The 117,657-nt window shown below is 52.6% G+C and overlaps 7 protein-coding genes across 16 annotated transcripts; 3 read left to right on the top strand and 4 right to left on the bottom strand.

Annotated features, from left to right (window-relative positions):
• Positions 1-1,042: 1,042 nt before the first annotated feature.
• Positions 1,043-52,661, bottom strand: URGCP (upregulator of cell proliferation). The gene is given in 11 exon segments (XM_066354468.1): positions 1,043-3,109; positions 3,111-5,086; positions 7,097-7,135; positions 7,507-7,557; positions 9,897-9,967; positions 10,283-10,309; positions 38,983-39,075; positions 42,184-42,297; positions 45,107-45,306; positions 48,133-48,341; positions 52,242-52,661. Coding segments are annotated over 9 exon segments (3,099 nt in total). The 5' UTR covers positions 45,217-45,306; positions 48,133-48,341; positions 52,242-52,661; the 3' UTR covers positions 1,043-2,491.
• On the top strand, positions 26,303-42,254 carry UBE2D4 (ubiquitin conjugating enzyme E2 D4 (putative)). 3 transcript variants are annotated; one of them, XM_066354480.1, is made up of 5 exons: positions 26,309-27,182; positions 28,309-28,372; positions 32,984-33,015; positions 33,119-33,196; positions 39,765-39,879. In XM_066354480.1, exons 1-5 carry the CDS (start codon positions 27,159-27,161, stop codon positions 39,819-39,821), a joined length of 255 nt encoding a protein of 84 aa, XP_066210577.1. In that variant the 5' UTR covers positions 26,309-27,158; the 3' UTR covers positions 39,822-39,879. The 3 variants fall into 3 exon arrangements, 1 of the variants encoding a protein (XP_066210577.1); XR_010747553.1 differs by lacking the exons at positions 32,984-33,015; positions 33,119-33,196; positions 39,765-39,879 and adding exons at positions 40,762-40,867; positions 42,225-42,254 and having other exon boundaries at positions 26,303-27,182; XR_010747554.1 differs by lacking the exons at positions 32,984-33,015; positions 33,119-33,196; positions 39,765-39,879 and adding an exon at positions 28,524-28,809 and having other exon boundaries at positions 26,303-27,182.
• Positions 52,662-52,758: 97 nt separating the features above from the next.
• Positions 52,759-65,074, top strand: DBNL (drebrin like). 2 transcript variants are annotated; one of them, XM_066354475.1, is made up of 13 exons: positions 52,759-52,917; positions 58,027-58,082; positions 59,351-59,463; positions 59,939-60,013; positions 60,881-61,027; positions 61,802-61,879; positions 62,130-62,278; positions 62,354-62,402; positions 62,692-62,782; positions 63,244-63,339; positions 63,436-63,548; positions 63,814-63,913; positions 64,260-65,074. In XM_066354475.1, exons 1-13 carry the CDS (start codon positions 52,835-52,837, stop codon positions 64,397-64,399), a joined length of 1,290 nt encoding a protein of 429 aa, XP_066210572.1. In that variant the 5' UTR covers positions 52,759-52,834; the 3' UTR covers positions 64,400-65,074. The 2 variants fall into 2 exon arrangements, with proteins under 2 accessions (XP_066210572.1, XP_066210573.1); XM_066354476.1 differs by having other exon boundaries at positions 62,357-62,402.
• A 754-nt stretch (positions 65,075-65,828) lies between these two features.
• Positions 65,829-68,246, bottom strand: PGAM2 (phosphoglycerate mutase 2). Its single transcript, XM_066354477.1, has 3 exons — positions 67,744-68,246; positions 67,452-67,632; positions 65,829-66,030 (listed from the first exon to the last, which is right to left on the bottom strand). The coding sequence occupies exons 1-3, from the start codon at positions 68,155-68,157 to the stop codon at positions 65,864-65,866; spliced, it is 762 nt and encodes a 253-aa protein (XP_066210574.1). The 5' UTR covers positions 68,158-68,246; the 3' UTR covers positions 65,829-65,863.
• Positions 68,247-75,506: 7,260 nt separating this feature from the next.
• Positions 75,507-85,060, bottom strand: POLM (DNA polymerase mu). Of its 5 annotated transcripts, XM_066354469.1 has the most exons (11): positions 84,740-85,056; positions 83,641-83,821; positions 82,901-82,999; positions 82,569-82,739; positions 81,467-81,538; positions 79,356-79,476; positions 77,382-77,514; positions 77,152-77,254; positions 76,821-77,060; positions 76,663-76,746; positions 75,507-76,515 (listed from the first exon to the last, which is right to left on the bottom strand). In XM_066354469.1, the coding sequence occupies exons 1-11, from the start codon at positions 84,919-84,921 to the stop codon at positions 76,429-76,431; spliced, it is 1,473 nt and encodes a 490-aa protein (XP_066210566.1). In that variant the 5' UTR covers positions 84,922-85,056; the 3' UTR covers positions 75,507-76,428. The 5 variants fall into 5 exon arrangements, with proteins under 5 accessions (XP_066210566.1, XP_066210571.1, XP_066210567.1 ...); XM_066354474.1 differs by lacking the exon at positions 77,152-77,254 and having other exon boundaries at positions 77,382-77,506; positions 84,740-85,060; XM_066354470.1 differs by lacking the exon at positions 77,382-77,514 and having other exon boundaries at positions 77,152-77,381; positions 84,740-85,058.
• Positions 85,061-93,890: 8,830 nt separating this feature from the next.
• On the top strand, positions 93,891-103,669 carry AEBP1 (AE binding protein 1). The gene is made up of 21 exons (XM_066354089.1): positions 93,891-94,175; positions 96,361-96,702; positions 97,205-97,267; positions 97,391-97,462; positions 97,612-97,749; positions 97,827-97,904; positions 98,634-98,711; positions 98,823-98,903; positions 98,988-99,041; positions 99,209-99,318; positions 99,392-99,531; positions 99,828-99,912; positions 100,020-100,164; positions 100,274-100,359; positions 100,693-100,816; positions 101,065-101,261; positions 101,476-101,655; positions 101,799-102,150; positions 102,231-102,370; positions 102,512-102,611; positions 102,826-103,669. Exons 1-21 carry the CDS (start codon positions 93,935-93,937, stop codon positions 103,419-103,421), a joined length of 3,402 nt encoding a protein of 1,133 aa, XP_066210186.1. The 5' UTR covers positions 93,891-93,934; the 3' UTR covers positions 103,422-103,669.
• Positions 103,670-103,791: 122 nt separating this feature from the next.
• On the bottom strand, positions 103,792-111,700 carry POLD2 (DNA polymerase delta 2, accessory subunit). Of its 3 annotated transcripts, none has more exons than XM_066354141.1 (11): positions 111,661-111,700; positions 110,263-110,512; positions 106,761-106,882; positions 106,441-106,564; positions 106,089-106,203; positions 105,714-105,912; positions 105,382-105,462; positions 105,071-105,228; positions 104,710-104,837; positions 104,420-104,521; positions 103,792-104,052 (listed from the first exon to the last, which is right to left on the bottom strand). In XM_066354141.1, the coding sequence occupies exons 2-11, from the start codon at positions 110,480-110,482 to the stop codon at positions 103,889-103,891; spliced, it is 1,413 nt and encodes a 470-aa protein (XP_066210238.1). In that variant the 5' UTR covers positions 110,483-110,512; positions 111,661-111,700; the 3' UTR covers positions 103,792-103,888. The 3 variants fall into 3 exon arrangements, with proteins under 3 accessions (XP_066210238.1, XP_066210239.1, XP_066210237.1); XM_066354142.1 differs by lacking the exon at positions 111,661-111,700 and adding an exon at positions 111,139-111,617 and having other exon boundaries at positions 106,089-106,197; XM_066354140.1 differs by lacking the exon at positions 111,661-111,700 and adding an exon at positions 111,139-111,616.
• Positions 111,701-117,657: the final 5,957 nt, after the last annotated feature.

The following is a 117,657-nucleotide window of genomic DNA, read 5'->3' on the forward strand; positions in this document are numbered from 1 at the left end:
GATCAAGCTGGTGAGCCTTGCTCAAACCAGATGAGCCCGTGCTCAAGCTGGCGACCTCGGGGTCTCAAACCTGGGTCCTCTGCGTCCCAGTCCGACGCTCTATCCATTGCACCACTGCCCAGTCAGGCTCACACAGATTTCTAACACCAACCCTGCTAGGTCCTGTGTCTCAGTAAAACTAAGATATTACAGACATTGCTTAATACACCATTAAGAGAAGTGTATCCTTTTGAAAATCTGTTGAAAGCTATAAACCTTTTCCACAGAAGGAACAGCACACACTTAATTTTCAGGAATTCAATGATTGAACCTTAACTTTACACAATGGGTAGACCCCAAATAAAGAACCCTCGGTTAGTAGGGTTGAGCTTCCTGTTTCAGATTTCAGGAATAGCTAAAATAAGTTTTCAAAGGAACTGATTGCCCTGGCCAGTTGGCTCAGCTCAGCGGTAGAGCATCGGCCCAGCGTGTGGAAGTCCCGGGTTTGATTCCCAGTCAGGGCACACAGGAGAAGCGCCCATCTGCTTTTCCACCCATCTCCTTTCTCTCTTTCTCTTCCCCTAATGCAGCCAAGGCTCCATTAGAGCAAAGCTGTCCAGAGCGCCATGGCATCCACCTCAGGTGCTAGAATGGCTCCAGCCTCAAAGGAGCAACGCCCCAGATGGGCAAGGCATTGCTCCCTGGTGGATCTAATGCCGGTGGATCCCAGTCGGGCGCATGCGGGAGTCTGACTGCCTCCCTGCTTCTAACTTCAGAAAAAATTTTTAAAAAATAAATAAAATAAATAAAGATAAAATAAAATTAACTGATTGATATTCAACAATCCTAAGACAGGTCTCCAGTGCCTGAACTTGGGGCCCAGAAATATTCTGCTGGATTTCCTACTGTGTTGGAGAAGCACCAGGGTAGCTTCCATGGCCCTGGACGGAGAAAACAACAGGTTTGTGGTTTTCAAGGTGAACCAACATCTTAAAATTTGTTTTACTTAATGATACAGGAAGAGATAAGCTTGCAGTGCTTGAGGATTACAAATTCTTTTTTAAGTTTCAGAAGGGAAAACATTTCCCCAAATTTATTAGCAGAAGACCAGGTTTCCAGAGTGCCAGTATGGTGCACGGCCTGTTCTGCACGTCCAGAGGCTTGCAGAACCCAAGGGGCAATGCCCCAGACACCAAGGAAGTTGCAGGTGTCCTTGCACTTCAGAAAAGGGGCCAAGGAACCTGCATTCAAGGACGGGTTCCAGGACACAGGGCTCACTTTCCAAGTCTGGCAAAAGCAATGAAAGGGACACAGAGAGCTCCTGATCACCACCTTGAGGCCAAGTTTTCCTGTAACCACAAAGCAGAGGGGCCCCAAGGCCTCAGCTGAGATTCACCAGAGCTAATGACACAGCTGGAACAGGGTTCTGAGGCTCAGTGAGGTCACCTTGGTGAGGGCTAGTGCAGGTCAGGACTTCAGCTGGAGAAAAGACAGGGAAGGGCCTCAAATTCTGGCTCAAATGGCAGCAGGGGGGCCCATGTCAGGAGCAGTGCAGTGAAGTGAAGGGCTGGCACCGAGGGCCTAGGGGGTGAGCCTGCTGCCCTGGGAGTGTGAGAAGTAGAGAAGCAGCACTGAGGGCAGCGGCTCCCTCTCGGCTCACTGCCCACACAGGTCTGCTGCTCTGGGCCCGTCCTCACCTACAGAATGGGACAGTGATGGAGGCACTTTGCAGCTACTACAAGGACAGTTAGCTCAGTTTCCCAGAAACAGCCTGAAGAATGGGTCTTCTTTCAGGGCCCAGCATGTACCCCTCCCTCAGAAGACACTGGTCCTCTTGGAGGAAACATGAACATTAAGGCCAGAGAGGAACCGCCTGTTACTCTCATTTGTGCATTCATTTGTTTCACAAACATTTATTAAAGCGCCCACAGTGTACCAGGCCCTGGGGTGACAGGGAACACACAGCCCCTGCTCTCAAGGAGCTCACCGTCTGGGGAGGGGCACATGTGTGACCAGGTAAGTCACGATGCACATGGTCGTGCCGTGGGAGGTGTACACAACGTGCTGTGGGGTGTAGGACACAGAAGAGCGAGCAGGGTGGGGTTGGGGCGGGCTTCACGGTCAGTCAATAAATAGACTCGCCCACATGGGCATTCACTGAACGAGCTGCATCAACCCACTGATGCTGGGCTTGCCAGGAAGGCCTGTCTGCTTCCTAGGGCCCCTTCCCTACCCCTCTCCTGGAGACCCGTGTGCCCAACTGCAGTGATAGAGGGCACCCCTCTGCTCCAGAAACAGATGAAACAGACCCCACTGCAGGGGTCACCCACGGAGCTGAGACAGAGCTCTTGTCTGCACCTGACCCCAGGGCTGCTACACCCCCAACAGCCTCTCTCCCCATTGCTCAGGAAACGCCAGGCCCTGTCTTTTCCTTTCTACCTTCTCACATAGGCAGGGCACCAGCCCTCTCAGATGCCAACCCCAGGTGGACACCCCTCAGACCAGCTGCAACTCACAGCTGGCTCACCAGCTCGATGAGCTGCTGAACGTTCTTGTTGGGGTTGGACAGGCCGTTCCTGATGTTCTCCAGCAGGCACCTCTTCAACTCAAAAATGGCTTCACTGTACCCCAAGCTCACGGCAGCCATGGGAGGCACTCCACTCCAAAGGCCAGGGATGTGCCATACGTGCTGCTTCTCTGGGTCACAAAAGGCCAGGTATGCTAGCGTCCGGAGGCCCTCTCCCTGTCTGTCCACCTGGGCGGCAGCTCTGCTCACATCAGCAGGGTGCTCCAGCAGCGGCCTCCTCTCCCGAGGCTTCGGGCCGGGGACAGACATGTCGTGAAGGTTCTGGTACACAAACTGGTAGTTAGGCACGTGCCCCATTTTCTCCAGCCTCAGAAAAGCATGCACAACAGCAGGTGGAATGTCCCTTGTTTCAGCTAAACTGACCACAACGACGTTGCTCAGCCCCATCATCAGAGTGGCCAGGGAGACCTCCAGCTCAAAGCGCTCCCCAGCCGTAGCCGGGGCGCCTCCTATTAAACCCCCTGAGTCTATCACCAGGATGTGGTCACAGCCCAGGTCCTGGCTGAAGGACTCAGCCACCGTAACAAGTTGCATAAAGGCCCCCCCGAGGACCACGACCCCTCCCTGTGGCAAACCGAAGCCCAAACATGGTATTGAGGAGAGTGGACTTCCCTGTAGCAGGCACGCCCAACGCCGACACCACCACCAGCCGTGACCTTCTCTCCAGGTGCGCATGTAGCTCCTTCAAGAGCCCCGTGACCCAGCGCAGAGGGGCGCTCAGCGTGTTCCCATCGATCAGCTCCAGGGGCAGCCCCTGGACCAGCAGTTCCAAGGCCAAGCCTGGGAAGTGGGCAAAGCGCCTCTGGCCTGCTGGCAGCTTCCCTGCCTCCACAAGGCAGCTCTCTGCCTCATAAAACTGCCCCATCTCCCGCAGGAAGTGCTCCACCCCCAGGGGTTCCGGCCAGAGCGGCTCACTGAGGTCCCCAGCCCCAACCTGCTTCAGTCTCAGGGTCAGAACTGCCTCTGGAGACTGTCTCGGCCTTGGTTGGGCCACCCAGGCCAGCCCCCACTCCATCCACCTCAGGAAATACTGCCTCTCGCCTAAGGAGGGGCAGCTGATGCCCGCGATGAACTCCTGCATGCCCCCTGCAGGGTCGTGGAGGCTCTGCTGTGTGCGAAGTTCCAGCAGCCGGTGGCTCAGCTCTGCCCGGTGCTTGTCCGGAGGGTCCACCGCCCACTGCACCTGGCACAGCTCCTTCTCCACCCGGGCTGCCTTTCTCCATGGCTCCCCCTGCAGTCTCAGCTCGTCCCGCCGGTAGGCGTCTGAGTCTTTGATGTTCCTGGTGATCCGCTCCATCCGGTCTTTCGCCCGCTGACACTCCTCACAGTCCTCGTCGACCTTCAGCCCCAGCTTGCGGGCTGCGTGGGCCATGTCCTCCACCGACACCCTCCTGCAGGGGGACCGGGCCACGTGCGCCACAATGGAGCGGACCCTGCGTGTGAAACGCACCCCGTCTGTGCTGCTGACCTTCACAAGCACATGTGAGTGGTCCATTTTCAGCACGGGGATCAGCCTGTTCAGGAACCGCAGGTTGGAGTTGCGTTTCCCACGGTAGGGACTCAGGATGAAGTAGTACTTGGTGGCTGACCCCTTCATAGAGGACAGCAGTTTGTACTCCTTCTTACTGATGTTGTCGGTCAGGATGAACACGGCCGAGGAGACTTCTGTCAAGAGCTTAAACTGCAGCCAGTGAGACCCAATGTCGCCTCTGAGGTTCAGAAAGGCCACGGGCTCAGGGAAGAGGTCCAGGTCCTCCCTGCCACTGGGTAGGAACCAGGAAATCTCCACCAGCCCATCTGCAATCTCCCGAGGGCTGGTGCCCAGGCTCATATCCCGATGCCAGAAGCAGTCTCGCTGCCTGTGGCCCGGGCTGAGCACGGCATTGAGCAGCTGGGACTTGGAGTTGCTGCTGACCTCCATGCGCACAAAGGCGAAGGCGGGCGCCCGGGGCAAGACCATGCTGTCCTCCCTGAGGCTGCTCACGCCCCTTGGGGGCTGTGACCACCATGTCCGCACGATACCCCGCATGGCCCACAGCAGGAAGGTGTGGGCGTGGTTCTCCGAGTCGGGCAGAATGAGCGGGAGCGCGAACTGGCAGAGAGACATCCTCAGCATGATTTCTTGCTGCAGGAAACTGTCAGAGGAAAGCAGCAGGGCACAGAGGAGGTCCAAGGGATTCACGGGCGTGTCAGGGGTGGGCAGCTCCGAGAAGGAGTAGATGTCCGCGGAGATGTCATCAGCGGTATCCCAGTAGATGACCTCCTCCTCCATCTGGCTCTCCTTCTCCACAGGCCGGGTGTCTGGGAGCACATCCAGCACCATGGTGGTGTTCCTGGCCTCGGCATTGAGGGCCTGCAGCTTCCGGAGGAAGTTCCAGGGCAAGTCTTTGGGAGCCTGCGGAGCCCAGTTCCTCATACTGTCACTGCTGATCTGCAGGGCGTCCTGGAGGCCGAGTTTCTGGACCTGGTGTGTCTCTAGCCCCAGAAGCAACAGCATTTCCTGCAGTCGGCTCCTCTCCACTGTAGAGGGAAATGAAGACATAAGTGCTCACCATGCAGGGCAGGGGCCAGGGCAGAAGCAGAGAGGGAACACCAGCATGAGGGTGGGGTGGCCTCCTTCAGAGAGCAGAATGCAGGATCCCTGGGCCACCTGAGACCAAGACACACATAAATCACACCACCCAGGTTGTTCTGAACACAGGCAGGCACATGGACATCAGAGAAGGACAGGACACCAGGGGCCTCAGACAGAAGTCTGCGTATCTGTTTCCCCTGCAGCCTACGGGCTCCAGCACTGAGCCCAAATCAACTAGCTGGAGTGAGTGCACCCCGACGTGCGGGCAGCCCATTCTCCCCCCCCACCCCCACCCCCGCGTGCATCTGTGCTTTTCCTGCACTCGGTCTGGCAGTGGGTCCCCTCACACTGTAACCGGTCTGCCACAGGTGACACTATCACTGATTCACTATGATTTTCTTGTTCCTGTTCTTTCCTCTTTACAAAATAATTAGAGAATATTTAAACAAAACAGGGAATTATTATTAGAGTGCTGCAAACCATAGCTAAACTATTTTGCAAGTCTGAGGCCAATAATATGGATCTAAATTTTTATTGTATTCAAGTCTAAGTTAGAGGTGATCATAATTCTGCTCTTATTTGTTCTCACCTTACATCACCCATTCTGATCCGGCCTCTTACAAACACTGCATGCTCACAACAGCCATGCCAAGGGTTTTGGCCACTTCCCTGTCTTGGACATGGCCTCTTACCAATTTTCATATTACATGTAACTAGTACACTTTTAATGATAAGTCAACAAAATGAGCACAGTTCCTGCTGCTCTCCTGGATTCTCTCCGCTCCTTTCTCCAAAGAGGAAGCGACCCCTGTGACGCTACCCTAGGTGCTCCTGAAAACTATGGGGGCAGTTTCCTCAGAAGCACAGGACGGTTTAGTCCCAGGCCCAGGTAACCAGTAGCAGTCAGAGCACTGGGGCACATCTGTCTCACTTCCCCGCAGGGTCCACCAGCTGCCTACAGTCTGCATGGACTCAGCAGGTTCTCGGGCGTATGGCTGCAGCATGACCAGGAGCTGGTGAACTTGCTGCAGGAACAGCACTTGTAGGGAGAAACACTGAAGAAGAAACTCTCCATACGTGTTACTCAGGTTTCTCAGCCTTGATGAAATGAAACCAGGGATATTTTCTTCCGAGATCAGAGGAGATCGGGCGCGTTCAGGGTGGTATGGCTGTAGACCAGGAATATTTTCTTATCAGACAGGGAATGACTGTCTCTACAGTATTTCTGAAGCAGCACGGTAGTTAAGTGCCACAGGGAAAAGCCAGAGCAGAAAAGCCTGTTACATACACACTCATGCCCAGTGCATGACTCTCCACAGGCCTGTATATGAAACCAGCACACCGTAAGTGGTTCCCAAACCAGGCTGTGCTTTAGAATCACTTTGAAAAGGACATGTTAAAAATAACACCCAGAGATGCCCACTCCGTTACTCTATACTGTAATAGCTTCCAGGGGTTTGCTTTTTCTGGCAATATTATTAATATGTAAGTTGATATAAAGAGTTAGTGGCTCTGGTCAGTTGGCTCAGTGGTCAAGTATCAGCCCGGCATGTGGAAATCCCAGGTTCGATTCCCAATCAGAGCACACAAGAGAGGCATCCATCTGCTTCTCCACCCCCTCCCTCTCACCTCTCTCTTCTCCACCCCTCTTACAGACATGGCTAGATTAGAGCAAGTTGGCCCCTCCACCTCAGGCACAAAAAAATGGCTCCAGTTACCCCAGATGGGCAGAGCACTGCCCCCTGGGGGGTCTGCTGGGTGGATCTCTGTCAGGGCGCATGCGGGAGTCTGTCTCTACCTCCTCTCCTCTCACTAAAATTAAAAAAAAAAAAAAGTTAGTGGACTAGACATGATTTGATGCAGCCAGGTGTGGGGACCACCAGCATGGATGCTGTCTTTCTTCAACAGGACAGGAAGTTGTAGCAGCGAGAAGAAACAAGACAGAAAACACATACCTGTTGGAAAGTCACTGTCCTGAGCCTCATTCGGACCATCTACAAAAGCAAAGGAAAACAAGTGTCAATCAAGCCAGATGCCTGGGACTCACACCAGTTTAAGCTGAACTCAGAATCCTCTCTGCTACTTATTGAGATAGAGTACTCCCAATTTTTCAAAATATACAACTACAGTTATTTTTTAAATTGTATTTAATAATTTACTGAGGGAGAGGAAGAGAAAGAGAGACAGAAACATTGATCAGTTCCTGTATGTGCCCCGACCAAGGATGGAACCTGCAACCCTTGTGCATCAGGACAATGTTCCAACCAACAGACCTATCAGCCATGACACACCAATTCGTTTTCACTGTGCCTGTTCCCTCTCTCTTTCCCCACCCCAATCCAACACCAAGCCCTGTGGTCTCCACCTCCATACTGAAGCTCGCAGTCATCTCCTTCCATTTCTCTCCATTCCAGATCTGGAAGAAAAACATACACACGGCCTCAGCAGCAAGTTAGAACTATCATCTGTCCCAGCAATTCCACCTTTGGTAGATTCCTCCAAAAGATTGACTACAAGGTCTCAAAGAGATATCTGCACACCCACGTTCACATCGTTATTCACCACAACTAAAACACAGAAACAACCTGAATGTCCACCAGCGAACAAATGGACAGATAAAATGTGGTCTGTACGTTTAATGGCATGTTATTCAGCCTCTAAATGGAACAAGGTTCTACAAAATGCTGCAGCACAGACAAACCCTGTGCTGAGAGAAATAAGCCAGTCACTGGAAGACAAACATGGTACGAATCCATGTACAGGATGTACCCAGAGAAGTCAAATCATAAACACAGAAAGTATAATGGTGAGTGCCACGGGCTGGGGGAGAGGAGAATGGACGTTATAATTGAATAAGATAAAATTTCTATTGACAAGATGAGTCAAGTTGTGGGACGGACGGTGTTGATGGCTGCACAACAAAGTGAATGTATTTCATCACTAAACTGAATACTTAGAAATGGTTAAGATAGTAAACATTATTTTATGGTATTTTAACAAAAAAGGAAAAAACTCTGGGGAAGAAGAACATTTTATAGTGAGTAATTCTGTGCCATTTAGTAAAGTCACAAAGTTATGCGGTCCCTGCTTCTTATCCATCTAGTCACAAAGTTGTGCGGTCCCTACTTCTTACCCATCTAGCTCCACAACGTTTCCATCACTGGAAAGTAAACTGTGTTCCCATTAAGCAGCTTGCTTCACCTCTCCTCGCCGCCCCTGCAGCAACCTCCATCCCCAGTTCCCAGCAGCTGCAACATTTTACACACCTACCAACCATGCACAAATTTCTCCACATCCTGGCCAACACTTCTCATTTTTTGGTAGTAAGCATTATATAGGGTGTGAAATAGTATCTCATTGAATAAATATTTAATAAAACGTAGCAAAAAGGGCCTGACCAGGCAGTGGTGCAGTGGATAGAGCAACAGACTGGGATGCAGAAGGACCCAGGTTCGAGACCCCAAGGTCGCCAGCTTGAGCGTGGGCTCATCTGACTTGAGCAAAAAGCTCACCAGCTTGGACCCAAGGTCGCTGGCTCGAGCGAGGGGTTACTCAGTCTGCTGAAGGCCCACGGTCAAGGCACATATGAGAAAGCAATCAATGAACAACTAAGGTGTCACAACAAAAAACTGATGATTGATGCTTTTCATCTCTCTCCGTTCCTGTCTGTCTGTCCCTATCTATCCCTCTCTCTGACTCTCTCTGTCCCTGTAAAAAAAAACAAAACAACCCATAGCAAAAAGTGATTAACACAAACTTATTTGTATATTTTGTGGGGTTATTTTTGTATAACACTATTAATATCCAATAGAACACATTCATTTGCTGAAGCACCAGGTTAATAAAATTCACCTTGAAAATGAATCAATAAGAGAAAGATATCTGGAGTGTGGCCAAACCTTAAAGCTGAAGTCTAGAGGAGCTGCTACAGCCCCACCCCACAATCTCCATAGGAGCAAAAACCGCTTCTGGGGACCATGACCAGAAAGACCAGAAGCCCCAGTCTAATCAGGACAGTTCCACTTTATACCTGTTGTCCCAACAAGACACGCCTTTCCCTCTCAGAAGTGCTTAGAGCTTAGGAACTACTCAGTCGCCCTGGACACATCTTGGGTAAGCAGACATAACACGTTCAAATGGAGTGTGTCCAGGTGAGCAGTGCGATCATCGCCTGTTTTAAAACTGAATCCCACTTTGAATATTAAGGGAAGTTTAAAAGACACCTAGCCCCTTGGTTCGCAAACTGCGGCTCACGAGCCACATGCGGCTCCTTGGCCACTTGAGTGTGGCTCTTCCACAAAATACCACATGTGGACGGTACCTCGATAAGGAATGTACCTACCTATATAGTTTAAGTTTATAAAATTTGGCTCTCAAAAGAAATTTCAATCGTTGTACTGTTGATATTTGGCTCTGTTGACTAATGAGTTTGCCGACCACTGATCTAACCTGACCTGTGGTGGCGCAGTGGATAAAGCGTCAACCTGGAATGCTGAGATCACTGGTTTGAAACCCCTGGCTTGCCTGGTCAAGGCACATATGGGAATTAATGCTTACTTCCTGACCCCCCCCCCCCAAATGAATAATAAAAAAAAGACACCTAGACGGGATATTCTTGTAAAAGGAAAATCAAAGCCTTATGTGGATTTACTCTCAAGGTCCATGTTCCCCAGGCCAGGCTGAGGCTGGAATCCAGAACCCCAAGGGGACAGAAGAAAGGTATCTGCTTTGCTGCGAGCCCAAGTCCAACTTTACCTGCAATGGCCACAGCTGCTTGTCTCTCAGATGCTTTTATTTCAGGGGCCACTTCTCCCAAATCTGATTGTCTGTAATAATTTCAGAAGAACATTACAATTAAAACAATGAAATAACACTTTTTTTCCTTTCCAGTTGGCTGCAATCAAAATCTCTTGGATGAGCCTATGAAAACTACCAATCCTGACCACACCCCAAATCCTCAAAACAAGAATCTCAGAGGTCCTGAGTCTGGACCGGGACACCACTGCTTCTGAAAGTGCCCTTGGTGGTTCTGATGTGCAGCCACATTGAGAAAGCATCGGTCTAGAAGAACCAGCAATCCCAGACACTATGAGCCAGAGCATAAACACAGCCCACTCAGAAAAACATAAAAGTATACATACCCTCTGACCAGTAATTCCACTTCTACCCTAAGGAAATAATTAAAATTAAGATTTAGTTACAAAGATGTTGGTGCGAGTTTTATATAGTATAGCAAAAAACTGGACACTTTTTAAAATCAAATCCAATAACAGGGAATTCAGGTACAGTCTTATTCTACAACCATTACAGAACAGTCTACGTGGATCTTGCTTTGTAGCCAAAAGCATGCCGATAGGACGTTGTGGAATGGTGTTAGTGGGGAAGTCAGGTTAGAGTGTGCACAGTGTGAGGACGATTTGATAAAACTGACTCTATTTATCTACAGGTCGACTCAGAGGGTGTTCATCAGAAGTAGACAATGTGGGCAGGGAGGGATGGTCCTGAATTCTTCTAAGTACGTTTGATAAGTACGGTCCACTTTAGAATCAACTATTTTTAGGTATGTCATAGGAACGAGTAAATGTGCAAGCTGGTCAGGAGCCAAGGTGCCACCCTGCAGCAAGGACACACAGATAAGGAGTGGAGGAAGCCGGACAAAGCACTCACAGTGCTGCACTGGGACTGGAGGTCCAAGTGTGAACTCGTGATCTCTGCACGCATGCTCATGTCCACGTGTGCATGCGTGTTTGTGTATGCACGCATGGATTTCCAGGCTGCTCCACTGAAAGGGCCGAAGTAGCAACGAGCACACCAAACACTCTTTAATATCACCCCACACTAAAACACACTGGTCTCTGTGGAGAAATGCCTGATGCCAGGCCTGGTCAGGAAAAGAACTGGATGAGGCTAAGCATCTGACTTCAGAAAATACAAACTCCTTAAAAAAGTGCTGGGGCATGTCAGAGCACACAGCAACCAGCCCGAAGGGATTCCCGCTGTCATGTTTGGGACACTTTGAGCATGAACATAATTAAATACAACATTTAATTAAAAGCTATTGAAAAACAGGAATGAATGAGTGTATACACCAGGCAGATGAACAAACGGGATGGGGGGACTGGGGCAGAGGGCTCTCGCCCTAAGGAGCGCTGCCGTGGGGCTGTGGCCACCGGCAGAGCACTGCATGCCACCACCACCATCAGGAAACGCCCAGCAGTCCTGGATAGAAATGCTGATGGGAAACAAGGTCTTCACCAAGTCTTAAAATGTTTCCTCATGGATCGCTTACCATGAGGTTTCAGTAAGGTAGAACAGAACCCAGCAATTACACTTCACTGGGTGCTCAAACCAGTGACAATGGGTGCCCCTACTGTGGTCCCCTATGGAAGGACCCAGCATTACCTGAGCTGAATTCTGGCTAAGAATGTAGAACCTGGATCTAATCGTGTGGACAAATCCAAAATGAAATTTCATGCTAGACGGGGAGAAAACTGTATTTTCCAATAGTATGAAGGTCATAATAGACAACCAAGAAAAAACTGAAGAACTGTTCCAGATTAAGGGTGCTGAAGGGACAAGAAAACAAAACGCAATGCCTAACCCTAGACTGGATCTTGAAGTTAAGGGACAAATTATATGGTCTACTGACCAAATTGAAACCTGTGTGTTGTCAGTGTTAAATTTACTGATTTTGACAATTATACTGTGCTTACGCAAAAATATCTCTATTCTTAGGAAAGAGACACTGAAGGATTCTTAGGAAAGAGACGCTTAAGAAAAATTCACATCCATTTGTATTTATATGTGCGCGTGTGTGTGTACACAGACAGACAGTAAGAGAGAGAGATAAATGAGAACAGTAAAAAATGTCAAGAATAAGACACTCTGGATAAGGGGAATTTTTATACTTGTCATTTATCTCTAAGCAGAAAATATCTCTAAATAAAAAGTTTAAAACATTAATAGTGGTTAGTTTATTTCTGTGTAGTGTATCAGTTTATGTGGTCTTATTTTAATTCGTTTAAATAAAAGCATGTTCTTATTTAATAAAACCACAAGGCCTGTGAAATGATGCTATGAGTGGGGGGTCGGGGCCAAGATACAACATGCATGCCCACCGGAGACCTGATGACCTGGTGCCCCTGGGAACCAGTGCCCCCTCGGAGAATAGCAATGCAGCTCCACCTAATTCACCAGCAATACAGACGCTTAGTGTTCATCCAGTCCAGGCTCCCAGAGGAAGTTTCAGGACCTATGCTTGTTATTCCAGCATGTTCCTGGGGTCTCACCCTCTGCCCTCTCTGAGAAGAGTGACAGTAACCACAGTGGGCACTGTGCTCATGGCTGCTTCAGCCCTTCACAGCCAGAGCACCGAGTAACTGAATTCACCTGAACCCACTGCAGATAAAAATGGGAGTTGACATAGTCTTCTCTTCACTCTCCGCAGAGAACATATACAGGTACTACTTTTGTAACAAGGATAAAAAGCAACCTCACCAAAAGAAAACAACTGAACCAGTTAAAAATAGTTCCCCAAAGAGAAAGAAGTTGGCCGGGCAGCCCCAGGCCCACAGGGGACAGAGGACATTTACACCCCAAGGCAGGATACTCTCCAGCTACCTCCCAGAGCTCCCAGGACTGAGCTGAACTTCAACCCTCTCTTTCCCACACAAGAAAGCAGGGGAACAAGTGACATTATCATAGGGATAACTCCGAGTTTGTGCCAATCTATAAGAATAAACATAGGCCCTGGCTGGTTGGCTCAATGGTAGAGCGTCGGCCTGGCGTGCAGGAGTCCAGGGTTCAATTCCCGGCCAGGGCACACAGGAGAAGCACCCATCTGCTTCTCCACCCCTCCCCCTCTCCTTCCTCTCTGTCTCTCTCTTCCCCTCCCGCAGCCAAGGCTCCATTGGAGCAAAGTTGGCCCGGGCGCTGAGGACGGCTCTGTGGCTTCTGCCTCAGGCGCTAGAATGGCTCTGATTGTGGCAGAGCAACACCCCAGATGGGCAGAGCATCGCCCCCTGGTGGGCATGCCAGGTGGATCCCGGTCGGGCGCATGCAGGAGTCTGTCTGACTGCCTCCCCGTATCCAACTTCAGAAAAAATACAAAAAAAAAAAAAAAAAAAAAAGAATAAACATAAAATTCTGCACTTAACTCTTGTGGACACTCACACCTGACGGAGTCCCTGTGCTGGATCTGGGAGGACCATCCCTACAGGAGAGCACAGCAACAAAACCTCAGCTCTGTCCACTGCTTTTAACAAATAACTCTGCTTTAAATCACAAGGTTGAAACCACAACCTCCACTGGGATATTTGGAGACTGGGGTCTTCAGGGGGATTGTTAGTGTCAAATGAGGTCATAAGGGGCCATGATCTGATGGGCTTGGTATTCTATCAGAGGAGGAGCAATCCTGGGGGCTCTTCTCTGCCTGCAGACTCAGAAGAAGGTATGCACCTACAAACCAGGAACGGGGCCTCAGGAGAAGCTGAATTGACCTGCACTGTAATCTGGGACTTCTAGGCTCCAGAACCGAGAAATAAACGTCTGTTGTTAAGTTCCCCAGTCGGGGTACACTGTTGGTCGCAGCAACCTGAGCTGACCGATGAACACTCCAAACTACCCCGCAGGTGGAAACGAGGCTCAAGCAGGTCAGGCCAGCAAGCACAGAGCCAGGTCCAAAACATAGTGCTCTGTTCCCTTCTGGCTCATTATATTTAGGCTCAGGCAGATTTTAGGAAACTTACAGTTACAACTAGCAATGATGAAAAGCACACAAACAGGCCATCTGCCAGCTCTAATTCCAGCCATCTTCCAAGCACACAGCCTTGAGCTGTGCAGAGCCTCCTCGGGCCTGTCCACGGGGCAACCAGACCAACACACAAAATCCACAACACTTCCAATGGCCCCGGATATGAGCAAGGGGGTTTTCAGCACACCAGTGTTTGAAAATTACTAATACCATTAATATCTTTTCTGATTCCTACCATACAACAAACACAAAATACAAAAAAAGCACAAAGAAAGGTCTTTGCTCTTTTGAAAACTACTCAATATATTACCAAGCCTCCTTTTAATCTAGTCACGCTGCTGTAGGTCATTCCAGTAAATGATACACAGGACTACATTCTACATGCCCGTTTTACCCCCTTATCGGGGGCTACTTAGCTTTCAATCTCCTCCTAGTGTTCTCAAGATCCAGGGCATAGAAGTCACAGGACAGCTCAGCTCAGATGCTAGCTGGGGGCCACGGCACAAAGGACCAACCCAGGTTCCTGGTCTCCGTGCTGCCTAGGCCTGCTGCCTCAGAGCTTGGTAATCCCTTTCAGAGCTGGCATATCTCCCCACAGACTTCTCTCCAGGACCAGGAATGATCTGACCACTGCCCGAGGGTCCAGTGTGTCTAGCAATTCTTTCTAAGTCAGTAGGTAAACACCCTGGTTTGCACAGGGCTTCCTCCGAGTCTGGCAGGTAGAACAGAGACCCTGACACCTCTCAGCCATCTACCTCACTGGCTGTCTCCCCCAGGAGTTACACCTGGAGATCCTGACTCAGGAGAACCCCCAACTCTGAAAACGGAGATGCCTGCTACCACTTGGAGCTGGGCACAGTTTGGATAGTGTCCCTTCGTGCCCAGAATAGTGCCCAACCCTTGTGGACTGGGCTAATTCCTATGAAACCTGGCTCCTTGACTGATGGTGACAATAAAAAAAGGTGCCACAGAAAACAACCCAAATAGGAGAAATACCAGGTAAGTAAACATGCCACTGTTCACTGCAGTGTGGTCAGCAATATACTGTCAATTGCTTTCAATAAGATTTTGACTCGCCCAACCTGTGGTGGCGCAGTGGATGAAGCAGACCTGGAATGCTGAGGTGGTGGGTTCATAATCCCAGGCTTCCTCAGTGAAGGCACAACCGAGAAGCAATTACTATGAGTTGATGCTTCCTGCTCCTACTTCCCTTTTCTCTCTCTCTCTCCTCTCTCTAAAATCAATACATTTTAAAAGAAATCTTTAAAAAATAAGATTTGGCCCTGGCCAGTTGGCTCAGCAGTACAGTATTGGCCTGGTGTGTGGAAGTCCTGGGTTTGATTCCCGGTCAGGGCACACAGAAGAAGTGACCATCTGCTTCTCCACCCCTCCCCCTCTTGCTTCTCGCTTCCCTCTCTCTCTCTCTCTCCCCCCTCTCTCTCTTCCCCTCCTGTGGCCATGGCTCGATTGGAGTGAGTTGGCCCCAGGCGCTGAGGATGGCTCCATCACATCACCTCTGGCGCTGAAATAGCTCAGTTGCTGAACAACTGAGCAGCAGCCCCAGAAGCGGCTTGATGGTGGATCCCGGTCGGGTGCATGCAGGAATCTGTCTCTCTTCCTCCTCATTTCTCACTTAAAAAAAAAAAAAAAAAAAAAGATTCTGACTCAATTTTTTTTCTATTTGATGCCAACAGCTTTCAAGAACTGCCACTTCCCCCTCCAGCTCCACATCTGGGCACGAAAACAAAACAAAACCTAAACATAGTTACTATGCCCACAAAGCCTCACTAAATCAGTAAAGTCTTTTCAAATCCTCCTGGTGTATGCTATGGGTTTAACTGTAACTCCCCAAAAGATATGTTTAAGTCCTAACCCCAGTACTGTGTTGGAAATAGGTCTTCGCAAATGTAATTAGTTCAATTAAGATGAGGTCCCACTGGGAGAGGGTGGGCCCCTAATGCAATGGCTGGTGTCCTCGTAAGAGGAAAATCCAGGTACACGGGAAGAAAGATGTCTGACAGTGGAAGCCAAGACTGCAGGCATGCAGCTGCAATCCAAGGAACGAGGCCTGACGGTGGCCAACAGATGCTCAGTGAGAGGCATGGAACAGACTTCCTCAGACCTTCCAAAAGAAACTAACCTGCCAACACCTTAGTTTTGGATGCCTGGCATCCAGATTGTTACAAAATAGATTTGTTTGCTTTAAGCTCCCCAGCGTGTGGTGCTGTCAGAGCACCCAGCAAACCGGCCCAGTGCGCGTGGCTCCTGACAGTGGCATTAGCTGCTGCCTCTGTCCTGCATGGGTCCTCTCCTAGTATGTCTGTTTTTTGTAAGGCCACCAGACATTGGATTAAGGCCCAGTCTTACCCAAGGCAACCTCATTTTAACTAACCACATCTGCCAAGAGCATACTTCCAAAATAGGGTCACATTCACGGGTACCAGGGGTTAGGACTTCAACATGTTTTGGGGTGGGGCACAACTCAACCCACAACATCCAGAACTAGGGGTTATCCCACCTCTGCAAGGTGACCAAACCACACATTTTGAAAGCTGTCATGCAGAAGTAGAGACTGAGGAAAGGTCCCATCAAGCAGAATGTGGGGACAAACCGATGTCAGATACCACGGAACAGGAGCAGATAAGCACTGTGCGGCCTAGCATTGAGTCCCCAAGCACAGAGGTTGCCGGTTCGATCCTCAGTCAGGGCAAATTGATGTTCCTGTCTTTCTCTAACTCTCTCCCTTTCTCTCTCTCTTTCAAATCAATACAATAAACATTTAAAAATAATAATAAAGTTTTAAATAGAGGGTGCACTGGAAGATGTGAAGTGTGATGAATGGTGTGGACAAATAGCTACAGGGTGCTCACGGTGGCCCTCCCAAAACAGGGTACATGCCCATACAAGCTTGGTAGGACGTGAGGACATCATCCATGCAGCTCTCCAGGGAGAGAGGTCCTGGCAGAGGTGCAGGCCAAGCTGCAGCCAAGGCCCCCGTGAGGGTGGCACAGAGTGAGCAGGAGGGAGGCAGTAGGAGACGTCAGACAAGATGGAGCTTCCAGGTCATAAGAAAATACTGGCTCTGACTCTGGAGGATACTCTGAGTCCGAGGCAACACGCCTGTCTTATGTTGACAACAGACAAGAGATGATGAAGATCAGACCTGAGATGCCAGCACCTGAGGTGACAACACAGGGTGGGGCTCCAAAGTCTCTGTGAAGGATTTCAACAGACTGGCCAGAGTGTGCGAGAAAGACAAGAGTCCAGGAAACTCCATGTGCTCAGGCTCACAAGGGCTGCCACTGTCTCAGGTGGGACGGGTCTGGGTGAGCAGGGCAGGGGATCATGAGCAGGATGGTGCTGGGTGCCAGCCTGGAGCACCTGGTGGACCCTGTGCAGATGCTATGCAGGTACAAGGCTAGAAGGCGCTCGCTGGGCCTGGGAAGTCAGCCCTCCACTGTGTACAGTACAAGCCACCATCAACTTCTTCCCTAAGGACATACACACTACCCACAACAAAGGCAGAATCGACTTGCTACCTATCCATCATGACAGAAAGAAACTCGCGCGCTGCGGAGAGACGTGGGAAACCCAAGATCAGCTGGAAAACAACTGCAAACAGTGAGATCAGTGAGCTGGGGACACCCAGCTGCTTCCCTGTGTACAAACAGCACTTTAGAAATTTGGAAGGGAAACTACCACTTGTAGTACCAACAAGAGGAAATACATGTTATAAACGTGCAATCTCTGTGAAAAGACTCCCTAAATACTAAAGAAGATAAGACTTGAACAAATAAAAAGGCAGGCTGTTTGGGGGAAAAAGAGGCTTAATATAGTTTTTATAGTCAACTCTCTCTCACTTACCCCAAACCCAATTTTAGGTTAAAAAACAGACAAGCCGATTTTAGGGGGAAAGATTTGCATAATACTCAGGAAAAGTACTACTAAAAAGAATAGTAATGAAAGAGGACAGGCCCTGCCAGAGAGTGGAACTCTGTCCAGGCAGCACTACATTAGGCTGCAGTACTGCTTTGTGAACACAGTCCAGTAAAAGGAGAGCCCAGAACCGGCCCAAATACAGCTGAGTATCTGGTGATTATTCAGTTACAACAACCTGGAAAAATAAAGGTAATCCGTAATATTTCTTTTCATCAAAGTGAACACCACCAAATGGGGCTAAAATCAAATTAGAAAATGAAACAAAAACTGCACTAAAAGAAAATATTAAAGACTTAAAAAACAATCTTAGAGTAGAACAAGTCAAAAGGCAAATGACAGACGAAAAGTATTTGTGACACAAATGACAAAAGGCTCACTTTCTCAATGTACAAAAACCTACAAACAAATCCATGAGAAAGTAGCCTGACCTGTGGTGGTGTAGTGGATAAAGCGTTGACCTGGAAATCTGAGGTCGCAGGTCCAAAACCCTGGGCTTGCCCAGTCAAGGCACATATGGGAGTTGCTTCCTGCTCCTCCCCTCCTTCTCTCTCTCTCTCTCTCTCTCTCTCTTCCCTCTCTCTCTCTCTCTCTTCCCTCTCTAAAATAAATAGATATAATCTTGGCCCTGGCCGGTTGGCTCAGCGGTAGAGCGTTGGCCTGGCGTGCGGGGGACCCGGGTTCGATTCCCGGCCAAGGCACATAGGAGAGGCGCCCATTTGCTTCTCCACCCCCCCCCCTCCTTCCTCTCTGTCTCTCTCTTCTCCTCCCACAGCCAAGGCTCCATTGGAGCAGAGATGGCCCGGGTGCTGGGGATGGCTCCTTGGCCTCTGCCCCAGGCGTTAGAGTGGCTCTGGTCGCGGCAGAGCGACGCCCCGGAGGGGCAGAGCATCGCCCCCTGGTGGGCAGAGCATCGCCCCTGGTGGGCGTGCCGGGTGGATCCCGGGTCGGCGCATGCAGGAGTCTGTCTGACTGCCTCTCCCCGTTTCCAGCTTCAGAAAAATACAAAAAAAATAAAAAATAAAATAGATATAATCTTAAAAAAAAAAAAAAAGAATCCATGAGAAAGAGCCAAGGACATCTTCATAATGCATTTTGGGGTTAAAATAAGAACACAAAACCCCACTGTGCCTGCCACCCTAGGGAACACAGTCTCAGTAAGGATCGGGGTGCAAAGGATCTCATTTAAATCCCTTCTGTACCTTTGGTAATGTGTACCAGGTGCATGTATTACTTCTTTTTAAAAATAAGGCAACTGATAATTTAATAACAAGCTGCAATGTAGAGAATCTACACCAGAACTACTCATCTGAACTGAAAGAGGAAAGGCCTTCTTGGGAAGCACAACCTCGGGTAGGAATCCTTCTTTAAAGTTATTTTTATTTGTATTTATTTATTCATTTTAGAGAAGAGAGAGAGAGAGAGAGAGAAAGAGAGAGAGAGAAAGAGAAGGGGGGAGGAGCAGGAAGCATCAACTCCCATATGTGCCTTGACCGGGCAAGCCGAGTTTTGAACCAGCAACCGCAGCATTCCAAGTCCAGGAATCCTTCTTTAAAAGAAAGAGCCACTTGCCTGACCAGGCAGTGGCGCAGTGGACAGAGCGTCGAACTGGGACGCGGAAGACCCAGGTTCGAGACCCTGAGGTCGCCAGGCTTGAGTGCAGGGGCCCCAAGGTCACTGGCTCAAGCAAAAGGTTACTCAGTCTGCTGAAGGCCCGCAGTCAAGGCATATGAGAAAGCAATCAATGAACAACTAAGGTGTTGCAACGTGCAACAAAAAACTAATGATTGATGCTTCTCATCTCTCCGTTCCTGTCTATCCCTCTCTCTGACTCTGTCTCTGTAAAGAAAAAAAAAAAAAAAAAAAGAGCCACTCTAACTTATTTAATTTTTAGACACCTTTTGTAAAACCCGAAGGGGTGACCGCTCAGCTAATACAGCTTCTTACGCAGATGAACGGCAAGAACACATCCTTACTTTGGCTTCACGCAGAGCGCGCAGGGGCGCTGTGTGTGCTCTGTGGTCAGAACAAAATACAGATCCCAGGTTTTGTTTGTGCTTCAGTAGCCAAATTTAAACTAACCAGCCTTCCTGGGGTTATTTTATATCAAGTTTTAACTTAAACGACTTAGCTGAGCCTCAGTTTCCTTACTTGTATAATGGGGATAAAACAGGACTTACTGATAGGATTATTGTGAAGATTCAGTAACTTAATATGTGCAAAAGCACTTATAACCTGGCTTGACAACACACTTCTTGGAAAGATGATTTGGAGGATCCTCCATGAACAGCCCAGCAGAAATTACAGCACCTTTCCTATCCCTGTCCTGAATTTCTGCACTGATCTCTCATGGCACCAAGTCCACTAGGCAGTGTCTGCTGGTCAGCTAACTGAAACGGGCAAGAAGATCTCAAGAAGCCAGGTCTCCCTGGCTGCACTCTGATGTACCAGCAAGACCTACAGAGCAGACACATCTGGAGGTGTGGACTGACCCCAAATCTGTACATAGTTGTAAGGCCAGGGGCCGCCACCATCTTGGCCATTCACATGCAGCTTCTTGTTGAATTCGGGCAGACGGTAAAGAAACGGCGGAGTCGGAGGATGGAGGACCTTTCTGTTTATTGGTGTCTCACCAAGAGAGGCAAGCCACATGAAAAGCCAAAGGAAAAGCTGGGAACCTGCTTTTCCCATGGAGGGCAAGGGATCAGGGAGGGGAGAAAGAAGAAATCCTGCACCTCTCGGTGGTGGGGGCAGAATCTCTCTTCCAGTAAAGATTAGCAAGACAATGGCCCCTCCCAACCAAGAAGGGAACCTGCAACCTCAAAGACCACTATATCTGGCGTTGCCCAGCCCCCAATGAAAACTATAAGTGAGCAAACATATACATCATATATACAAACTTATTTGACCAACATTAGTGTAAGTACACAGTTCTCTCTATAACATGACAAAGTATAGTCAAGATTTGTGACCTGAGTTTTGCATTGGGAACCCCTCAGAAAATTAGATTTGTACCAACTTCAGACTCATGGGGGTCACTCACAAATAGTTGGAACTGCAAACAGCATGTCTGCACTAACACTACCTTCTGCAGGGGCAGTTTCAGACCTACTGACTCAGAGAAGGGCATACCAGCCCAGCAATAAGTACACTTCTGATCCCATGTCTAGAAGTTAGTGGACTTGGACACCAAATGCACCATCACTTTTTAAAAGGCCTCTTGGCTTCCCCACACAAGCTCAGCCATCTGTGTGCTGCCCCACCCTTACCACTAGATGCAGTGGGACCTTGACCCCCTGGGTGAATCAGCCAGGCCTTCTGAGGGATGGGCCCTTGTTTACTCTAGTTATGAGCTCAAAGTACTGGGTACTTCTGACCACTGCTCCACAAAACCTAGAAAGATACCGGGAGATGCCATGACAGATGCAGTCGCACCCGCCTTGACCCTCCACTGTACCCAGCCAGCACACCCCACAGAAAGTTCTGGCCTCCCGATCTCCACCCCACAGGCCCCACACCTGTAAAGGCCCGTTGTGAAGTGGAATGATGTACAACTTGAACTATACCACAACTAATATGTCTAAGACCCTCTGAAAGGTGACAACAGTCAGATGATGAATTTTACTAACTATGGCAATGACCTTGAGTCTTATTTTCCTCCTCTGTGAAGGAGTTGGGCTGTCATTCTCAGCTTTCATGACTAGTTAAATTACCAAAATAAAAAGTAATCATAATGAATTAATGAGGTTTTCTTTTGCAAGTATGATTTTTTTTTTTTAATTGCAAACTCTGTCACCATCGTTTCCTAGAAGAGAGAACATTTTAACACGGAGACAGCAGAAGGGACATGAGGTCAGAACAGGGGCGGCCGCCCCACAGGCCCGCGGCGGCACCCGGAGCCCAGCAGGCAACGGGCGCGCGTGCGGGGTCTCCCCGTCCCCGCTCCTGCCACTTGGGGCTTCCCGGCAGCTGCCCTGCAGCAGGAAAAACGGACCAACGAACCAACGAAGACGACGGGCCCCTGGGGGCGCGCTCCCCTCCCCCTCCGGGCCCCGGCGGCCCGGCCGGGCGCGTCCGCCCAAGGTCGGCCAGAGGGGGCCGCGGGCCTGGCGGGCGCAGGGCCGGGGAGGGAACGCCGCACCCCTTCCCCGCCGCACCCGCACCCCCGCCCCACCGAGCCCTGCGGAGCCCCGCCGGTCCGGCCTGAGCGCCGCACTCACCCCGGCGACGCCATGAACGCAGCGAGGTCTTGGCGCTGCGGCCGCCTCCGCTTCCTCCGCGCAGCGCGACTCGGGGAGGGGCCTCGCGCCGGCCACCCGCTGCCCGCGGGGCGCTCCGGGCGGCCGGGCTCTGGGAGGGGCGGGGAGAGGTGGGAGGTGGGGGCGGGGAGGTACAAATCCAAGAGGACCAGGTTTAGGAAGAGTTTTGGGGAGAGGGCAACCACTGGAGCGAGGGAGGTCGGATAATTTTTTAAAATAAAATTTGTTGGATTTTAAGATATATTTTTAAGTAGTAAGTAATGTAAGTTCACTGTCATTAAATATTCTTCGTCAACACGAGTTTTAGTGGGTATGTGGCATCTCACTGCATGGTGGGCCATCAGATACTTTAACCAACCCCTAGTGTTGGACATAAATATTGCTGCTAGCATTTCGTTATTATAAATGGTGTGGAAATAAATATCCTTGTATATTTGGCTGGGTGGCTCCGTTGGTTAGAGCATCGTCCCGTCCCCATGTGCCAGGGTTGCGAGTTCCATCCCTGGTCAGGGCACATAGAATCAACCAATGAAAGCATAAGGATGTGAAAGAGCAAACCAATGTTTCTTTCTCCCTTTCTCCCCCTCCCCCCAAATCAATAAATAAAAATTTAAAAGACATCCTTGGAGCTAAAACCTCCCATACATATCAGGATTATTTCCTTAGGCCAAGTTTCTAGGAGTTGAATTTCTAAGTCAGATGATATGAATATTTTAAGATTTTTTCAGATACACATATCTTTGTACACACACACACACACACATATGCAAACACACAAATGCCAGTACACATACATACCTATGTATGTACCATATTGTTATAAAGTACTGTACCTCATTTCTGCGGGTTCATGTAGAGACACCAAGTCCAATATGAATTTTGAGGAGTTTTATTATGAAAAGCCGGCGGCATACAAGGAGCAATCCTCCTACCCAAATCATGCAGCCCTGATTACCTCTCAGAGGCTGCTTATATACTCTCTGACCACATACAGATGGGGGGAGGCATAACATCATGACATACAGGTGGGGATTCACAAGACATACATTTCACAGATTCTTCCAGTGTCTCTCCCCTCCCTCCATTGCTTAGGGGCATGCTATTCGTAGGATTCAAAGATGGGGAGAAAGAGAGCAATATACAAATTCGATCTCCTAATGAAAGAGCAAGGAAGTTCTTCAAATACCTTACTACAATATAAGCATACACTTACATGTATGTACACACATACATATTGTTCTCCCAGAAGTCACCAACACTGATGACAGTGACACTTTCCCAAAACTCTCTATAAATTTCACATCTTTATTCATCATGCCAATTTGATAGTTTAAAAACCAGTATACCACAAAATGGTAGACTAGGAAGATCCAAACATTCATTTCTTCACAAAAACATGAATAGCCAGAAGCTTTCTGAACTAATTTTGTAGAGGCATTCAAAATCAGTCAAAGTTTTATAGCAACGAAGTGAACACTCAAGCAAAAAAAAGACACCTTTAAAACAGCAGGAAAGCTTTGTGGCACTTTTTACTTGCCATTGCCCCAACCGTTTCCCAGTGTGATAGGCAGTGGTCCTGGTCTAGAGCAGGGTGCATCCTGTCTGCTCTGCTCCCTCTAGTTCAAGGCAAGGGGATATGAGGACTAGGAAATGGAATGGGAAACAGGTATGCAGAAGCTCTGGTGGGGCAAGCCCTAATTAGAAGAGGTTGACCATTATGCTAAGCGGTGTCAACATAGGATCTTCCTGGATGGACAGACCCTCCACTTCTGAGAGTTCTGGTATTCTAGTTCCCACTGCCTCAGTTCTTTGGTTCCATGGGAGACAGCAACTTCGGTTGTGGTTGGAACTAGAAGGACATTTTTAAAAACAGCAAAATGGCAGTAAGTTCCTTCTTATCCGTAATTATTTTAAATGTAAATGGATTCAACTGTCCAATCAAAAGGCAGAGATTGGCCTGACCAGGCAGTGGAACAGTGGATAGTGTAGACCTGAAAACCTGAGGACCCAGGTTTGAAACCCTGAGGTCACTGGTTTGAGTGCAGAATCACAGGTGTGACCTCAGGTCCCTGGCTTGAGAAAGGGGTCACTGGCTCAGCTTGAGTCCCCTAGTCAAGGAATGTATGAAAAGCAATCAGTGAACAACTAAAAATGACACAATTACAAGTTGATGCTTCTTTCTCTCTCTCAAAAAAAATTCCTTTCCTCAGTTTTAAAGTTTGTCTTTTTTGGGGGGGTGTGTGTAAGAATTCCTTATGTAGTCTGGACACTGAACCCTTATCAAACGTGTAATTTGCAAATACTTGCTCCAATTCTGTAGGGTGTCTTTTTGCTTCCTTGATGGTTTTGTTTAAAGCACAAAAGTTTTTAATTTTTGCCTTGACCGGTTGGCTCAGTGGTAGAGCGTCCGCCTGGCGTGCGAGAGTCCCGGGTTCGATTCCCGGCCAGGGCACACAGGAGAAGCGCCCATCTGCTTCTCCATCCCTCGCCCTCTCCTTCCTCTCTGTCTCTCTCTTCCCCTCCCACAGCCAAGGCTCCATTGGAGCAAAGTTGGCCCGGGCGCTGAGGATGGCTCTGTGGCCTCTGCCTCAGGCGCTAGAATGGCTCTGATTGTGGCAGAGCATCACCCCCTGGTGGGCATGCTGGGTGGATCCCAGTCGGGCACATGCGGGAGTCTGACTGCCTCCCTGTTTCCAACTTCAGAAGAAAAAAAAAAAGTTTTTAATTTTTATTAAGTCTAATTTATCAACTTAAAAATTTTTTAAATATTTGCAACACTTTTATACATTTAAAATTACTTCAAAAAATAAAACCAACAAAAATAAAACCCTGTCTAACTAGGCAGTGGCGCAGTGGATAGAGCATCGGACTAGGACACAGACGACTCAGGTTCAAAATCATGAGGTCACTGGCTTGAGCACGGGCTCACCAGCTTGACTGAATGCAGGGTTGCTGGCCTGAGCCCAAAGGTCTCTGGCTTGAGCCCAAGGTCACTGGCTTGAGCAAAGGGCCACTTGCTCTGCTGTAGCCCCCCCCCACAAGCACATATGAGAAAGCAATCAATGAACAACTACAATGCCTCAACAAAGAATTGATGCTTCTCATCTCTCTCCCTTCCTGTCTGTCCCTCTGTCTGACTTTCTCTGTCTCTGTCAAAAAAACAAAACAAAACAACCCTATGTATAAACCTTCATGTAAAAAGTTTAAAAACCTAGCCCTGGCTGGATAGCTCGGTTGGTTCATTAGAGCATCATCTGGAAGTGCAGAGGTTGCTGGTTCGATCCTGGTCAGGGTACATACAGGAATGGATTGAAGTTCCTTTCTCTCTCTCTCTCACCTTCCTGTCTCTAAAATCAATAAAATATAACAATAAAAAATAAGTTGGCCCTGGCTGGTTGGCACAGTGGTAGAGCATCAGCCTGGCGTGTGGATGTCCCAGGTTCGATCCCCGGTCAGGGCACACAGAAGCACCCCTCTACTTCTCTAACCCTACCCCTCTCACTTCTGTCTTTCTCGTTCTCTCTTCTCCTCCCTCCTGCAGCCACGGCTCAACTGGAGCGAGCTGTCACTGGGCTCTGAGGATGGTTCCATACCCTCCACCTCAGGGGCTAAAAAATAATGGCTCTGGACCCAACAGAGCAAGAGCCCCAGATGGGCAGAGCACCGCCTCCTAGTGGGCTTGCCGGTGGATCCTAGTCGGGGTGCATGTGGGAGTCTGTCTCTGCCTCCCCCTCTCTCACTGAATAATAAGTTTAGAAAACTATGCATTAAAATACCAACAGGAAACATGAAATTTTAATTTGCTATTCAACACAAACTTGTTTCTTTTCCTTTTTCTGGATTATAAAAGTGATGCAAATTCTGAGGAAATTTTGGAAATTACCATCCATCCATAGATACCCATCATTGTAACTGAGGTTTATAGTCTAACAAAAATACATAAACCCTTATAGAAAAGCTCTATCAGAGCCATTGGGTGGGGGTGGGGGGTGTGAACTGGCTTTGCAAGGTGAGTGATGGCTCTGCATCAAGGGAAAGAGGGGGCTTCCCAAACAAGGTGGCCAGGAATAAAGGAATGCAATGCGGGCAGCGATGGAAACCGATGCCAATAAACCCGACAGGACAATACTGGATTTTGAAGGGCCTTAGATGACGGGGGAATGTGATCCCTGCGGCCACAGGGCATCCCTGTAGTTTCAGCCTAGGACGCATCATGTAGGATTCGCATTTTAGAGACAGTTCATGAACCTGCGTTTAAGAGATGGTAGATGACTGAGAGAACAGAAGCCAGGGACCGGTTGAAGGCCCATGGCACTGTCAGTCCTGCATTTTATATTGCGTACACACATGCAGGCGACCGTGTGTCCTGTCTGTCCGGAGACAGCCTCAGATTACACCTGTGGTCCCTAGGATAATCATACTGCACCCGTTTCAGTCTCAAAAAAAGTGTCTAAGTTTGGAGGATAAATATCTATATACGCACAAGAGAACTTTCCCAATCTCTACACTGTGAAACGCACTGATTTTTTGTACTTTTATTTATTTAATATTGGTTGCAACCCTTTAAACTTATTTCTGGCATACTAATTGTTCCCAATTCAGTTTCAAAAGTTCAGTCCTAGATGCCTGCAGGTCGTGGGAAAAGGGAAGGAGGCCGAGAAGGAAATTCGGACAGGCTCGGGTTCAGGCCGCACCAGAGTCGCCCGCAGCGGACTGAAGGCAGCGCCTGCAGCCCCCGCCTCGCCGGGTGCCGGCGCGTCTCCGGGGAGAGCTGCGACCACCTGACGTCACACAAGGCGGGGCGGGACACACACAGAAGGGGGTCCACGCGGGGCCGGGCACCACTACCGACGGGCCGGCACGCGCCTCCCAGCACCGCGCGACCGCTGCTCAGCCCTCCCCGCCCTCCTCCCGAGCCCCTCGCCGTCCCGGGGCCGGGCCGCGGCGGGCGACAGACGGCTCCCACGCCGCTCCCCCAACGGCCACGCGCCTCGCGGCAAATCCGGCCCACAGTGCCCTGCGGCGCGCACGCGCAGGCGGCCGTTCCCGATCTCCAGCAGCGGGGAAAGGATGGCGCTGAGGCGGATCCAAAAGGTAAGGAGCCCTCCGGTCCTCAGACTCCTTGAGAGTCCGAAGCGTCGACTCGTGGGTGGGGTCGTCAAACCGCCGAACGGATGGTGACCGAGGTACTCACTAGGGCGGCGACAGCTGCAAGGAGGGACACAGAACCGGCGCAGGGACAGCCTCAAAGGGGCACGGCCAGGCGCGGAGGCGGGGCCAGCGTTACGTGGCGCTAGTGCCCTGCAGGGCGGGGCCGGCGGCGCGTAGCACTAACTAGCGCCTTTGACGGGCGGGCCCAAAGGCGCGCAGGACTAGCTAACGCCCTGCGGGGCGGAGCCAACGGCACGTAGGACTAACTAGCGCCTTTGAGGGGCGGGCCCAACGGCGCGTAGGACTAGCTAACGCCCTGCGGGGCGGAGCCAGCGGCGCGTAGGACTAACTAGCGCCTTTGAGAGGCGGGGCCAACGGCGTGTGTGGCTTGAGTCACTCGGGGCGGGGTTTGGGAGGGCGAGACTCATCGTCACATCAAGTTTAATAACTACTGCCCTAAAGTCTAGGCTTTGAGGCTCACGCTGGGCCAGGATAACTTGGGCATCGTAGCCAGAAGGTGGTATCTCCTGAAGGAATCCAGTTAGGGTGTAATTCCTGTTCCTGTGCACGTACGTGGAGTGGTTTGCCAGACTAACTCACGTGTCCTTCGTCTCCCACTTCAAGAGCCCTGAGACTCGCCACACACCCACTAGTGTGAGAAAGAGATTGAAATACAGGAGTCCTGTCCTTAATTGAGCACTTTCTCTGAGCTAAATTCTTCCATGTATTGATTCTGGAGCTCAGAGCTAAAACCCTGTTCTTTTCCGTCTGTGAGGGTGAAGTACACACAGAACTCCTTGCCCTGCCCCATCATCTCTGTGACCTTGGGTAAGCAGCTTTACATTTCAGTTTCCTGACTTACAAAATGGAAATGATAATACAGAGTTATCAGGTGTCTTCACAGCTACGTGCCGACCTTCAGGTCTCCTGTTTTCATTAGCCAGGCCAACCCTTCTGAGGCCTAGGAACCTCTTCCCACCAGGAGATTGCATTTCTGGCCAAGAGGTGTTGGATGCAGAGCAGCATCCCCAGCTCACACCAACTCTGAGCCCCGCTTCTTGTGTTCTAGGAACTAACTGACCTGCAGAGGGACCCTCCTGCTCTGTGCTCTGCAGAAGCTGTGGGAGATGATTGTAAGTATCGTTCAGGCTTCAGATCATGGGAGCCTTCAGTCAACACCCCCAAATTATTAGCCCAGCAGTTTTTTAAGAAAACCTATTGTTTTCTCTAATTTGCTTATGAATTGCATTTTCTTTTCTTTTCTTTTTTTTTAGAGAGAGAGAGAGAGAGACAGGAAGGGAGAGTGATGAAGAGCATCAACTCCTAGTTGCAGCACTTTAGTTGTTCATTGATTGCTTCTCATATGTGCCTTGACCAGGGGGCTCCAGCCAAGCCAATGACCTTGTGCTCAAGCCAGTGACCTTAGGCTTCAAGCCGGTGAACATGGGATCATGTCAATGATTGCATGTTCAAGCCAGCAACCCCACATTCAAGCTGGAAAGCCTGTGCTTAAGCCGGCAACCTTGGGGTTTCAAACCTGGGTCCTCAGCATCCCAGGTCGATGCTCTATCCGCCGCACCACCACCAGTCAGGCTCGTGAACTGCTTTTTCATTAAACACATTGAGTTCATAGTCTGGCTAGTCAAGATGGTGTCTGAAATCACCAGTTCCCTCCACTGTGACACAAGAAAGCCATCTTGTCCTGGAGCACATTGGCTCCTGAAAAGTGCCTCTAACCAATGAAAACTTGACTTTTTGGTGTAAAAATGGTCATGAAACTAGTTGTGGAGACTTCCTGCTTCTGCCAAGGGGAAGGCAGTACCTGTGCTCTTCTCCCACTTCTGCTCCTCCTTAGTGGAGCACCAGCCAGCCCTCTGCTCCTCTTTACAGCTGACCAGCCAAGATCATGCTGCCCAGCACGTGGGCTCCCCAAGTACATTTTCTGCTCCCGTCTCACCTCCACTCACTCATCTTTACTGTGAGATGGTATGAAAGAGGGGTGGTACCCATCACAGACACCAAATAATTGAAAATAGGGACTTAAACAGAACTCACATGCCAGTATGCATTGCACCATTATTCTCAGTCACCCAAAGTCCCAAGTGCCCATCAACACATGACAGAGAAAGCAAGGTATGTCATATACATACAACAGCATATTATTTAGGCATAAAGAGGAAAGAATTCTATAACATGGGTGAGCCTTGGAAACACACAATGTCCAACAAGCCATACACAAAAGGACTAACATGTGGCTCCATCTGTATGAAATACCTAGACTAGGCAAATGTGGAGATAGAAAGTGGAGTAGAGGTTCCTAGGAACTGAGGGAGGTAGAGATGGTATGAAATTCCTGTTTGGAGTCATGAAAGACTTGTCAGAATGGATAATGGCGGTGGCTGGACAACACGGATACACTTAATGCCACTGAATTGTTCACTTGAAATGGCTAGATGACATTTTATGTCACTTTTTTTTTTTTACTTTTTATTGTGTTAAAAGGCACGTAACAGTTTACCTTCTTAACTATCTTTTTTTTTTTTTTTTTTTTTTTGCATTTTTCTGAAGCTGGAAACAGGGAGAGACAGTCAGACAGACTCCCGCATGCGCCCAACCTGGATCCACCCGGCACGCCCACCATGGGGCGATGCTCTGCCCATCCTGGGTGTCGCCATGTTGCGACCAGAGCCACTCTAGCGCCTGAGGCAGAGGCCACAGAGCCATCCCCAGCGCCTGGGCCATCTTTGCTCCAATGGAGCCTTGGCTGCGGGAGGGGAAGAGAGAGACAGAGAGGAAGGCGCGGTGGAGGGGTGGAGAAGCAAATGGGCGCTTCTCCTGTGTGCCCTGGCCGGGAATCGAACCTGGGTCCTCCACACGCTAGGCCAACGCTCTACCGCTGAGCAAACCTGCCAGGGCCTTAACTATCTTTAAGCACACAGTTTGGTGGTGTCAAATCCATTCACAGTTTTGCAGCCACCACCATCCATCTCTGTAACTCTTTATCTTGTCACCATAGCTACATATATGTTACTGCAATAAAAAAAAAGAATACCAGTAATTTCACAAAACTGGAAGAAGAGGTGCTGTCCCATGCACATGCTATGGGTTGAGGCTCAGAGCACCTGGGATGGGCGGACAGAGCGCTGAGTGTAGAGGTGTGTGCCAGTCTTATGAACAAGGTGGCTATGGTACCACTATTTGCTGGTTCTGCTTGTCACTTGACCCGTGTTTCCACAAGTCCCAAGTCTCCATAGCGTATTTTCCCCTCTTACCTGTCACATTGCCAAACTCGGGTGCTGGTAAAATCAAGCTGTTCCTGAATTAGCCCAGCTTCCTAGCAGCACCCTTGGGCCTTGCCCTGCAGCGCGCATACTCACCTTCCTGGCAGCCTCATGCTGGAGGCAGTGTCTAGGCACCCCCTCCTTGCTCAGCATCTCCACAAATGAGGTGTGTGCAGCCTTGGACACCACCTAACCTCTGGGGCTATTTCATACCTCCCTATGGGCAAACAGCCTCTTTTCAGCTGTCCTTGCAGTTTCCTTTCTCTTCCTCTCTTATGTGGCCTTTTCTTCTGACCATGCCCTCAAGTCCTGCTCAGCCACCCACACAGCCCTCAGGGATTCAAGCAAACAGGACCAGAGGCCCTATTCACCACAAGGAACCACTTTTATTACCTACTTCTCCCCATGGGTTCCCAGTCTCTAATATGTTAATTATCAAAAACATTTAATAAGGAATTCCATCCTGCAGTATTATTAGGGAAAGGTATAGTCACCTTTCAACCACAGCTAATAATTAGCCTGAGTTGGAATAAAAAGAGTCAAAAGACAGAGAAATGACACTTCTGTTGGCTCAGGCAGTCTTGTTGCAGCTAAAAGTATGGTTTTCTGTACCATTTCCTTGAAGTATTGGAACAGGTCCTGGGCTGCCCTGACTGCCTAAAGGAGGTCTGGGAAACTTGCTCTGTAGTCCCTGCACTCACCTCTCCTCATGCCTTGGTGATTTACTATCCTGCTGTCAAGGGAGAGCCTGTGGGGCATTTGAACAGGTGGCAGGAACCTAGGACAGGTCTAAAACCTTGGACTAATTCCACACCATCATGGAGCCATAACACAGAACTCCCTAGAGTAACAGTTTCCTCAGGCACTTTCAGCAGTCCACTTGGTGGATGGGTAGGCACTTTCCATAAAGATGAGTAATTGCCCTAGGAACTTAGAAGTGAGGCATTGGCCGCCAAGTCAGCCTTGCCAAGTACACTGGAGCTTCTCTAGGGCTGGGCAGGGCAGTGAAAGTAGCCTGAGGTGCCACAGAGGCAGCAGGCATGATAAGCAGCAAGAGAAGGGAAAGGAGAACAAGAGAGGCTTATCCTGGCCCTGTCACCACGCCCCCAGTGCATGGGCCCTGCCAGAGGCAGCATGGGAGAGGACACCATGGAAGGTGACCTCACTGAGGCCCCAGGGCTATGACCATTGGCTCCGGAAAGAGACCCTTTGCAGAGAGCTTCAGAAGGAACCCAGGGAAGAAGGAGGGAGTGTAAGAGGGTTATAAAAAGCCATATGGAAAGTGCGTGAAAACTGCCTGACCAGGTGTTGGTACAGCAGTAGCTAAGAGGGTCAGACTGGGACGCAGAGGACCCAGGTTTGAAACCCTGAGGTCACAGGCTTGAGCGCGGGATCAAAGACTTGACCCCATGGTCGCTCGCTTGAGCCCAAAGGTCGCTGGCCTGAAGCCCAAGGTTGCTGGCTTGAGCAAGGGGTCACTCGCTCTGCTGTAGCCCCCCAGTCAAGGCACATATGAAAAAGCAATCAATGAACAACTAAGGAGCTGCAGTGAAAAATTGATGCTTCTCATCTCTCTCCCTTCCTGTCTGTCTGTCCCTATCTGTCCCTCTCTCTGTCGTCCCCCCCCCCCCCCAAAAAAAAAGAAGAGTGCTGAAGACTACCTGAGGCTTAAATCTGTGTTAAAAGAGTGAATTGCAGTTTACTGGCACCTCAGTAGTGAAGAATTTAATTGTCAAAAAAAGATCTGGCCTGACCTGTGGTGGCGCAGTGGATAAAGCGTCGACCTGAAAATGCTGAGGTCGCCGGTTCAAAACCCTGGGCTTGCCTGGTCAAGGCACATATGGGAGTTGATGCTTCCAGCTCCTCCCCCCCTTCTCTCTCTCTGTCTCTCCCTCTCCTCTCTAAAAATGAATAAATAAAAAAAATAATTAAAAAAAAAGATCTGGCCTTTATCCTCAGCCTCTAGGAGGTGATCTCTGAGATGTCCAGCTTGATAGGGCTGTCCTTGCCTGCCCTAGGGTTTTGACCCACACCAACTACGTGATTTAAAGTGGGGATTGGTCACACCAGAGAGATAGCCATGTTATTTATCATGGTTGCTTTGGGTCATACTTAGAAGGACTGGCAGATCAGTCATGTGGGTGGTCCATTTATCATTTGTGCTCACTGATGAACCTCCCTGGTGGCCAGTACTCTGCATGTTGTTACATGTCAATGCCAGGATGGTGACACATTCTGACTCCTGCATTTGGCCCTGCTGGACTTGCCCTGAGCTCTTCCCTTGGCTGATGTTCTCAGCAGCCTTCTGGGTGATAAACTGCTAACTTTAAGCACAGACCTCCTGGGAGTCTGGGAGTCTTGGCACATTCTGGGGACCCCGGGGGCTGTACTTGTGATAGGAGAGGCTCCTGGGGCAGAGCAGACTTGTGGGGTGTCTCTGACATTCCCCCTTTTATCTTGCAGGGTTCTGCTGGCAGGCCACCATCCTGGGCCCGGTAGGTAGTAGCTCCAGGTAGCAGCTGCTGAGCACCACCCCGTTTGCTGCCGCCCTTGATGCTTTTGTGCGACTAATGTGCCTTCTGTGTTCCATCCTTCTAGAATGACAGTCCTTACCAAGGAGGCATTTTCTTCCTGAACATCCACTTTCCTACAGATTATCCATTCAAACCCCCAAAGGTAAGGATGAGTCTTTTTTTTTTTTACAGAGACAGAGAGAGGGATAGACAGGGACAGACAGACAGGAACGGAGAGAGATGAGAAGCATCAATCATCAGCTTTTCGTTGCAACATCTTAGTTGTTCACTGACTGCTTTCTCATATGTGCCTTGACCGTGGGCCTTCAGCAGACCAAGTAACCCCTTGCTCAAGCTGGAGACCTTGGGTCCAAGCTGGTGAGCTTTGCTCAAGTCAGATGAGCCCGCGCTCAAGCTGGTGCCCTCGGGGTCTCGAACCTGGGTCCTCCACATCCCAGTCTGATGCTCTATCCACTGCGCCACCGCCTGGTCAGGCAGGATGAGTCTTTTGATTGAAGCAAAAGAGTGTGATGAAGGGGCCTTTCAAGTCATAAAGTTTCACATGGGGCTCCTCTCGCAGGCCCTCACCCATCTGCATGATCACAGCCCCCCCAGACTTTATGCCCTGGACTCCAGTCAGTTCCTGAGGTGAGGGGTTCCCTGAAGCCATGGTTTGAGTGGTGTTCTTTGTGGCGGAGCTCACTCTGCCCCCTGTGGAGCCCCTCTTCCTCTAAGCAGAGATCTCATTCCCTGCCCCAGGGACAACGGACAACGCCCTGGAGTCTCTGTGGTTGTATAAAAGGGGTGGGTCGGGGAGGGGAGTTGCTACTGGGTTTCTAGTGGGTGGAACCCAGGAAGGCCGCTCATACCATACAGAGCACAGGACCCATGAATGTCAGGGTCACAATGTACTAGGACCCTGCCAAGTCACCTCCATTCATACATACACCATCCTTGCAGTGGAGCCTTCAAGGGAGGACATTGAAACTAACAGGAGGGAGAAGGCTGGATGGACCCACTCCACCCTGAGCCCAGAGGGGCTGCTCACTACTCACCAGGCGTCAAATGTCTGAGGCAGAGCCAAACCCAGAGTCCTGCCCTCGTAAGGGAACGGTTCTGTCTGAGAAGCACAGAGCGTCAGGGTGGGTGGCCACATGAGAGGACAGGAGTCCAAGGAGTCATGCTCTGAGATGGAGACTGAGTGGGGCGAAGGTGATGCTGGTGGCTGTATAGAGCTGGGGATAGAGGTGTATTCTGAGTGCTCCACAGTGGAGCCAATCGGATGGGCTGCAGGTCAGAGGTGGTCGCAGTGGTGTGTGTGGGTTCACATCAATCGTTTATGTTCCCGATTGCAAAACTAGTAAACTGATTATTTTGAAATTAGAACATTGGGGAACCAGTGTCAGCCTCCTATAACCCTACGTGTAGAAAAGACCACCACTCACAGCCCAGTATACATTCCTCCAGGTTTTCTCTGTATACACCAACATAGGATGGGGCAAAAGTAGGTTACAGTTGTTCATATGGGAAATAACACATAATAAATAAAAATACAGGAATAAACTATTTCACATACTCAAAATGGTAAAGTTACTTTTGCCCTACCTGGTATATATTTTTATTCTTTTTTTTTTTTTTTTTGGTGGCAGAGACAGAGAGAGAGAGGGACAGATAGGGACAGACACAGGAAGGGAGAGAGATGAGAAACATCAATTCTTCATTGCGGCTCCTTAGTTGTTCATTGATTGATTTCTCATATGTGCCTTGACCAGGGGGCTACAGCAGACCAAGTGACCCCCTGCTCAAGCTAGCGACCTTGGGCTCAAGCTGGTGAGCCTTGCTCAAACCAGATAAGCCTGCGCTCAAGCTGGCGACCTCGGGGTCTCGAACCTTGGTCCTCTGCATCCTAGTCCGACGCTCTATCCACTGTGCCATCGCCTGGTCAGGCTTTATTCTTATTTTTAAATGATATCAATTTTGGCTGTGAATGAGGAAACTGGAGCTTTTAGAGAACATATCATTTCCTGAAAACAGCATGGCTCATACTGGAGGGTGGGTCCTGAGCCCAGATGTGTCAGCCAATGTAAAATAATTTTTTTCAACTACAGTTGACATTCAGTACTGTATTAGTTTCAGATGTACAGCATGGTGGCTAGACATTTATATAATTTACAATGTATTCCCCCTGATACCTCTAGTCCCCACCTGGCACCATACATAGTTATTACACTATTATTGACTACATTTCCTCTGCTGTACTTTATGTCCCTGTGACTATTTTGTGACTGCCAATACTTCTTAATCTGTTCACCTTTTCACCCACCCCCCTAACACTCTCCCATCTGTCAATCTTCAGCCCTATCTCCATGTCTATGAGTCTGTTTTTGCTTTGTTTGTTCATTTAATTTGGTTTTTAGATTCTCTTTAAGTGAAATCATATGGCATTTAACTTTCTCTGTCTGATTTATTTCACTTAGCAAAAAATCTCCCCTCTGTCCACAGTAAGAGTTCATTCTTTTTCATGGCCAAGTAATATTCCATTTAATATATGTCCATTTGTCTTTTGATTGGAACATTTAATCCATTTACTTTTACTTTATTTTAAAGATTTTATTTATTCATTATAGAGGGGAGAGAGAGAGAGAGAGAGAGAGAGAGAGAAGGGGGGAGGAGCAGAAAGCATCAACTCCCATATGTGCCTTGACCAGGCAAGCCCAGAGTTTTGAACCGGCAACCTAAGCGTTTCCAAGTTGACACTTTATCCACTGTGCCACCACAGGTCAGGCTAATCCATTTACTTTTATTTTTTTTATTTTTTTTTTTTTTATTTTTATTTATTTATTTTTTTTTCATTTTTCTGAAGCTGGAAACAGGGAGAGACAGTCAGACAGACTCCCGCATGCGCCCGACCGGGATCCACCCGGCACGCCCACCAGGGGCGAAGCTCTGCCCACCAGGGGGCGATGCTCTGCCCATCCTGGGCGTCGCCATGTTGCGACCAGAGCCACTCTAGCGCTTGGGGCAGAGGCCACAGAGCCATGCCCAGCGCCCGGGCCATCTTTGCTCCAATGGAGCTTTGGCTGCGGGAGGGGAAGAGAGAGACAGAGAGGAAAGCGCGGCGGAGGGGTGGAGAAGCAAATGGGCGCTTCTCCTGTGTGCCCTGGCCGGGAATCGAACCCGGGTCCTCCGCACGCTAGGCCGACGCTCCATTTACTTTTAAAGTAATTATTCTTTTTTAAAAGATCCTTTATTTATTGATTGTAGAGAGAGGAGAGGGGTGGGGAGGAGCAGCAAGCATCAACTCAATAGTATTAATTGCTTCTTGTATGTGCCTTGACCCAGCAAGTCCAGGGTTTCAAACTGGCAACCTCAGCATTACACGCTGCTTTATCTACTGTGCCACCACTGGTCAGGTTACAGTAATTATCAACAGGCATGTAGTTATGGCCATTTTCATTGCTTTCTGATTTCCTGTAGTTCTTATTCCTTTCTTATTCTCTTGCACTTTTCTCTTGTATGTTGATGACTTTCTATAGCGTTGTGTTTCAATTCCTTCCTATTTCTTGTATATCTCTTGTATATTTTTGGTTTGTGGTTACCATGTCTTTCATGTATACCAAGCTATGTTTATAGCTTGTTTGTGTTTGTGTACCCTTTGAGAGATTTTAGGAAAGTCTGTAGGCTGGCTGCTTGTGTGGGTTAGCCTCTAACAGATGTTTGGATTGAGCTCATGTACTGGTTGGAGTGGGGTCTCAGGGAATCATCAGGGTTGGGTGAGAGCAGTGTTAGGTTAATGGAGTCTTGGATTTGGTACTCAGGTGTACCTGCTGGCCATGTGAGGGAGGGCTCTACAAAAGAGCAATGCTGCACGCACTTGAGTCCTAGAGAGAGCTACCACTCTGGCTCTCACCTTGAAGCCAGACAGTTCACTTTCTCCTGTATGTCCCCCGGCACTTTTCGAGTTGCTCTCCCTTCTCTGGAACTCAGAGTCAGTGTTAGTGACATGGGCCCTTTCAGAGGACTCCTGGGTCTACAGCAGTCCTCTGTCTCACCCAGATGGAGTCCTTGCCAAATTTCACAGCCAGCTGTGGGGACTCCTCTCCCTGACACTGGTACGTCAGCCTGAGGAGCTCTGTGGAGGAACTAGGACCCTCACTCCTGGAAGTACCTCTGCAGTCGAGATATCTCTCTTGAAGCTTATCTGTCACACGTGGGTGGTGGGGCAGTCCATTTCGTGTCTTTGTCCTACAGTCTCTGTAGTTTCTTCTTTATAGCCTTAGTTACAGGAGTTCTGTTCAGCTGTCTTCCGATGACTCTCAAGAGTGGTGGTGCTATAATTTAGGTGTGATTGTGATGTGGTCATGGGAGGAGGTGAGCAGTTTACTTACTCCACCATCTTGATCAGAAGTCTTCTCAGAGTCAGCCTAATTTTTTATCTAAAACATTTTATTTCTTAAAAATGAACTGTTTCAGAGCAACCAATGAGTACACAACTAAATAGAACTAAGTGGAACAATGAATTGATGATTCTCTCTCTCAAATCAATGGAAAAATTTTTTAAAAAATGAACTTCACGGCCCTGGCCGGTTGGCTCAGCGGTAGAGCGTCGGCCTAGCGTGCGGAGGACCTGGGTTCGATTCCCGGCCAGGGCACACAGGAGAAGCGCCCATTTGCTTCTCTACCCCTCCGCCGCGCTTTCCTCTCTGTCTCTCTCTTCCCCTCCTGCAGCCAAGGCTCCATTGGAGCAAAGATGGCCCGGGCGCTGGGGATGGCTCCTTGGCCTCTGCCTCAGGCGCTAGAGTGGCTCTGGTCGCAATATGGCGACGCCCAGGATGGGCAGAGCATCGCCCCCTGGTGGGCAGAGCATCGCCCCTGGTGGGCGTGCCGGGTGGATCCCGGTCGGGCGCATGCGGGAGTCTGTCTGACTGTCTCTCCCCGTTTCCAGCTTCAGAAATGAAAAAAAAAAAAAAATGAACTTCACAATAGATCTAAATATCACTTTCCCAAAAAACACCAGAAAGTACAGTGTAAAGCCATATGTCCCTCTTTCTGGATTTGTGGTCTTTTCTCAGGACTATGCATTTTGGCAAGATGTACATGGAAGTCCTGGGTCTGTATCAGGGCCCAACAGTTGAAGGTTCGTGGTGTCTCTCTGCCCCGAGGTTGGCCTTGAGGGCTGAATTTGAGTCACACCCTTGGCTCTGTTTGCACCTTCTGTCTGAGCTGTATGCCAAGGAAATTTTAAGTTGCATTGTTTAAATAAAACTTTGGATGCCTACAACCATATTGTTATCCTCCAACAAAGCATATTCTTTTGTTTATATACAACAGGTCAGCACTGAAGAATTTTATTTACTTGTAACAAAAGCAAAATTTTGTATTAAAAAAAACCCAATGAAGTTATAGATGCAAGAAGAGCAAAACTCTACTATACCAAAGACACTGTATTGCTTGATGTACTTAATGTTAGTATTTGAGGCAACTTTAAGTTTTTGCAAAAAATGCATTAATACTAGTTCTGTACAAATTTAAAATAAGAAAATGAAAACATCTTTAAACCATACTTTAACAAACTGTTCTAAAGGCAGCAAATTTGTGCTCAGTTGTTTTTCCTTTGCTTTAATAAGCTACCAGTAATTCTCATTGTTCATGTACTGTTCATGGATCAAATCTAAGCATTCATACTTTCAAAAATGTGTGCAGTGAGTCCTTGGCCTACGGAGAGACTAGAGTTTATTTTCATATTGTATGACTGCCTGCAAGTAATCCCTTATTAATAGACTTACTGACAAATGCCAGATATTAAGGATCAGATTTAATTTTTTAGAATAAGCATGAACCTGTTTTTGAAAGCTTTCCATGGCTAGCATAAATCAGGTAACCAAGGAGCATGGGATGTGTCTGTTTGTATATTTAAAATCTTTTATTTAGAATTAATCTTAGACTTACCCCTCACCCAGCTTTCCCAAAGTCAGCATCTTCATTACTATAGTAGTTATCCAACCCAGGACATCAGTGTTGGCCACAGTGCTCTGAAACAAACTGACAGCATTATACACATTACCAGTTTGCAGTAATGTCCTGCCTGTATTCTAGGAGCCTGCACTACATTCCTTGTCTCCTTCACCTTTGCCCTCTGCCTCAGTTTCCCCCAGTCTTTTATGATATTGATGCTTATGAGGAGTATTCATCAGTTATGTTGCCATATGTCCCTCTTTTTGGGTTTGTGATCTTTTCTCAGGACCAGACTAAGGTTATGCATTTTGGCAAGATGTACATTTCCTGGGTCTGTATCAGGGCCCAACAGTTGAGGGTTCGTGGTGTCTCTCTGCCCCGAGGTTGGCCTTGAGGGCTGAATTTGAGTCACACCCTTGGCTCCCAAACCACAGCTCTGCATGGGCACTACCACCAGAGGTCACATGGTGCCTCAGTATTTTAAATCATGGTTAAATGAAGGAAGGAATTTAGAGGCCTTGCCAGCTTTGGGCAGGGGAGAAGGGTGTGCTAGGTGGGGGGACAGATGCTAAAATAACTGCATGATTTGGGCACACCTCTTCTTCCAGGGCCTTGGATGAAAAAGCGTATTTCATGGTCTCTAATCCACCCCCTGCCCTTTCCTGCAGTCTTATCAAGTCTTAATTTTCCAGCTCATCTCTTTCAATCAGCATGTCAACACCGGAGGGTCTTCCTTAAACAGTCTGGAACCCTATATGTCTGTTGTGTATTTTCAGGATCCCACTTGCCCAAGGACAGTGAAAATAGTGGCTGTTATGAAGACAAGGACGTAATGTTGTAATAATGTTGTAAATTGGGATTACTTTAACAAAGACATGTAACATGAAATGGGACACTCAACAGTGGAAGTGTTTTTGTCCTTTAAAAATCTTCTACAGAGAGCCTAACCTGTGGTGGCGCAGTGGATAAAGCGTCGACCTGGAAATGCTGAAGTTGCTGGTTCAAAACCCTGGGCTTGCCTGGTCAAGGCACATATGGGAGTTGATGCTTCCAGCTCCTCCCCTCTCTCTCTCTCTCTCTCTCTCCTCTCTAAAATGAATAAAATAAAAAATAAAAAAAATTGTTAAAAAAAAAGTTACTTAAAAAAAAAAATCTTCTACAGAGAATAAGATAAAAAAGATGATGTTTTTGCAGAAATTCTTTGACTCTGTTCCTTACCAGGGAATCTGGCAAGAACGCATGATCCTCTTTACCAGAGATATTGAAGAGTAAGGCCGATACTGTCTGAGACACTTTAGAAGTTTGACCCTTCCTAGGAAAATCATTTGGTAACAGATGATAAACCTCACATACATACAGCCTTCCTCCCCCCATATTCCAGACTAAGTCTTTAAAAACTATTTAATTATAACTTATGTCAGGTATGCCAAAAACTGTCAGTAATAATATAACGGGTGCCCGTCATGCATGGTCCGGCCTGAGCCCCATCACTCAGGAAGCGTATACTACTGCTACTGCCCTTCTTGTTGCTCCTCAGAGCCTCCTGCTGTAGGGGAGGTGGTGTCAGTCCTCCATGTTCAGAATGGGTCAGGGGACTTCTCTTGGCTGCCCCACCTGTGTCCTGTTAGGGTTGGGGGTGGGGGGCCCAGCTCACCCTGGACTGTGTGAAGCCAGGTATAGGGCAGCAGTGGCCACTTCTGCCTCACTGAGTTCATTTTCCAGAAAGACACTGTCTAGCATCCCTAAGTCTGACTGGAGGTCTCTTGTCTGCAGGTTGCTTTCATGACCAAAATTTACCACCCCAACATCAACAGCAACGGCTGCATCTGCCTCGACATCCTGCAGTCTCACTGGTCTCCATCTCTGACAGTGTCCAAAGGTAGCTGCATGTGTCAGACTCTGACGTGCCTCACAAGCCCTGTCCTGAGCCTGTGACTCTCACAGCAGCATTTCTGCCCCCACATCCCTGGGAGGAAACAGGCCCAGAGAGAACAGGCAGCTTCCCACAGCTCCTAGAGGAGGAATCGGGTGATGCTGTTCCTGCCCCGACTGTGTCCACACAGACTGGTTGCTATGAGGAGCTCCAGCCAGACTGTCACATGTGTGCAAGAAGAAAATATTGAGTCTGTATGCATGTTTCTCCAGAAATAAGGCAGATGTTACATTACTTTCTCTGTTCCCTCATTTATTCACTTATCCAACATGGGTCGTGAGCTAGCCCTGAAGGAAAGAGATGAAGGCCTGTCCCTGGGGCCTTGCAGTTAGTATGCTGAGCACAGGTCTCTGTATGCAGCTAGAGAAACCAGCCTAGCCCTGGCTGGTTTGCTCAGTGGGTAGAGTGTTGTGTTGGCCCGGCATATGGACATCCCAGTTTCAATCCCCAGTCAGGACACAAATGAGAAACGACCATCTGCTTCTCTTCCCCTCCTTCCCTCCCTTTTCTCTCTTCTCCTCCTGCAGCCAGTGGCTCAACTGCTTCGAGTGTCAGCTCCACTCGCTGAGGATAGCTCAGTTGATCCAAGCAATGGACCCAGACAGTTGTTGGGTGGATCCTGGTCAGGGCACATGCAGCAGTCTATCTCACTATCTCCCCTCTGACTGAAAAACAAATACATAAAATAAAGAAACCAGTCTAAACAGGGCTTCAGAAATGCAGATATTCCTTTGGAACTAAGAAGGGTTGAACCTGAATGTAATGATTTGAGTGTCTTGTCAGTGGAGTAGGTGGGATGGTGAAAAAAATCACCCCAAGAGACCAGGGCCCCAGAGCCTAGAAACAAGCAGAGGGGAGTGTGAGGCAAAGCAGCAGCCAAAGGGAGGGGCAGGGCAGGAGGCACCAGCTGCTGGTGGGACAGGCGTTTGAAGACTGCATAGCGAGTCCAGAGGGAATGCTGCTCACCCCCACATAACTGAATGTTCAGAGTTCCCATTTCCTCGTTCGTAAGCAGGCCCCTGGGACCAAACACCAAAGGTATGTGGCAACCAAGGTTTCCCTAGACAGGAGACACACACCCTCGAGCAGCTGGGTCTGGGATTGCTTGGGGAAAAATTGCCTTTCAGCCAACAGATGAACAAAGTTATTCATTTCATGTCTACTGGGGCATCAAGTAGAATAATTCATATCTGATGGTGAAGGGAAGACACTTGCTGTCAGTAGAGAGCATGGGTTGGGGGGATCATCAGACCCAGGCAGACCTGGTAGCCTCGTGCTGATCCAGCTTTTCTTCTCTTCCCAGTGCTCTTATCCATCTGTTCCCTGCTCTGCGACCCCAACTTTGACGATCCTCTGGTGCCAGAGATAGCCCACACCTACAAGACCAACAGAGAGAAGTATGCATCCTTTGGGTTCCTTAATCCCACCCTGACCTGGTGTCTACCGGCTAACCAGGTTCCCAGACATCTTCCTGTTCATGCCAGTGGGTGTGAAATGTGCGTCCCTTGGTTCAGACTCCTGGCTCTCTCATTAACATATCCTCTGGCTCTGTTTGACCAGGTGGTGTCACAGTGGATAGAGCATCAGCCTGGGATGCTGAGGACCCAGGTTTGAGACCCTGAGGTTGCCGGCTTGAGTGTGGGATCACAGACATGACCCCATGGTTGCTGGCATGAGTCCAAGGTTACTGGCTTGAGCAAGGGGTCACTTGCTCTGCTGTAGCCCCCAGGTCAAGGCACATATGAGAAAGAAATCAATGAACAACTAAGGAGCTGCAAGGAAGAGTTGATGCTTCTCATCTCTCTCCCTTCCTGTCTGTCTGTCCCTCTCCCTCCATCTCACTAAAAACAACAACAAAAAACATATCCTCTGGCTCTGAGAAGGGAGAAGGAGATAAAAGCAGTAAAGCAGTTCACCCTCCTTGGTAGGTCATCAGCTATTGCTAGCAGGACCTAAAATATTATCGCCAGCCTTGCCCTGAGGTCAACAAAATAAGTGGTCAGCCAAGAATGGACTCAGAAGAATCTGACAATATTCTGGATTAAATTTTAAAGTCTTTAGCATATCACAGGTATCTTCTCAGGTATACCAGGGTAAGGCCAAGGTCAGTCAAGGCCAACCACAAAGGAACACTGCTGTGGTCAATTCCCTAATTGAGGCTCTGCAGTCAGCAGTGTTGCTAGTTCACTGACAGACTCTCATGGCCAACTCAGTTTTTTGTTTATTCATTTGTGTGAGTGTATGTGTTTTGACTTCACATATAAGTGAGATAATGCGGTATTTGTCTTTCTTTCTTGACTTATTTCACTTAGCATAATACCCTCCAGGTCCATCTATGTTGTCACAATGGTAAGCTGTCATCATTGTTTATAGCTGAGTAATATTCTATTAGTTATACTATCCCCTCTTTACCCATTCATCTGATGGATACTTAGGCTGCTTCTATATCTTTGCTATTGTAAATAATGCTGCAGTGAACATGAGGCTACATATTATCTTTTTAAGTTAGTATTTTTATTTTCTTTGGATAAATACCCAGAAGTAGGACTGCTGGGTCATATGGCAGCACTGTTTTTTTGAGGACCCTTCATACTGTTTTCTACAGAAGCTGCCCCAATCTGCACTGCCACCAACAGTGTGAGGGTCCCCTTTTCTCCACATCCTCGCCAACACTTGTCATTTGTTGATTTATTGATGGTAGCCATTCTGACAGCTGTGAGGTGATATCTCATTGTGGTTGTAATTTGCATCTCCCTGATGACACTGAGCATCTTTTCATATGTCTATTGGCCATCTGTGTGTCCTCTTTGGAGAAGTGTCTATTCAGGTCCTCTGCCCATTTTTAATTGGATTTTGTTTGGTGTCGAGTTGTATGAGTTCCTTACTGAATGTAGCATTACTGAGTATCTTCTCCCATTCAGTAGTCTGTCTTTTAATTTTCCTTTACTTTTTATTTTTTAAAAGATTTTACTTATGGATTTTAGAGAGAGAGATGGGGGGGGCACCAACTTGTAGTAGTTGCCTCTCACATGTGCCTTGAGCAGGCAAGCCCAGGGCTTCAAACTGATGACCTCAGTGTTCCAGGTCAACCAACACTCCATCCACCACGCCACCACAGGTCAGGCACTGACTATGTTTCTTCTAGGAGTTTTATAGTTTCAAGTCTAAAATTTAAGTCTTTAATCCATTTTGAGTTTGCTTTTGTATATGATGTAAAAAGGTAGTCAGTCTAGTTTCCTTTTATTTTTTTGTTTCCTTTTTTTTTTAATGTATCTGTCCATTTTTGCCAGTACCACTTATTGAAGAGACCTAAAGGAAGAGAAATGTCTTTACCCGATTGTATATCCTTGCCTACTCAACTCTGTTTAGACTTTGGTTACCAGACCCAGAATTGTAGAATTCCAACCCATAAGGCCCGGCAGTCACATTCACTGTCGCCTGATGAATGTCTTGGATGATGAGCAGGTAGGGAAGGATTCAGTCCTGTGAAACCTCTGAGCACGGACAGTATGATGAGAAAGATCCAGGCATGGTGGCGGCCCTGGCATCAGAAGCCATGTCCTGTGAGCAGTGCTAGGTCACAGTGTATGGGGTGGGGGTGGGTGGGGGTGGGGGTGGTAATTGCTGGCTTTTAAAAGAACCTCTCCAGTGAGTCTTTTAGTTCATCAGTTTTCTCTTCTATCTGAAGAGATTAGAATGGAATATGGTTTTTCCAACTTATATTAATCCAGAAAGCTTTATAGATGCCATTATTTCACTTGTTGAGTTTTCCAGAATGACAAAGTAATTTTTAATTTACTAACTGTATTTTAACACTTATTATAAGATACTTGAGATATGCCAGAAGTGGTTTTTCATTGTCCTCTGTGACTACCAATCTGTCTAACAATGTCATGGCACCAGATCTTCTCATTACAATAATGAGAATAAACACATGCTTACATAGCCCTTATGGGCAACAGGCCTGTCCCACGGCAGGCACTGACTCACACTCTGGTGGACAGGCTCCAAAGCCTGTATCCTGGAGTCTGTATGCCAGGCAGCCTGGGGCTATTTCAAGCTAACCACTGTGTATCTCTTCCTGATCCTCATCATCCATGCTGTAGGGCGAGAGAGAGGAAGGGAGGAGGTTTACTGCATTACTGTCTTCTAAAGCACACAGTATGGAGAAGCATCAGGACTCACCGAGTTCGAGGTTTAGGGTCACAGATGACATGTCCTTGGTCCAGGCAGTCTTTATGTTGCTCACTCATTAGTTCTCGATGTTTGACAAGAAGCAGCAGCATCCCCTGCATTAGCTCTGTTCTCTACTCTGCACTGGAAGGAAGTGACCATTCTGAATGAGGGTGTCATCCCCTCTGCTTTTTTCTTCCAGGTACAACAGACTAGCGAGAGAGTGGACACAGAAATATGCTGTGTAAGTGCCTTGGAGGTTTCATGGGGGACACTGTCCAAGAGAAGCTAGCCAGGCAGAGAGGTCCTTCCATGAAACTGAGCTCCTAGCTGAGCCATTCAAGAGCGTCATCTCTTCTATGAACAAAGGCTGGCGACACTTTCTCTCAAACTACAGCATGTTGGTGTCACTCTCAGCCATTGTGGCTCTGACATCATATCTTTGATGCCAAATTAATAGTCACTGTTATGATCTGCAGTCTTTCTGGCTACACTGGTCTCTTTGCTGGTCTCTTGGGGTGAGGGGCGCAGTGTGCTGTACACCTCCACTCAGGGTGGCATCACTCACAATGTCACCACACAAGGGGCCTCAGCCTGACCCCTCACCTCCTGGAACTCCGTGCCAGCCCGGATGTCCAGGACAGAGGGGCTGGACAGGCTTTCCTCACATCTTGTCTGCCATAAACCATGTCGCAAGGAGTCTCAGTGCATCCCAGGATGCTCCTGGGAGTTGGGAACAGTGCTCCTTTACAGTGCTATCTTCTCACACTGAGAAGCAGCAAACAGGATGATAGAAAGCACAAAACACCCCAGGAGAGATGACTGTCTTTTCAGAGGCAAGACCTGGAGAGATCTCGGTTTTGATTTTCCATGTAAAGAGGTTTTCTTACCACCTACCTCCCCCACTCCAAGCATACACTTAAATCCAGTGTGAGCCACCCACAGACCAGAGCACAGGAATAGGGAGAGACTTTTGAATGTAAATAAAAATGTAATTCACTCATAACCCTAAACAATAACTGGCATGTAAATCGACTTTATTTTCCAGGCAGAACAGAAGGTATGGAAACTTTTTACTTTTTATTTTTAATTAAAAATTTTTCTTATTTATTGATTTTAGTGAGAGAGGAGGGAGGGATGGAGAAAGGGGGGGGGAGGGGAACATCGATCTGTTCCTGTATGTGCCCTGACCGCAGAATCGAACCAACAACCTCTGCACTTTGGGACGATGTTGCAACCAACTGAGCTATCCAGCTGGGGCTGGAAACTTTTTAAATAGGTTCTTCAGAACCTTGAATTAGACCAGCCTGTTGAATGACTGGCCTCCTTTTAGATTTCTGAGGCAACACATTTTCAGAATTGCTCTTGGCCCTGGACAGTGGCTCAGTGTATAGAGTGTCGTCCTGGCATATGTACATCCCAGGTTCAATTCCTGGTCAGGGCACACAGAAGGAGCAACCATCTGCTTCTCTTTCCCTCTCTCTCTCCCCCTTCACTCCTTCTTCCTCTCCTGCAGCCAGTGGCTTGACTGGTTTGAGAGTCGGCCCCAGGTGCTCAGGATAGCTTGGCTGGTCTGAGCACGTCAGCCTCAGGCACTAAAAACAGCATGGTTGATTCAAGCATCAGCTCCAGATGGAGTTACTGAGTGGATTCTGGTCAGGGTGCAAACAGGAATCTGTCTATCTCCCCTCCTCTCACTTAAGAAAAAGGGGGGAAAAAAAGAGTTGCTCTTAGTTTAAGTTACCTAGGACAGGAGTATTCTAATTAAACCTCCCAAATGGAGAAAACTTGAGGGGCTTCAAACCTCTGAAGTCAAATCTGACCTGGTCTTTTCTAAGTGGTCTCCTTTCAGTATAGCCATTAAGTAACACTTGGATGAGCTGGGGATAAAGCAGGCATCCCCAAACTACGGCCCACGGGCCGCATGTGGCCCCCTGAGGCCGTTTATCCGGCCCCTGCCACACTTCCGGAAGGGGCACCTCTTTCACTGGTGGTCAGTAAGAGGAGCACTGTATGTGGCGGCCCTCCAACGGTCTGAGGGACAGTGAACTGGCCCCCTGTGTAAAAAGTTTGGGGACTCCTGGGATAAAGCATGAAGTTCTGCCCCCTTCACAGGGGCCTTCACAGGCTGGGATCAAGGAAAGGTAACCACAGGTTGAACTGCTCCAGGAGCTGCCAAGTTGTCACACAACTTCATTACTGAGGCTTCCCAGGCAGTAGGAACCCCAAGACCATATGCTGCTTTTGGAGTTCCATGGGCTCTCTTCTCCGCCTGTCACCATGGTGAGGATTGCCTTTTTATTTTTGTGACAGAGACAGAGTCAGAGAGGACAGATAGGGACCGACAGACAGAAAGGGAGAGAGATGAGAAGCATCAATTCTTTGTGTGGCACCTTACTTGTCCATTGATTGCTTTCTCATATGTGCCTTGACCGGGGCCTACAGCAGACTGAGTGACCCCTTGTTCAAGCCAGTGACCTTGGGCGCAAGCTGGCAACCTCAGGGTCTTGAACCTGGGTCCTCCGCATCCCAGTCCGACGCTCTATTCACTGTGCCACAGCCTGGTCAGGCGAGGATTGCCTTTTTAATTTTTGTCTCTTTGCTACTCCTTTGGTCTTAAAATGTTACCCCTTCATAGTTGGGAAGAATGCCAATATCATGTCCCCAGGGAAGGCTGTCAGACAGTGACCAAAATAGACCTTGCAGCCAAGCATCACAAAGCGAGGGAAGATGGGGAGGTTCAGATTTCAGAGACAAGTCAGAGGCTTAGAGGGAAAGCACCAGCCCAAGCAGGTGTTGAGACCACGGGTGCCTTTCAAGCATAATAGCTTATGACTCCCAGAAGCTGATGATCCTGAGTCCTAAGTTTCCTCACACCTGCTCTCTTTGCTGGAGACACGTAGTAGAGAAAAATCAGTCCTTTGGGGATCCCCAGTGTGGGTTGTCATTCACCTTTTGCCAGCCTGAGTTGTGCCAGACTCTTCAGACAAGCCTGATCCCAACAAACCCCCTGGACCGTCTCTCTTGGGGAAACTCACCTGCTTGTCATGCCTTCCCGGGATCAGGTCAACCTGAAGAATGGGCTTCTTAGGTTGAAAATCTTACTTCAAGATGCACTGTGGTGTGGGAGTTTCCACATAACCCACATATGCACACCTCCTGACACCCTGTTTCCAAGGCAAGTACCAGGTAGGCAACTGGACAGCAGACCCAGAAAGCCAACTGTGCGCTGACGTGGCTTCTTTCTCTGTGGACCAGAGACATCAGGCATACATGATGTTAAGCAATTGATCCATTGTGAACAAATGACTACTAACTATGGCCAGAAGCAGCTGGACTTGCTGGATAGTGATGAGATCTTGATCCTTTGTCAAAGTCTAGGAAAACCCAAGAGTTCCAAGAATATGGCAAAGGGTCAAAGATCTCCTAACCAGTGATAAAATGCTAAAATGCAGATGTCCACAGCACTGCACTGAAGATGCTGAAGGAGTAGCAGGTTTCTGTCTCTGAAATTCAGGAGACAGTCTCCTTAAATGCTAGAGGTGCTTGTAGGACAGGCCCACAGAACTCCTAGCCTGAAGTCTGTCTCTGATACCCAAAGTGGGGCAAAGAACCTCCAGAACAGCATGGACCCTTTGTCTCTCCCGCGCTGCCAGCCCCTCCTTCCTGAGCCTCTTGTCACTGTGAAACATACTTCCTCCCCAGCAGTGCTGGGCAAGGACTAGACCTAGACTAGATCTATTCAAGAACGCTGGTCCTCTGAGGAATCAAGGGCATGGCAGCCAGCACCCCGAGCGCAGGAGCACTGCCTTGCCTACTGACCTCGTTCTCCCCGGCCCGTTTGCTGGCCTTGTTATCCCCACCACCAGGTTTCTCCGTGTTGACAGATTTTATTAAGAAAGTCACAAAGCTATAAGGAATCTGAAAACCCTCCTATCAGACCAGATAGCAGCTTCCTAATTTTCCTTACAATGTCTCCTTCCTCCCGCCCCTTCTCCCAGACTGCACACCCCACCCTTTTCAGGCATATGCAGAGGTGTAAGGCTGCCACCCTTGTGTGGGAGGTGGCCGTTTATGCATTTGGTAACAAAAGCCCAGCAGTCCAGGCCTTCACCCTGAAACAGAAGGGACTGATGGATCTGTTCACATCTTTGAGATAAAATGTCAGCAGAGTTGTGAAACTTCAAAATCCCCACCGCCTGAATGTGCTATTCCCTTGTACAGTTTCTGCTGGCTTCTTGCTCAGCAGCGGGAAGCTACGCTGAGGCTTCATCAGACATGAGAAGCCAGAGACCCTCACGGTGAGAGCTATGTGAACAGCAAGCAGGCCCTCTTTGAGGCCTTTGTAAACGTTTAGGTGGCAGAAAAGAGCCCTCCTTTTCCTGAATGAAAGAGGACCTTTATCCTCCAGTGAGCCACCTCATACTGCTTTGTGGCTGTCTTCCAGAACCAGCCCTAAAGGATGAGACACTGCAGCCACTCTCCACCTGGGTCTGCATCCACCTCCTGCCACTGATGTACTCTCTGTACAAATTGTAACAGAGACTCAATTAGGAAGGTTTTTGGTTTTTATCTCTGAAGTTGTGAAGTATTTGTTTACTGAATTCCACCTACCAAGCAGCATAAATACGTTTTCTTTTTAGGGCAGGAAAAGCAATGATTTAATTTCTCCAACTCTGTAGTAATGAGGACATGTGTAACTGGAACATAGAGGTGTAATCCTGGTGGTTCTAAAAAAGTGATTTTCCTGATAACTGACACTTCTTTGAATAAATAACTATCCTTTCTTGATTGCTTTGATTTGAATGACTGTGTCCCCCAAATTCCTATGTTGAAATCTTAACCCCTAAGCTGATAATATTAGGAGGTGATTAGGTCTAGAGGACGGAGCCTCATGAATGGCATTTGTGTGCCTAAAAAGAAAACCCAGAGAGCCTGACCAGGCTGCACAGTGGATAGAGCGTGGGACTGGGATGCTAAAGGACCCAGATTCAAGACTCCGAGGTCGCCAGCCTGAGCACAGGCTCATCTGGTTTGAGCAAAAGCTCACCAGCTTGGACCCAAGGTTGCTGACTAGAGCAAGGGGTTACTCGGTCTGCTGAAGGCCCGCGGTGAAGGCACATATGAGAAAGCAATCAATGAACAACTAAGGTGTGGCAACGAAACACTAATGATTGATGCTTCTCATCTCTCTCCATTCCTGTCTGTCTCCCTATCTGACTCTCTGTCTCTGTAAAAAAAAAAAAAAAAAAAAAGCTGTGCTATGTTTACACAACGGAACACTACTTGACTGAAAAAAAAAAAAGAAAAAAGAAAGCCCAGAGAGCTCTTGGCCCCTTATGCCTTGTGAGGACACAACAAAAAGATGCCATTGGGGAACCAGGAAGCGGGTTTTCAGCAGACACTCAACCTATGGCGCTCTGATGTCAGACTTCCAGCCTCCAGAACTGTGAGAAATAGATCTGTTGTTTCTAAGTCATCCCATCTGTGGTATTTTGTTATAGCAGCTTTAGCAAACTGGAGCCCTGGTCTTGCTATTCTTGTCAGTCAGTTTTCTTCCTTAATGCTATGGTTTCTTCCAGACCAGGCTCCAGAGGGAGTCTGCCAGCCTGATCCTCAACACCTGGACCCAGATGCTCTCAGAGTGTGGAGGACACTGACAATTCAGGGCTCTGGTTTTGTGCCCTAGATATGTCATCTAAACACATCAGGAGAGCATCAGGAAGTAAAGCAGATCTGATCTATCTACATGCAAAAGCAGAGAGGCTTGCACGGATGGCAGAGAAGTTAGCTAAAATGAGAGAGGAGTCCTTGGCAGGATCTCTGGAGACTTCTCTCTCAAACGGAGAGAGGAATGGGTAAGAGGAAACATGAACTCAAAAGCAGGAGTGGAAAAGGGCCCTGGAGACAGTCCACATGTGGATGCCAGAGGAAGATTTTTAAAATATCACCAGATCATAGCCTTGGCCAGTTTGCTCAGTGGATAGAGCGCCAGCCCAGAGTGCAGACGTCCCGAGTTCAATCCCTGGTCAGACCTGGTCAGAGCACACATGCTTCTCTCCCCCTCTCTCTCCCTCTTCTCTCTTTCTTCCCCTCCCATAGCCTGTGGCTCCACTGGTTCGAGTGTTGGCTCTGGACACTGAGGACAGCTTGGTTGATTCAAGCATAGGCCCCAGACGGATCCAAAATAGGGCCCATGTGGGAGTCTATCTCCCCTCCTCTCACTTAAAAATAGAAAAAATAAAATATCACCAGATCAAGTCCTCTCTCTTTAAGGCTTCACATTTTAAGTAAAACCCAAATTCCCCTGACCCTGGTCCTACAGGATCCAGCCTCCACCCACATCTCCTCCCCTCTCCTCCCTATGCAGCCACCTCAGAGGACCGACACATCTTGCCCCTCTGTCTGGAATACTTGTGCCTAAATCTACCATATCCACCCCCATATTCACTCTTCCAGTGTCCTCTTCAGAGAGGCCTCCCCTAGCCTGTCAGCAGAATAGGCTCCCTCCCACACCCATGACAGGACATGGCATCCTGGCACCCACCTTCCACACCAGGGAGGTCCCTCACAGCCTTCTCTCAATGGAGCTGGTCTTCTCTGCCCTTCCCTCATGAGTGTGGATGAAGCTGGTTAGCTCCGAGCTGATCGATTTCCAGACCAGACACTCGACTCTTTGGCCTGCACAGTCTGATCTAGACCTCATAGGGGTCGAGAGACCCCAGCCAAGGGGGTGAAGGGAACTGGTAACTAGGAGGTGTTTAAATGGGAACATTTCCAGAGAAAAAAGAACAGTAAGCGGGTCCACCGGAACGTGGAGGGCAGAGGAGCTGGGATTTTCTGGAGCAGAAAATCACCTGCGGGTCAGGTGCGAGTTAATCCAAGAACAGCAGAGCTGTTACTGAAGGAAACGGACTAGAAATTGGGCGAGGTGGGAGGCCCCTATTTAGTAGAGTTCATTTTTCTGAAACAAACACGTGGTAAAATCAAAGTGGAGAAGACCAGGGACGGACCCGGGCTTCCCTGTCGGGGCGAGGGCACTGCTCCTCCCTCAGAGAGGAATGCAACAGCCGTAGGAACAGACATAAAAATGACAAACGAACAATGCCCAAATAAGGTCTACAGGCCCTTTTTGCTCGGTACTGACCCTCTGCACCGGAGGCTGCTCTGCGCGCGACGAGACGTCCGTCCGCGCGGGTCACGGGCTGAATCCCAAGGCGCGAGGCGGGTGCTCCGGAACGGAGGGGCTGCGGGCGGCCTGGAAGGGCATGGGCCCCGTTCGCTCGTAGCCCGAGGTCACTGGTGGTGGCGTGACCATCTCCCGTCTTTCACGGTCACCGGCGTCCCCATCCTTTTACGTCTCGTTCGTGGGTCACACGTGCTGAGGGTCCACATGGAGGCCCGGGGCCCGTGGGCGGGAGGCTGTCACGGACCCATGGTTCTCCAACGGGAGCAGTAAGGTGACGAGAGTTAGAAGAGGAGGCGCACGGGGCTCCACGCAGCAGCTGAGCGGAAACTGGCTCGGGTCCCTCTGCCAGGCGCTCAAAGACAGCAGCCGGCTCCATTCCCGCCACGTCCCGCCCACCCCGGGGCCCGGAACGTCGCGCCCCGCCCGCTTCCGCTTCCTCTCGGGCGGGGCTTCCCGTAGGGGCGCGCCCTTTTCGGTAGGGCGGGGCTTCCGGCCCGCGGGGGCTATCGGCCCGGAAGCGGCGGCGGCGGCGCGGGCAGCGAGGGCCGGCCATGGCTGCGAACCTGAGCCGGAACGGGCCGGCACTGCAGGAGGCCTACTTGCGCGTGGTCGCCGAGAAGTCCCCGACCGACTGGTGGGCGCCGCGGCGGGCTGGGCCGGGGGGTCCAGGGGGCGGCGAACCGTGCGGCCGCAGGCGATCGGGACTCACCTGTGTGCCCCACACCTGCGCCGCACTCCGGGAGGTGCTGTCACCGCCTGCGTCGCTGCGCGTGAGCCCCCAGGCCTCTCCATCCCTCGGTCCGCGGGCCTCCACGTTGGACTTCGTGCCTGGCTGTTTCTCTTGGTGGCTTCGCAGGTTCTGCTTTCCTGCCCTGAGAAAGCGGAAGCCACGCCCGGCTTCTCGCAAACGCGGTGTCCCGGGACGGGCCTCTGAGAGCGGCAGGCAGCCCGGCTGGCTACGGGAGCCCTCCCCAGAGGTGTCAGACAGGGAGGTCGATGGTTTGAGTCCCTTCTTCTCTGTGGATTTGAAATGTGGATTTCAAAACCTCTCTTTCTACAAGAATACCCCTTCCTGTGCCGGAGCCTTGGGGCGATGAATGCCTAACGATGCTAGCTACCGTCTTCCCTCTACCTCCCGGTGATTTCCTCTGCTAGGCGGCAGTCTTTAGGTCTCCTTCTGGGGTTGATGGGGCTCTATGGTAACTAGAATCCTTATCCAAGGTCTCTCCTTGGGATGGCGCTGGGCAGCCACACAGGGTCTGCCCTCTATTCTGCAGGCACTGGTAGCTGTGTATAGTAACTCTCTGTCGCTGTCCCCTTTGCTTAAATTGTTTTAGCTGACTGGTTTTGAGCACTTTCAGTTGTAAGAAATGCTGAGTATGGCAGACTAAGAGGACCAGCTTTGGGGAGCAGGGCCGACTGGGTGTGGCTGTGCTGTTGGGACTGGTCTCCACTTGTCAGGTGCTGCTGCTTTCTCTTCACTGCTTTCCCTGGTGCCCAGCAAAGTGGTTTTCATACAGTGTACTATTTTGACACTGAGGGTGTCAGAGCCTTTTCTTCTCTTTAGCCCCAGGCCTTGTGGGGAAGAGCTTCAGAACAGCACCTTCCTGGTCTGCAGACTCCTTTCCTGCCTGGGGCCAGGTTGATGCGGGCACCCTGTGTGGCACTTGTGCCAACTCTGCAGGGGAACCATTGAGTGCATCCTCTGTTCAGAAAGCATCTCTTCTAATTAGGGAAATGTGTCTGGTAACTAGTAGAGTTTTTTGTTTTTTTGCCTTCTTTTCTATATAATCCTTCAGGAAATTCACCCATGTGTTGAGACACTGTTATTTCTCTAAGGAGAGTTTCTTCATGTCCACCCCCATCCCTCCTCTCTCCTATTCTCAGAGGACCCTTAGACCTCTGCTGATATTCCAAACCCTGTTGACAGCATCTCCATACAGAGTGCCTGCTTTCACAGCCACATGAGGCCATCTGATTTTGGAAGCTGGAAGCATCTTTGTCCCTCTTCAGTCCATCCCAGTTCGGATTTTGCTCCTTTATATGTTCTGCTGTAACTCTTTTCTGACTTACCTAGAAGATTCCTGGGTGTCCTAATGGGCCTTCCTTCCAGGTCTCTATTTATCCTCAGTCTTCTCAGTGACTCACTGGTTTGGGGATGGTGTAGTTCAGGCTTCCCATGTTTCAGCCTTCCCTGAGCTTCTTCTCAGAGCTGCCTGTTACCACCCATCTCCTCTCCGTTCCTCATGAAGGTACCAAGCCTCCTCTTCCCTCCTCTTCCACTCAGGCAGAGCCCATCCACCTCACCAGCCTCCTAACCCTCCCCCAGGCTCCAGCAGCAGTGCAGGTTGTGCCACCTGGTAGCATAACTTTCAGCCTCTGCCCTCTTTGTCAATAGATACTTTGTGGCAGGTCACCACTCACTAATGTCACTTTCCTGCTTGTAACTCTAGAGTGACTTCCAGTTGCACATTAAATAAACAGCAGATTCCTTGCCTGGCTGACAGGCCCTGACAGCCCAGCTGCTGACCTCCACTCGCTGCAGCCCTCCCGTTTACCACACTGTAGCCCTTTTTCTCTTCCTCAAACTAGATGCTGGTTTCTCCTCGAGCCCTCACTCTGGCTGCTTCCTCTACCTGGAGTGCCCTTCCACATCATCCCAGGGGCCTCCCCGAAGTTCAGTTCTCAGCTCCTCCCAGGTGGCCTTATTGCAGGGGCCTTCCTCACTGCCTTGCTTCCTGGCTGCAGTCCCATTTTCCTGACTCTTCCAGAAATCCTCATTGGCATGGTGTGGGCCAGAGGTGCAGGCTGTGGTGTGTAGTAGGCACTCAGATGAAGGATGGACTGAGGAGAGGAAAGGTGGTATCAGAGCAAGAAGAGGTGGCCGCCGGCGTGGTGGGTGCAGCACAGGTGATCTTGGGCCAGGCCCTGAAACTCGGTGGATGTGAGCAGGCACATCAGCTCTGCACCTCAGGTCGTTCTCTTGGTCCTCTCTGGTCCTTCTTCCCTGGATCACAGCCTGGGTCCAGCTCCTGCATCCCCTCCACCAGGCAGTACACCTGTGTTGAAGTGTGTGTCCCAAGGACACACACTTCCATTTCCATTACCAGCAAGCAGCAGGTTCTCAGTATGTTTTTGGAAGGAATGACTGAACCAGAAGGTGCTCAGTACCCTACACTCCGTTTTCCATGTACAGGCCAGAACACCATTCTCTTCATGTTGATTTGAAAGAAGGTTGGGACTTGATTGAACCTGGGAATGAGACTCTGAACTGGGACATCCAAGAATGGCTAAGGCTGGAACCCAGGGTGAAGGGAAATGAGGTCAGCATGGAGCTTGGCTTTAGCTGCCAGATCCCTTCTTGGAAGAGCTGGGCTGAGTGGCCATCTCTGTCCCTGCTCCTGGTCCAGTGTTCTGTCTTCTGTGGCCTTCTAGAGGAATGTGCTGGTCAGGACTCCATCAGTGGAGAAGATGACATGCTAGACCAGCTTTTCCCTTTGACTTGCTGTCTGATGGTCAGGCAGCACTGCCTGGAGCTGAACTTCAACTCCTGTAGTGTCATTGCTGATAGCTGGACTGCTAGGAAGCTACCTCTTCTAGAATGTTCTTCTGGGGGTCTACCACCTCCCAACTGTTTTTCCCTGTTTCTCTCCTTCCATATTCTCTTTACTCTCCTGGGAAGCTTGGTTCTTTCCTGGCAGCATGTCCTCTCTGTCAACCAGATCCACTGGGTCTGGGTCGAATTTCATGTCTTGCAGCTTTCTTGGGCATTTACCCCTGAAGCCTGGTCTTGCTGGCTCAGCAGGCTTGTGCTTCCAAGTAACCTTTGTTTTGGTCATGGGACCTTTCATACATTTTTTTAAAGATTTTTAAATATTTTATTTATTTATTCATTGTAGAGAGGAGAGAGAGTTAGAATGAGAGAGAGAGAGAGAGAGAGAGAGAGAGAGAGAGAAAGAGAGAAAGAGAGGAGGAGCAGGACGCATCAACTCCCATATATGCCTTGACCAGGCAAGCCCAGGGTTTTGAACCGGTGACCTCAGTGTTCCAGGTCAACGCTTTATCCACTGTGCCACCACAGGTCAGGCTTCATGCATTTTTTAAAAATTTTTATTTATTGATTTTTAGAGAAGTAGGCAAGAGAGAGAGGAAGTGAGAAGCATTTGTACGTGTCTTGACTGGGCAAGCCTAGGGTTTCGAACCGGCCACCTCAGTGTTCCAGGTTGATGCTCTATATACTGCATTACTACAGGTCAGGCAATATGCCCACATTTAATAAAATTTGCTATATTTGCTTGACCTGTGGTGGCGCAGAGGATAAAGCGTCAACCTGGAAATGCTGAGGTCGCTGGTTCAAAACCCTGGGCTTGCCTGGTCAAGGCACATATGGGAGTTGATGCTTCCAGCTCCTCCCCCCCTTCTCTCTCTCTGTCTCTCCTCTCTGTCTCTCACTCTCCTCTCTAAAATGAATAAAAAATTTAAAAAAAAATTGCCATATTTCAGCCTGACGTGTGGTGGTGCAGTGGATAAAGCATTGACCTGGAACACTGAGGTCGCCAGTTCGAAACTGTGGGCTTGCCCAGTCAAGGCACATATGGGAGCTTCCTGCTCCTCCCCCTCTCTCCTCTCTCCTCTCTAAAATGAATAAATAAAATCTAAAAAATATATATTACATTTTCTAAATGACTCTGAAGCACGAGTTTTTAAGTCCAGATCTTTTCCAGAGTTCTACAGAGAGGTGTGGCCCATGGTCACCTGTGGAGAGGTAAGGCTATATAGTTGGTCTAGATCTTGTGCCACACAGAGCCTGTCCCCTGAGGACCTGATGTCATGTTGAGTCATGGCCCATGTGGCTGCTGGTGCTGCACACAACCTAGGAAAGTTTGTTCGCTGGGAGTATCCCAACCCAGACAGACCTGCTCTACCAACCGTGCAGGCCACTGAAGACAGCAGTCATGCCCATGGGTGTCGGCAGCCTTCCCAGGTGCCTGGTGCTAGTTCCACCTGACTGCTTCTTGGGGGTCTTCGGGGTCACGGATGTGCAGGTGTCTTTGTGTTTTCAAATTCACATGCCTCATAGGCAGGTATTTCACACATGAATGTGTAAAAAGTTGCCAAAAGCAGCTGTTTTTCCTCAAAGCAAATACATGTTCCCCCATGTTTTTTGTTTTGTTTTGTTTTGTTTGTATTTTTCTGAAGTTGGAAACGGGGAGGCAGTCAGACAGACTCCCACATGCACCCAACCGGGATCCACCCAGCAAGTCCACCAGGGGGTGATGCTCTGTTGCAACCAGAGCCGTTCTAGTGCCTGAGGCTGAGGCCATAGAGCCATCCTCAGCGCCCGGGCCAACTTTGCTCCAATGGAGCCTTGGCTGCTGGAGGGGAAGATAGAGACAGAGAGGAAGGAGAGGGGGAGGGGTGGAGAAGCAGATGGGCACTTCTCCTGTGTGTCCTGGCCGGGAATCGAACCCGAGACTCCCGCATGCCAGGCCAACGCTCTACCACTGAGCCAACCGGCCAGGGCCTGTTCCTCCGTGTTTTTAGGTGTGTCCCTCACAAGCCCCTGTGGTCAGTCATGCCAGCATCATTTCAGCTTCAGAGCTGAAAAGGCTGTGCTTTGGCAGGCCCAGCGGGTCACAGTGAGGCCCCTGCCGACCTACAATGTGACTGCCATCCTGAACTCTCGGGTGAGGGCAGACAGCGCCCACTGCACTGGCTACAGAGCCTGCCTGTTTTGTTTCAGGGCTCTCTTTACCTATGAAGGGAACAGCAATGACATCCGTGTGGCTGGCACTGGGGGTGAGTATAGCCAAGCAAGGAATCAAACGGGCTCTCGGAGGGTGAGGTACATGGAGAGAGTGACTCTCTGTGCTCCAGCTCAGGTGGCATTTCAGCTGTCAGCAGGAGGGAGGGGACTCAGGTCACCAACAGAGTTGAAGAATTCCCTGGCCCCTGATAGGGACATGGACCAAGCAGGATAGGCGGTTTCAGGTGTTTCTAATTGAAAGTCCTCCATGGCATTCTTGGCCTGAGGGACAGGGCAGTGCGGCTCTGTTGTAGCTGGGAGAGCTGAGATGGGAAACAAGCTGTACCCCAGCTCAGGGTGGCCTGGGCTGGAGGAGGAGCTGTAGATGCACCCTTCTGCTGCCCCATCCTGGTGGGCCAGGTATGTGCAGCAGTGCACAGGGTCAGCTGGGACAGGGTGACCTGGAAAAGTGCTGCTCGAATACAGGGTGACAGAGGTCTCTGCTAGGAGTATAGATCAGCCAGAGTGGGCCAGAGACGGGAGTGAGCTATAGCATTCAGCTGATTTTCCAGCTCCTTGTGCTCAACGCCAGCGCACTTGACCTGAGCCAGACACAACTTCATCACCCAAGGTCTGCTCACCACACGAGTGGTTCTGGTAACATGTTGGTAGAGAGAGAGCCCCGCCCTCTCTCTAGCACCTTCCCTGATGGTCTTCTCCAAGGACGACCACTGTGATGGTCTCATGTGTGCTGTGATGCCATATAGGTGGCAGCTGCGGAGTTCAGCAATCAAGTTCCTTGCAATCTGGGGAGGTTTAGAAGGCTGATTAGAGCAGCAAACCCTACATGCTGGGCCTTTGGCCTCAGCGTCAGGAGAGAATAGGTTGGGCAGCCCCTCCTGTGCCCCCATCATTCCCTCTGAGAGTCTAAGAGCTGAGCCCTTGTGAGATGTCCCCATCTGGATGGCACCACAGTCTGAGGACGACATATAGGCAGGGTCCCTTTGTGTGGTCCAGGCAATGGTAAAATTGTAGAGGACTTACTTTCAATATCTGGTGCCTGGTTTGTAGCAGAAATGACATTTTTATTGTACAAAAGTAGGTTTGCAAAAGTGTTGTTCAGAGTGGTGTAAAAATCACCGAAGTTGGCTTGTCATATGTGGAGGTCCTGTGTCCCACCCAGCTCATCCATTGGCCTGGTGGGTGGCCCAGGGTCTCATTCTGATGCCAGTGGCAGCTGGGGCTACCTTTCCTGGTGGACGAGGTGCTGGGGTAAGTGGGGGGTGCCCGGCCACCTCTGACCCTCCTGTGACTGCTGCAGAAGGGGGCCTGGAGGAGATGGTGGAGGAGCTCAACAGCGGGAAGGTGATGTACGCGTTCTGCAGGGTGAAGGACCCTAACTCCGGCCTGCCCAAGTTTGTCCTCATCAACTGGGTATGTGAAACTTGAGGGCTCCGAGTCTTGTCTAGGTGTGACTGGAGAAGCTCTCTCTTTCTAACTCTGTCCCAGTGATTGGAGCAGAGGAGGCCTTAACTTGAGGATAGCTCCTAGCTGGTGGATTAATTCATTGTGGCTCTCAGAATTCATCCTGCAAGCCCAGAATTACTCCTGCAGATTGAAGTACAATCACAAGACACCCTTGTTCTTGTCCCCTCCAGGGTCGTCAGAGGGCCAGGAGAGAGTCTGGGGAGGCTCTGGTAGCACAGGATGGGGCTGGGGTGGGAACGGTATTCTCAGGTACCCCACAGTGGAAACTGCCCGAACAATCTCCCAGACTTGGATGTGGGGCCATCTGGTTCTTTGCTTTGCGGTGGCAATTTTCTCCTTCTGGGGACACGGAAGCTGCTGAGTCCCTGGGAGGGCAATGGCTTTGGGGAATGGGCGGGTCATGTTGCGTGTTGTATTGCAGACTGGTGAGGGCGTGAACGACGCAAGGAAGGGTGCGTGTGCCAACCATGTCAGCACCATGGCCAGCTTCCTGAAGGTGAGGGCTACTCCCTGCAGGGCCTAGAGTTCCTCAGGCCCTAGGTGCCTGGAATGAGTGAGTGGGATCTGCAGGCAGAGTTTGAGGTGTGCTCCATGCTCTGTCTGGACCTCAGTGTGACTGAGGCTGCTCTGGTATTGCTCAGCGAGTGGGTAGAGAGGCCTGGATGTGGCTTTGGGGGAGGCAGGACAAAGGACCATGAGGAACACTGTGCTGGAGCTGGTCTGGGCAGGGTTGGACTTGCTGCCATTGGCTCCATGCGTACTGCAAACGCTTAGCAGAGCTGCTGGGGTTTGCAGGAGATGGGTTGCTGTGCCCCCCACATAACTGTCACTTTGATGCATTCCTCTGTCAGTTTCCACGTCAGTCATAAATAGAACCTTGTGTGGTTTCAAAAGCATGTGTTTTCATGTATCTGGTGACTGCATTTCCTTAGTCACTGGAAAGAAGACTCAGGACTTTGGTTTCTAGTTCTGCCCTCACTTCTCCAGGTTTGCCTCAGTTTCTACATCTAGGGTCCCAGGCTTACTGGGTATTAAGTGACAGTGAGAGAGGTCACGAGCCTGCCTTCTCAGCAGATCGGTGGCTCATTGCAGAACTGTAGAGAATGCTCGTTTCAAATGTCTGTCAAGGTAGTCATCAAAGAAACCCTCTAATGCCCGAGCCATCTATGAAAGTGCAGAGCCACAGAAGGGGCCTGAGGGCCTCACACTCAAGCCAGGACAAACACAAGCATTTAAAAAATAAAAAAAAAACGAGCATTTGCCCCAGTTCCCACTGGGCTCTGCTGAACCTGTGCAGACAGGTATGTGGCTTGTCCTCTCCTGGAGTTGCAACACCTTTTGTCACATGTTGCTCCCACTGCAGGGGGCCCATGTGACCATCAACGCCAGGGCTGAGGAGGATGTGGAACCTGAGTGCATCATGCAGAAGGTGGCCAGAGCCTCAGGGGCCAACTACACCTTCCACAAAGAGAGCAGCCGCTTCCAGGACACGGGCCCGCAGGCCCCAGTGGTGAGTGCTGCCTGGGCCCTGGGGCAATAGGCCAGGGTATGCAGTTCCCAGTGTCTAGACCGGCTGCCTCTGCCCCAGCACCTGAGCCTCATGGTGCTGGCTCTGCCCACCTGGCTTCAGGTTCCCATGCTGGATTGAGGTGCAGATGGCAACCCACACCTGACAGGAGCAGGAGCTGCCCCTGGTGAGGCAGACACCCTCAACCCTGACCTTCAGTTTGACAAGAGCTGTTCTGGAGCCTGTGATGCTGGCTGTGTGTGGTCAGAATCTCCCTGCAGGGACAGTGCAGCCACCCTGAGGCCACAGCACTAGCGTGCCCTTTGTGGCCCTGGATGGTGGCCACCATGGAGGAACTTCAAGGGGAGGACAGGACAGGCTACTCAAAGTTGTAGGCAGACACCTGTGGGCCTGTGGCCCTGGTGCTAGGTGGGAGCCAACTCCACTCACACAAAGCAGGTCCATGGAGTTGTGATGTGTGCTGCTGTGGTGGTCAGCTGTCTGTGGCTGGTGGGCAAGCCTCCTAGGAATGGCACCTGGACAGAGGTCAGCCTCAGACCTGACCTAGCTTCACCCACAAGAGCCTGGTGGAACCAGAGAGCTGCCTGTACAGTCTTTGCTCAGTGGTGTCCTTGGCCTTTCAGGCCATCTTGCCCTCAACCTCCTTCAGGTCACTGGGCTGTGGGACACGGTGCCTGCCAGATGCTGTCCTAACAGTTCCTGCCTAGGCCATATGCTCCTGCTGATGGCCCTGTGCTGTGTCCCCTGTCCCCGCAGGGCTCTGTGTACCAGAAGACCAATGCTGTGTCTGAGATCAAGAGGGTTGGCAAAGACAGCTTCTGGGCCAAAGCGGAGGTGAGTGCTGCTGGGACGTGGTGATGATGATGGCTGGTATTTGTGGAGTGTCGCATCTGGTGTGTGCAAGGCATGACTAAGTGTGTCACTTGCTTGGTCTGTTTTCTCATAATAAGCTCCTGGAGCAATGTTCTTGTTAGTGCCCATACACAGATAGTCACGCAGGTCAGAGGGGTTTAGTACGGAGGCCAGGAAATCACTCTGGAGCCCTCGCTGCGCTGGGCAGGGACCAAGCTGCTGTTCCCTGCAGGAGGAGGAGGAGGAGAGACGTGCGGAGGAGAAGAGGCGGGCAGAGCAGGAGCGGCAGCGGCTGGAACAGGAGCGCAGGGAGCGAGAGCTGCAGGAGGCTGCCCGCCGGGAGCAGCGCTACCACGAGCAAGGCCGGGAGGCTGGTCAGAGGTGAGGCCAGAGAGGGGGTGGGGCTGCCCTCTGGGGCCAGCGGGCAGGGGCTCAGCTCTGCCCTCTGTCCTCCAGCAGGAAGAGTGAGCAGCAGGAAGTGATTTCAAAGAGCAGAGAGGAGCAGGTGAGACATGGGTGCTCCAACCCAGAGGGTCCATCCTGCAGTGCGGAGGCTGCCTGCTGTGAGCCGCTGCAGCCTGGGGGATTATAGGTTCCACAGCCAGCTGGGACAGGTGGGAACCTGGAACACAGTGGGTGCGACAGAGGGGGCAGTGGAGAGGGGAGTGAGGGGCAGAGCTCCCGGCATGGACCTCAGCCCGGCCCTGGGGTAGGCCTGAGAGCCCTCACTGCTGCACGGCAGGCTGGCAGCTCCTGGCACTTGCTCACGAGGGACTCGTGTGTGTGCTTCCCAGGAGCCTGGTCCACAGTCAGCACACCCACGGGAGATCTTCAAGCAGAAGGAAAGAGCCATGTCCACCACATCTGTCTCCAGCCCCCAGCCAGGTGAGGCTTCCCTCTTCACCCAGTCATGAGGCAGGGCCAGACTAAAGGGGGTGAAAGGTGTGTCACAAGGTGACAGGGACGACTTAGCCAGGAGAACCTGTGCTCATGAAGATGACTTCTGGGAGGAACTGAGGTGTCCTTGACCTCAGCTTGCAGAGACCTGGTGAGAAAGGAGTAGAGACCCTCTAGCCACTGCCCCATAAACACCTGGTACAGCTGGATCCCAGGGGCCTGCATCAGTCACCTCACTGGCCCCCAAAGGACACAGGGCTAGTCCTGCTGGCAGCTCTCCTACAGTCCATGTGCCCCTTAGTGGCTGCTTGGAGCATAAGGGTGGTGTGTGTGGTGTCCCCATTCATTCCCTCTGATGGCCACTGCTCTAGGACAGGTCCGCCCACCGGGAGGGCACAGAGAAAGCAGAGGCTGCATGTGCTTCCCCCTCCTGTGTTTATTGTTGGCAGGCAAACTGAGGAGCCCCTTCCTGCAGAAACAACTCACCCAACCAGAGACCCCTGTTGGCAGGGAGTTGACTCATGACACCTCAAGGCTGAGGGCAGGCAAGGCTCGGCTGCCCCACGGGGGGCTGGGGTCGGGGAAGATGGGGGATACCCTCTCCTACCCTGGGTCACAGCTGGCTGCATCCTCTTGTGCAGGTCTCTGCGTGGAGCCGGTGCCCAGTGCCCCTGCCTGTCCAGCGCAGGCAGAGGAGGCGGCTGTGTACGAGGAGCCCCCAGAGCAGGAGACCCTCTATGAGGAGCCCCCAATGGTGGGTCCCCCGTAGCGGGGGAAGGGCTGCGAGAGCCTGTGCCCTGAAATGGCCTTCTCAGCTGCTCCTGCCAGGCTCACTCACTGCCTGTGGGTTGTCTTCTCTAAATTTGCAGCCACTTGTATGATCAGTTGTGTGGCAAGCACTGGGTGGGGAGACCATGGGGACCCCTGCCCCCATGGATGCCCTCCCTGCAAGCCTGATGTGCACCCTGGCTGTGGGCAGGCCAAGGTGAGCAGCACCCAGTCTGTTTTCCCATCTGTAGCAGGTGCAGCAGCAAGATGCTGGCTCTGTGCACGTGGACCACTACCCAGGGCTGAGTGGGAAGGGGCTCTGTGCCCGGGCCCTATACGACTACCAGGCAGGTAACGTACCCGCCCCCCTCCAGGTCCTAAGATAGAAGCCGGTCTGGGAATCCTCATGGGGACAGCCCCAGGGCGTGTCGGGAGAAAGGACAGGATGGTGAGGGGAATGGGTGGATGCCATGCACAGCCAGGGCTCCCTGTGGGCTCTGAGCAGCCGCTTGCCGTCCACAGCGTGACTCCCAGTTGCCAGCCTAGTTATAGAACCTAAAGATGTGACCAGAAAGGTGGCTCTGGGTGGTGGCCTCAGGAAGCAGCTGACATGTGGAAGGAAGCGCTTTCTTTAGCCTTTGGCTGGAACACGGGCCCAGAGCCCCCCGTGCAGCATCTGGGCTTACCCTCCTTGCAGCTGACGAGACCGAGATCTCCTTTGACCCCGAAAACCTCATCACGGGCATCGAGGTGATTGATGAAGGCTGGTGGCGTGGCTACGGGCCCGACGGCCACTTTGGCATGTTTCCTGCCAACTACGTGGAGCTCATTGAGTGAGGGCCTTGCCCTTGGCCAAGGCTCAGGTCGTCCCTCCACCACCCCCACGTGGTCTCGCTGCTGGAGGAGGTGGCACATGGCACTCTTCCAAGAATGGGCCTTAAATGCAGCAATAACCTGGTGATTTCCCACACACACTTCCAGCAGCCTTCAACAGAGGACATGTGGCCCCTGGGGGTCTGAGCAGGGCCACCTGCCTCTTTCCTGTCCTTAACAGCGCTGCTCTGAGAGGTGGTGGCTACCACCGTCAGTGACCTGGGGAGCCGCGGACTCAGCGGTTTAAGACCAGAGACAGGGTCACGGCAGCTCTAGCAGCAGTAGCTTGTCTTTCTGGAGCCTGCTGGGTGCTTCTCTGTCCCTCTGCCTGGGCTGTGGGTGCTAGGGACAGGGACGACCAAGCCCCCACATGAGTATGTGGAAGCATCAGCAGGCACGTGTCTTGTGTGATTTGCCTGCTGGACCTGGTGGGGACACCTGCTGTCTTCCCATGTCCCAGCCCCCCGTGTCTGCTCTGTCAGAACTGCCCACACAGGCCCAGCTCTGATATGCCTTGTTCTAACCTGACAGCCCCTGTGTGAAGTAAGCTCCTTTCTGGTGTCTGGTGTAAGCGCCTGTGTGCACCTCAGGCCCGGCTGGCCTCAGCCACCTGGAAGAGGCATAAAGATTATGAGTGAAGTGAGCCTCCTGCACTTAGTTCTCTGGGTGGGGCCGGGGCCGACCTTGTTCCCTCCATGGGGGCTGTGTCCATGTGGGACAGCGTGTTTGTACATGTGTGTGCATCGAGGTACCTGCTTCCTCACGTGCCCTGGGAGATGCTGGGTGGAGGCTACGCTGAGGAGGCCCCAGGTGGTTGCCAAGCCCAGTGCCTCCTCCCTACCTGCTGGCAAGTGGCTCATCCTGTGTGCTCCTTGGGCAGGCTGAGCTGCAGGCAGATCTGACTGTCCTGACTTCTCCCGTGAAGATGACAATGTCCACCCCCCTCCCCCTGGGCCATGGAGGCCTTATGAGCTTGTCTTTCCCCAGATGAGGGGATGCCCAGAAGGCGGTGCTCAGGTTGTTACCTCACCTGCAGGGACAGCAGAGGAGACCCATCTAAAGGACGCTGGTCATGAAGCAGTGTCCTGGCCGCTGTGCCTGCTCACTGTGGGGAGGGCTGGGTCACTTGGACTCTCCCTAGGTGACCCCAGGCACCCTGATTCTAGAGCAAGGTTATTAAGTAGGTCTCCAGCTTTGGAGGTCACCACAGGAACTTGTTAGGAGCCACCTGATAGCCAGGGATGAGGGCCAGGGTCCCCCACCTAATGAGGGGTTAGGCAGGCAGAAGGGGCCAGACCACAAGGAGGTTTTTGGGATCTCAGGCTCTGGGCTTCGGGTTGTGAAGCCAGCCCTGAAAGCGCTGGGCATGGGGGCCACGATGGACGCGCGGGAGTGAGGGGAGGTGCCTTTATTGCCAGAGCGCACTCATCACTTGGCCTTGCCCTGTGCGGCCACAGCCTCCATGGCCTTGCGCACGGTCTCTTCATCGCCCAGGAACCGCATGGGCTTGGTGGGCTTCAGGGCCTTGTCCAGCTCGTACACGATGGGGATCCCTGTGGGCAGGTTCAGCTCCATGATGGCCTGGTCAGACATCCCTGGATCAGAGGAACCAGACGTCCTTAGCCCCTCCTGGCCTGTCCACCAGACAGCTGCTGCTCTTGTGCTCAGCACTCTCTGACCTTTCACAAGCCACCGCAGTCAGCTAGGCATAGCCCTCCCACCTCAACAGCAACACCAAGAAATGTGCCTGGAGAAGGTCAAGGCGGAGCTGCACAGCCTACAGAAATAGCCACGCTAAACCAAGGCTGTTACGAGCTGGGCTGGTTCCATGGGTCTCAGCCCAGTATGAACTCTGGCTAGACCAGTGATGGCGGGGTTCAGTTAGGTGTCCAGAGAGTGTGGAGTAGAGAGCAGGGGGGTGCTCCTCAGAAATGGGGTATGTGGGGGACAGCAAGATGGGCCAAGTGGACAGGAGTTCCCTGTCGGGTAGAAAGCCATGTTACCAGAGGAAACAGCCTGCCAGCCTCAGCCTGGGATAGTTCACCCTTTGGTATTTCCACTAAATAGCAAGGAGGCAAGTTCCCTGGGCAGAGTAAGACCCTGCTCAGGTTCCCAGTATGCTGAGAGGCATGAGGGCTGCAGGAAGCCCCCAGGAGGAAGGTGCAGAAAATGGTCTTGATGTCTGCTGTGAGATGTGTGTGTGGACCTGGCACCCTGGGGAGGGCAGACAGGCCTCAGGGGACTGCCTGTCTGCTCTGGCCAGCTGCCAACAACCAGCTGGAGCAAGAGGTCAGAGTCCCATCACCCACCTACCTTCTTCTCCATGACCCCAACAAGCTTGAAGGCCATTCAGATACTTAATGGTCCTGATGTCTGAAAATCCTGCCTAGAAATGTTTTCAAAGGAAGCCCCTGGAGGAGCCCCTCATGCTCTTTAGTGAGTCCAGCTCCAAGCCTGGGTCACCTGGCTGCTTGCTGCACACCCCCTGCATCCTTTACAGTGGTCCTACCTCTGCCTGGAGTGGGTGGAGCTGGGGACCAGGAGTTGCCCCAGAGGGTTGAGGCCCAGCAAGTGATGTGACTTGACCAGGGACACACAAGAGTGCAGAATCTGGAGCCAGATGGCCCTGCCTTTTCCTGGCTGGATGCACTTGGTTAAGATGCTACCCCCCAGCATTCCCCACCTCTTGGCCAGGGCTCAAGTCCAGGAAGCCTAGGCAGCCCTGGCACCTTAGCCCCTGTGCAGGGCCTGGACCCTGGTCAGAGGCGGCAGGCATTTTCACCCCCAGTCTTCAGAAGGAAAACTACATAGTGTCCCAGCACATACACAAAAATGTAACCAAAATTCTGCAAAGTTGCTTCTTCTATCGTTTCTCCAACTCCCAGTTCAATTCCATTTGAAAACCCACCCCAGACACTGATGTCTGCAAAGCTGCCTCCAGCGGGCATTTGCTAGAATGAGCTGGACAGGTTTAAAGGTGTGTGTCACTCTACCCACACCCACGAGGGGGGCTCACCTTCCAGGTGCTTGACGATGCCCCGCAGGCTATTCCCGTGGGCTGCAATAAGTACTCTCTTGCCGGCCTTGATCTGGGGGACGATCTCCTCATTCCAGAAGGGCAGGGCCCGGGCAATGGTGTCCTTGAGGCTCTCACAAGTGGGTAGTTCCCCAGGCTTCAGGCCTGCATACCGACGCTCCTGGGGGCATCCATGCCACAGTCACTCTCCAGACAGCCAGTCCCCCACCCAGGCTCCCATTCCCAAGGCCCTTGCCCCCAGGCCTTCCCTCTGGCACCCCAAGCAGCCCACCTTGCTGATGGTGCTGTAGTAGGGGTGCTTCTCATCCATGGGGGGTGGTGGGATGTCAAAGGAGCGCCTCCAGATTTTCACCTGCTCCTCCCCATGCTTGGCGGCTGTCTCCGCCTTGTTAAGGCCGGTCAGGCCCCCGTAGTGCCGCTCATTGAGACGCCAGGTGCGCACCACAGGCAGCCACATCTGGTCTGTACCGTCTAGGATGGTCCAGAGGGTGCGGATAGCCCGCTTCAGCACCGATGTGTAGCAGATGTCAAACTCCATCTTGGCATCCTTGACAGCCTGGGCCCCCCTCCTGGCCTCCTCAGCCCCCTTCTCACTCAGCTCCGCGTCGAACCAGCCGCAGAAGCGGTTCTCCTGGTTCCAGGTGCTCTCGCCGTGCCGGACCATCACCAGGCGGTGGGTGGACATGGCTGCGGTGTTGGAGACTGGCAGGCTTTGGACGAGGACAGCTGACTGCTGGAGACTGTGGCAGGCATTGGACGAGGACAGCTGACTGCCCCACACCACCACTTTATAACAGTCCATCCCTACCCCCACCCCGGCCAACTGCCAGTTGGCATTCCAAGGCCTGACAGGCGGCAGCAGGTGGCCAGCAGCAAAGATTTCAGAGAAGGGCGGGTGAGAGCTGGGCTTAAAATAATCTCATACCCACCATTCCCCACACGGGCTGGGGGGGCTGCTGGGCAAGTCTGGGTGTGAAGGGCAGAAGTCCTAGCCGTGAAGAGTCTGAGAAGTGGGCGCTAGCAGAAATGGAAGCTTTCCAGGGAAAGGCTCCCCAAGATTGGGGTTCCAGACCCATCAAACCCACCATCCAGAGGACCCAATGCGCTGACAAAGTCCCACCTGCTTTTTCCTAGTCACTCAGCACAAGGGATAAGCATACATTTCAGTGAGGAAACACCTAGGATCAAGGTATGTGTGTGCACACATCTGCACATGTGTGCGCACATGCCTAGGTGTAAATGTACATGTATGTGTGTGTTACATGCTTGGTTCCCCCCGTGGCTCTGCTTGCCTGGGAGTGAGAGAGGCTACATATAGGAGGGGCCTTCCTCGGGAGTCCTGACCCCCTCCCCAGGTTCCGTGCATGGCAGGTCCTATACCCCAGCCCTGCTCATGGGATTAGCCCTGAGCCCTGCAGGAGCCTGTGGCTGGCAGCTAGGCTGGGAGGAGTTGCACAGCATCCCCCTAGTCCCACTCTAGGGACAGAGGAGGGAAAAGTCTCTGGGCAGCCGTAGTCCTGGGGAGAGGTATGGCCTTGCAGGGAGGCACCAGGTAGCAGTGTGGGCAAGGGGCTGGGGCTGAGTGGAGCAGAGCTGGGTGTCCAAGATAACCAGGGGAGCTGGAGCTGGAAGTCTGGCTGCCTGGGTCAGAGGGAAGCAGGGGGTCCCTCTCTTCTCTTGGGTCCCTTTGTCAAGGTCTTGTCAACACTCTCCCATCCTGCTTGCCTTCACCCAAGTCAAGCTCACCCCCTCAAGCTGAAACCATCTTTAGAAAGAAAAACAAATCCAAGATCCATGCCCCTAAGGGGACTCCAGCATCAGAAAGACTGGTTGTTAGGCCCATGGCCACCTTAGGAGAGTCCAGGCCAGGACTTCTGCACTTAGTTTTGGGGAACAAGGAAACCAAGTCACAGCTGTGCCCCACTTCCCTGGTGGCCATACCCTCACCCTACTGTGGTGAGGAAAAGGGAACATGTGGGCAGGATGCCAGCTGAGGGGCCAGCCGCCACCTCAATACTTGGGCCTGAGAATAAGAAGCCCTGCCTCCCACCCAGGGCAGAGGCTCCCAGCTCGGGGCCCCTAGGATGGAGGTTCTGCACCCAAGGCTGGCAGGTGGAGGCCACCCTCTTAGCAGCACCACTCACAGGTCTTCCTGCTCCAACTCTCTCAATTCTGGACACATCTCCTGATTTACAATCCACTTTCTGTCTCCTTGATCACTGGCTGGGTCCTGGGTCCAGCAGGGAGCCAGTCAAGAAGCTGTCATTCCCTTGGTAGAGGACCGTATAAACAAGCTGTAGTAGGTCGTCCTGGTCACTAGGAAGAAGTGAAATACTGGGATCAGGAGGGGTGGAGAGGGGAAGACAGAGGGTAGCAACTTTTTTTTTTCTTTTTTTTTTTTTACAGGGACAGAGAGAGGGACAGACAGACAGGAATGGAGAGAGATGAGAAGCATCAATCATCAGTTTTTCATTGCCATTGTGACACCTTAATTACTCATTGATTGCTTTCTCATATGTGCCTTCAGCAGACCAAGTAACTCCTTGCTCGAGCCAGCGACCTTAGGTCCAAGCTGGTGGTGAGCTTTTTGCTCAAGCCAGATGAGCCCACACTCAAGCTGGCGACTTCAGGGTCTTGAACCTGGGTCCTCCGCATCTCAGTCCGATGCTCTATCCACTGTGCCACCGCCTGGTCAGGCGAGAGTAGCAACTTTCAATGGGAAGCAGGGGTGAGACTAAGGATAGCTCTCGAAGGTAATGGGTCATCTGTCAAGAATGTTAAGTCCATCTGGTCTAACATGTAGTTTAAGCCCAAACTTTCCTTATTTTGTCTGATCTATCCGTTATTGGAAATGGGGTTTTGAAGTCTTGTGCTATTAGTTTTCCTGCCCTTTTCTCCCTTCAGGTCTGGTAATGTTTGCTTTGTCTATTTAGGTACTTCCACATTAGGTGACAACCTATTTTATTATTTTTATTTATTGACATTAGAAGGGAGAAACATCAATTTGTTGGTCCACTTATTTGTGCATTCATTGCTTGATTCTTGTATGTGCCCTGGTCAGGAATAAACCAGTAACCTTGGTGTACTGGGCTCACAAACCGAGCTACCAGACCAGGGGGTGCAAAATTATTTTAAAATGTTATAGTCTCTTGCAATATTGACCCCTTTATCATTACATAAGGACCTTCTTTGTCCCCTCTTATAGTCTTTGGTTTAAAGCCTGTTTTTTTCTGATGTAGGTATAGTACTACTTGCTTTTGTTTCCATTTGCATGGAATTCTGTTTTTTATCCCTCATTTTTGCAGTCTGTGTCCTTAAAGCTGAAGTGAGTCACAGGCAGCATATAAGTAGGTCTTGCTTTTATAATCCATTCAGCTACTCTGTGTCTTTTGATGGATAATTTATTTCATTTACACTAAAAAGTAATTAGTGAGGGTTTATTATTGCTATTTTGTTCATTTTTTCTGGCTGTTCTGTGATTCCTTTGTTCACTGCCTCTTCTCTTTTCCTTTGTGATTTGATGATTTTCCATAATGGTACACTTAGATTTCTTTATCATTTGTGTATCAATTGAGGTTTTGCCTTTCTGGTTAGCATGAGGCTTACACAAAAGATATTTATAACAGTCTAACTTAAGCTGAGAATAACTGAACTCTAAACACATACTATAAAGCTCTAAGTTTTTACCTCCCCGCACACCTTTTATGTTTTTTATGTCAGTTTTAATCTTTTTTACATTTTGCACCCATTCACAAATTATTGTAGTTATTTTATATACTTTTATCTTTCAACCTTTATTAGATTTATGATTTACCCATTACTTATTACTACATGAGTGTTCTTAATTTATTCATTCACTTTTACCAGTGAGATTTATACTTTCATGTTTTCTGGTTACTAATTAGCATGCTTTTGTTTCAGCTTAAAGTCCTTTTAATATTTACTGTAAGGCTGATCTAATCATGAATGCCTTTAGCTTTTACTTTTCTAAAAAAAACTCTTTATCTCTGCTTCAATTCTGCAGGACATCTTTGCCATGTACAGAATCCTTGGTTGGCAGTTTTTTTCAGCACTTTGAACTCCCTGCTGGTCTGCAAAGTTTCTGATGATAAAGATGCTCATTGTCTTATGGGTGGGGGGGTTCCTTGGACATAAGAAGTTGGTGGGTTTTTTCTTGTTGATTTTAAGATTATCTCCTTGTCTGTAACTTTTGACAATTTAATGTGTCTATGGGTGGGTCTCTTTTGGATTATTCTTACTTGGAAGTCTGTAGGCTTTCCTTAGGTTAAAGAAGTTTTGGGCCACTGTCTCTTTGAATAAACTCGTGCTTATTTTCTAGGACAACTTACAGAACTCAGGGAAATGCTTTCATTTATTGGTTACTATATAATAAAGGATAAGATAAAAGATGCACATGGGGGTTCCTGAGATTAGCATTATAGGAGAGAGCAGAGAGGGGAGCAGATAGAGGCCACGTGGAGGAGAGGAGAAACAGCCAAGATGGCAGAATGCTGAGGGGAAAGTGAGTTTGTGCAGAGTTTGTGCAGAGAGAAGGAGATGGGGAACAGGTGAATAAGGCTGGTGAGCTAGAAATCTTTGATTCTAGGAAACTTGGATAAGTCAGTAGCTTTGTGAGCACTGAATGAGTGGGTTTTGGAGCCCAGTGTGTGTTTTACTTGCCCGCCGGGTGCAAGCTAGGATTAAAGATGATGGCCCACAAAAAAAAAAAAAAAAGATGCACGTGACCAGCCAGATAAAGGGGTATGTAGGGTGGGATCCAGAAGGAGCTGCAGTTCTTCAACCAATGGAGTTAGGGTGCACCACCCTCCTGACAAGTGGATGTGTTCACCAGCCCAGCTCTCTGAACTCTGCACTTTAGAGATGTTTATGGAGGCTCCATCACATTGGAATGATTGACTATTAACTCACTTTTCAGCCCATCTTCCCTCCATAGATGATGGGAGGGGGGTTGTAGAACTATAAGTTCCAAGCTTCTTCCTAATTATGGCTTGGTCTTTCTAATGAACAGCCCCCATTCTGAAGCGATCCAGGATCCCACCAAGTGCCTCATTAGAATAAAAGACACTCCTTTCACCCAGGAAATTCTGAGGGATTTGGGAGCTCTGTATCAGAAAATGGGGTAAAAATACAAATATTAGATTAAAAGATACTCCTAGTACCTTAACTGCTTAATAAGTTACCAATGCTTTAGAAGCTCCAGCCAGGAGGATGGCATGAATACCAAAACATATATTTCTTTCTTTCTTTCTTTTTTTTACAGAGACAGAGAGAGAGGGATAGATAGGGACAGACAGACAGGAACGGAGAGAGATGAGAAGCATCAATCATTAGTTTTTTATTGCGACACCTTAGTTGTTCATCGATTGCTCTCTCATATGTGCCTTGACCGAGGGCTACAGCAGACCGAGTAACCCCCTGCTCGAGCCAGCGACCCTGGGTCCAAACTGGTGAGCTTTGCTCAAACCAGATGAGCCCGCGCTCAAGCTGGCAACCTCGGGGTCTCGAACCTGGGTCCTCTGCATCCCAGTCCCACACTCTATCCACTGCGCCACCGCCTGGTCAGGCCATATATTTCTTATTTATGACAATACCATAAGTTTAAGCACCCAAATAAAAATCAGATTATCAGCTTGGACTTTTAAAAATTACCCAATTCCATGCTATCTTCAGAAAACTCACTTTAAATAGGATACATAAATTAAAATGTAACAAGTCATCCTATGAGGCCAGTATTACCCTGATACTAACAAGTCATCCTATGAGGCCAGTATTACCCTACTATACCTGTGTCAAAGACATCACAAGAAGACTACAGACCAGTATCTCTTAAGAATATACACACAGGCCTGACCTGTGGTGGCGCAGTGGATAAAGCATGGACCTGGAAATGCTGAGGTCGCCGGATCGAAACCCTGGGCTTGCCTGGTCAAGGCACATATGGGAGTTGATGCTTCCAGCTCCTCCCCCCTTCTCTATCTCTCGCTCCTTGCTCTCTGTCTCTCTCTCTCTCTCCCTCTTTCTCTCCTCTCTAAAAATAAATAAATAAATAAATAAAAGAAAAAAAAAGAATATACACACAAAAACCTTTAGCAAACAAAATGCTAGCAAACAGAATCTAGCAACAAATAAAGATTATACACCATGACCAAGTGGAACTTATGCCAGGAATGCAATGTTGGTTTAACATCTGCAAGTTTGTTAATATAAAATAGATCACTAGACTATTTTGTCCTTTGACAAAATAACACATGACCATCTCAATAGATGCAGAAAAAGCATTTGACAAACTCCAACAACCCTTCATGATAAACTAGGAATAGAAGGAAACTTCCTCAATCTATTTGGGGCATCTACAAAAACACCCATAGCTAAATTTATAGTCATGTAGTGCTTAACTATTGGGATACGTTCTGAGAAACATCATTAGGCAATTCTGTCATTGTGTGAACGTTACAGCACACACACATCTAAATGGTACAGCCTACTGCACACCTGGGCTGTATGCACAGCTCTTGCTCCTGGGCTACAAAGCTGCACAGCCTGTTAACTGTACTGAATACTGTAGGCAACTCTAACACAACGGTAAGTATTTGTGTAGCTAAACATAGAAGAGGTACCGTAAAAATATGGAATAAAAGATTAAAACTGCATACCTGTATGGGGCACTTGCCTTGAACGGAGCCTGCAGGGCTGGAGTTGCTCTGGGTGAGTGAGTGATGGAGGACATGAAGGCCTAGGACATGACTGTGATCCACTGTCCCAGAGGCCCATGCTTCCTTCCCACAGGGTCATGGAAACCGTGGAAGTTGGCAGAGTGGCTCCATGAATAGGGGTGTGGGCTGGACTAACTGGAAATTGAGGAGAAACTGTCTACATGAGGTCTAGATCACCTTCATAGTGACGGTCAGGGTGGCCTGAGGGTCAGTAGGAATAAAACCAAGATGGAAAGATAAAGAAGCACAGGACAGTCGTGGCAGTGTGGTTTTCCTATCGCATGTTGGAACAGTGGTCAGATTAAGGAACTTTGTGGTATTCATTTAGAAAAAGCTGTTTAACATAGAGAGGGTGTAGAACTGAGGACTCAATGTTTTGACTTTGGAAATTTGTTTTCAGTTCCATTGACTCTTATTTGACACACAGGGCTCTCTCAGACATTGGATCAATGGAAGAAACAAAACCTATCGACACTTTACATCACTACAACCTAAACATACTTCCAGAGTGCAGGGACAGGCTGGCTCCACTCTGCCACAGAGAGCTGGTACTAGAGTGGCAGTGGCATCTGCTGCTTGTTAAGGTCGCTCCTGTGGACCCAAGTCCTTGTACAGGGTCTTAGGTCCCAAACAAAGAACTTACAGTCATGTGCTCTGAAGACCATCACATTAGATCTGGGAGGGCTGAGTGCCCTCTGAGCATGTAGGGATAGGGGACAGGCTCCTCTGTGCACAAACAGGTCAGTGGTGACTGATCAGGATATAGCCCTCAAAACTGAAGTGCTGTGAGTGAAAGGAGATCTTGCCAAACCCCACAGATACTGCTCCCATCAGATAAAAAAAACAAATTCCTTCTGAACCACATGTCCTTCCATTTTTTATAGGAAATTCAGCTCCATTATAAACGTATAGGGCCACCATTGTATATGCAGTCCACTGTTGACCAAATTGTCATTTGCAGCCATGACTGTACTTAAAACAGTGAAAGACCAAAATCAGGAACAAGACAAGGACATCTGCTCTTGCCAAATTTGTTCTAGCCACAGCAATTAGGCAAGAAAAAGAAATAGGAGGCATCCAGATTAAAAAGGAAGTAAAACTATCTCTTTCCAGATGCTATGGCCTTATATATAGGAAATCATAAGGAAGCCACCAAAAGATAATTATATTTAATAAAAAGTTCGGCAAGATTCTATTATAGAAAAATCAACTGCATGTCTACACGCTAGCAATGAACAATGAGAAGATAAAATCAACAAAATTCCACTTACATAACATCAAAAGAAAAAATACTTAGGAATAAATTGAACAAAAGTATAAAAGTTTTATTCTGAAAATATAAAATATCACTAAAACTACAGGAGATATAAATACATGGAAAGGGACCCTATAGTTACAGTTTAGAAGGCAATATTGTTAAGATGGCAACTCTTCTTGGATTGATCTACAGATTCAGTTGTACCCTCTATCAAAGTCCCAGAGGGCATCTTTGTAGATTCCACACTGATCCCTGTGAGGATCTGGGATGTACTGAGCAAGGAGGGGGAACTCTGGAAGGCTTTGCACAAGGAGTGACACCACATGACCTGCTTTGAACAGACCTTAAAGGAGCAAAGGTAGAGACAAAGGTTCTAGTTGGGGCGTGGGGCTAACCCAGGGAGGAGGCAGTGGTCAGCACTGCAAGTTCTCTTCCTTCCGGCTCCCTCCCCCCAGGCCTGCTCTTTTTCCACATGCTCAAGCTCACCCTTCAGCACCCCCACAGTACACACCTAGGGGCAAGAGCTCCAGCCTCTACTGCCAAGCTCTGTGTGAAAAGCACTCACCATCCGTGACCTTAAGGTCTACAAACCCCACAAGGAAGGCACCATTCAGGTTCCCACTATACAGAGAGCAGAGCCTGTGGACTGTGACCCAGGGTCAGAGGGCCATGATGTCCCCACCTCAGGGACAGTGGCGGGGGGCCGGACAGAGAGAAGACACCCCAGCCCCGCAAAGCAACACTACAGAAAACAGCCTGGTTTGCTCCATGTTCTCATTTCATTGTGTCTTGGGTGGCGTGTGCACGGGGTCGAGGGGGTGCACAAAGGAGGCTCCACCCAGGTAGGTGAGGGCTGGGGCCGCATCTTCTGCGTGTATGGTCAGAGGACAAGAGCATCCACGCGTCTGGCTGGCTGAGTGCGCCCCCGCTTCCTGAAGACTGTCAGTGGGGCCAGCAGAGGGGATCAGGCGTTTCTCTGCTCTGGGGGAAGGTATGCAAGGCCCAGGTGTCTGAAGATGTCTTCCTCTGCAGCCACAGGGAAAACCGTCTTCTGCAACGGGAGTAGGGGCCTTGGTGTCTGGGACCCCTCCACCACAGTGTCCCTGAGAAAGGCTGGGAGAGCCCAGCCCAGGGGGGCTGTGACTCAGGGCCCCTCTGTGGATTCCAGGCTCCCCTGCCTCCTGCCCCAGAAACACACCTGCTCTGGGTCAAACAGCCCATGGCTATTCAGCCACAAACCCTTCTCCTTCCGGCTGAATCGGCGAAGCTCGCGCTCAAAATGCTGGGGGGAAAGCGAGGTGTCAGCAGGGTCATAGCCAAGCCCAGGGAAGCCCGAGCAGCTTACTGCCTGCCTACCTTGGAGCCAGTCCAGCCAAGCAGAGCAAAGGGGAACTGGCTGATGGGGGTGACCACCAGGTCCACACGCACAGCCTTCCAGGTGGGGCAGGGCCTCTGGAGCTCCCCAATAGCAGCCCCTGGGGGTCTGGGCAGGCGGAAAATGCAGAAACTCCGCTCATAAGTGTCCATGGTGTTGCTCGGCCAGGTCAGGTGGGTGGGGTCTCCGCGGTGGCGGTACTGGTGGTACAGGACAAAGCCCTGGGGAGGGCGCACACAGGTATGCTGGGCCTTGTCCGTGCGCCTGGAGAGCAGGACCCAGCAGCACCCTTGGGAGGTGGGAAGCCCTCACCTGCTGCTCGAGGTAGCACATCACTCTGGGCAGTAGCCCGGCCTCCTGGCCATCCTGGGGGTGGGTGATGAGGAAGTCCACATCGTGGCCCTGCATCTTCCCCCTGAAGGGGCAAGTCTGACCTCCAAGCCAGCCGGGAACAGGCTGTTCTCCCAACACCCTTCCATGTGGGAAGGCCCCCTCAGCAGCCCAGCTTACAACTGAGCTGGAGCACACGCGGGGCCCCATACCTGCGGAAGCCGCCAGCCAGTGTGACAGTGGCCCCGGGAAGGGCCCGCCCCACAGCTGCCTCCACCACCTGCTGCAGGGCCTCCACGTCCTGACGCTGGACTGCGGTGCTCAGGTCCTGGTAGTGCTGGAGTCCTGCGGGCAGCATGGCTCTCCAGACTGCTCCGCCCGCCCTGTCTGTCTCTCCACTATCCCCTCTTCCCTTTTAAATACACTTCACAGCCTGACCTGTGGTGGCGCAGTGGGTAAAGCGTCAACCTGGAAATGCTGAGGTCGCCGGTTCGAAACCCTGGGCTTGCCTGGTCAAGGCACATATGGGAGTTGATGCTTCCAGCTCCTCCCCCCTTCTCTCTCTGTCTCTCTCTCCTCTTTCTCCCTCTCTCTCTCTCCTCTCTAAAAATGAATAAATAAAATTTAAAAAATAAATAATACACTGCTCACAAAAATGAGGGGATATTTCAAAATGAATATAAAGCGATAAAATAAAGAAGAATTTGATTTTTTTTATTAAACAAGAACATCAGAAAAACAAAGGACAAGTCAAAGAAGTTGTTCGATTATGCAAATGAAATGCAAAACCAACTTTGACTTTTTATTTCATTGGTGAAAATGCACTATAGGCTGAAATGAAGTACTGGAGTACATGCACGTTCTCTGATCCCCTAATTTTTATGAGCAGTGTATTAAACTTTTTTTTTTTAATTTATTCATTTTAGAGAGGAGAAGGAGAGACAGAGAGAGACAGAGAGAAGAGACAGAGAGAGAAGGGGGGAGGAGCTGGAAGCATCAACTCCCATATGTGCCTTGACCAGGCAAGCCCAGGGTTTCGAACCGGCGACCTCAGCATTTCCAGGTCGACGCTTTATCCACTGCGCCACCACAGGTCAGGCCTATTAAACTTTTATTTAGAGATAATTGCAGATTCATTTACAGCTGAAAGAAGTAATAGACATCCCTTGTGCCTGCCACCCAGCTCTCTCAACATAAGTTCTTAGCCTGTCGGGTGCTGACACACACTCTTTCCAATGCCTGTCTTCCTGTTGGCAGAGTGGGGCCAGGCGTCCATAAAGGACACGAGGAAGACGGCTCCAGCACTTAAGAACAAGCACCAGTTTAGCCCAAGTGCATGTCCTCAGCTGCCAGGAGTCCCTGTACCCCCCACATGCAGAAGGAGAGGTTTGAGTGTGGGAGTGATAGTGCTGGCAGCTGCAGGGAGTGCTGCTGGCCAATCAGCTTTACTGGGACCAGCGGATGTGACCACCTAATGCTTTCCTGGACACAGCTCTGCTGGTCTCATTCCCACCCACTGACCAGGCTAGTCTCCAGGACCCTGGGTAGCCTTCCCTCCTCTAGTCCCTGGGAAGATGTTCAAAGAGGTGGAAGGTGCTGGGCTGTGGGGCTCGTTCAGCAGGACTCCCCCTCACCCCAGGGCCACACAGACAACTCTGTCCAACGTCTGTGGCCTGCTGGCTCACTGAGGTGCTCGTGAAATCCCACCCTTTACAGAGAACATCAACGAGGCTCAAAGAATCTCCATCTCAGGGCCACGGTCACCTCTCTAGTAAGTGGCAGAGATGGGACTCAAGTCCAGGACAACTCTCAAGTTCACGTTCTTCCTACCACACAGGTCCCCTCACCAGCAGTCAATGGGCCAGAGTGCCAAGCACCACACTGGCAAGGTGTGCCCAGGGCCCAGGCTGTTCAGGAGTAAGAAGCCCAGGCCTGGTCCAATCTAAGCCTAGCCTAGAGGTTCTGAACATCAAGTGAACTATTGTGATCATCACCGCCCACAGAGACAGAGCTCAAATGGACCTGGCTCCGGCCGGTGGGACCCCAGGAAGCCACCAAAAATGACTGCATCACAGCGGGTCCCTCCGCTCTGAGCCCCAGCCAGGCAGCCTCAGCACCAGGTGCAGGAAGCTGTCAGGCTCCAGTGCTTTGGGAAAGCCCAAGGTGCAGCCCACTCGGAAGGTCACCTGCTTTCTGCTGTTGGGTCAGTCTCTGCACCTGCTCCCGGATATCGTCCAGCGTCCGTAGCCCTTCCCGGTACCACCGGTCAGCAGTCCTTACTCCAACCCCGAAGATCTGGGTGAAGAGCTGTTGGGAGAGCAGAGCCCCGTCAGGGGCTCCAGTCTCCTCCCCTAAGAGAGGTCTCTCCCAGGACAGGCACAGCGCCACCAGGCACCTCACAGCCGCTGGAAGACACTACTGCATTTCTTCTCCTTGACAAACGCAAACACAAAGGGCTGTTTGTTGCAGCGGGAGCTGGAATAATGCAGGCCTGAGGCTGACTACCCAGCACGTGCCACTACCCAGCCATCACTCAGCACAGACATCCAAGCCAGTGGGGACGACCTGACTGGAGCCGACCTCTCCTGGGGTGGCTGCCTGTCTCCCACAGGTCTCCTGACCCCAGCCCAAGCAAGTCACCTGTCTCTTACAGCTCATTGGTTAGGGTAGGCACCTGCTCTAGGCCAGCCACTCAGAGCCTGTCCCTGGGAATTTCTGAAACTAAAACAGAAGATCAGGTCCATAGAGGGTAGAGGCTGTAATGTGTGGCAGGAGCACCTACTGCAGCAATGTCTGACCGGTGGAAGCAGCCAGCATGCAGAGGGTGTCCCAAGCCCTGCTTCTCGCAAATCCACGGCACCCTGCCTTCTTGAGCTGTGTGGACCACCCTGTCCTCGATCCCCTTAACCAACATGAGCTGTGTCACTGTCACAAAAAGCATCTTCACAGAAAAATACTGAGAATAACCTAATCATATTGTTTATAAAAATAATTGTTGGCCCTGGCTGGGCAGCCCAATTGGTTAAAGCATCATCCACCAAAGTTGCAGGTTTGATCCCTGGTCAGGGCACATACAGAAAGCAAGCAATGAACGCATAAATAAGTGGAACAAACAGATGTTTCTTTCTAAAAAGTCAATACATTAAAAAAGAAAGAAAGAAAGAAAAGAAACATTTTTAAAAATAACTAAGTTTTTGGCCCTGGCCGGTTGGCTCAGCGGTAGAGCGTCAGCCTGGCGTGCAGGAGTCCCGGGTTCGATTCCCGGCCAGGGCACACAGGAGAAGCGCCCATCTGCTTCTCCGCCCCTCCCCCTCTCTTTCCTCTCTGTCTCTCTCTTCCCCTCCCGCAGCCGAGGCTCCACTGGAGCAAGGTTTGCCCGGGCGCTAAGGATGGCTCTGTGGCCTCTGCCTCAGGCACTGGAATGGCTCTGATTGCGGCAGAGCGATGCCCCAGATGGGCAGAGCATTGCCCCCTGGTGGGCATCCCGGGTGGATCCCAGTCGGGCGTGTGCGGGAGTCTGTCTGCCTCCCCGTGTCCAGCTTCGGAAAAATACAAAAAATAAAATAAAATAAAATAAATAACTAATTTTTAAGTACTTCCTTGCAGGCTCGAATGCCTCCTGGGACTCCAGGCAGCCCACAAGGAGGCAGATAGCCCTCCCCTCTCTGTGCTTCCTCACTCTCACTAGCTCCTACAGCCCATTCTCCACCTCTGTCCTTCACATGTGCCTCCTACCCCACCTCGAAGCCTGCTTTGATCCTCCCAACACCGGGGCCACCACCCCCAGCAGCAGTGACCCAGCCATCCAGGGAAGCCTCCCTGCCCCACAAGTCAGCCATCTGACAACCATCCTCCAGCCACAAAAGCAGGTGTTCAAGTGGCAAGATGGGGCATTGGGACCAGCAGCTCCACATCAGATCAGAGGGGAGGGGCTTAGGACACAGGTGGGCCGACACCAAGAAATCAGAGCCCGAGACCAGACAGACGGAGGGAGTGCACGGGCGAGTGGCGCACTCGTCCCTGTGGCATGCTGTACTCAGGTGCTCTGCTTAAGATGACAGAGAAGGTAACACATTGGGGACTATTCTGTCAACAATCCAACGAGGACAGGTAGTGCTGAGCGACCTAGAATGTTCCTGTGCTCAAAACAAGCTTCTCCTTGAAATCTGTTTGGCTGCCTCATACATCTCAGATGTCAGCTGCCACTTCCTCAGAGACCTCCTCTGACCCCTGGGTGGGTCACTCGGGGAAGGAACGAGGGCCCATGTGCCTCTGCTGCGGTCCACTTTGTGTGTACCTTCATGCTCTGGTACCTCTCTGAGAGCCGGACTCTCTCCACCTCCTCACACAAGCCATGTTCCAGCAGCTCCTGTGGCCGAAACAAAGCAAAACCCAGCCTGATCACAGAGCAGAGCAGAGCTGGGGGCCAAAACCCAGCAGACCCCACACTCAGCAGGCAGCTCTGCAGTGTCAGGATCTGAGGGTCTTGCAAACAGTCACTGTGCCCCAAAGCTACTCGCCTCGTCCCTCAGTTAAGTAGCAATATATGTAAACAACTGCTTCTCAAAACATAAGTGATAAATTCAATGTGGCTTCATTTAAAAGCATAACTGGGCCCTGGCCGGTTGGCTCAGTGGTAGAGCGTCGGCCTGGCGTGCAGAAGTCCAGGGTTCGATTCCCGGCCAGGGCACACAGGAGAGGTGCCCATCTGCTTTTCCACCCCTCCCCCTCTCCTTCCTCTCTGTCTCTCTCTTCCCCTCCCGCAGCCAAGACTCCATTGGAGCAAAGATGGCCCGGACGCTGGGGATGGCTCCTTGGCCACTGCCCCAGGCGCTAGAGTGGCTCTGGTCGCAACAGAGCAACCCCCGGAGGGGCAGAGCATCGCCCCCTGCTGGGCGTGCCGGGTGGATCCTGGTCGGGCGCATGCGGGAGTCTGTCTGACTGTCTCTCCCCGTTTCCAGCTTCGGAAAAATACAAAAAAACAAAAACAAAACAAAAATATAAATAAATAAAAGCATAACTGAATTCGAAAGTATCTTTTGTCATGACATCCTATCCCAGCGAGGTGTACAAAGCACAACTTTCCTCAAACACTGTGCACTTACACGAGGTGCTCATACTCAGGGCTCCTCTGCCACATCCTGGACAGTTTCGGCCAACGCCAACAGCGCCAGCTACCAGCCCTGCGGCCCCCGAGTCCTCTCAGCCACCCTAGAGCAGATGCTGTGGCCCTATTTCATGAGGTATCTGGTGGAAAATAACTTGCCCCTGCCTGGGAGCCTGTGGCCTCCCCCCCAGCTGGGCTGAACTACAGAGCCACCTGCTGTCACCAGGCTCTGGCCTCCTAGACAATCACTTGAGTTCACAACTTCGTCTTGCTAACTGTGGTGAGCACCTACCTGGATGACCCTGCAGGAATGTTCTCCAAAGTGGGGCAGGCCCTGCAGCTGGCTCGGGGCTGTGACCGGGAAGGGCAGCGCCTTGAGCACGGAGGCTGCTCTGCAGAAGGAGATGAGACGGCCCTCACTGCCTTCAAAGCCTGCCGCCTCCGCCAGCACCTCCAGAGCCTCCTGCAGGTAGGGACCTTTCATGAGGGTAGGGTGGGTAGGAGTCCCATCCACTTCTCCAGCTTTGACCCACCTGTCCCCATGGCTGGGACAAGGCAGAGTAGGCAGTGCTCACAGGAGCAGACCTGGCCCCAGCTCAGGGAGGCTGGGAACCCATGGCTCACCGAGAGGCTGGTGTTGTGGTGTGTGAGGGGCGTGGGACGCTGGCAGGCATAGGGTGCCATCCATACTGGGCTTGGCAGCCCTTTCCTGGGCACAGCCACCTAGGGATGGGCGACGAACAAGCCACTTTGAGGTTGCAGGGCTGGCAGCCCCTGAAGCCTTGCCTCTCCTGGGTGGTCACCTGGGTCTCTCAAGCATGCAGGACAAAAGCCAACTCTGAGAGGATGAGACTACCAGAGACCTAGGGCAAAGGCGGCAATGCCCTACAGAGCACGCCAACAGTGGCTCCTCAGGCCCGAGGGGCTGCAGTGATACCATCTGCCACCCTCATGGGGTACTTCCTGCCAAGGCACATGCTGCACGTGCCTCACTGCCAACCCCACCTCATCACTAAGGCAGAGTCAGAATTTTAGCCCCAAGCCCACGCTTGCGTCCCTCATCTCTGCTGACCCAGGAACTATGGAGGCAGGGCAGAGGCCTCCTGCTGGCCCTCAGGTCTTCTCACTTATGGGTCACACTCTTCTATTTGGTTTACCAGAATGGCCTAAAGATGCTAAAAACAAGCTAACCCTAAGAGAGTCTGCAGCAACAGAGACAGCAGAAGTGGGCATGGCCTGGTGGGGTGGTCTACGCAGAACCTGCACCGCCCACATCATTTGGACACTGCTGCTGGTCACCTGTCTCAGCTGAGCTATCCTGGGCCTTTCTCTGTGGTCCTACACTAATCGTCTACTCAGCTCACCTCCAGACGGTGCCGGCCCTGCACAGGGACTGGTTGCCCAGCTGCCATGCTCTCTGTGAACCAGCTGATGTCCAGCAGTGCTGGGCGGGTGCAACCTGGGGGAGGGGCTGCCCTGCTCTCCTGCCAGCAGATGGCCTCCTCAGCTGAGGTCTGCTCCATCACCACATGTGTCACCGCAGAGCTGGGCAGAGGGAAGAGAGGGATGAAGCCCAGAGCCCTTGCCCATGCCTGCCCTCCTCCTGCTTCACTCCACACCTGCAAGCTGTGCTCTGCCTGGTGAGAACTACTCACTCTTCGAGTGTCACCTTCTCAGAGGGACCTGCCTGTCTTCTCCTGGTGCCCGCCACCCAACCCACAGAGCTGTGGTCCTCTGATCTAGCTACCATCACAAGCCCAGCAAGATTTTGTGTTGTCTGTCTCCCCCCCTCCCCTCAGACAGGAAGTCCTCAGAGGCAAGGACCAGGGGATCTTCATCTAAGGGCTGGAGCCAGGCAGCCTGGGTGTGCACCTGAGCTTGCCACACACTTGCTGTGTCTCCCTGGGCACCTTAGTTCTTCTGTGACTTTCTCCCCTGTAAAGCAGGTATAATGCCGCTCTCTTGTAGGGTTGTTGTGAAGATTAAATGAACTAATAAGCGAGAGGGCTGGACCCTTCTCTGCTGAGTGGGTCTGCCCACCCCTGGGAAGGGCTGGCCCTCGGTTTGTCTGCTCTTCCAAATCCAAACCTGTGGAGACGCGGCTCCCTCACTCTCAGCACTGCCTCTGCAGCCACTAACGTCTGGCCCTCGGGGAGCTTCGCGCAAGTCATTTTCCCAGTCCCCGGGACAGGCGGCAGGAGGAGCTCACTAAGGCAGAGCGCTGGGCAGCTAAAAAGCCCCTACGTGAACCGCTCCGCGTCCCACAAGCCTCCCGGCTTTAACCGCTCGCGCCCCGCACAGGAGAGGCGATGGAGAGAGGCCAGGACGTCCCAGGCTGACTTGGACTCCGGAGACTGCGGGTGCTGCAGGCCGGTCAGCTGCGGGCGAGTTTTCAGACGGCAGAAGCCGAGCTGCTAAAAAACCCCGCGTAGGGTCCCGGCCGGCCGCGCGCGCCGCACGCACCTGTAGGCGTCCAGCACGCGGAAGCCCTTGGACAGCGCCAGGCGCGAGAGGAAGTCCCGGCGGCTGCGGCCCATGCGCCGCTCCGCCAGGTAGATGGCGACGCCGGGGAAGCGCACGGCGGGGGACAGGATGCCAGGGGGGGCCCCGCCCCCGCCCCGCGGCCGCCGCCGTCGCGGGAGCATCGGGCAGGACCTGGCGCACCACGTTGAAGGCCGCCGTGGGAAACCGCGGCCGGAAGGAAGGCGGAAGGAAGCCGACTGGAAGGGGAAGTGGCGCGAGGCCCCGCGCCTACAGGCGAGCCCCGCCCCATGCAAATGAGGCTCGGGGTGGTCCCACGGGATTGGGTGTCCTGGCCGCTCGGCGCCAGAGGCGCCCCCTGCAGGCAAATAGCACCAGAGGACACGCCTTCCCACGGGAGGCGCGGGGCGCCTGAGACCCCCACCCCCCCCCACCCCGGGACCAGAGTGGCCGCGGAGACCCGGCGGCGAGGGGCCCCCGACTGCGCACCGGGGCAGCTGCGGGAGCCGGGAACGTGCTGGTGCAGCGGCCGCTTCCAGCCCGGGAAAGGTTTCCAGTCGAATGGCGCTGGAACAACTGGCCAGCCAGCTGGAAAAATAGAAGTCGGCTCCCTCCCGCTCTCCTTAACACCAAAATAAAATCCAGATGGACCAAACATGCAAATCTAAAAGAGAAACAAAGAACGTACTGGAAAAAAAATAAGTGGATTTTAGTCTGTGTTTCGCAATAAACCAGAAACACTGAAAGAAAAGAATGAGCAGCTTGACTTCATACACATGTAAAATGTATTCAAAATTGAAAAGCAACGCGGAGGGAAAAGTGTCAACACATTCTGAAAGTAAGCCTAATTCATGTAATTATGAAAATTTCCACAGATAAATAAGAAAAAGGCAATGATCTAATGGAAAAATTGGCTCCAGTAGGTGCCTCCATGAATTGCACCAGTAGGCAATTCATAGAAGAAAAGCTGCCGTGTTGCCTGACCTCTCCAATCATTGGAGAAATGCAAATACAAGGGCGACGGACATCTCCACCTGTTTCATTGTCAAACGTTTAAGAAATTGATCACACGTGTGAAGGAATTAGCAATTTGCAGGAAGAACTTTTTGAAAACCAATTTGGCAATGATATCTAACAAAACAAAAACAAAAATCACACCTAGCAATTCCTTTTCCAAGATAGGGATTGTCCTGAGTCTACCGATCAGGTTGGGAAAGCTGACATCTTGGAAATAGTGAATGTTCCTGTTTGTCTCTCTCACTTTGAGGCATTATGTTTTGGAATCTCGTTGTTACAGTAGTGTAGCCATGCTTAGATGAACAGATGGAACAGGCCCGGTGCAACCCCTGTCCCAGCCTTCTCCTCCATCACCCCACATCAGTATCAGTGGGCACGGGACTGAGGGAGGCAGGTGACTCAGCCTCCCACACCAGCTCCCAGGCTGCCCTCCTGGGGCCCAGGACACAGGCTCCAGGAAGCTGGGCTGTGTCCCCTCCTTCATTCCCTCCCCCATGTCTCCTCCAGCGGGCAGGGAAAGGGGAGCTACCTGGTCCTCTGTAAGGGGTGGGAGCCTTGTTCCCTATCTGTGGGTCCCATCTCTCCTCAGGGATCAGTCCTCTATCCCATGTGACCATTTCCTTTCCTTCTAATGTCCTCTGTCTTTGGCCAGGGCACTTGGGTTCTGTTCTGGGGTGGCAGAGGCAGCTTTGTGTGTGTGTGCGTGTGCGTGATAGAGACAGGGAGAGAGAAACAGATAGGGACAGACAGGAAGGGAGAGAGAGGAGAAGCATCAGTTCCTCGTTGTGGCACCTTAGGTGTTCATTGACTGCTTTCTCATATGTGCCTTGACCCAGGGAGGGGCTACAGCAGACCGAGTGACCCCTTGCTCAAGCCAGCAACCCCGTGTTCAAGCTGGTGAGCCTGCACTCAAGCTGGTGACCTTGGAGTTTTGAACCTGCGTCCTCCACGTCCCAGTTCAACACTATCCACTGTGCCACTGCCTGGTCAGGTGAAGTAGCTTTTAATGACCCATCACACCTAGGGGCCTACCCAGAGTTGGCTCATTAGAACAAAACACACTCCATTCACCCAGGAAACTCCAAAGGTTTCAGGAGCTCTGTGCTAGCAATTGGGGGCAGTGAGCAATATGTTTATTTTTTATAATCTCACAGATGAGACCTGGTGTGCCTGGCTCAGTTACAGACCTCCCTGATTAGGTGTTTCCAAAACACCTGGATGATTGTCTAACAAACTGTTACTTGCTCTCTCAGGGAAGTGGGGTGGTCTAAAACTCAATAAAACTTTTTAAAAATTAATTTTAGCCAGAGAGGCAGAGAAAGAGAGAGACAGAAACATTGATCTGTCCCTGTATGTGCCCTGACCAGGGATCAAACTGACAACCTCTGTGCTTCTAGCCAAAGCTGTAAGCAAGGGAGCTATCTAGCTAGGGCTCAATAAAACTTATAAGCGTTTTATTTTGCCTGTTTGTGTTTTCTATTTTGTTCTCTGATGAGCACTTGTGTAATAAACAACCTTGACATAAGATGTGTTCAATGGGCCCACAGCCAGGAGCCCCAGAAGTTGAGGAGTTGCTGCGTTAGTCAGGTGGGGTGCTGAGCCAGGGGTGTGAGTAGATATGGGGCAGGCAGTGGGCACTGGTGGCCCTGAGGCTTCCCAGTCCCTCCCTCTGTTTCTGATGACCCACGGCTGGAAGGATTCCAGACCCATCAGCAAGTTGGCAGGACCACCCGGTGTCCAGCCAGGCAAACAGGGGCCGTGCACAGATATTCACACCTGTGGCGCTGCAAGCCCAGGAAGGAACACAAGCTCACGTGGGAAGTGGCATCTAAAATGACGTCGGGGGGCCAGCAGGGGGCGCGCTCAGCTCTAGTGGATCTCTGAGCCCAACGAGAAGAGAAGAAGTGTCCATCACAGCTTCCTCTCCAGCGTCTGGCCCTGCACCTCCCGCACCAATACGCCGCATGTACCGAACTGCTGTTCTCTGTTGTTCCTGCGTAAACCGATCTTGCTGGAGAAATATTTGTGTAGAAAACAGCGGGATCGGGCACAGTCACTCTCAATGCTCACAGCTGCTCTGTCACCAAACCTGGGTGGGTGGGGTCGCTGCCCCACTCCCCACACACTCTCAAGGCCCATCAGCTACCCACGAGTCCACACTGACCAGTGTCTGACCAGCTGCCTACAGAGCAGGGCCGGTACTGGCCTTCCTCTCCCCACCTCCCCTGTAACTGCTCTTCCCCAGGCCCTGCTAGGACCCTTGCCCTCTAGTTCCCAACCAGTCTTCCTCCTGTGTCCCATTGACAGCAGCATCTGATGGCCCCACTCTCCAGCAGGCTGCACAGGTGTGCCTGTCCTTCTGGAGGGGGGTAGAGGGATGTGGGGCGCAGCAAGAGTTTCTTCAAGCTTCTCCTTGAACCAATTAGTTCTTGTCCCACATGCCAAAATAGTCACATGGCCAAGTCAGTGGAGTGGGAGATCCAGTAACTGTTTTTCTGTTGTCTGACTTTGGACACACTGATAGCAGAGGAGGGAAGAGGCCCTCTACCCCCAGCACCTGTGGGATGGCCTGTCAGGGCTCAGTTGCTTTAATGGGTGTATTGGTCAGGTCCTCCAGAGAAACAAAACCCTTAGGATATATATAGAGATTTATTACAAAAGATTGGCCCACATGATTATGGAACCTAAGTCCTGCAGTCTGCCATCTGCAAGTTGGGGTGGGTGTGGGGTGGGGCAGGAAACCTGGTGGTCCAGACCCAGAAGCCTGAGAATGAGGAACGGGGGCACTGGCCATCTGCTTTCTCAGCTCACGGATTCAGATGAGTGACTCTCTTCTGGAGACACCCTCACAGTTGTGCCCACAACTGTCTGGGTGTCCTGGAGCCCACTCAGTGGACACACATTAGTTGTCACACTGGGTTTCTGTTCTTTGTACCCCAGTCAGTGATCCTGAATGACAGCGGTTTCTCAGCTCTGCCCACACCAGGACATTCTTTGTCTTTGAGGATTTGATATAGGAAAAGTAGTGCTCGGTATATTTTAATTGGTATTTTTATGATTTCTATTAAGGTCAACATTTTTACATATGTTTATTGTCCACTTATGTTTCTTCTTTTGTGAGTTACCTGAATAGATCTCATCCCTCACTTAGAAAAAAACAGAGCTCTAGTTAGCTCAGTCAGTTAGCATCATCCCAAAACACCCAAGTTGCGGTTAGATCCCCAGTTAGGGCACTTATGGGAAGCGACCAATGAATGCACAACTAAGTGGAACAACTAAGAATGCTCCCCTCCCTCTCTAAAATCAATCAATAAAATTTTATTTAAAAAAATGGACACAAACTAAAAATGGCTTGAAAAACATACAGAAATTTAACAGTTTCTCTTTACCAAAGGCTTACACTTTTTTTTTTTTTTTTTTTTTTTTTTACAGAGACAGAGTGAGTCAGAGAGAGGGATAGACAGGGACAGACAGACAGGAATGGAGAGAGATGAGAAGCATCAATCATTAGTTTTTCATTGCGTGTTGCAACACCTTAGTTGTTCATTGATTGCTTTCTCATATGTGCCTTGACCACGGCGGGCCTTCAGCAGACCAAGTAACCCCCTGCTGGAGCCAGCAACCCCGGGTTCAAGCTGGTGGGCTTTTTGCTCAAACCAGATGAACCCGCGCTCAATCTGGAGACCTCCGAGTCTTGAACCTGGGTCCTCTGCATCCCAGTCCGATGCTCTATCTACTGCGCCACCTCCTGGTCAGGCGTCTTACAATTTTTTATGCTTATTTCAGTGAATTCTTGAGTCACTTCACAAGGTGGAGGTAGTATCGTTATTACCCACTGTCCAGAGGACAGAAAATGAGGCTCAGCCCACAAACAGCTCCTAAAATATTCACTTCTTACCTAATTTTTCCCAGTGTTTTGTTTGCCTTTTGATTTTCAGTTTAACTTTGCAACCAAAGTTCTCTATCCTTTCTTCTACAGCCTCTACTTAGAATATAAACACACATCCCTGTTTCCTTTTAATACGTTGATGTTGTTTTTTAACATTGATGTTCTCTTTAACATCTACATCTAATTCCTCTAGAGTTGATGGTGTGATCTCTTTTTCCAGGAGACCCATGTTTGGAACTCAATGACCCTCCTTTCCCCTGGGACTTTCACAGGGATCACAGGGTCACACCTCACTTCCTTCCACACGCCTCCTCGCCTCCCTGGTGGGCCTGCTGCAGAATTAGTAATGGCCCTAGAAGCTGGTTTTCTGCTCTCAGCTGGGAAGGGAGGGGAGAAAGGCGGGGCAGTCCCCCTCCCACCCCCAGCTGGCTGTGGTGACCCCTCCGGTCTCCCAGGGGCTGGGTCCTGTGGTGAGTGGAAGGAATTTGGGTGAACTGTGCTCGCTCAGCAGTCTGAGCCTGGGGAGCTGGGCGGGGGCACAGGATGGTGGAAAATCACATGTGGTTTTCAAGTCATTGGAAACCAAGAAAATTGTTCTGCCAGTTGTGCACAGGGCAAGACACCATCTGGGACACCCCGGGTCCCATGCTTCTGGAGTCACCTCCCCACACCCTAGACTGACAGTAGGAGTCTTGGCCTGGGGGCAGATCCCCCCACTCAGGGCAGGACTGCACTACCTATGGTCAGTGCCCTTTCCTGTGCCCTCTGTCCTGGGGTCCTGTTGCTGACTTCTGGTTACCTCTAGCCTGACCATCAAGGGAAGGCTGGATCTCTGGGCAGAGCTCAGGGGGCACCTTGCTGATAGCTCTGTAAGGACTTGCCCAGTGATGCAGTGAGCCATCAGGGACATATGTTCACTTGTACAAATGGCCTGGGACCCAGGGGGTCTTTGTAAAGAGGTCACCAGGGGCAGGGTCCTCCAAGGACCCCTGCATTCCCTGGATATGGGTAGATGGAGGCTCCAGGCTCAGGACCCAGCCCCTCCCCATCTCCTGGGGCTGAAGGTGGAGATGAGCCTTACCCTCAAGCTTCCCAAGGCCCAGACCAGCATTGCCTCCAGGTCCCAACCCTCTGTGCAGCAACGATGCTGAGTTTGCTTGACCTTTGCTTGACCGGGAATATGTGGACAGGAGATGCCTCCGGAGAGTGGAGGGTGGTCTTACCATCACATCAGGGAGCCACCGTCACCCCTTACATCTGAGGTAACAACTGTTCACACCACAGCTTCAGGACAGGCTACTGGAAGGGGGGGGGGGGCAGGAAGTCCTCTCCCCGGGGGTGGGAATAGGATGGGGTGGAGCTGTTCCATCTGACAGCATTAACAAGTCAGGCTGTCTACAGCACCTTCCCTCCAGTCTGTGGGACTGACCCCACTGTAGTGGGAAGAGGGTGGGTTCTATTCCTTCTCACATCCGATCCAGCTCCTCACCCCCCTCCCAGTGTGGGAGCTTCTGGCACCTGTTGGGGCAGGGTTGGGGCGTGAGGCAAAGTGGCCTTGGTGCACACATGTGTTAGCATTACTTACACCTCCCCTCCACCCTCACCCCACCTCCCACAGCCTGCAGGTCCTCTGACCCTACTGGCCTCCGAGAAGACCCTGCTCCTGACTCTGGGTAGGGGCACCACTCCAGCTCTATCCCTCTGTGTGGGGAACCCCACCCTGTCAGGCGGTGCTAGGGCCCTCAGGGGTGACAGTGCAGGCCACGCCACTCTCTCTCCCTGTCCTTACATCAGTGGGCTCCACAGGCCTTGCCACCCCCACCCCAGCCGCAGGGAGCTCCACACATCCCAGCCCATGGCCATCTTCCCCAAAAACTCTTTTCTCACTCTGGGAGCCGGAAGGGTGGACCTGCCTGGGTGACCCTGTCACCTAACCTCCCTGCCAAGCCTAGTTCTGTTGTAGTACCCCGGATGGACAATCACTGGGAGACAGGAAGCTGGAGGAGGGGCCCTAGTGTGTCCAGCAGACCCCCCAGACTAGCTCACAGAATCCTTGGACATGGACACAGATTCCCTGCCTGGTGGTGGGGGCACTGGACCCTGGAAGGGTGAGCAACGGCCACAAGAAGCATGAGCCTCCCACTCCCTACCTGCCTTTCCCTGGGAAGTTTGGCTTAGATGCTGCCCTCTCAGCACACAGGGTCTCCTGATGGGCCTGACTGCCTCCCTGCATCCAGACACAGCCCTGGGCCCAGGTCTGAGGAACTCCCACGGTTGCGGTCTTAGAGCGAAGCGAGATCCCAGTCCCACCCACCGAGGGGGACTCGACCTGGCATGGAGAGCAGTCACCCCTCCTTTCCACCTGCCCAGACCCTCAGGGTGAAGGGGTACCAACTCCCTAGCCCCACCCCAGGGCCCAGCACCCCAAGAGGTCTTTGCTTATATTCCTGTGGGTGATTCACTGTGGCTGAGGGAAAGGTTCTTTCTATCCCTTCCTGATGTTTTCATGGCTTCTGTTTTCCCTGGCATGAGATGCTGGGCCCAAATCTGATCCATGTGTGAGCCAGCTGAACTGACCTCTGCGGGAAGTGACGCTCCACAGCCTCGGGCCTCACTGCCTTCACATTCAGCTGGGGGCAAGAGAGCAAATTCCAGGACAGTCCCAAGCAGTGTGATTCAGAGGTTCGTGGAGGACTTTTATGGGCAAAAGCTGACTTCATCTGCCTGCTGCCAGGACCAGCCTGAGGACACATGGCGGGGCAGGAACAGCCAGGAACAAGGAGGCCTGATGGGAAGACTGGGAGCCCAGTGGGTGCACTTGTCTCCCAGGGGAAATGAGCGCTAACCCTCCTGTTTGGGTGGTAACTGCCTGGCATGTGCAAGGCCCTGGGTTAGAGACACACATCTTCTCCCCCACTGGTCAGGGCCGTGTCTGGCCTCCTTGCTTTTGAGCAACCCCCCCCTCCCCATTCTCCACATGGAGCTGCGGTCCAGGGTGCAGCCTTTAAAACCAGCTCTTGATCTGACCTGGCTTCACTTGAGGTTGTGCTATCTGCTCAGGAGAGGCCAGATAAATGGGCTGGTGCCTGCCACCTCCTTGCCAGTTTCTTCATCAGGGTCCAGGCACACTCCCTAGGAGAGTGCTTGGGTGGGAGTGCAGGGTGGGGCAAGAATCCTTGAACTTGTATGGAAATCACTGTGTGAGTGCCAAGTGCCTCCACAACCCTGACAGCTCATGTCTATGAATTATATACAACTTAGTAAAAAGACCATCCTTCCAACCTGTTCCATCTCTGCCCTTCTGCAAACTTGACCCAGTTTGGATCTGGACCCACAGTCAGGGCCTGGGAGATGAGAGGCACCTTACCTGGGACTCCTACTCCCACCAGAGCAGCCGGCCTGCCTCAGGCAGTTTTGCTCCCGCCAGGCCAGAGCGTGGGGTCCCCAGTGCCATACCGGGTGAGGCACAGTGCAGGCTTGTCAGGGACCTGGGAGGTTAGTTGGATGTCTGAATGACAGAGCTGCCAGGCCAAGTCTCCAGAGAGAAGGAAACATGGGCTGGCCAGATTCCCTCACGACCCTTCTGCGGGCTGAGATGGGGAGAGTCCCGGCAGCTAGAGCCAGGCGGCTTGGCTCTGCTACCGGCGTCCCCAGTCACCTCCAGCAGGCTAGGTAGCATCTCGCGTCCTGGTCCCGCTGGTTGGAGGGCGGTGCGGCGGCCGAAGCCGGGCAACGGCGTCAGCTCCCTCGACCCGCACCCTCGAAATCTCCCGTCCACTCCGACCCCCTCTCCCCCCAGGCCCTGCTGCTGAGGCGCAGGCCTCCAGCCCCGGACACTGCCCCCGTTCCCGCTCCGGGAAGTGCCAAGCGCGCGGCGCCCGGACTGTTCGGCCCCCCCGCAGCCCCTCCATCCACGCCCGGCTCCTCCTCCACCTCCTCCTTCCACCCCGGGGGTGGGGGAGCCGGTTCCGGAAGCCCCGACGCCCCCGCCCCGGCCGGCACTGGAGCTTTGGAGAAGGCGGTCCGCGCCAGAGCGCGCCACGCGGGACGAGAGCTTACAGCCGCCGCCAGCGCCTCTGAATCCCCGGCCACCCCTGCGTCCCCACCGACCCCCGAGCCACTGCCTGGCCCAGAGCCCCAGCGTCCCACTCCGGATTCTTCCCGCGCCTTACCCCGGGACCCCCGGCCTCACCCCTTTTCCTCCCGCGCCCCTCCCCCTCCCCGCCCCCCTCCCGGACCCCCGCCCCCTGTACACCACGCGTGCCACGGCCATGGCGTCTGTGCGTGGGGCGCCCCTGCTTGGCTTCCTCCTGGCGCTGCTGGCTCTGTGCCCCGGGGGGCGCCCGCAGACGGTGCTGACCGACGACGAGATCGAGGAGTTCCTCGAGGGCTTCCTATCGGAGCTGGAGCCCGAGCCCCGGGAGGACGACGTGGAGCCCCCGCCGCCCCCCGAGCCCACCCTGCGCGTCCGCAAAGCCCAGACCAAGGGCAAGCCCGGGGTAGCCGGAGAGGGTAAGAGCGGGCAGGGGTAGCCCCAGAGTGATGGGGTCCTGGAGTGCTTTGCACCTCAGGTGAGAACGGAGGGCGTCCTCAGGGTTTGGCCGCTGTCCACTCTGCCTGGAGTGAGGAATGGCTCTGTAAGCACGGGACTGCCCAGATGTCTGGCGGACACTGTGCCAGGCGCGTTAGTGCTGGCTTGTAGCCCTTTGGGCACAGAGACATATCCAGCAGGTCCGCTGCCCAGTAGCTCCAATCGTCCCAGTTCCTCATCTCCAGCTCCCAGCTGCCCAGGGGGACTAGGCTTGAGCCAGTGGGGCACTTTGCCACCCCCTCCCCAGGCCAGTGCTGCGAACTGCCCTGCTGTCCCAATGAGACAACTTAGTGTCACTGCTAGAGTCCAGCCTCAGCCTTCTCTGGAAGGGTCCGCAGCACCCTCCTGCCTGATGTCCCACTTCCACAGAGCACAGAGGCAGAAGCCCCCTCCCACAAGGGCTTATTGTGAGAACTCAGTGAGATGATGCATCACCAAAGCATTTGTCCCGCCTCTTACATAATCAGTTGTCAATAAATCTTGGCTGCTTATTGTGTCTTTGGGAGGGTGGAAAGGGTCTTGTTGATCTCTCTCTTCCAGGAGACCCCAACCCACCACCCTTCACTTCTTGGGGTCAGCAGCCCCTGCCCCCACTCTAGATCTTTCCTGGCTCCCCACCCTGGAGGGGGCAGGTCCTGGGATCCATTGAGCCCCCCCCCCACACCTCTAGCTCACATTCCAGGCCTGCTCTGGCCTCATGGGTGTTTCTGGGGCAGCCCTGTTTCTCCCCAAGGTCTGCATTCTGTAAATTTTCCCTGACTTGGCCACCAACACCCTTTAAATTTTCAATGGCATAGTAAGCCCATGACCCTTCTTCCTCCCCAACTCAGAGTTGGGTGAGCAGCTGCTGCACTGCCTGTCCCTGTCCTCTGTGTGGCCCCAGGACCCACTATTGGTTATGGCTTCGAACCGTTTCAGACCCCTTACTTCTCCATAGAGGATTGCCCACAAATGCCCCTTACCTTTGAGGTTTTTCTTGCCCCTGCAAGGAGCTTCGGGAGGCTTGGTCATGCCCCTCACCCACACCATGCCCTTCACTTTGCATGGTAGTTGGCAGGAATGAGACTGCTTCTTTCTCCCTTGAGACTGGGGTGCCTCCTCCCCCAGCAGAGCTGGGTGGCTGGGTGCTTTCCGTGTCCAGCACAGACTAGCACTCCCTAACCGGGCTGTGAAGCTGTTAGTTAGAGTGTCATCCCAATAGTTCAAGGTTGCGGGTTCTATCCCTGGTCAGGGCACGTATAAGAATCAGCCAACGAGGCCCTGGCCGGTTGGCTCAGCGGTAGAGCATCAGCCTGGCGTGCGGGGGACCCGGGTTCGATTCCCGGCCAGGGCACATAGGAGAAGTGCCCATTTGCTTCTCCACCCCCCCCCCTTCCTCTCTGTCTCTCTCTTCCCCTCCCGCAGCCAAGGCTCTATTGGAGCAAGGATGGCCCGGGCGCTGGGGATGGCTCCTTGGCCTCTGCCCCAGGCGCTAGAGTGGCTCTGGTCACAGCAGAGCGACGCCCCAGAGGGGCAGAGCATCGCCCCCTGGTGGGCAGAGCGTCCGCTCCTGGTGGGCGTGCTGGGTGGATCCCGGTCGGGCGCATGCGGGAGTCTGTCTGACTGTCTCTCCCCGTTTCCAGCTTCAGAAATTAAAAAAAAAAAAAAAAAATCAGCCAATGAATGCTTAAATATGTGGAACAAGTCAGTGCTCTTTCTCTCTCTCTCCCTTCCTGTCTCTCTCTAAAATCAATTAAAGACACAAAATTATTTTTAAAAAAAGAAAAAAGAATAGCACTCCCTGACTGGCTGAAGGGACATGCGAGAAAGGGTGCATTGTGAGGGGCTCCTGATCCTCAGCAGGAACAGGTGGGAGGGAGGATAAGAGCCGCCGTGCTGAGGCTGGGTCCGTGGGCCCAAGCCAAGATGTAGTCACAGCATAAACTTGTAGACAGAAACCTGAGTTCCAATCCCAGCTCTTTCACGGGGGCAAGTGACTTAACCTCTCAGCTTCCTGACCTGGGAAACATGGGTGAACAAGAGTCCTTATGCCCATGTGGTAGGGGGTCCACATGGGGCACAGAGCGGACTGCCCCTTGATGGGACCTACATCTGTATCTTGGACAGCGCCTCCAGAAAAGGCCAAAGACAAAGGGAAGAAAGGGAAGAAGGACAAAGGCCCCAAGGCGACCAAACAGCTGCTAGAGGGGTCCCCCAGGCCACCCAAGAAGCCCAAGGAGAAGCCACCCAAGGCCACAAAGAAGCCCAAGGAGAAGACACCCAAAGCCACAAAGAAGCCCAAGGAGAAGCCACCCAAGGCCACCAAGAGGCCCAAGGAGAAGCCACCCAAGACCACCAAGAGGCCCCTGGCTGGAAAGAGGCCCCCCATCCCAACCCCCTCAGAATCCTCGTGGTGGCCACTGCCACCACCCCTCAGCCCCCACCCTGAGGAGCCACCGCGGGAGGAAGGTGTGTGTCAGCTTTTCCGGGGTGTGGGCTATGCCGTGTTGGGCTGCGGGGGAGCAAGGGTGAGGGTGGTTCCCTGGGCCCTGCTTCTCACAGACCCTCAGGGCTACCAGCGGTTGGGTTGGAGGTCCCTCAGGTGGCTGGGTGAAGGGCTTGGTGGCCTCACTATGGTTTTGCTCTCCACTATCCTGGGCTCTGTCCCCTGGACCCTTCCCAGAGCCACCCCTTGTGTGTTGCTGAGCTCTGAGTTTGCAGGGTTCCCTCCTGCTGGGGCAGCTTTGCGGCTGGGGCCTTTCGGAGAGTAGGGCTTGGGCTCCCCAGATCAACAGCCAGCAATCTAACCTGGGGAATGCCAGCAGGGTGCTGAAGCCAGCGCAGCCCAGGCCTCCTGGGAGTGAGCTGACGCCTCAGGAGGTGTCAGCAGGACCCAGGTATGGTGGAGGCTGCAGGAGCAGCCGTGGTCAGCACAGGACTGCTGTCTATGTGTGCTTGGGTTATGTTGCAGGTGGGGCCCTTCCGAGTCCCTGGCCGGGTCCAGGAGGAGAGACCCATGTGGAGCGCCAGCCTGGTGAGTGGGTGCCCCCCGCCTGGTTGGGAGACTAATCACCGTGGCTTGCTGGGTCTCCAGGGTGCCTGGGTGGTGGTGGCGGTGAGTGTCTTCAACAAAGCAGCTGCTAGCATTTCTGCCCAGAGCCGGAGGAGGAGACAGAGCAGCCCACGCTGGACTACAATGACCAGATAGAGAGGGAAGACTATGAGGACTGTGAGTGTGGGACCCCCCAATCTGACCACCTGGCCCCACCACCCCATCTGAACCCAGACCCCTGGCCTGGGGGTCCATGGATGGTTTACCCCGGGGCTCTACCATCCCAGCCCTGACAACTCGCCCACTCAGTCCACCCTCTCCCCCAGTCGAGTACATCCGGCGCCAGAAGCAGCCCAGACCGCCCCCCAGCAGGAGGAGGCCCGAGAGGCCCTGGCCTGAGCCCCCCGAGGAGAAGACCAAGCCCCCAGGGCAGGGCATCGAGGTCCCAGAGGAGGAGAGGACCGGTAGGATGGGGACAGATGGGGAGGTGGGGATGTCCAGTGAGGGGCTCTGCACCCACCCCTGCCTTTCACCTCCACAGAGCCGCCTCTGAAGCCCCTGCCACCCCTGCTGCCCCCCGACTATGGGGATGGCTACGTGATCCCTGACTATGACAACAGTGAGTGCCCAGCGCCTCTGCCCGCATCCCAGGGCCAGCTTGGTGCTAGTGACCCAACATCCCGCTTGCCACCAGCCTTGCTGCCCTCCTCTGCCCTCCTCGCTCAGGCTGGGCCATCCCTTGACTCTGCTCTTCCCCCTCCCCCTCCTTCCCATCCTTCACTCTCTCTTCTGGCCTTTTCTTTCTGAGCCCCAGTGGACTCCTCTCCCTCTGTCCCGTGTCCCCTGTGGATCACTCCCCGTTCCTGAGTGTGCTCTTTTCCTGTCCCATCAAACCCCTCCAACCCTTGGCCCCAGCTCAGCCCTCAGGACCCACCCTCTGCTGGCCATTAGTGCCTCAGGGGGCATGTCCTCACTGTCTCGTTCCCTGAAGCACACCCTGCCCAGCCCAGCCTCCCTATCCCCAGGCTGGCTGTTCCTGCTGGTCCAGGCTGCTGACTTCCCTGGGGTCTTCCAGCCCCACCTGAGCTCAGGCGGCTTCTTGCTTTGGGAGGATCTTCCCTCCTCCTCTGGGCCTGTGCAGCTACTTCTAGGCTCACTGACCCCACCTCCTCGTCTTGTGCTCCCTCTATCCAGTCATGCTTGCTGAGCTGCTGTAACCCCAGATGCTCTGGGCTCATGCTGTGGGGTCCTGGGAGCAGCATGGGGGTGATGCTCTGGGCTCATGCTGTGGGGCCCTGGGAGCAGCATGGGGGTGGGGGCCATCTCAGCAGGGCTCTCCCTCCCCCAGTGGACTATTACTTCCGGCCTCCCAGTCCCCGGAAGCCTGAGGCTGAGCTGGAGACTGATAAAGAGAAGGAGGAGCTGAGTGAGTGGAATCATGTTGCCTCCACCCCACCTGCCTCCAGCTTGGCCTGCTCCCCCAGAAGCCTCTTGAGCCTGGGGCTAAGCCACAGGCCTTCCCACCTTCCACCTTTAGAGAAACCCAAGAAGGAGAGCAGCAGCCCCAAGGAGGAGACAGATGACAAATGGATGCTGGGGAAGGGCAAGGACCACAAAGGTATGTATGGGGCTGGGGGTTGGGCCCACACAACCTGGGTCCTGATGGACCCTCGGCCCCAAGTCCTTCCTTCCTTGTCCCCAGGGCCCCAGAAGGGCGATGAGGTGGAGGAGGAGTGGGCTCCAGCAGAGAAAATCAGTGAGTGAGGGGCCTGAGAGCTGGCAGCAGGGTGTGTGGGTTGGGGCTGGGGCAAGTGATTGGTTCCTCCTGACACAAGGGGAGAGGGCTCTTAGATCCTTGGTTCTGAGTTTGGTGGAGGGAGGAATGGAGCCACAGGCCACCAGCTTGGGGTGCCACGTCCCCAGAGTGCCCCCCCATTGGGATGGAGTCACACCGCATTGAGGACAATCAGATCCGATCCTCCTCCATGCTGCGTCACGGCCTGGGGGCCCAGCGCGGCCGTCTCAACATGCAGGTGGGTGCTGGGATGGGCCCCTCTCTCAGCTGGATGGGTTCCTTCATCCACTCAGCCAACCCCTGCCCAACAGGCCGGTGCCACTGAGGACGACTACTATGATGGAGCGTGGTGTGCTGAGGACGATGCTCAGAACCAGTGGATTGAAGTGGATACCAGAAGGACCACCAGGTTCACAGGCGTCATCACCCAGGGTCGTGACTCCAGTGTCCAGTACGTCTGCTCACAGGCACTTGGTGGGGAATGAGCCCCAGGCCCAGCTCTGAGTCCCATCTGAAAACTCCTGAGGGTTCCTTAGGGCCCCAGCCCCCTCCTCAACTATGGCAGTACCCAGATAAGCAAACCACCCATCCACAACCACACAGTGGGCACAGGAGCCACTCCTGATGCACCGCACAGCCCTGCTAGCTCTTAAGTTCTTGGGCCCAGGAGAGGGAGCCACCTCAGTGCCTGGGGCCTGGGCTGCAGACCAGCCTTGCCCTGACCGCTGACTACCATCCACTCTCCAGTGATGACTTTGTGACCTCCTTCTTTGTGGGCTTCAGCAATGACAGCCAGACATGGGTGATGTATACCAACGGCTACGAGGAAATGGTGGGTACCTGAGCCCTCAGCACTGCTCCCAGCCTCTGGGCCTCAGTTGGGCTCTGACCCAGGGTGGGGTGCTGTGGGGTGCTGCTCTGAGGCCTGCCTCTCCCCAGACCTTCCACGGGAATGTTGACAAGGACACACCTGTGCTGAGCGAGCTCCCAGAGCCGGTGGTAGCCCGCTTCATTCGCGTGTACCCCCTCACCTGGAACGGCAGTCTGTGCATGCGCCTGGAGGTGCTGGGCTGCCCCGTGTCCCGTGAGTGCAGGGGTGGCTGGGGCTTGGAGGGGCAGCTGGTTTGGCTGGGGCAACTGGGGCTGGGCTAGCAGCTGTCCCGCTCAGGACCCTGCCTGCCCACCCTCTGCAGCTGCCCACAGCTACTATGCCCAGAATGAGGTGGTCACCACTGACGACCTGGACTTCCGGCACCACAGCTACAAGGACATGCGCCAGGTGGGATACTCGTCCCAGAGCAGGGGGTCCTGTCCGGGGCTCAGGCTTGAGGCTAATGGGGGCTTATGTTGGAGCTCCATTCTGCTCCCATCCCAGACTTGGCCACCTGAGGGATGTGGGCCAGCTCTAGCCTTGGGAAGGAAGAACTCACCACTCTCGGCTAGTACCTGAGGGGCTGGGCTCCCTGCAGCGGCCACTTCTACCACAGAGGACTTCTCATAGAGCAGACAGGGCGGGTGTGTGTGTGTGTGTGTGTGTGTGTGTGTGTGTGTGGCTGCAGTCCCTGGAGGCAGCGGGTGGTGGGCTGTGTGACCGTGTCCTCTCCTCGCGCAGCTGATGAAGGTGGTGAATGAGGAGTGCCCCACAATCACTCGCACATACAGTCTGGGGAAGAGCTCACGCGGGCTCAAGATCTACGCCATGGAGATCTCTGACAACCCCGGGGATCACGAGCTGGGTGAGGACTCCACAGTCCCCTGAAGGCCTGTCCCTCCCCCACAGCTTAGAGGCAAGGCTTAGCCTGCATCCTTGATGTTCCCAGCTCACCATCTCCATCTTTGCCATCCTTGGAACTCCTTGGGGATCCCAGTCTGTCTTGCTGGGCCCTACAAGCCTCAGAAGTGAGGCCAGTTTGGATACTTCCTTAGACCCCCCCCTCCCCGCCATGGGTGGGCCGAATGGTTTCTGAGGCTCCTGCCCTTGCAGGGGAGCCGGAGTTCCGCTATACAGCTGGAATCCACGGCAATGAGGTCCTGGGCCGCGAGCTGCTGCTGCTGCTCATGCAGTACCTGTGCCGCGAGTACCGTGACGGGAACCCCCGCGTTCGCAGCCTGGTGCACGACACGCGCATCCACCTGGTACCCTCGCTGAACCCCGACGGCTACGAAGTAGCATCGCAGATGGTGGGTGTAGGGGAGAAGAGCTTGGGCGGTGGCCACGCCAGGGCAGGCGGGACTGGGGTGGGGAGGGGGGAGGTAGGCGGAGCTGGGGTGCGTGAAGGGCGTGGCCAGACCAGACGGGATTGGGGGCATGGGGGGGGTTGGTGGTGTGTTTGTGGCTGGCGTGGGGTGGGGCTGGACCTCCCGACGCTGACAACCCCTACCCCCATGCACCCAGGGCTCAGAGTTTGGAAACTGGGCACTGGGACTGTGGACTGAGGAGGGCTTCGACATCTATGAGGACTTCCCTGATCTCAACTCTGTACTCTGGGGAGCCGAGGAGAGGAAATGGGTCCCTTACCGGGTCCCCAACAACAACCTGCCCATCCCCGAGCGCTACCTCTCCCCAGACGCCACGGTGAGGCTTCCCCTTGGCCGGCAGGGACTGGGGGGCAGCCAGGGCCCAGGGCCTTTAAGAGACAGAGATAGGACGGTGGGTACGAGGTCTCCCTGGAGGGTGGTGGAAGCTGCGGCCCAGACCTCACGCAGGGCCGTCCCCAGGTGTCCACAGAGGTCCGGGCCATCATCGCCTGGATGGAGAAGATCCCATTTGTGCTGGGGGCGAACCTGAACGGCGGCGAGCGGCTTGTGTCTTACCCCTATGACATGGCACGCAAGCCCAGTCAGGAGCAGCTGCTAGCTGCAGCCTTGGCTGCCGCCCGCGGGGACGACGAGGACGAGGCGTCTGAGGCCCAGGAGACCCCGGACCACGCCATCTTCCGCTGGCTGGCCATCTCCTTCGCCTCCACTCACCTCACTATGACTGAGTCCTACCGGGGAGGGTGCCAAGCACAGGACCACACCGGGGGCATGGGCATCGTCAACGGGGCCAAGTGGAACCCCAGATCCGGAAGTGAGTTGGCTGGGGAAGGGCCGCGGTGGGGTGCTTGATGCAGGGCCAGGGTGACCGTGGTTCTGTCTGCCGCCACCCAGCCATCAATGACTTCAGTTACCTGCATACCAACTGTCTGGAGCTGTCCATCTACCTGGGCTGCGACAAGTTCCCTCACGAGAGCGAGCTGCCCAGAGAGTGGGAGAACAACAAAGAAGCCCTCCTCACTTTCATGGAGCAGGTGGGGGCTGAGGGTGGGGAGGGGCTGTGAAGGGCTGAGACAGGGTCCCAGGGAACTCCTGCCCAGAGGGGCCTGCACAGGACAGGGGAACGGTATGCGGTATGCAAGGCTCGGCATGTGGCCCTTATCTCTTTCATGCAGGTTCACCGAGGCATCAAGGGGGTTGTGACAGATGAACAGGGCATCCCTATTGCCAATGCCACCATCTCTGTGAGTGGCATTAACCATGGTGTGAAGACAGGTACGTATGTGCGCACCTCTACCCCACGTCCCCTGGTGAGAGCCTAAATATGTGTTGGTCTTGGCAGGTGAACCTGGGCCTGCCCAGGAGGTCCCACTCCTCCAGATGCCTCCAAGAGGGTCTCGGGCTGTGTCCCATGTGGGGCGGTTGGGGGTGGGGCTGGGGCCTGGGAGAGCCTCTCTCTCGGGCAGCTGAACCTGTCCTCCCTCCGCAGCCAGTGGTGGTGATTACTGGCGCATCCTGAATCCGGGGGAGTACCGTGTGACAGTCCAGGCAGAGGGCTACACTCCCAGTGCCAAGACCTGCAATGTGGATTATGACATTGGTGCCACCCAGTGCAATTTCATCTTGGCCCGCTCCAACTGGAAACGCATCCGGGAGATCTTGGCAATGAACGGGAACCGGCCCATCCCACGCATTGACCCTTCCCGCCCTATGACCCCCCAGCAGCGGCGCCAGCAGTACCGCCGACTGCAGTACCGGCTGCGCATGCGCGAACAGATGCGACTCCGACGCCTTAACGCCACTGCGGGCCCAGCCACCACCTCCACCTCCACCTCCACGCCGCCCCCCACGTTGCTTCCCATCCCCTCTCTAGCCCCCTCTCCCAGCTCCACCCTGGGTCCCTGGCACTTTCTGCCAGAGACCACAGCTTACTGGGAGGAGTCTGAGACTGAGACCTACACGGAGGTGGTAACGGAGTTTGGGACTGAGCTGGGGCCTGAAGAGGAAGGGGAGGAGATGGTCACAGGCCCAGACTACCCATTCACCACAGTTGAGACCTACACGGTGAACTTTGGGGACTTCTGAGAACAGGTTTGAAAATGCAGGAGCTGTCACCAGCTCAGCAGCCATCAGCACACTAAGCACTAACGCCCCCCTGATGTGGGCACGAATGTGACCAACACCTAAGAGCCAGGGTCTGCCAGGCTCCTGGGCCACCTGCTGGCCTCAGAGAGGCTGGACCGCTGCAGGCAGGGGTGGGGGCAGGCACAGCGAGCCCAGGACACACGTCTCAACCACCTGCCCAGGCCATACCAATAAACAAGCTCATGCCACATGTGTCACTGACTGCGGGCCTTCAGCCTGGGGAGAGGGGTGGAGGAGGGAGACTTATTCAGTGTGGTCTCCCTCCACAGAAGGGCCCTGGCCCAGCACCAGATCTACCCAGGAGGTCAACACCAGTTAATGGTCTGGCTTTATTTACAAAAACAAGCTGCTCAGTGCTGACGTTGCAGAAGCAGTGAGTGGCTTGAGCTTCTCTAGACAGGCCGCCTTCATGACTCAGGGCTCAGACCCAGGCCTCCCAGGTCGTCCTCTGCCCCGAAGCCTGAGAAGCTGATGGGCTGGCAGGCCAGGCTACGCAGGTTCACCAGGCAGGCAGTCTGTGTGGCACTGAAGTCCGGCACGGCCACCAGCAGCACTGTCTGGTTCTCGGGGCCTACAAAAAAGCCACGTAGGGACCCACTTTAGGTGCTGGGTGAGCCCTGTCTCAAAGGATGTCACCACAAGTAAACAGGAGCCTACCCTCAGCACCCTGGGAGTGTTCACCACAAAGCTCCTTTGGACCAGAAATACAAGGGCTGAGGACACCATAAAGGTCAAAAGCTAACGTCACACTGATCAGAGATAAGCTCTGACACCACCACACAGATGCAGACAATTTCAGCCTGTTTGGCAGCACCAGGTGGCTGGGGTTCCACGTCCTAGGGTTCCAGTGTAGGTTTTTTTCTCTGAGCCTTGTCCCCAGTTGAGACTGAGTCCCTAGTGACAGCCTAGGTCTGGAGCCCCCAGAAGACAAAACTTACCTCGGATGATTTTGGAGCCAAAGCGGTGGGTGTTGCCACAAAAGTAGACGTGTGGGCACTCCAGAAAGATGAATGGGTCAGTTTTGTAGAAAGGGTAGCAGCCTAGAGAAGGGAGGCCTATAGTGAGACCGGGGCCTCCAGAACAGCATCAAGCTGTGGGGCATTTCCTCAGGCCACAGCAAGGCCAGTGAGTGCAAACCCAGGCTGGGAACCCTCCGAGCATCACGGGGGCCCTTCCAGCTTTCTCTGGTCTTTGGTCCCACCCCACATGGCTGAGTCCCGTTCGTTACCCAGGGTGTCCGGGGCCGTGGGACTGATATGACGGACTTGCAGGGTCCACTCCAGAATCTCCAAATGATCCTCCATGCTGCTGTACCGGAAAATGTCACTCACATTCTGTCCTGCTGTGCCCAGGAATCTGCAAGGCAAGGCTCAGCTGACCCTCACCCTGGGAGACTGACATCTATACTCCTCCCACAAGGCCGAGGCCAGCCTGGAGCTCACCAAGTATTCTCAGGGGGGCTGTACCCAGCCACCCTTGAGAAAGAGGCCAACTGAGGTGGGCTCTCTGCCAAGTCCTGGACCCTCCCCTCCCAGTGCCACTGAGGCAAGAGGCCAGGGGTCAGGCTGGAGTGTAGCGGTGCTGGTTACCTGACTCCATCAATGGTGGCCTGGTAGGGGTTGGTGACCAGCTGGAGCGTGGAGTAGGCAGTGGCCAGTGGGAACATGCAGGGGTGCAGGGGCTGCTGGGGGAGCGTGTAGTTGGTTGGGTCAAATTCACCTGGCATCACGTCCACGGGTACCGAGGCCTGCAAGGCACAGTCAGGGGAGCTTCGGGGCCTGGTACCCTCCACACAGGCCTGCTGGAGCCCTACCATCTCCTCTCTCCCACCCTCCGTCCAGTGCCCCACTGCAGCCTCCAAGTGCCCAATGCCCATCGCCCAGCAGCCCGCGGCACTCACACTCAGCTGCAGGAGGATCTCGTCCAGCATCTTGACGGCCTCCACACTGGCTGCCTGGGTTTTCTTGGTCAGGTACTTGGCCTAGGAGTAGAGCCCATAGGCTGTGAGGCCCTGAGGGAGCATTAGATCAAAGGGACACCAAGTCCCTTCCTGGGTAGCTGGGTCTCAGAGCAAAGCCCTCCCCACACGGGGACAGAAAGCAGGGCCTGAATCAAGATGGTCCTGAGCAGAGGTGGTCCCAGCATTGCTGTAGGGCACTGCCCACCAGACCTGCAAGACCCGGTGCCCGACTTGGGGAAGGAGGGGCCGCTGTAGGCAGGTGGGCGCCATACCTTGTTGATGGAATCCCTGCTCTGGGTGCTGTGGCTGAGGAGGCTCCCAGCCAGGATGACCCGGGAGATGTGGGCAGCACTGCACTGCTCCCCCTCGTCCCCTAGCTGCCCCGTCACCACGTCCACCAGCAGCTGGGTGCCCAGCAGGCTCTCTCCCCCGCCTCCACCCAGGCCCAGACCGGACACCAGCAGCACAAACCTGCAGAAGAAGTCAGAGTCCTCCTAGGGTCTATGAAATCAGGCGACCTTCCCCCCCAGGTGGGCCACATGGAGCCACTTGTGGAACACCATCACCTTCACAGGTGAATGGGGAGATGGAACCCAGTGACCCCAATTCCCCTGGACCACTGCCTGGGACTCCAAGCATCTGCTCACCTGTCCAGGTCAAGGGGTGGTGCAGGCGTCTGAGGAGCAAGTCCTGCGAAGCAATGGTCCTCCACCAGGAACTTGCCATCCTCTCTCACAGAGCCCAGCACGGCCAGCACTGTCCCTGGGAACAGCAGTGTCAGGCCCCAAGAGGGGAGCCCAAGGGACCATCCAAACAACAAAACCCACCAGTTCTCTGTTGTGCTGGCAAATTCCCACTCAGGACCCACTTCACAGGATCACTGCCTTTGGGCAGAAGAGAGGACTGACCCCTGCCTGGGTCCTGAACCCAAACCCACGGCTCCAGGAATGCAGGTGCACCAGCACCTGGATGCACAGGCCACCCTTTCCCACTCCCCACCTGTGACCAGCTTGGACACATCAATGGTGCCTTCCAGTCTGATACGCTGCAATTCATCTTCCAAGACCAGCTCATCATCTGGGTGGATGTACTTGCTCCGAGAAGGCTGGGGGACCAGGTTGTGCTGGAGGGCGAGATGAGAGACGGTCTGAGGGCCAGAGTCCACCAGGGCTCCTGTGCCACCGCAGGGAGATGGCCCCACGGCCTGGCCCCCTATGGGCAAAGGCCCAGCCCCAAGCCCCTTGGTCCAAGGCAAATGGCCCATTAATGTCCCCAGGGAAGTGTTCTGGGGGAGGCACACATGAGATGGCGGGCCTTACCTCCTCGCTGACCTCCCGCAGGATGGAGGGCTGGAGTGGCATGGCCTTGAAGAGGGTCCCCACCACACAGCACTTCTCCCCGGGCTGTAGCTCACACAGCTTCTTTATTCGGACTCCACTGCCTGGGCATGAGGGACCGGAGCTCAGAGACCAGGTAGCCCCCTGGCAGCGCCCCACAGGGCACTGCCACAATCCTCACAGAGCACGGCAACCAAGGGTGGGAGAGACCACTGAGGGCAAGGACCTCCTGGACCTAAAGGATCACTTGGCCCCAGGAGGACAGAGGGACTCAGGCTGGGGATGGGCCCTAGATGTGTCCTTTCAAGAGAGGCAGAGAAGGCAACGTGAAGACAGGGCAGAGACTGCAGTGACATGGCCACAATCCCGGGGCACCAGCAGTCAGTCACCAGGAGCTAGACGAGGAGAGAAGGAGCCTCCCTTGGAGCCTTCAGAGGGAGCACAGCCCTGTGGACACCTGATTTCAGACTTCTGGCTCCAGAACTGGGAGAGAATAAATCTGTTTAAAGCCGCTCAGTTTGTGGCTTTGCTGTTACAGCAGCCACAAAAAACTGATTCTTAGAGAGGTATGCCAAGTCTCAACACAGCCCTCTTCTAAAATGTAACAAGCGCCTTTAAGAGTTTGGATTCTTCCAAGTGTTCTGCAAATGCTTTATCCTCTGTAAACAGACACCCCAAAATCAAACTTCACATCCTCATCCATTCCGTCCTGCTTCCTGTGGAGTCAAGGCTCCCGGAATCCTGGGAACAGAATGGGGGAACCATCAGGGATACACAGGAAGACTGGCTGGTCCCTCAGGGGTCACTCAGGCAAGGAGGAAGAGTGCAAGTTACCAAAAGCCCACAGATTTGTCAGGCAGCCCCCAAGCTTGGAGAAAATGTCATCAGGAGGTGAGAGGACAATGTGGACACTGACCAGCCCCTTCCTTAGCCCAGCCAGTTCCAGCATGAGCCCCTCCTGCCTGGAATAACCAAGAACATCTACAGATCTACAACCTGAGTGGGGAAGAGCAATTCAGAACAGGTGAGACAGCACCTGCCCTGGACATATGCCAGACACGGGCAGGAACCACAGACCCCAAAGCCCCAGGCCGCTGTGCAGAGCATCATCAGGGACCTCATCCGAACATGTCAGCAGGTCAGAGTAGGTGTTACTGCCCTGCTGCGCAGTTGAGGAAACTGAGGCACAGAGATAAAAAACATGTCCTGACCACCAGGCAGAGCCACACAGCCCTGTGCCGAGGGCAGACTGTCCGTCCAGGCACATGTGGACACCAGAGTTCACTAGCGGGAGAGAGACCACGGCAGTAAACGAGGGATCAGCCATTGTGACAAGCGCCACAGATAGCAGCTAAGACAGAGATACGGAGAAGGCCCCTCCAAGGCCGATGAGGCCTCTTGACGCATATGACATTTAAGTTGAGGCCCTGAGGGAACCTGGAAAAGGAGCAAGTTGGAAGAGGAAAGCCCAGGCAAGAAAGGGCTTGGCGCGTTCAGGAAACACGGAATGGGGAGAGGAGTTCTGACAAAGGCTGAGTTCTGGAGAGGTCTCCTGGTCACATGGGGAAGCCATGCGGAGGTGTCTGGGGTGAAGCCAGCATCAACAGCCAATCAGCCCTGCCAAGGCCTCGTTCACTGGGGCTGCTGTCTGAGTTCCCAACCCGTTTGTGAGCGGAATGAAATGACTCCATCTCTGGGGAATTTTGTTAGCAGCAATAGTGACTGGAAGAGCAATATGGTCCCAGAGAGGGGTGCTGCTGTAAAGAATCTCAAAGTTGGCAGTGACATTGGACGCAAGGAGAGTGTCCCAGGGCTTCCAGGAAAGTCAGGGAAAGGCCACTTGGAGTCACAGGAAGGAGGCCCTTATTACGTGGCAGAAGGTGCAAACACTCTGCTTGCAATAAAGAAAACCGAAAACATCTTCAGTGAATAGGATGATCTAGCTAGGAGATCCAGGCCAAGTGTTCACCAGCTAGCTGTCTGTGATAAAACCAGGGTCGATCCAGTTGGCCTGGTAGGACGAGCCTGGGCACCCACGCTTTCCAAAGCTCTCCAGGTGGGCCAACAGGCGATAGGCCTAAGCCCCCCCAGGCCTGGTGCTGGGGGCAATAAAAATGAATAAGACATGGTCTCACCTATACAAGTTCAGCTTAGAAACATTAACAGATTTCACTGAAAACTATAGGGAGGCCCTGGCTGGTTGGCTCAGTGGTAGAGCGTCGGCCTGGCGTGCGGAAACCCGAGTTTGATTCCCGGCCAGGGCACACAGGAGAGGTGCCCATCTGCTTCTCCACCCCTCCCCCTCTCCTTCCTCTCTGTCTCTCTCTTCCCCTCCCGCAGCCAAGGCTCCATTGGAGCAAAAGATGGCCCGGGCGCTGGGGATGGCTCCTTGGCCTCTGCCCCAGGCGCTAGAGTGGCTCTGGTTGTGACAGAGCGACGCCCCGGATGGGCAGAGCATCGTCCCCTGGTGGGCGTGCCTGGTGGATCCCGGTCGGGCGCATGCGGGAGTCTGTCTGACTGCTTCCCCATTTCCAGCTTCAGAAAACTACAAAAAACAAACAAACAAACAACTATATGGAAAGCCATTCTTCTAAATAGTGCGAATGAGGTAATGAAGTATCACCTAAAAGCTTTTTCTGTTTTTCGTTTTTTTAGTGAGAGAGAGAGACAGACAGACAGACAGGAACAGACAGAAAGGGAGACGAGAAGCATCAACTCATAGTTGTGGCACCTTAGTTCTTCCTTGATGGCTTTCTTATACTTGCCGTGATGGGGTGGGGGGCAGGGACTCCAGCTGAGCCAGTGACCCCTTGCTCAAGCTGGTGAGCCCATGCTCAAGCCAGCAACCTTGGGATTTCAAACCTAGGTCCTCAGCATCCTAGGCTGACACTCTCTCCATTGTGCCACTGCCTGGTCAGGCGTATCACCCAAAAGTTGAAGGTGGGGTCTTGCTTCACCACCAAGAATTACTTAACTGCAGAAGTCACCAAGAAAGAAATGAGTTAAAAAAAAAAGGCTTGCACTGTCCCAGCCACATACTTAGGAAAGACAGAAGAGCCCAAGGGACAGGCAATTTGTGTCCAACAAGCACAGGAGGCAGGGTAAAGTAGAGAAATTTCTTCTGGAGTGATGTGTCTCCACTGACCTCAGCTCCTGGGGACTGTTGCCTGGCCTGCCACATGGAGGTGCTGGCTGCATTGAAGATAAAGACATTTCCCTATGCCAATAAAATGTCACTGTAACTGTCACAACCAAGCCCTACCTTGTCCCAGCACTGACCTAAACCTAACTTTAAACTAATTCCTTAATTTAATCTTCAAAACTACCTTAAGAAGCTAAGGCTTTAGGAGTTTAGTTTCCCCAACCTTATTGGGAAGTAGAATAAATGAAAGGCAAATCCTACAGGTCTCTCAGATCTTTCTAAAACACCCAGGTACCTTCTGGGCCGGTGGGGAGGATGCGCTTCCCCAAACTAGTCACTTACCCCATTGCTGCTGGGACCGGCTCACCAGGAAGGGCCTCATTTGGATGAGGCGGGTGGCATAAATATGGGCATACTGCCGGCTAAAGCTGCGCTCCCCCAGCCGGAAGGGCTGTGAGGAGTTGGTGTAAGTCGTCACCGGCACACGGGCAAAGGTGGCGTTGCTGGCTGATGGTGGGGACAGCAGAGTGTGGGCTCTCTGGGCAGCCTGCTCAGAAAACATGGTGTGCTCGAAGAATCCGGATAGCTCCACCTAGGTCAAGGAGGAGGTGGTCACAGTGACGACACATACACATTACTGCAACCCCTGCCCACCCCAATGGCAGCCACTTTCCTGGTGTGTCTGCATCCAGCTGACCGTATAGCACCCGCAGGCCACTGGGGAAGGTGGGAAAGAGCTGCAGTCCCAGCAGATGTGGGCTGAGCTGCTCCTGGAAATTGGTTGTGTTGGATACCAGTGTCACCCTCACCCAAAGAGGGACAAAAGAAAAGCTAAAAACATTTCTCCCACTTGGAGCTCTCCAAACCCACCGCAGGTATCCACTGCCTGCTTCGCCTCTCCACCTGAATAACTACCAGGGTTTCAAATCCACACGCCCCAAAACAATGTATCATCTGCCCCAATTCAGCTGCAGAGCACCTGCTCCATCTCAGGGCATGAGGCCAGATAAACCTGCCCAAAATAAGTCTATTACAAAGTAGTAAAAATAAAACAAATGTCAGCTCTTTGCGCAGAACTCTCCAAAGATTTCCCCCAAATCCCTACAATAGCCTGAGATGCGCCCCGCGGGTCCTGCCCTCACGTCCCTCCGTAATGACCCACACACTGAGCGGCTTTCCCTCTCCCCAAAGTCTTTGTTCACACCGCACCTCCCTCACCTTCTTCAATGTCCGTTTCTCCTGACATTTACGTATAACAAACGGCACATTTTCAGTTTATTGTCCGCGTCCTCCGCCGAGAACACGGGCCCCGGGGCAGCGGAGGTGTCAGCACCTGTCCGCGTCCCCGCAGCGGCAGCCTCCGCGTGCGGCCCGCGGGTTTCCCCCGAGCGCGCGAGGTGTGGCGCCCCACGCACAGGCCGGGGCGTGGTCCCACACAAACCCCTCTCCCCTCAGTACAGACACGGGGGGACCTGGGCCTGATTTCTTCCGCGCGCGTCTGGGGCGGGATCTGAATTAACTTTCTGCCCAGACGTGCGGACTGGGCGCTGCGCACCCGCCGCAATCAGGGATGGAACCCCGCCGGCCCCAGCCCGCTTCCGGGGGAACGAGCAGAGACCCTACCCAGACCCCGCGAGACGACGCACAGCTCGCCGCCCCGCGTGGGACACCCCCAGTCCCGGGCCCAGCGGCCCCCCCATGCCGCCCCCACACCGCCCCGCCACTCGTGGCGCCACTCACCTAGCCACTCGCCGCATCCGCCAATCTGCGCGCCCCGCTCGCCCACCACCGCATCCCGCCAATCGCCGCGCGCCGCACTCTGTCCATCACCGCGGACCGCTCGCCACCGCTCGCTGCATCCACCAATCTGCGCGCCCCGCCCGCCCATCGCCGCATCCCGCCAACTGCGCGCGCCCCGCCCCCCTGTCTCCGGACGCCGCGCGTGCGCAGAGCCACGCCCCCGTCCCCGGGCAACGCGGGGCGGGGCCGGCTCGCGGAATCGACGTGTGTGTGTGGGCGGGACGTCGGCCCGACTGGACCCTGCGGGGAGGAGTTTACCTGAGGTCCTCGCAGCTTCAGGGTAGTTCGCTCCCCTCGGGCTACCCCAGCACCGTGCCCGACCCAGGTTCTGCGGCGGCTGCCAGTGCTGACCACGAGGTGGGCGCACCGAGTCCGCAGGCTGCATACCCGGGGGAGCGAGCACTCCCCGGTTGGCCGAGGGCGAGCCAGGCTGTGGGGTCCAGGACTGCAGGGGACGGTCTGGGTCTGGGAAGCCGGCGGTGGAAGGCCTTCCGCACAGGCCGTCGCCCGGCCAGCCTCCACGCTGCACGGCTCAGTCCTGTCCTCACCGTCCTCGTTCACACGGCTTTCCACCCGCCAGCGCCCTCCCAGGCCGCCCCGCGGCAGGGGCCCTTCGGCATCTCCACGAACCCACAGGTCCCTCCCGGGAAGCCTCGCGCCGCTCCCACCACGTCCCCTGCTCATTCCAAGTCCTGTACCCACAACAAAGTAGACGGTAATAATGGATGACACATACAAGCCTTTGCTATAGACCTTCCACTGTTCTTAGCACATTAATTCATCTAGTCCTCAAACTTTTGATGATGGGAAACTGAGGCAGAGAGAGGTCACACAGCTAGTGAGTAACACCTGGACTCACACCAAGTCAGCCTGACTCAGTGTAATATGGGTGTTGGGTCTCCATGTGAACAGCCACCCCCCCCCCCCAAGGTCAGGGAATTACCGCCCCCTCCCTGACATTTGACAAGACATTTGTCAAACATCTGGTGCAGTGCAGGCTGATTCATAAGTCCAAGAGACAAGTGGGAACCACAGTGCCTGGCAGAAGAGACTCCCAGCTCAGCTTGTATTTGTGGAACGAATGAGTACCTTGGGGGGGGGGGGGGGCGGACATGTGCTAAATGTCCTAAGAGCACTATGTCATTGAATCCTACCAGAGTCCAATGAGGCAGGTACTATTATCATTTCCATTTTACAGAATGATTCATCACAGCACAGGGTCACACAGCCGGGAAGCTGAGGTCCAGTGCTCAGACGTGGAGCTGTGCAGCCTTTCCGTGAGCTCTGCTCCTGGCGGGCCTGCGTCAGGCACACAGCCATAGTGTGTGCCTGGGGCTATGAGTGGGCAAGGACAGATGAGTGGCACCCACACTGCTGGGGGCTAACATCAGACCTTCCCAAACCCCCCTCTTCTTGCTGACGGCGAGGATGGAAAGAAAGTCTGTGTTGACTTCCCCAGTCTCCCTGGCAGCCATGTGTGGTGATGAGATCAGATCTGGCAGAGACACAGGAGAAGTCTGGCAGGGCTGGGGGGTTGGGCTTCAGAGAAATATGCTTGTGATAAAAGGGAGGGGTGCAGCTGGCTGCCCATCCACCATCTCGCTGTCATGCTCACAGCACATGACGGTGTCCTGGAATGTGAGAGAATCCTGGAGATTCAGCCCAGGGACCACTTAGCCACTGGACCAAGACCAGCAACTGCTTTCTTCTTATTTCATAGCAAAACGTGAACCCCCGTTTGCATTCTCCGCTTTGGGTTTTCTGAACGTGAAACCAAAGATGTTCTTTTTTTTTTTTAATTTTTATTTATTCATTTTAGAAGAGAGAGAGAGAGAGAGAGAGAGAAAGGGGGGAGGAGCAGGAAGCATCAACTCCCATATGTGCCTTGACCAGGCAGGCTCAGGGTTTTGAACCGGCGACCTCAGCATTCCAGGTCGATGCTTTATCCATTGCGCCACCACAGGTCAGGCCAAAGATGTTCTTAAATGCAATATGTAGGTATATAAAAGGGCAAAGGGCTCCCAGGAGGCTTAACAGAGGCGGCACCCTTGGGATTGGGCCTCTCAAAATAAGTGCAAGGGCTGAGTGGGTCTTCTGTGATGCTTCCTCTTGGTTTTTATTAAATTGTGTGTGTGTGTGTGAGAGAGAGAGAGAGACAGACAGACAGACAGACAGGAAGGGAGAGAGGGAGATAAGCATCAACTTGTAGTTGTGGCACTTTAGTTGTTCATTGATTGCTTCTCATATGGTCCTTGATGGGGGTAGGGGGGCTCCAGCCGAGCCAGGGACTCCTTGTTCAAGCCAGCGACCATGGGGTCATGTGCATGATCCCCTGCTTGAGCCAGCGACCCCATGCTCAAACTGGATGAGCCCATGCTCAAGCCTGCAAACTCGGGGTATCGAGTCTGGGTCCTCAGCATCCCAGGTCAATGCTCTATCCACTGTGCAACCACCTGGTCAGACTTTTCTGGGTTTTTTTTTTTTGTTTTTTTTTTTTGTATTTTTCCAAAGCTGGAAACGGGGAGGCAGTCAGACAGACTCCTGCATGCGCCCGACCAGGATCCACCTGGCATGCCCACCAGGGGGTGATGCTCTGCCCATCTGGGCGCCACTCTGCCGCAATCAGATCCATTCTAATGCCTGAGGCAGAGGCCATGGAGCCATCCTCAGCGCCTGGGCCAACTTTACTCCAGTGGAGCCTTGTCTGTGGGAGGGGAAGAGAGAGATAGAGAGGAAGGAGAGGGGGAGGGGTGGAGAAGCAGATGGGTGCTTCTCCTGTGTGCCCTGGCCGGGAATCGAACCCGGGACTCCCTCACGCCAGGCTGACGCTCTACAACTGAGCCAACCGGCCAGGGCATTTTCTGGGTTTTTTAATAGTAGCAGTTCTAATGGATGTGTGGCGGTATCTCACTGTGGTGTGTTTTTTTTTTAACTGCATAAAAGAAGACACCTTTATTGCAATAAATTAATCCAGTGAGTAGGTCTGAGACAGCACAATTCAATTGATTAGGGGCAATCAGAGCCTCTACCGCATTGCCCATGTGTCCCTTCTGCTGCGGCTTGTGAGATCTCCTTCTCTGTCATTATCAGTTCCAGATCTTCCTTCTTGACGGTGACTTTTGCCAGTTCCTTCTCCTGCTCTTGTTTGGCTTTCTGCTCCCAAGAACGTCTGTCTCCAATCATGGACGTGGCTGTTTCCAGACTGAAACGCTGGATCTCCTTCTCCTCTGCACAGTTGACTCTCTCTAGGCCTCTAGGTCTGTGATCAAAAGCCACAGAAACCAAGTGGAGGTAATTGAAGCAAAAAGTGTGTTTCGGCCTGACCTGTGGTGGCACAGTGGATAAAGCATTCACCTGGAACATTGAGGTCGCCAGTCTGAAACCCTGGGCTTGCCTGGTCAAGGCACATATGGGAGTTGATGCTTCCTGCTCCTCCCCCTTCTCTCTCTATTGTCTCTAAAAATGAATTAAAAAAGAATTTTTTAATAAAAGTGTGTTTCATTACAAGGGTACACAATAGAAGGAACATGGGCAGGAAGGGTGGCCCCTCCCCTGTCTGTCACTTGTTCTTGGGCCTGTGCCTCTGTCTCCCACAGACCTGCACTTCTCCTCTGTGTCCTCTGGGAGCAGTGACCACCCTGTGGCCCCAGACAGGGGCCCTACCTCTCAGGGCTGTCACTGCTTGACCCTGTAGGTGTTGCAGGGAGGCGGACCAGGATAGGAGGCTGTGAATGGTGCATGGGCACACAGTGTGGTTCGGAACAGGCCAGAGCTGGCCGTGGGCAGTTGGGAAGGGGTGAGCAGGATGCTGGGCAGGCCCTGGGAGAAGGGTGGGGGAGGTGTTGCTGATGGCAAAGTGGGCGGGCAGGACTGATAAGGTTCTATTTTGGAGCTGTGTGGCTTGAGTCAGCAGCCTGTCCCTGAGGGGGGGCTTCACAGACAGCAGGAGGGCTGGTGGGAGGTCAGAGGCTGGTCCAGCTCCTGTGATGTAGCGAGTGCACTGAAGGACAGAGCAGGTGGAGAGGGAGGGGACAAACAGGAGGGGAGCTCCCTTCCCAAAGCTGCGGCCACCCTTCCTGCCCCTTTCCTTTGTCCTGGGGCCTGAGCCACTCCTGAGGGGCAGGGCCATGGCAGACTCTACATCTGCAACGAAAGGCTCCTGGTCTCACCTCCAGAAGTCTGAGATTTGTGATATCTCCTACTCACTCACTAGACAGCTCTGTAGTACAGGACTCTCTCAGCGCCTCACCTGTCCCATGGTGTCCCCTCGGTGGTGCACACGGGCTGTGGCTCCAGGGGCTCTGCCACCTCACGATGGGCAGAAGTCTTCTGGCTCTGCCACACTTCTAAGGTCCCCCACCCCCCTTTATGCTTAGGAAATTGTTGGCTCACCTGTGCAGGTGGCTCTAAACACTGTTGGGGTTACTACTTCACCCCCTGTCAGTCCTTAGGTCCCTTTATCTGCCCATTTAGTCAGAAAAATAAAGTCAAGTGCTACAGTGGCCCTATGGTCATGTCTGGTCCTGAGCTAAGTCTCTGGGCTGGGGCGTGTCCCTGTCAGGTGTGCAACTCAACCCCCCACCTGGGGGCTCAATGAGACCCAGCTACTGTCAACAGCTAGCCCAGTCTCTCCACAGAGGAAGAAACCACGTCTCAGAGAGGGAGCAGGGGAGTTCAAGGTTACGTGTGTACACCATGAGTGGGCTGGCTCCCTGATGGCTCCCATGCCTCTCAGGGCCTCACCCCGCTTGTGCCCCATCTCTGTCCCCACACCCCAGCCTTTTGACCGGAAGCATCTGGAAGGCTCACGGCAAAGAAGGGGGAGGGCGTTTGACCTATTATTTACCAGTCTCTCCTGCATTCCTGCTGAGTACAACCAAGCGATGTGCTGGGCTGCCATCTCTCAGACCCTCCCACCCAAACTGGGGCACTCGGCCTCAGCCTGTGTGGGACACAGTCTGGACTCAGGGTGGGTGATGTGGGTGGTGGGGACAGTGACAGCTATCTGAGCCCTCCAGAGAAACCTCAGAACAGCCCAGGCCTCCTGGGGGAGGATGCAGATCACAGATTTCCCCTGCCAGGGCACAGTCGGAGACCTATCTTTACCTCTATCAGTGGTGTTACTATGGCTATAGAAGGAATGTGTGCCCTGCCAGTGTGGGGTGGGGGCAGGGCAGGGACTGGGGCCCTGGCTGGGGGCTGAAAGGGTTTTAGTATAAAATACCACAGACAGGAGCCCGGACACCCGATGACTCAGTGGCCGGTGGGCAGGGCCTTCAGCCCCTACCGGGGAGATGATTCAAATGGAAAACCTCTCCACAAAGGTAACAAGAAAGAAAACAGACTTATTATTGAATACCATTAAACCGAACACGGTGATCATCACAAAGGTGGGGAGAAATCAGGTGCACCCACCCTGCTGTTCTCAAGAGAACTGAGCCTGGTCCTGAAGGCACATCCACCCAGACCATCTGCCTCACGGCCACCCCCCCCCCCCACCCCCCCGGGTTCATTGCCTTTAGTTGGAGGAAAACAGACTTCTCACACCTGTACCACTGGAAGTAGGCTTGGGCCTGGAGTTAGGCTCCTACCTCTCACGAAACTGAAAAATGGGAGTGACCTTCCTTCAGAGCGATGGTCCCCATCCCTGGGAGCTGTCCTGGGTTGTAAAACTTGAGAGCAGCTTATTTTTTTACACAAGAGGTAGGGAAAGAACGTGTAATTACAAGCTTTCTAAAGGGAATGCCCTGAGAACAGGGAGGAGAAAGTGCTTCCTTCTTCTACACCAGGGAGTGTTAACCTTTTCTGATGTCTAATCTGCATATGCCATGCTGGCCATCTCCCCTGACTCTTGGGCTGTTTCCTGGGCTTCTGCTCCCCCCCCCCCAAGGCCTGTTTGCATCCAGGGCCTGCAGGGAGTTGAGGGTGGGCAGGAGT

This window comes from Saccopteryx leptura, chromosome 12, assembly GCF_036850995.1.
Source record: "Saccopteryx leptura isolate mSacLep1 chromosome 12, mSacLep1_pri_phased_curated, whole genome shotgun sequence".
Taxonomy (NCBI): domain Eukaryota; kingdom Metazoa; phylum Chordata; class Mammalia; order Chiroptera; family Emballonuridae; genus Saccopteryx; species Saccopteryx leptura.

What these genes read in the sequence shown, in the direction of transcription:
- UBE2D4 (XM_066354480.1), top strand. Translation starts at nt 27,159, where the DNA reads ATGGCGCTGAGGCGGATCCAAAAG. An exon ending in AGAAGCTGTGGGAGATGATT is followed by an intron (nt 28,373 to 32,983) that starts GTAAGTATCGTT and finishes TTTATCTTGCAG; the next exon opens with GGTTCTGCTGGCAGGCCACC. An exon ending in ATCCATTCAAACCCCCAAAG is followed by an intron (nt 33,197 to 39,764) that starts GTAAGGATGAGT and finishes GTGTATTTTCAG; the next exon opens with GATCCCACTTGCCCAAGGAC.
- DBNL (XM_066354475.1), top strand. Translation starts at nt 52,835, where the DNA reads ATGGCTGCGAACCTGAGCCGGAACGGGCCGGCACTGCAGGAGGCCTAC. An exon ending in AGTTTGTCCTCATCAACTGG is followed by an intron (nt 59,464 to 59,938) that starts GTATGTGAAACT and finishes GTTGTATTGCAG; the next exon opens with ACTGGTGAGGGCGTGAACGA. An exon ending in GGCCGGGAGGCTGGTCAGAG is followed by an intron (nt 62,279 to 62,353) that starts GTGAGGCCAGAG and finishes TCTGTCCTCCAG; the next exon opens with CAGGAAGAGTGAGCAGCAGG.
- PGAM2 (XM_066354477.1), bottom strand. Translation starts at nt 68,157, where the DNA reads ATGTCCACCCACCGCCTGGTGATGGTCCGGCACGGCGAGAGCACCTGG. An exon ending in ACTACAGCACCATCAGCAAG is followed by an intron (nt 67,633 to 67,743) that starts GTGGGCTGCTTG and finishes GGATGCCCCCAG; the next exon opens with GAGCGTCGGTATGCAGGCCT. An exon ending in CATCGTCAAGCACCTGGAAG is followed by an intron (nt 66,031 to 67,451) that starts GTGAGCCCCCCT and finishes CCTCTGATCCAG; the next exon opens with GGATGTCTGACCAGGCCATC.
- POLM (XM_066354469.1), bottom strand. Translation starts at nt 84,921, where the DNA reads ATGCTCCCGCGACGGCGGCGGCCGCGGGGCGGGGGCGGGGCCCCCCCT. An exon ending in ACCACAACACCAGCCTCTCG is followed by an intron (nt 82,740 to 82,900) that starts GTGAGCCATGGG and finishes CCCTACCTGCAG; the next exon opens with GAGGCTCTGGAGGTGCTGGC. An exon ending in AGAGGTACCAGAGCATGAAG is followed by an intron (nt 79,477 to 81,466) that starts GTACACACAAAG and finishes CTCTCCCAACAG; the next exon opens with CTCTTCACCCAGATCTTCGG.
- AEBP1 (XM_066354089.1), top strand. Translation starts at nt 93,935, where the DNA reads ATGGCGTCTGTGCGTGGGGCGCCCCTGCTTGGCTTCCTCCTGGCGCTG. An exon ending in CCAACGGCTACGAGGAAATG is followed by an intron (nt 99,913 to 100,019) that starts GTGGGTACCTGA and finishes GCCTCTCCCCAG; the next exon opens with ACCTTCCACGGGAATGTTGA. An exon ending in GTGGAACCCCAGATCCGGAA is followed by an intron (nt 102,151 to 102,230) that starts GTGAGTTGGCTG and finishes GCCGCCACCCAG; the next exon opens with CCATCAATGACTTCAGTTAC.
- POLD2 (XM_066354141.1), bottom strand. Translation starts at nt 110,482, where the DNA reads ATGTTTTCTGAGCAGGCTGCCCAGAGAGCCCACACTCTGCTGTCCCCA. An exon ending in GCCACCATTGATGGAGTCAG is followed by an intron (nt 104,838 to 105,070) that starts GTAACCAGCACC and finishes CTTGCCTTGCAG; the next exon opens with ATTCCTGGGCACAGCAGGAC. An exon ending in TGGCTCCAAAATCATCCGAG is followed by an intron (nt 104,053 to 104,419) that starts GTAAGTTTTGTC and finishes GCTTTTTTGTAG; the next exon opens with GCCCCGAGAACCAGACAGTG.